The 143,837-nt window shown below is 46.6% G+C and overlaps 1 protein-coding gene and 1 pseudogene across 2 annotated transcripts; one reads left to right on the top strand and one right to left on the bottom strand.

Annotated features, from left to right (window-relative positions):
* Positions 1-47,455: 47,455 nt before the first annotated feature.
* Positions 47,456-124,099, top strand: ELOVL5 (ELOVL fatty acid elongase 5). Of its 2 annotated transcripts, none has more exons than XM_055136839.1 (8): positions 47,456-47,706; positions 97,114-97,181; positions 100,673-100,860; positions 114,509-114,586; positions 115,440-115,611; positions 117,951-118,075; positions 120,207-120,341; positions 122,213-124,099. In XM_055136839.1, exons 2-8 carry the CDS (start codon positions 97,124-97,126, stop codon positions 122,357-122,359), a joined length of 903 nt encoding a protein of 300 aa, XP_054992814.1. In that variant the 5' UTR covers positions 47,456-47,706; positions 97,114-97,123; the 3' UTR covers positions 122,360-124,099. The 2 variants fall into 2 exon arrangements, with proteins under 2 accessions (XP_054992814.1, XP_054992813.1); XM_055136838.1 differs by lacking the exon at positions 47,456-47,706 and adding an exon at positions 96,922-96,940.
* A 5,373-nt stretch (positions 124,100-129,472) lies between these two features.
* Positions 129,473-129,786, bottom strand: LOC101536922 (enhancer of rudimentary homolog; annotated as a pseudogene).
* Positions 129,787-143,837: the final 14,051 nt, after the last annotated feature.

The raw sequence follows: 143,837 nt of genomic DNA, 5'->3' as shown, positions 1-143,837 counted from the left end.
AGCATGTACTCTTCATTTGTTTGCAAAGTACTTAATGAGTATTGATTCCCAAGGATGCAGCAGCAAGCCATGGAAAACCCTGCTCTTACGGATCTTACCTTCTAGAAGGAAAGACAAACAGGGTAGTACAAAAAGACAAAGTAAGCTTGGGACAGAGACAGCTCAGTAGGCTGGAATGCATGCCTTGTACTCAAGAAACTCATGCTGAACTCCACCCTCAGGCACTGTCTGGTCCCCAAGCACATCCAGGAGCAACCTCCATGCACTGAACTGGGGGGAACTCCTGAGCACTGCTGGATGTGCCAGAATATGTCCCCAGAGAACAAAGCTGGGGGTTTTATAAGAGGAGGAAAGAATAAAAGAAGTAGTTAAAGAAAAGAGTAGGTTTATAATAAAAGACTTCATTTATTCCCGGAGACACAACATCGGTTACAAATTTTCTATAAAGGATAAGAAGATCCCTGACTGTTCTATCAACTGCTTCTTGAACAAGAATTATTTGCTTGATGGCTTTTCCAACATTGCTCTGGGCCCAGAGCAAAGGTCTTTCACTCAATTCAAAGGAGACAGGTGATAGCATTTCCCTGCCATGGTCCCTGGATCCACTTCAAAGAGGCTTCATAGATATCACCTCTTCCATCCCCATGCCCCCATGGAGCCGGGCACATTATGGTTGAGTCCATCCGACATTCATTGCCACACATCAGTTCCTCCAGCCTACTGAGAGAGACATGATGAACTTGGTTCTGTGGCATCCTCTTCATTCACCCTTTCCACCCAAATTTTAGACACTCAAGGATGGGTGAGATGACACAAAGGAGTGGAGGGCATAGTTTCCCAGCAGAAAATCCATCTTTGATGCCCAGCGTCAAGCATCACAGGGTTGCCAAGCACCCCTAGGAGCAATTCAGAGCACTGCCAGATGTGTTTCAAAAACAAATCAACCAACCTTCAGGCCTAGGACTCTCAGCTGTGTGTGTGTGTATGTGTGTGTGTGTGTGTGTGTGTGTGTGTGTGTGTGTGTGTGCTAGTGGTATGCTAGTAGTAAGAGCCCCTAGGGCCTTTCCTTTTTTCATTTTCAGCACAAAATTCAACACATTACATCATATCATCTACACTTTACTGTAAAATAAACTTTCTGCTACAAACTATTGACAACTAACACTTTTGACCAACTATTGGCAGACATAAATGTCCTCAGGTGTTTAAGGTAGACATGGTTAAGGTTCATAGATGAAGCACATTAAAATGTTTTTGTTTTCTTTTGTTTGGGACCTCACCTACAGGTGCTCAGAGGACCAAGGCCATGCTGGGGATCAAAGCAGTGTCTGGGCTTCTAGCATGCAAAGCATCTGCTCAGGCAGCTGAGTAGATCTCTCCAGTCCCAAGCAAATGCATTTGGGTTTAGAATATTTTCAGCCACCATGGATTTATTGGAATATAGGTCAAGACGATCTGTGGTAAGAATTGGAAGAGTGAGAACCAAGTTATTGAGTTGAAGCAAAGGTAGATGAAAATCAAGCCAAACTAAAGAAATAAACGATAAATATCATGACTCATAGAGAACCATGCGTGCAAATGTTAGCTACTTTGGAGTTGTGGATCAGAGAGACAGTGCAGGTGGGAAGGTGCTTGCTTTGTATCCATGCAACCTGGTTTGATCACCCATACTACATATGGTCCACAAAGAGGCCCATCAGGTGTGATCCCTGAGCACAGTACCAAGAGCCAGCCTTGAGTGTTGCTAGGTATGTATCCTCCCTAAAAAAAAAAAAATCACAATTCCCTACTGAAAAAATTCTAAACTGGGCATAACCAAGGCTGACTGAAGCCAAATTCCTGTTCTGGACCCTTCCCATTGTAAGAAATTAGTTGGAGTCTTTGTTTTTTGATTTGAGGCCTAATGTGGCAGTGCTCAGGAGCTGTTCAAAGCTCGGGAGATCATGTGGTACTGTGGTCAAACTGGGTCTCCTGCGTGCAGAACACAGTCTCCACTGAGTTATCTCTCCAACCCCCAAATCAGCATTTATTAACTTTAACATTGTATGGCTTGTATTTCCAGGTATAATTTTTATCTTTCTCTTTTTTTGTGGAGGGACGGGGAGCCACACCCTGCAGTGCTCAGGGGTCAATCCTGGGGGTGTTTGGAGGACCACATGGGATGCCGAAGATTAAACCAAGGTCAGCTGCATGCAAGGCAAACTCCCTACACACTGTCCTATCTGTATACCGGTCCCCAGGTATAATTTTTTAAAGAAAATGTCTGTGTTTAAAACATTTCATTCTGTTTGTGTATCTCCGCTAGAATTTATATGCTTTATTTGGGGGAGAACATGAAAAATAAATCTGGGCCTGAGAGATAATATAGTAGAAAGGTGCTTGCGTCACATGCAGTAACCTAGATTCAGTCTGTGATACATCAGATCCTCCCATCAACACAAATAAGGGTGATCCTGGAACACAGAGCCAGGAGCAAGCCCTGGGTACTGTCAGGCATGGACCCTTCCACCCCCCCCAAAAAAAAAAAATCTAAGTTTCCGGTCTTTGTAATTGTGAGAACCACTTTCAGTGGTCCTTTCTGATCAAATTCTCCAGTCTAATGCTATGGCAGGAACCCATTTCAAAACTACAGTTTTGTGGGCCAAAGAGATAGCACAAAGGCTTATTATTGCCTCTACAGTGAATGTGGGAGGTTGCTTTCTGTTTGTGTATCTGGCACCACACAGATCCCTGAGAACCACTGGGTATAACCCAAAAACAATAATATGTATGTTATTTGCCATCAAAGAGATCATACAGCAGGTAATGCTATTTAATATCTTGCATGCATCAATCTATGACACCACATACAGCTAGGGGTGATCACTGAGCTCAAAGCCAGGAGTAGGCCCCCCGCATCACCAGTGTGACCCCCCCAAATTAATTCATCATTCATTGCTCATGGTACCCCATTTTCAATTTTATAAAAAAAGTTAAAATTTTTATTTTGTCAAATGATTACTTCAGAGAGCTCATGAACTCTTTTTTTTTAATTAGTGAATCACCATGAGTTACAGTTACAAACTTATGAACTTTCATGTCCGCATTTTGTCCACATCCCTCCACCAGTGCCCAGTCCCCTCCACCAGTGTTCCCAGTATACCGACCACCCTCCCAGCCCATCCCGGGCACCCCACCCCCCTCTGTGGCAGGGTATTCCATTTTGATCTCTCTCTCCTTTTGGGTGCTGTGGTTTGCAACAGAGGCACTGTGTGGCCATCGTGTTTGGTCTATATTCTATTTTCAGTGCGCATCTCCCATCCCGTGCAGGTCCTCAAACCACACTTTACCTCGTGTTCCCTTCTCTATGCGAGCTGCCCCTTCCTCCGGCGTGTGGGGCCAGCTTCCAAGCCTTGGAGCCAACCTCCTGGTACTTATCTCTACTATTCTTGGGTGTTAGTCTCCTATTCTGTTATTTTATATTCCACAGATGAGTGCAATCTTTCTATGTCTGTCTCTCTCTTTCTGACTCATTTCACTTAGAATGATACTTTCCATGTTGATCCACTTATATGCAAAGGTCATGACTCCATCTTTTCTAACAGCAGCATAGTATTCCATTGTGTAGATGTACCAAAGTTTCTTTAACCAGTCATCTGTTCTAGGGCACTCAGGTTTTTTCCAGATTCTGGCTATTGTAAACAGTGCTGCAATGAACATTTGAGTGCAGATGTCATTTCGACTGTACTTTTTTGCCTCTCCAGGATATATTCCCAGGAGTGGTATTGCTGGGTCAAATGGGAGCTCAGTTTCTAATTTTTTGAGAAGTGACCATACCCCAAAAGGGCTGAACCAGTCGGCATTCCCATCAGCAGTGTAAGAGGATCCCTTTTTCCCCACATCCATGCCAACAGCGGTTGCTTTTGTTCTTTTGGATGTGTGCCAGTCTCTGTGGTGTGAGGTGGTATCTCACGATTGATATGATCTGCATCTCTCTGATGATTAGTGATGAAGAGCGTTTTTTCATGTGCCTTTTTTCCATTCGTATTTCTTCCTTGAGAAAATTTCTGTTCATTTCATTGTCCCATTTTATTTATTTATTTATTTTTTAAAATTCTTTTATTAATTCACCATGTGGAAAGTTACAAAGCGTTCAGGTTAAAGTCTCAGTTATACAATGCTCAAACACCCATCCCTTCACCAGTGCACATATTCCACCACCAAGAATCACGATATAGGGGGCTGGAGTGATAGCATAGCGGGTAGGGCGTTTGCCTTGCACACGGCCGACCCAGGTTCAAATCCCAGCATCCCATATGGTCCCCTGAGCACCGCCAGGAGTAATTCCTGAGTGCAGAGCCAGGAGTAACCCCTGTGCGTCGCCAGGTGTGACCCAAAAACCAAAAAAAAAAAAAGAATCACGATATACCTCCCCGCTTTCCCCCACCTCCCCAGCCCCCCACCCCGCATGTGTAACTGGTAAATTTCACTTTACTTTAACTTTACTTTGATTACATTCAATATTTAAATGTCCCATTTTTTGATGGGGTTAGATGTTTTCTTCTTGTAGATTCCAACCAATGCCTTGTATATCCTTGATCTGATGGGTATTGGGTGAATATTCTTTCCCATTCCATAGATTGTCTTTGTATTTTGATCACTATATCTATTGAGGTGCAGAAGCTTCTTAGTTTAATATAGTCCCATTTGTTTATCTCTGCTTCCACTTGGTTAGTCAGTGGCATGTCATCTTTGAATATACCGTTAGCTTCAATGTCGTGGAGAGTTTTGCCAACCTTGTCTTCAATGTACCTTATGGATTCTGATCTGATGTTGAGGTCTTTAATCCTTTTTGATCTGAATTTTGTTTTTCTTTTCTTTTTTTTTTTTTGTTCTCTCTCCCTCCCCCCGCCCCCGGTGTGTGTGTGTGGGGGGGGATCGGGTGTTGGGAAGAGAAATGAAACCGAAACCCGGGGTCACGGACCACAAGTCCCAGGAAGCTCCGGGGCCGCCACGGCCACAGGCACCGCCACCGAGATGGCTCCTGCCACTCTCCCCTCCCCTTCCCTCCCCTCCCCACCCCACCCGTCCGTGTCCGTTCTCGGTCGGTCTCATTCTCTCACCCACCCCTACCCGATCAGCCCCTCCACCCTCCGTCTAGGAAATTCGGGCAAGGTTATCCTATGAAAGTCGTGCAAACATCTCAGATAGATTTCAAAGAGAGGCTTGAGCTAGATCCAAAAAAATAGTAATAATAATTTTTTTTTTTTTAAAAGGAAAGCAGGCAAGCAAAAGCAAGTGAGCAAGCAAAAGCAGGCCAAAGAATAGACCCTGAGCACCATCAGAACAGAACAGAAAAGCCGGGCCTGGATCTGGGTGGTGCAATAGGAGCACGGGTGAAGGGATGGGCCCTGGATCATGGTAGAACTGATTGAAACGTGAGCACGAAAGTGTGTAAGCCTGTCACTGTCCCTCACGGTGTTTCATTAAAAAAAAAAATTTCTTTTTTAAAAAGGAAAGCAGGCAAGCCAGCCAGCCAGCCAGCCAGCCAGCAAGCAGGCCCGCAGGCCCACGGGCAGGAAGGCAAGCAAGAAGCAGGTTGGCAGGCAGCTGGCAGGCCGGCAAGCAGGCAGGCAGGCAGGCAGGCAGGCAAGCGAGCAAGGAAGGAAGCAGGCAAGCAAAAGGATAGACCCTGAGCACCTGCAGTACACAAGGGGAGAGCAGGGCCTGGATCTCGGTGTTGGAAAATGGGCCCGGGTGGTGGAGGGGTGGCACTGGTTCATGGTACGACCGAAATGTGAGCAGGAAAGTGTGTAAGTCGGCCACTCTCCCTCACGGTGATTCACTAAAAAAAAATTTAATAAGTAAGTAAGTAAATAAATAAATAAATAAATAAATAAATAAGGAAAGCAGGCAAGTAAAAGCAAGTATGCAAGCCAAAGCAAGAGAGCGAGCAAAAGAGTAAGCAGCAAAAGCAAGCAAAAGAGTAAGAGGAAGCAAGCAGGCAAGCGAGAAGGAAGGAAGGCAGGCAGGCAGGCAGGCAGGCAGGCAAGGAAGGAAGGAAGCAAGGAAGGAAGCAAGCAGGCCAAGGAGTAGACCCTGAGCAGCCTCAGTACACAAGGGAAAAGCAGGGCCTGGATCTCGGTGGCGGAGAATGGGCCCGGGTGGTGGAGAGGGGGGACTGGATCATGGTACGACGGAATCGTGAGCACGAAAGTGTGTAAGTCGGCCACTGTCCCTCACGGTGATTCATAAAAAAATTTCTTAAAAATAAATAAGTAAGTAAATAAGTAAATAAGTAAGTAAATAAATAAATAAGGAAAGCAGGCAAGGAAAAGCAAGTATGCAAGCCAAAGCAAGTGAGCGAGCAAAAGAGTAAGCAGCAAAAGCAAGCAAAAGAGTAAGAGGAAGCAAGCAGGCAAGCGAGAAGGCAGGCAGGCAGGCAGGCCTTGATCTGAATTTTGTGCATGGTGATAGGCTGAGATCTAAACCCATTTTTTTGCAAGTGGTTGTCCAGTTATGCCAGCACCATTTGTTGAAGAGGCTTTTCTTGCTCCACTTTACATTTCTTGCTCCATTATCAAAGATTAGGTGTTCATACAATTGGGACATGAATTCTTCATTCTATAAACTTGTTGATTTGAGCAAGCCTTATTCTTGTCTTCTTGCATAAGCATAATTGATTGGCCACACAACCATACTTTCCTTTCCTCCAGACTTTGTAAAGCAGAGCTCTGCTGTCTCCGGAATTACAGGCTGTGGCCAGTCTGAGTCTTGCCTCCTGGCCATCACTCACACACTTAGATTTTTCCTTATATGGCCCTAAAGTTTCTAGATGATTGCAAGGTTTTTCTAAATTAAATATTTGGTGGGGGGCACATCCAGCAGTGCTCAGGGGTCAATCCTGGTGGGCATAGGGGTACCATATAGGATATTGGGGATTGAATCCAGGCTGGAAACATGCAGGGCAAACACCTGTGCCCACTGTACTATTACTCTGGATCCAAATTAAATATCTTGATCATAGTTTCCTGAAAATGTTTTGTCTCATGGTTTAGCTTCTCTTTTTGTTAATAACTCTGCCAAGTTTACTACGTACATCTCTTCTTTAGGAATACCAATGATTTGTTTGAGTGTTCATGCATTTATTTTGTACTGCTAGGAATTGAATCCAGGGCCTCACACAGGCAAGACAAATGGTCTCCTGCTGAGCTATATCACTGACCTGAATTCAAGTCTCAGTTATTAGAGTTCCTTGCAACTGTGCTCAGGCCTTACTCCTGGCTCTGCTCTCCGTAGGGGGGTGTGGTGGGGGGAGCAAATGGAGTGTCAGGGATAAAACCTGGGTGAGCCAAGTGCAAGGGAAGTGCCCTACCACCTCCAGAAATCATCTAATTGTTTTTGAGTTTCTCCCCATTTCATAGTGTGATATTGCTTTTAGGGTGTCTTATGTATTTGCTGGTTTTGATCACAAATACTTTATTTTAGATTGCTTCTGTGAGGCCTTTACATATAAAAATGGTGACCTCTGTGTTTTTCTTTTAACATTTTGAACATCTTCAGGGACTTGATAGTGTCAGCTAACCAGGTTACAAGGGATCAAGAAGAGAGGAAAGAGAGGAGAGAACGGAGAGACAGGAGAGAGGAGAGAGCCTCTGACCAGATGATGAGGAATTCCCTAAAGAACCCCATTCTTGGGGCTGGAGCAATAGCACAGCAGGTAGGGCATTTGCCTTGCACATGGCCGACCCAGGTTCAATTCCCAGCATCCCATATGGTCCCCTGAGCACCGCCAGGGGTGATTTCTGAGTGCAGAGCCAGGAGTAACCTCTGTGCATTGCCAGGTATGACCCAAAAAGCAAAAAAAAAAAGAACCCCATTCTTTTTGTGCGTTGGTCTGTTTGGGGGGGGGGCGGGGGGGGAGAAACATTGTGCTGTGTTCAGGGCTTACTCCCGGCTCTTTGTTCAGGGATCACTTCTGGTGGGGTTCGGGGGAACATATGGTGTTGGGGATCAAACCAAGATTGGTCACGTGAAATGTCCTACCTGTTGTACTATTGCTCCAGCCCTGTGAAAAGTCTCATTCTTAAAGCATCTTGGGCATGATTAATGAAACTCTCCCTGTATCAGTTCCAAGTCTTTTATGAAACTCACAGTTCCTGAGCTAAACATGTAATTGCTATTGCATGTTGCATAATTATCAAAATATAGATTAGGTTATTAAAATAACAGTATCCACAGTACTAGACTCTACCCAGCACTGGAAAAGCAGTACATCCCCCCCTCTGAGCATTTACTGTGATCAGGAGCGTGGCCAATGGTTCCAAGCTTACCAGACGTAAAGTTCTTTGTGTCAAGTAAATGTGTAACAGAGAAAAACAAGACAACTCCAAAGGTGGAAAGGGTTTGTTCTTCAAACACACAAAATTTGCTAAGCAAAGATAAAAAGCAAGGAGATATAGACAGATACACATACACATAAGGTAGCCTGGCAAGCTACCAAGAGTATCCCGCCCACACAGCAGAGCCTGGGAAGCTACCCGTGGAGTATTCAATATGCCCCAAACAGTAACAACAAGTCTTTTGCCCGCTTGAGCAAATTGATGATCAACAGGATGACAGTGATACAGTGACAGTATTTTTATTTAATTAATTAATTTATTTATTTTGGTTTATGGGTCACACCTGGCAATGTACAGGGGTTACTCCTGGCTCTGCACTCAGGAATCACCCCTGGCAGTGCTCAAAGGACCATGTGGGATGCTGGGAATTGAACCCGGGTCGGCCACGTGCAAGGCAAATGCCCTACCTGCTATACTATTGCTCCAGCCCCAGTATGACAGTATTTTTATAAACAAATGAAAGAAGACCGGAGTTAATAAAAATAAACATTGTTAAAATGAGCTCCGATATAATTGAGTAATTAGAGTTTATTTTCTTCATGCTTTATTTTTGGGATTTGGACCTAACACCTGACCATGCTCAGGAGTTACTCCTGGCTCTACACTCAGGAATTACTTCTGGTGGTGCTTGGAGGACCATATAACATATGAGATACCAGGGATCTAACCTGGGTTAGCCGCCTGTAAGGAAAATGCCCTACTGGCTGTCTCTTGGTCCCTGTTCACTTTAGAAAGTGTTATAATTTTGACAGTAGATACAAGGGCCACGGGGATTGCCTCAGAGCTGGAAGACTGCTTCATGAGCAGAGGGGAGAAGGCAGATGGAATAGAGAAGGGATCATTAAGAAAATGATGGCTGTAGGAACCAATTGGGATGGGAGATGCATGCCGAAAGTAGATAATGGACCGAACATGATGACCTCTCAGTGTCTGTGTTGCAAACCACAATGTCCAAAAGTAGAGAGAGTATGGGGAATATTGTCTGCCATAGAGGTAGGGGGAGGGTGGGAAAGGGGGGGTATACCTGGGATATTGGTGGTGGGGAATGTGCGCTGGTGGAGGGATGGGTGTTTGATCATTGTGAGATTGTAACCCAAACATGAAAGCTTGTAACTATCTCACAGTGATTCAATAAAATTTAAAAAAATTTTAAAAAGAAAGTGTTATAATTTAAATTTTAAGTTTTCTACCATGAATACTTCAATGTTTTTCTTCTTCTTTTTTGTTGTTGTTGTTGTTTTTGGGACACAGCCCTGAGTGCTCAGGTCTTATTCCTGGCTCTACTCAAGGATCACTCCTGGCAGTGCTCAGGGATCAAATCCGGGTCAACTGCAAGCAAGTGCCCTACCCACTGTGCTATCTCTCAGTGCTACTTCATTAATTCTATTATAAACAGAAACACAAAATGAAGCTACACCCAATAGGGTTCAGGGCTTATTCCTGACTCTGTGTTTAGGAGTGATCCCTGGCAGTGGGCCTGGGGACCATACATGGTGATGTGGAACTGGAGATCCAACACTCAAGGCAAGTGCTTACTTCCTGTTTTCTCTGTTCACCTGATTTGCTTGGGTTTGTTTCGTTTTGCTTGCTGATTTTTTTTTTCCTTAGACTCTTTTTGCTTTGTTTTGTTTTTAGTTTTGTGGCACACCTGGCAGTTTTTAGGGCTTACTCCTGATTCTACACTCAAGGATTAGTCCTGAAAAGACCATTTATAGTGCTGGGGATGGAGCAGGGTCTGCTGCACGCAGGGCAAGCACCTTCCCCCTTGCACTATTGCTCCAGCCCATTAAGTAGACTATCGACATCTGAAGCCAAAGCATGCTTACGAACAGAGAAAGCCCACTGTCCTCGCTGAGGGGCCTCGCTGTGAGCCTCAGGTGCCTGGAGTGTCCTATCTGGGCTTTAGCAGAGAGAAGATGGCACTTGGCTGTGGCTGGTGATTTCAACAACCCAACTGTCCCGAGATGAAAAGTAGGACAGAACAAGATGCTTCTTTTTGGTGGCCAACCAGCACTCAAATTGAAATCAGTGACTCAGAGCTCAACAAGAGAATACAGAATCACACCATCCATTCTGATACTCATATGCCATCGAAGCCAGCTTCATAACGATCAAGTGAAGCAAAAATACTTGTATCACTTGTATCACTTGTCATCCCGTTGTTCATCGATTTGTTCAAGCGGGTGCCAGTAACATCTCCATTCATCCCTGTCACATGCTAGTGAAGCCCAATGGCATCTGCTCACTCCAGGAACACGAAGAGCCTCGAACTGTTCATTCAGGGTTTGACGGAGAAATCTGACCATCTCGTAGGTGGGTGGCCATGCGATCTTTTGATGTCCCATGGAATCCAGTCAGTAACAGCTCTAGTCCAGCAGTCGTCTCTGAACCACATTACGTGTCCGGCCCATCTGATTTTCGACACCTCAGCAAATGAGACAGTGTCCCTGATTCTTGATTATCGACAGAGGTCGGAACTCCGGATTTCTTCTCTCATTTGAGTGAAACGTGATACTCCTAGCATAGCTTTTTTGATTTCTCTTTGGGTCACCCAAATAGCGTTCTCATCCTGTTTTCATAGGGGCCCAGGTCTCTGAGGCATATTTTAGTGCAGGAAGAACGGTGGAGTTGAAAAGATGTGCCCAGAGCCAGCGGTTCTTCATCCTCTTAACCACTTCTTTGACTCTCTTGAAGGCGTTCCATGCTGCTCTCTTCCTCCTGCGCAGTTCAGGTACCAGGTCATTTGTCATGTTGAGTCTCGACCTAGGTACTTCTTCATTATATAATTCTTGACCTAATAACTACTTCATTCAGAGATGTTCGTTCCGTTGAGAGCAAAGGGAACATCAGGAACTAGTCCGTTTCTCATGAACATTGTCTTGGTGAGATTCAGCTGCAGTCTGACCTTTCCACACTCACAGTAGAAGTCGGCCAGCATTGGTGCTGCTTGACTGATATTTGGTGTTATGAGAACGAAGTCATCAGTGAAGTGGAGGTGACATAGTTGCTTACCGTCTATCTTCACTCCCTTTCTTCCCATTCCGGTCATCGCATGATGTTCTCGAGAGTGGCACTGAAGACTTTTGGTGAAATGGTGTCGCCCTGCCAAATCCCTCTCTTTTATGTCGATGATCACGTCTTTGTAGAATGGTGAGATCCTGGTGGTGAATCCATAATACAGCTCACGGAGGATCCTGATGTATTGAGTTTGAATACCCTGTTTGGCTAGGATTTTGACGACTACTTCAGTCTCAACAGAATTTAAGGCCTTCTTTAAATCAATGAACGTTAGACAGTGCAGCATCTTGAACTCTCGTGAAACCTCAATGAGCTTGGTTACCATGTGAATATGGTCGATCATGCTGAATCCTTTCCAGAACCTGGTTTGCTCGCATGGTTGTCCTTCATCTAGTGTTCTGCCAATCCTATTCAGGATGACTTGAGTAAATAACTTGTAGATGACAGACAACAGGCAGATCGGGCGATAGTTGCCGATGTCGTGGATGTCTCCCTTCTTGTACAACAGAATTATCCTGCTGGTTTTCCATTGGAATGGAAACTTGTATTCAGACAAGTAGCATGTGAAGAGCCAAACCGGTGTATTGATGAGGACTGGGAGCAGATTCTTCAGGTGTTCAGGTCTGACCTTGTCTGAACCGGGTGCTGTATGCTTCTTTACCAATGAAATGGCATGTCGGATTTCTGAAGGGAGAACTCTGGAAACGACATATCCATCCTGCGGAATTTGTTATGTGGACAGGTGGATGTGGCTATCGAAGAGATCTGAGTAGAAGTCATGGATAACCTTTTTCATTGTCCTTCTAGAAGATGTGATAGAAGATCAGGACATTGGAGGGCAGTCATCTTGGTCTTGTAGTTGGCAAAGGACAGGCGGGTGTCTCAAATACTTTTCCTGGCTTCTGCAGAATCGGCCAACACTGCTGCTCTTCTCTCTTTGAGGTCTTCCTTTATCGCTTCTCTGCACAGCTTTTCGAGCTCTGACGTTAGCTTGTGGTTGGCTTAGGCTCACACCAGACCATGTTGGCAAATGAGCTAGAGAATTTCCGAAGACAGGCCACTTTTTTGTGTCTTTCTATCTCTCTGCATTCTTCGCACAATCATGGGGGTGCTGAACCAGTCAATTGTATTCCTCGTTGATATTGTCAACAACAGCATCATCCCATACTGCTGCAGTAGTGCCAAAGAGCTCCAGTTGGTGGTAGTTCTGGGACTTCTCTTCTTAAACTTTGCAGCCCTTTCTCCCCACTCCTTGAAGTAGAATTTCACATGAAAGAGACGGTGGTCTGATCCTGTTTAGAATTTTGGGACAACAGCAACATCAGTCAGGAAAAACCGTCGATTGAATATGATGTGGTCAATTTTGTTGTGGAACTGTCCACCAGGAGACTCCCATGTCCAGCATTTAGATTCGGCCTTCTGGAACTGTGAGTTAGCATGGATGGTCTTGGTCAACATGATGAACTCAGACAGTCTCTCACCCTATTCATTTCATTCTAGGCCATGAGTCCTGATGTGGAGTTCTTTGGATGACCTTCTAGGTCCTATCTTGGCGTTAGAATTGCTGACAATGACCTTGTAGAAGGTGTGGTCTTCTTTATAGAAGTTCTCCAGCTCCATGTAGAACTTCTCAATTTCTTCTTTGTCATAGATGGATGTTGGTGTGTAAACGATGAAGATAGAAACTGCTGGCAAGGAGCCACATCTATTCAAATGTAAACATCTGATTCAGGTTGTTAGGCATTTGAATGAGTCAATGCTCATGGCCAAGTTCATGTTGAAAAGGACACCGACATCACTGACACCTCTACTGTCGCATGTCCCAAGGAATAGTTCTTCTCCAGTGTCAAAAACAGTGTGATGGGGACTGGAGCGATAGCACAGAGGGTAGGGTGTTTGCCTTGCACTCGGCCGACACAGGTTCGATTCCCAGCATCCCATTTGGTCCCCTGAGCATCGCCAGGAGTAATTCCTGAGTGCATGAGCCAGGAGTAACCCCTGAGCATCGCTGGGTGTGACCAAAAAGCCAAAAAAAAAAAAGTGTTATGTGTTCAATTGACCGAGGCAAGATGACCAAGACGAGAGATGAGACAAAATCACTAAAAAATAAATAAATAGAATATAAAATTATTTTTAAGTTTATATCTGCAACCAAAAATAAATAAACAAATAAATAAATAAAGGGAGCCAACAGAAACTCAGGCAATATTAAAGAATTGGAAAAAACATGAAAGATGGGAGCAACTTCTTGTTATGCAAAGAAAAAGGAAAACTACACATGAGTAAATTGAATAGGAAACAATAAAACTCATAGTCCATGTCTGAAAGGACTGGGACTGGTATGCAATTTGACCTTAGCTGAAGTGTTGGCCTCCCAAGAGGCAATGGTTGGGTTTTTGAGTTTTGTTTTGCTTTTGTTATTTTGGGCCAATCCAGTGGTGTACAAGGTCTGTGATCAGGGCTGATTCCCAGCAGTGCTCATGGGACCATATGGTGCCAGGCACTGAACCCAGGCCTCTCACATGCAAAGCATGCAGTTGGCCCATTGCTTCCCTCTCTAGACCTTGCCTTGAATTTTCTATGCTTATTAACTTCAACAAAATCCACGACACTGTGTTTGTGTGTCTGTGTGTGTGTGTGTGCGTGTGTGTGTGTGTGTGTGTGTGTGTGTGTTATAGACTCAGTGATACTTGGAGGGAGATAGGAGCTACTCAGGGGTCACTTCTGATGATGTTAGTGAGAGGCCACATCATGATGAGGAATGAACCTGGGTCTCCCATATACTAAGCACACATTCAGCCTTTTTAGTTGTCTCTCCAGCCCTGAGATGCCTCCTTCTCATCCTCACACATTCTTTCCATCAGTCACTGAGTTCTATTGTTTCTAGTTCTATTGTTTTCAGCAGTTTCTCTTCCCTCATCTCCCTTATTTTGCTGTCATTATTTCATAGCAGAGAACATCCTTCTCTCCAATCAGGCTACCATCAAACTCAGGAAAATCTCGTTTTCTTCTGCAGAACATTCTGTTACCCAAACCTAATGGCTTTACTCAGGGTTCTTTACTCTGATCTCATGCCAACTTTTCTTACTGTGCAGCTAATTGGTTCCAAACACTGACTGCCTTTATTATTCCCCAACTCTTAACACTTGCATTACACATTTGCAATACCCTGTCTTTGCCCAGACAGTTACCTCAAGTTATAAAACTTATATTTATTTGCAATGATTTGCAATGATGTTTAACGGAGAGATTATGGTCAGAGAGATGGCTCCAAGGACAGAGTACATAGTTTACTTGCCACAGGTCTTGGTTCAATTCTCAGTACTCCATGGTCCTCTGAGCACTGCTGAGCAGAGAGCCTGGAGTAGTCCCCAAACACTTCTGGGTATTTTCCAGAAAATGAATGGTAGGAAATAAGGAAAGGTAAAAGGGTGGTGAAGGGAGCTAGAGAGTACAGCAGTAGGGTGCTTGCCTTGCACATGGCCATCCTGGGTTAGACCCTAGGCAGCACCCCATTTGGTTGCCTGGGCACCTCCAGGGAGTGATCCCTGAGAACAGAGTCAGGTGTGAATCCTGCACACAGCTGGATGTTGTCCCTCAACTCTAAAAAAGGACATGAAGTATCTGAAACTTAAGCTATTCACATTCATGCATAGCTAGGGCTCTGGGATATAGCTTAGCAGTAAAGCACTTACCTTCCATGTGAGGCCCTATATTGGGTATCTGGCATCATAAGAACAAAACATGTAATGCCTATCTTTAGCAACAAGAGTACAGAATAACTAAAGCCAGAAGTAGACACACAATACTATAGATATCACGGAGCTTTCAAACACCTGGAAAACCTCAAAATTGATTCTACATTTCAAATTTGCAAAGGGATTTGGAAAAGAAGGGAAGCAGCACACCCAGCAGTGCTCAGGAGTGACCCATGATGGTGCTCAGGGGATATCAGATATGGTGCCAGGGATTCAAACTGGGGTCTGCAGGATACAAGACAAGCAAGTACCTCACCCCTATATTATCTCTCCAGTGCCAAGGGCAGGGATTGTTTGTTTTTATTTCCTTGTCCCCTATGAACCTAGAATACTGTATAGTAAAAAACTAACCACCTATTGAAAGGGAACAGATGTCAAGAGACACAGTCTACATGAATGTAAGGAAAGCCAAGAAGCACTGAATGGATACCCACACTGTCCCTGGCAGGCATAGACACCAGGGAAAGCTGTGGGCATAAGAGGCATGCCCTGCCCTTGAATTGACAGCCTAGAGACAAGACCAGCACTGTGAGGTTATTTAAAATGACTAGAGTGATTAGTTAAGTTAGAGGAGGGTCCATTATAACAATATTAGTTGGAAATTATCGCTCTGGAGAAGAACTGAGCTTTTTGGGTTTTTTTTTTTGTTTTTTGTTTTGTTTTGTTTTGTTTTTTGTTTTTTGGGTCACACCTGGCAATGCACAGGGGTTTCTCCTGGCTCTACACTCAGCAATTACTCCTGGGGGTGCTCAGGGGACCAGATGGGATGCTGGGATTCGAACCAGGGTTGGCTGCATGCAAGGCAAACACCCATACAAGGCTATCGCTCCAGCCCCTGGACAAGAACTGAATTTTGAAAGTAGGTAAAAGGACATATATGGCAACCTTTCAGTACCTTCATTGCAAACCATAATGCCTAAAATGAGAGGGGGAGAGAGAAGGAGAGAGAGAGAGAGAGAGAGAGAGAGAGACAGAGACAGAGACAGAGACAGAGACAGAGAGAGACAGAGAGAGACAGAGAAACAGAGAGAGAGAAAAGAGAGGAGCAGCCATAGAGGAAGGCAGGGGTGAGGGGTTGGCTAGAAGGGGTGGGAGGGAAACTGGGAACACTGCGGGAACACAACTGCTGAGAACTTACACTGGTGGAGGGATGGAACATCATATGACTGAAATGCAATCATGAACAGCTTTGTAATGCTCTATCTCATGGTGATGCAATACAAATAGATAAAATTAAAATAAATAAAATAACTCGAGTGAGGACTCTGCAATGCTAGACCTGTTTCGTCAGTTGTCAGGGAAGAGATTAGACAAATTTTTCTTTTTTATCTTTTTAAATTATTGAATCACTGTGAGATAGTTACAAAGCTTTAGTGATTGAGTTTCCATCCCTCCACCAATGTACTTTTTTTTTTTTTTTTTGCTTTCTGGGTCACACCCGGCGATGCTCAGGGGTTACTCCTGGTTTTGCACTCAGGAATCATTCCTGGTGGTGCTCGGGAGACCATATGGGATGCTGGGAATTGAACCGGTTGGCCGCGTGCAAGGCAAACACCCTACCCGCTGTGCTATCACTCCAGCCCCGGTGTACATTTTCCACCATCAATGCCCCCAGTATTCCTCCACCACCACCCCCAATCCAACCCCTCCCCCTGTCCCTATGGCAGACAATTTCCTTCTTACTCTTTCTCTCTCTACTTTGGGGCCTTATGGTTTGCAATACAACTACTGAGAGGCCATTGTGTTTGGTCCTTTATCTACTTTCAGCACACATCTCCCATCCTGAGCAATCCTTCCAAATATCATTCACTTAGTGATCCCTTCTCTATCCCAGCTGCCTTCTCCCTAGCTCATGCTCCAACCGTAGAGCAAACCTCCTGGCCCTTGTCTCTACTGTCCTTAGGTGTTATTGATGTAGGTAGGTAGATAGGGAAAGGCCCTTGTCAATGAAACAGATTAACAAAGTCTCTGGGAAGGAGAATCCTGAGACTAACCCACCTTGTGGATACAGAAAATAAACCTGATAAGACCTTCAGCAGACCCTGAGGAGGTTGGACCCCTCCCCATGAAGTTCCTCAAATTCCCTCGACCTCTCCCTTAATCTGATTAAAATGTGATCCAGCCTAAAGAAGACCATCACCACTCCCAACCTCCCTGGTAACCTCCTTAGCAACGGACTTTTACCTGGGAAGAAGCCCCCACGTGGGGGCAGGTTGAAGAGACCCTATAAGACACCTTGAACAAAGGAAGTGAGCGCATATGCTGCCTGAGCCCATGTGCTGGTTGTGCCCACGTGGCCTAGCACATGTGGTGCCCAAGCACATGTGTCGCCCGCATCTCCCCCCTTGAGATGTGTACTTTCATGCTTTCATGTCCAGTGCTAGGATGTGTGTAGAGCTTCCTCCACCCTTGGAGAAGCCCGCGTTCGCTCTTGAGTGTGTTACTCCTACTGTTTTTTCCTTTCCACTTATCCCTTCCTCCTTCCCTCAGAAACCTCTAAATAAAATCTGTTACTTCACTGCTTGTCTACTCCTGAAATTCTTTTCCGCGAGCGAAGACAAGAACCCAGTAACTCTGGGTCCCAGGTGGTAGAAGTGGCTGGGGAGAAAGTGACATCTTTCTCCTCTCTGCTTCACGGAAGTCACCCGTGGGGCCCACCGACATCATTATGAGATAACATACATTTTTCTTTTGCTCCTAGTCCCCTTTTGTCTTAAATATGCTTTTGACATTCCCCAAGTGAAAGTTCCTAGAATCCAGAGCTGTAGGATCTAATCTCTGTGGTCTACTCTGACACTGGGTGCAGTAACCTATAGCTGATTGTCACCGTGTTCAGGGGTGGGTTTCTGTTTGGTTTGGGATGACAACGGGTATTTAGAAGGGAGGTTTAGGCATTTGGGTTTGTTGTTTTGGAGGAGGACACACCCAGGGATGCTCAGGGCTTACTCCTGGCTCCGAGCTCAGGGATCATTTCTGGCAGAGTACAAGGGATGCCGGGGATTGAACCTGGGTCAACATGTATAAGACAAATGCTCTACCCACTGAACAGTCACTCTGGCCCCTGGGTTTTATTTGGTTGGTTAACTTTGGAATTCAGAGGTTATTCCTAACTCTGTGCTAAGTGACTCTTGGAGGTGCTCAGGGGATCTTGTGTGGCGCAAGAGATGAAACCAGGGCTGCAGAAGACATGTGCCCCACCGGTGCTCTTTCTCTGGCCCCAGGATCAGGTGTTTGGGATTTTTTGAATTTAATGTTTTGGTTTTGATTTTGGAGCCACACCTGGCCCAGGGCTTATTCCTGAGTCTACCCCTGAAGGCTTCTAATCACAGTATCTACTGGATACTGGGTGTGCGTGTGTGAGGGGGGGGAGGTTAAATTTGTCAATACACAAAATGAATAAAGCAACAACACAACTGTAACCAGTAACCTCTCTCATGAAAAACTAGTAATGTTTTTGTAAATTTTAGAACCTAGAAATGCTCACAGCGTAACAATTTAGGATACAGACAAAATATTCACAAATGTACACCAGTACACATCTCCTGGAATCATCCCAAAGATTCAAAAACCTTGATATTTATATAAAATTTAGGTATCTCTTAATCCCTTGGCACCTTTTATTTTAAAAAAAAGTTTTTTTCTGGCATTATAGGTAAGAACAAATGAATCAGATGAACAAGGAAAATTGCTAATATCAAATACAGATTTTTCGAGTAGTCTGCTGTTTGGGGGCAACACCTTTCCTCCCTCCCCTCTCCCCCCACCCCCCACTCTGTGCTGGAGACTGATCCTACCAAGGCCTGTGCCCTGTCCCTAAGCCCCAGCCTCTTCCTGGTTCATCCCAACAATGAGCATTTCTCCCCTCCAGGGCCTTTCATTTCCCTAAAAAGCTGTTACCAGCTTACAAAAAAACAATTTTAGGGGTCATTGTTTTGCAGTTAGGGATCAAATCTAATGCCTCACACATGGGTGTGAGCTCTGCTTACCGAGTTCCTTGCCTAAATCAATTATTCTGGCCTGCTGAGCATGTGACTTTGCAGCCAACCATTTGCCTCCCAGGTGTGGGCCCTGGGGTTGAATCTGTATGTTAAACATAGAGAAGGAAAAAGGAAGAAATTCTGGCCAGAGAGGGACTTTGATTTTCAAGTGACTCTCTCTAACTTTTCCAAAAGCAGTCACGACCATGGAATGCCTTAGTGAGTACAGAAGCTAACTTCTTAGAACTGACCTTCTACAAAATATACTCGAGTGTCATGATGTACTTTAGGAATGCAGTTGTAAAATCTATAAAGCAAATTCCTCTCCACGATTTGATTTTTGAGGGGATACAGTCTCATCGAGGACACTTTTTCTTTATTTCTGGTTTTTAGGCAACACCCAGCAGTCTCCAGGGTTTACTCCCGACTGTCATGGAGTCACTCCTGGCAGTGCTTAGGGGATGTGTGATGTGGGGGCTAGAATTGACTTAGGTCTTAATCTCTCCACTACCCAGTCCCATAAATTAGAATTTTTACACCATAGTTTGGATGTGAGAATTTGGATTAGAAAATATTAAAGGACAGCTGATTTTTATTTTTATTTTATTTTATTTTATTTTGCTTTTTGGGTCACACCTGGCATTGCACAGGGGTTCCTCCTGGCTCTGTACTCAGGAATTACTCCTGGCGGTGCTCAGGGGACCATATGGGATGCTGGGAATTGAACCCGGGTCAGCCGCGTGCAAGGCAAACGCCCTACCCGAGGACAGCTGATTTTTAACAATGCACATCTGAACTAGAACATTAGCCTGCAATGTTACCTCAGTTTTTGAAAATTGTCCATTTTTATGGCCATGTTATACAGTTGACCAATGGAATTAAAAATAAAAATGTATCTTTTTTAAAATTTAATTTAATTTTTAAAATTTTTATTTTATCGAATCACCGTGAAAAAAGTTACAAAACTTTCAGGTTTAAGTCTCAGTCATATAATGATCAAACCCCCATCCCTTCACCAGTGCACATGTTCCACCACCAAGAACCCCAATATACCCCCCTCCCACACCCACCCCCCTACCTGAGTGGCTAATGATCTACACTTTATTCTCTCTATACTTTGAATACATTCAATATTTCAACAGATAACTCACTATTATTATTTGGAGTTTTCCCCCAACAATCAAACCTGCTGAAAAGGCATCATTTGATAATTTGTTTTCCATTGCTGAGAATGAAGATTATATGAGCTCGCGCACCTGCGCCGTTTTGGATTTCTGTTATTTTAACTCAGTTCACAGTCTAGATGCATTTCTATAAGAAGCCGCTGGGTGCCAAAATGGGTTAGTAGACCTCCCGGATCATAGTCTTTAAGGCGCAGAGGGGCCGTTTCGTGCACAGCTGCTCCCTAAAAATGTATCTTTGATACCATCCCTGCAACCATGTTATATGGACAGTTGGTCTAGCAACGGACTGTTTTATGATTTTTGTTTGGTTGAGAGAGAGAGGAGAGAGAGAGAGAGATGATCCTCAGCACTACAAAACACTGACCCCTAATGAGGAAGGTGGGGGGCTCACAGCGTTCTGAGCAGGCTGGAGCATGTGTTCTAGCCAGAAACTGGGGCGCCTACGAGAATGTGCTGGGCCAGACCCAGATGTCCAGAGAGTTCAGTCTCCTGAGAGCTCACAAGACCTGCAACAATTTTGCCCAGATCCACCTCACTCCAGCCTCCCTGAAGATTTGGATCAGCTAGACTGACCATTGTCCCTTTGTTTCTTCCCTCTGGCCTTAGCTCCACTGCCGGTTCCTGCCAGTGCTCACTAGGTGCCAGGTGTCTAGGCAACTGTGGAACTCACAAACAGCAAAACAATAACAGAAGAAGAGTGGGTCAAGTGTCTCTCATCATGTGCCACATGCTTGAAGTGGTAACGGAGCAATTTTAGAGGAGCAGGTTTTGGTGGCTGAGGTGTTGGGGAGCCCCCATAGATGATCCGTTGTGGTTTTGTATCAAAGGTAATTATGGGGCTGGAGACATAGGGTAGGAGGTAAGGTGTGTATCTTAATTGCGGCCGACACTCCGGGTCAATCCTGGCACCCCATCTGGTCTCCTGAGCACCGCCAGGAATGATCTGTGAGCACAGAGTCGGGAGAAAGCCCTGAGCACTGCCAAGTGTGGTCCCCAAAACCAAAATCACATTTTAAAAAATACTAAAAGATAAACTATACAGCACTGCTAGGAGAATTTCTAGAGATCAGAGCAGACGGGAAAACTTCCCCGTGAACATGTTGAAATCTGGGCTAGCTGACCTCTCCTCCGCCTCACCTGAGCCGCTCACCTCAGGTAAGAGGGATCTTTCACACGCAGCATTCATCTGAGCCCTCAACAATTAGAGAACATCACACTGGGCTCTCTGCCAAGCTTATCTATTACGCTGGAGGAAATATCATCCCTGGACAGTTTCCTGCTTCAGCCACAAACTAAGCCCTTCTTGTGCAGGCCATCTCCGCCCACTCAGGCATTTCTTAATAAATAACATCTGCCGATTCCGAAATTCTGGACTCCATCACTGTCTGCTGCTACCTTCTCGCCTCAGAAGCACCTCCCCTGCCACTACAGAAAACAGTGAAGCTTCATCACAGGTACTGCTCTCCTCCCCAGCTTCCCCGGGCTACTTTGTTTAATAGAGAGATCATGAGAAAGTCACAGATATCTTTAAAAATTTTTGTAATACTGAAAAAAAAATTTTTTTTTAAGTAAAACACAGGGTTGTGGGCTCAAGAGAGAGTACAGTGGGTAGGGCACTTGCTTATATCTGACTGATGTTCAATCCCTGGCATCTCATATGGTCCCCTGAGCATCATCACCAGGAGTGGGTCCTGAGCACAGAGCCAGGAGTAAGCCTGAGCACTGTTTGGTATGACTCAAGAAAAATAAAGAAAAAAGTAGAGTTGGAGAAAGGCCACTAGACTGGAATTTTGACTTTGCAGGCAGAATACCCAGACTTGATCCCTGGGACGACCTCATGGTCTACAGCAAGAAGTGACCTCTGAACATTGAGCCAGGAGTAACCCCTGAGTGAGGCCAGAAAGCCAAAAAAAGCAATAAAAATTTTTTAATTGCAAAATAAGTAACTGTCACTGTTATCCCGTTGCTCATCAATTTGCTCGAGCGGGCACCAGTAACGTCTCCATTGTGAAACTTCTTGTTCCTGTTTTTGGCATATCAAATATGCCACAGATAGCTTGCCAGGCACTGCCCATGAGGGCAAGATACTCTTGGTAGCTTGCCAGGCTCTCCGAGAGGGGCAAAGGAATCGAACCCGGGTTGTCCGTGTGCAAGGCAAACATCCTACCTGCTGTGCTATCGCTCCAAAGATCTAAAATGAGTGACTAGCTATACACCTCTATTTGAGAAAACAAGTACAACTTTCGTACCTGTATATACACATCGCACTATGCTCAGGGCTTAACTCCTGGCTCTGCAATTAGGAATACTCCTGTCTGGGCTTTGAGGAAAATATGGGGTGCCAGAAATTAAATCCAGGTTGGCTGCATGCAATGCAAGAGCTGTACCCCTGTACAATCCCTCTGGCCCCATCCTTTCATTTGATTTCTTAGACCTGGGTCCTACCAATCTTTTGAAATGTCTACTCCTTTATTTACTGTTTCTATTCTGAAAGCAGATTGACTGTTAGAAGTTAAAAATGAGAGCCTTCTTGTTTTCTGCCCTCCTTCTATCTGTGTCCAGGAATATGTTTACTTATATGTGAGGCTTGGCCCAAGGATGTTGGAAGCGGCCTTGAGCGTGGCGGCGGTTGGGTTGTGGAATTTTTCGACTGCCAGAGCTGGGTCCCTTGGGGGCAGGGAGGGCTCTCACCCACCCCTCTCTGGGGCGCCCTGTGTGAAACAACTTGATGTGAAGTTTGGTGGCATGGTTATGGGGGTCTCATGTTATGCTCCCTTCCGGGAGAAGCAGCTGCTCCCACTTTATTGAAACACTGTGGTTTACAAAGTTGTTCGTGATGCATTTGTAATAGGCAATCAGTATTCCATATCAATCCCACCACCATGGTGACCTTCCCCTCTGCCATTGTCTTCATTTTCTCAACCACCTCTCAAGCCTGACCCTGTACAACCTACTGGATTATTGCTGTATTTAGAATATCAAGTCCAGTTGCACAGTCAAATTTTGGTGCACAGTGATTACATTTGCCTCGTGGCTTCCATAATCAACAATATTGGATGTCACACACACACACACACACACATACACACACAAAACATTATGAACTGTACAAGTCTAATCAATTGAGTCAAAATTTCTCTCTCTAGTTCCACAATATGTACCATCCTACCTTATTCTACCTATCTCCACTTTTTCCCAACATGTAATCCAGACCTACTTTTCCTGATCATGATTTTAGCCATTTACTGATAATTAATTAGGGCTGGAGCAATATCACAGCGGGTAGGGTGTTTGCCTTGCATGTGGCTGACTGGGGTTCGATTCCTCTGTCCCTCTCAGAGAGCCTGGCAAGCTACTGAGAGTATCCCGCCTGCACGGCAGAGCCTGGCAAGCTATCTGTGGTGTATTTGATATGCCAAAAACAGTAACAACAAGTCTCACACTGGAGACATTACTGGTTCCTGCTCAAGCATGGGACAACAGTTCTACAGTGCTACTGACAATGTGCTAAAGATTGCATAAACCACTGGACAGAATAGAAGGATAATGTCTTCACAAAGCCCAACAACAGGTGAGGTCCACAGATACAAAAACAATTGATTGTGAGGAGAAAGACAGTATAGCGGGGAAGCGTTTGCCTTGCATGCAGCCAAGCTAAGTTTATCTCCAAATCCCATATGGTCCCCCAAGACCACCAGGAATGATTCCTGAGTGCAGATCTGGGAGAAAACCCTTAGTACTGCCAGGTGTGCCCCCACCCCATAAAAAAAATACCAAAAGTTGTACAAGTAAATACACACTATAATTTCTCATAAAACTGGGGCCACGAGCGTATAGCCCAAATTTTTAATGCATAATTTTACAGTGTAATTTTCAAGACTGCAAGTATTTCCTATAGCATTTGACAATATATGTGACAAATTAGTTAGCATACATCTACCAGTACCTACTATATATATCCAGACAGTGTTCTGCTCAGTAAAGATGCTGCAGTGAACAAAATTAAGCCCCCGCCTCCTCCCAAATAAAGTCCTTGCCCTTCAAAAGCTTAAAAAAAAAAACTGGGGCCAAAGGGTGCTTGCTTTGCATATAACCAACTCTGGTTCTAGCCCTGGCACTCCATATGATCCCCTGAGCCCCTCCCGGAGTGCAGAGCCAGAAGCAAGCCCAGAGTACCACAAGGGGTGGCCCCTAAACCAAAAATAAATTTGTAAAATGAAATGTATGGAGAATGAAAGTATAATCAAAGACAGACATATCACAGAGATAACGACAAAAATAACAAAAGCAAGAGCAGGGAGATAGCTTGAGTTGAGCATATGCTTTACATGTAGGTGGCTTGGGTTCTCTGACCACTGCTGGGAGTAGCTCTTACCACAAAGCTGGGAGTAGTGTGCCTCCCTCCCTCCATACCCCCCCCAAAAAAAAAGGACAAAAAGAAACTGGAAAGATATATAGGAATCGAAGTCTTGCCCTGCATGCAGCAGCCATTGCATTTGTGATCCCTGGCACTGCATATGGTCGTCCGAGTACTCCCAGGAGTGATCCCTAAGCAAAGAGCTAGAACTAAGCTCTGAGCATCACCAGGTCTGGCCTAATAATTAAAAGCAAATTAAAACTAAGGATTTTTAGTAAGGGGCTTAATAATAAAAGGCAAAATAAAAACTTAGGATTTTTATTAAGAGGTTTAGGATTTTTACAATGTTGTTAAAAAATCTTACAACATTGGTAAGTTATGTTGAGGGGGAAAGGGTTTGATGAGGTTTTGATTTTGTTTTTGTTCTTTTGCTTTTTGGGTCACACTTAGTGATGCACAGGGGTTACTCCTGGCTCTGCACTCAGGAATTACCCCTGGTGGTGTTCAGGGGACCATATGGGATGCTGAGAATCAAACCCAGGTTGGCCGAGTGCAAGGCTACCCTACACGCTGTGCTATCGCTCCAGCCCCAGGATTTAATGAGTTTTGACAACTTACAGGAAGGTGATCTGAGAATGCGAACTGAAGCTGAGATAAAGAGGCAGAAGAGCTGGGAGCAGTGGTACAAAGTGGGGAGCGGGGAGTAAAGTGATAGCGCAGAAAAGGTCTCATCTCTGAGGAACAGGGATGAGTTCCAGGGACAATGGTGAGTGCACACCCCAGAGGCCTGCGGCCAAGCAAGGCTCAAATCACGAAGGTCTTCGTTACTATTTTGTTCTGTCTTTTTAAAATAGGAGCCACAGCCTTTGACAATTGGGGACCACTAGAGCCATACCCAGCAGAGCTGGAAACATGAGTGACAGGGATCAAACTCAGGGCCTCACATATAAGGGGTGTGAATTCTACATTCTTGAGCCACATTCCAGCCCTCCTGCATGTCTTTGTGTGTGTGTGGGGGGGGGGCACAGGGAGAGTGATGATCCACACTTGGTGGTGCTCAGGGGTCACTCCTGGAAGGGGACCATAAGTGATGCCAGGGGTAGAACCTGGGTCAGCCCCTTGCAAGCTACTCTCTTGTACTGCCTGCATTATCTCTCCAGTGCCTTCATGTATATTTTTACGTGGCAATAAATGCTTGGACCAAGTGTGACAGGGAAACTATTAAAAATGCATAAAAGTGCTGTATTGGCATTTCTTCCCCCTCCCCATTTTTTGCAGGGGGTGGGGGTGGGGGCGCAGTTTCCCAATGGTGCTTTGGGACTTCTAGGACATCAGTAGAGAGCCAACTAGTTCACTGGTAGAACTAATAAGGCAGTGCTGGGGGGTCACTGGGGTCGGCTGAGTCCCTTGGGAAGTCATGCAATGTAAAGAGCAAACAAGGGTCCCTAAGCATCCAGGTACACACCCCTCGACATTCAGCTATGTTTCTGGCCATTATTTTCAGGCAGAAGAAAGGTTTGGGTTGCATCAGTACTGTACTCCAGGTAGTACTGGAAGTCCTGGTCTGTAACATGCAAAGCCTAGACATTAGCCCTTTGAGCTCTCTCCCACGGCCCCAATTGCTTTTGAAAGATAACTCTGGACCAGAGAAATGGCTTAGTGGTAGCTCACATGCCTCACATGCATGAAGCCCTGGGTTCAATCCATAGCACAAAAAAAAGTAAAATTAAGACCACTCTGGCTTAGGTGAAAAAAAAGGCCTGACTCTTCGACCAGAAGCCTTCACTGGTTTCCTTTCCTTCCTCTGTATTTTGACTCCGCTGCTCAGTCAAAATTCAGTATATCTGGGGCCAGCAGATAGCAGAGCAGTTAGGGTGAATCCCCTGCATGTGCTCAGCTTGGGTTGAATTCTGAGCATCACATGGTTCCCCCCAGCACTGCACGGCGCAGCTCCAGAGACACCCCCCCCCCCCCCAGTCCCTGGCACCACAGCATCATGTCCTGGGGGCCTTGCATGGACCCACTGAACCAGTTGGCTGGAATTGCCAATGGGGTCCCTGAGTCTTCTGAGCACCTCTTGGGGGGTTGGTTCCTCAAAAGACAAAACTAAAACGAAAACTCAGCACATCTAGCATCATCTTTATCTAATATTTAATCACTGTCATTGTAAGTGCTGCCTTCCTTCCCTAGTCACTATTTCTTCCTGGTAGGGCCTCTACCCCTTTCTTTGATTGTGGATGATGATGACGATGAAGTTGCTGCAACGACTGGGGGTCGCACATACCTACCTGTGGAACTTGCACAAGTTTTTCCCAGTGGTGTTCGCGTGGGTCCACGCACCTGGTTGCGATGCTTACACACTCAGGCATGTTGAGTGCACTGAGACTTTGCCTCCTTTAGTTGTGGTGCTCACACATGTATTTGCTGGAGCAAGCACCCTTAGTTGAGGCACACAGATTTATGGTTGTGGTGATGGTTGTGCCCTTCCAAGGAGCTACAGTACTCACACTGACTCAACAGCTCACACTTCCGGGACATGGTGCTCACACTTTTTGGGACAATGTTGGTGTTCATGTCTTACCACTGAGCTACATCTTTGAACCTCACACATCTTTGTTAGTTGTGGTGCTCACTGCCAGATATATGGCACTGGGGATTCCAGATAGAAAAATTTCCAAGATAAGGCACACATGCAAACCTCAGGATTTGAACTCCTGACCACATATGTACTTGTCGGGCAGGTGCTCCAAGCCACTACACTAGTTCTTCCAGCCCGGTAATCACACACTCAACTAAGCACTTTCCCCCACCGTAATCTTTTCCAGCAGGCAGGAAAATTATCTCACTCATCTTTGTGTACCCAAAGCATGGAGCAGATCTATCCAGCCAATCTGCTCAATCCGATTATATTAAAAGTCTGAACAGAATTTTGTACTTCTCCCAACCCCCCACTCTCAAGCATTCTGTTACCTAATTAACTCTGTCTTTGATCCAACTGTTCTGGGCTCTGCCACAAAGACTGAAGTCCCCAAACAAGATGTGGGCAGTCCTCCAGCATCTGGGCTGGCAACACTTAACTATGTAGCTGCTTCGGGTCAGGCAAGGGTTATGAGAAGCATCAGCCCATAGTGACCTGACATTTCTGAGCTTCAAGAAAGTCTTTTACTCTTCAAAGTTTTGGCATGAAAAACTATGGACTTAGCAGAGTTCTCAAGGAATGCAAGCCTCTCCTCAAGATGTACTTTCACGTGGCCACACACAGTCCTTAATTCAAAGACTGCAAAAGCCCTGGGTTTCTTTCTGTCTCTCACTCTGTCCCTCTCCCTCTCTCCCTCTCCTTTTCCCTCTCCCTCTCACTCTCCCTCTCCTTCTCCTTCTCCCCCTTCCTCCCTCCCTCGCCTGAGGATTGAAAGTTCCCCATCTGGGGGAAAGAAGTATGGAAAGGGCTGGAATGTTATCACTTACAAAGCTGGACCTTGCCTTGATTAGTCTCTGAGCCTGCTTTAAAATCTAAGATGGGTGATAATACCAATTCCTGCTGACTAATTGGGAGGGAGTGAATTAAAAAGTGAAAAGAGTAGTTTACCATCAAATTGCACTTAGGGCTTGGGGAGATGGGAGGCAGTTTCAGCAGCCTTGTGATGTTCAGGGCTTCCTCCAGGTTCTGTGCTCAAGCATCACTCTGGAGGGGTTCAGGGAACCCATCTCCCACCTAATTTGTTAGGTTTTGCTTTGGGGTTTTGTTGGGGGGGGCATACCTGCTGGTGCTGGTGAAGGATCACTCCCCGTTGGGTTCAGGGAACCGTTTATGGATGCCAGGGATCAAACCCAGGTGGCCCCTGGCAAGGCAAGTATCTTACATGCTGTACCATCTCTCTGGCTTCTTAATTTGTTAGTTTTTTTTTTTTTTAAAGGAAGCTAGAGGCAAGGAGGAAGGGTGCCCTCAGCGCCCAGAAAAAAAATGCATCAATTTTATTTCTGGTGAGAAGATATGGAGGGTGTGCCCACTTGTGAAATACAGTGACAAAGATAGCTTCATTATCAGATAGCTTGTGTGGATACGAAATGTAAACAGAACACCAGAGAGCTCAAAGGCTTGGAGTGCATCGCAAGCAGGAGGCTGGGGTTCAGTTTAATCCCTGCTAAGGCATGGTCCCTCAAGAACATAGCTGGTCCCTCAAGAACACAGCCCCGAGAAGCTTCTGATCCCTGGGTGTGACTCAAAAACCAAAACATAGTATCATTTCAACATCAGCAGGAGCAACAAGGGCCAAATAGTCCAGCTTAAAGCATTTGCCTTGCATGTGGCCTATTCGGGTTCCATCCCTATTATCATATAAGAGTCTAAGCTGAGAACCAGAAGTAAGCCCTGCGCATGGTTGGGTGTGGCTCAAAATAAACAGAGGCAACTTTTTTTTTAATTTAATTTTTATTGAATTACTGTGATACACAGCTTTTATGACTGAGTTTCATAGTATGATCAAACACCCATCCTTCCACCAGTGTACATTTCCCACTGCCAATGTCTCCAGATTCCTCCTGCCACCCCTATCCTACTCCACCCTCTGCCTTTATGGCAGGCACTTTCTTTTTCACTCTCTACTTTGCGGCATTATGGTTTGCAATATATACTGAGAGGCCATCATGTTTGGCCCTTCTCTACTTTCAGCACACATCTCCCATCCAACCATCATTTACTTAGTGGTCCTTTCTCTGTTCCAACTGCCTTCTCCCACAGCACCAGGCAGGAGAAGCAACTCCCTCCCCCGCCCCCCACCCCCAGGGCCAGAAATGAACCCAGAGCTTCACTGCATGCCAAGTGCTCTACCTCTAAACTACATTCCCAGCGAGGTGCAGCTTTCTGGACCTCGCCCACTCCGGGCAGCTCAGCCAAGCTTTAACCAAGTTCATACTGCATGGCTAATTCATGGATTCGCCAAATAAGAATATGAGTAAGGGGTCAGCACCTCTCTGGAGCTTCTGCCCTGGGCACTGGGCTGAAGGGGTCAGGGGAACATGTTTTCCGGCTGTACCGTATCTTTTTTCTCCGCGCACCCCGCAGACCCACCCAGTGCCCTGCCCGGCATTCCCCACGCGGGGGTCTGGGGGATGCTCCACGCTCGGGATCACAGGGGGTCAGAGGAGGCACGGGGAAGCCAAGGCTCTTTTTCCAAGGCTGCACTCTCTCTCTCTCCCTCCCCACCGGCGCCTCCCCGCCCCTCACCCCCAAGTCCCCAGCGCGCCGAGGCCGAGGACAAGGTCCGGTCATTGCCCGGGAGTGACCCTGCGCGGCTGGAGAGGGGAAGCGGGAAGGGGAGAACGCCCGGCGCCCGAGGCCCCGCCCCCTGGCTACATGCGGCGCCGCGGCCGCGCGCTGATTGGTCGCCGCCGCGCGCCGATGGGACGCTGCCGCGCGCTGATTGGCGGCGGCGGCCGCGGGATGGATGGGGTGACCGCGGCAGGAGAGCGGGGCGGGGCGGGGCGGGAGCCGCGGGGCGAGGGGCGGCGACCGCGCCCTGCGCCGCGGGCGGTTAACGGTCCCCGCGCCTGGGGAGTGGAGGGGAGTGGGGCGGCTCCTACCCCGCGGCTGGGCCTCCTCCACCCGGGCCGCGGGAGTTTATGGGATGCCCCGGGCTCCCAGGGGCTGCGGTTCAGACTAGGCGGGAAGAGGGGGGATGCTGGAGGGAAGTGGACCGGGCCCTTTAGGTGGCAACAAAGGATGTCTCGCCTCCCCGTCCCCAGGGTCCCCCCAGCCCCCCGGTAGGTGGGAGCACGCTTGGCTCCTGTGCCTGGCCCTTCCCTGCCAGACACTCCCCCCGGCCCCGGCAGTCCGGTTATCCCACCGCCTGCTCTGCGCGCATACCTGACGCCCAGCCCGCCTCCCGTGCGAACAAGGCAGGTTTTGCTGAGGGGCGAGGGGAGTCCTCAGACCCCGCTGTCCGGACCTCAGCACTCACTCTGTCGCCCTCTCCTCTCCACCCCTCACCCGCAAGGCTCCACCGTTTCAAGGCTAATGGGTGAAAAGTAAGAAAGCCGAGACCGCAGAGTCCTGTTGGGGAGGCTGCTTGCCTTGCACACGGCCCGGGTCCGGGCGCTGCATCTGATCCTCCATCCCCTGAGCATCACCAGGAATGATCCCTGAGCACAGAGAGGCCAGGAGTAAACCCTGAAGACCGCCCGGTGTGGCCCAAAGACCAATACGATAGCAGCGATAACTAAACAATGACTATGTGTGAGGCCCTGGCTTCATTCCCGGCAGAAAGGAACCAATTGTAGATTGTGAGAAGTGCTGTGAGCTATAATTTTGAACTAGTGGCTGGAAGGAAACAAGAAAGACTGATTTTACTTTTTTTTTTTTTTATCTTGGGGGCACACCTGGCAGTGCTCAAAGGTTATTCCTGGCTTTGCACTCAGGAATTGCTTCTGGTGGGGATCAGGGGACCTTATGGAACGGAACCCCGGTCAGCTGCGTGCAAGGCAAATTGATCCCACTGTACTATCGCTCTTGCCCCAGTAATTACGGGGCGGAAGGCACCTCTCCGCAGCATCCCCCCACCCCATCCACTACCATGCACACAGTCCTTCCTGGAGTGACCTCTGAGCACAGAGCTAGGAGTAGCTCCTGAGTACTGCGGGGTATGGCCCCCAAACCTAATAACAAAAATAGAGTAATTGGAAAGGTGATTTCTAAAACCGAAAAAAGGATTAGGTGAGTTTCACAGTTGAGGGTATAGTCTGCCAAGGTCCTGCTACTCCATTCTTTTTTAGGCTCAGCGCTCAGGGATTACTTCTGGCTCTCTGCTCTGGGCCACTCCTGGTGATACTCAGGGACCGTATGTGGATCCTGGAATTTACCTGTGGGCTAAGTGTGAGGCAAACACTTGTCCTATCTCTCCTGCCCTGCTCCACCTCTTTCCTTTTCACCCCAACATCTGATTCCCATAGCATTCTCCTTGTGCTTTTTAAGGCACATCGCCTTTTCACCAAGTACTGACATTTTAATATCCTGATTCCTGGCACCTACCAAATCTCCAGAGAAAGTTCAGTAAATATGTACTTTGCATCCACTGATACTTAGAATACCCCTTAGGAAGGGCTTGAGGATAATTTAACATCATCAGCGTTTCCTGAATATCAATACAGTCCTATGCATTCACTGTGGCAACTTTCATCCCTACCGCTTGGGATTTTCTTTTCTTTATTTTGTATTTTGGGCTACATCCTTTAAGGCAGGGGTAGTAGAAGACACAGGAAATGTTATTCCTGGTTCTGTGCTCAGAGGACCATGCCAGGGACAGAACCAGGGCTTCCTTTTTGCAAATTAAGTGCTGAGTTCATTGTGTGCTCTAATCTCAGTTGATTCATTCAGTGATATACCTACAATCACTAGCAAAAATTCCTCCATATATGCCATTCTTACTAACCTGAGCAAACAGCTGTGTGCGCTTTCTATTTTTTCCATTCAATGTGAGAATTTTCTTGATATAAGCAACAACTCAATTGACCAGGCTTTTTTAAACTTCAGAGTTTAGTCACTTTTGGTTAGCTTTGGGGTTAGCTAAGGATCCAATCCAGGGCCTTTAGCTTGCAATGCGAGGTATTCTGCCACTAAGTTGTAGCCCCAGTCCCAGAGTTTAGCTATCGTTCTTAAGCAGCTGAGCAAATAAGCTAATTATTACCAATGAATGAAGTTGCAAAATGGTTCTGTGTTGTTTTGGGTGCCACGCTTGGCAGTGCTCAGAGAAGAATGTCAATGAAATGCTCAAAGGACCACGTGCTGCCATGATCAAATTCAGGCCTACTCATGCAAAACCTGCACCCTAGCGCCTTGAGCCATTTCCCCTACTGTCTTGTTTTAATAATCTGCAATGATGGGACCCCTGAGTTGAGAAATTTTCACTGGTTAGGGCACACGGGTTAGGAAATATCCCCTTCGCAGTAAGTCTACTGCAATGCAGAAGCAGCCTAATTTGTTTACAGGGCAACACATTTTAATTTCTACCTCTTCCTTTTGGAGTTTAGCAACCTATCTCCATATTATGTGCAAATGTTTTTTTTCCCTTCACATTTGAAAACTATATTGCAAAAGTCAAAATTTTTGTAACTGGGGATTTGACAATTCATCAAAATACAAGGTGCCTTGTTTGTTCTAGGCAAAAAACAGTTTTGGCAATTTCAGTTAGTTTGTCTGGGATTTACTACCCCCTATCCTTACCCCCCCCACCTCACCTCAGGAGGTCTTATACTGGACCTTCTAACTTCTTCTCCTAATAGCAAGAACATGGCAAAAAATGATCAAATATCACTGTCAAGATAAGGTTATCAAAGAAATTATTTTTCTCTGCTTACTCTGCAAGTACCTTAACTTCTATGTTCTCTCTCCAGCCCTTCTCTAAGTTTTTTAACTGAATTTATTTTATTAAAATATATCTGATGGAAATGTTGACTCTAGACTGAGTGCTGAAAGGAGGCAAAGTGATATGCATGATACCTTTCAGTAACAGCATTGCAAAGCACAGTTGCCTAGAAGGAAAAAAAAAAGAAAAATGAGAGAGAGAGAGACAGACACAGAGAGAGATAGACAGGGAGAAGAAAAGTGTCTTAACAGAGAGGCAGACAGGCTGTAAGAGCAGGGAAACTGGACATTGATGATGGGAGATGTACACTAGTGAAGGGGTGGGTGTCAGAACATTGTATGACTGAAACTTAATCATTAACAACTTTGTTACTGTGTATCTCATGGTGATTCAATTAAAATTAAAAATAAAATTAAAAATATATATGTATCTGATAGGGGCTGGGTTGTAGTTCAGTAGTAGACCTTGTCTTGCATATGTGAGGTCTTGGATTTAATCCTCAGTACTGCCAACACACACAAATATACCATATATGTTATATGTAATATATATTTATATGAAAAGAGAAAGGGCATTGTGCCATTTAATCATGTCAGAAGACAGTATTGCAATACAGTTTTAACTGAAATGGAATTGATGAAGCAAACTTGACATTAGAGAATATGTTGATTTGAAAATAAAATGTTTTACAATTGAGATACCAAGCAATAGTTCACAAAAATAGTTGAACTGCAAAATACTTTTGCAGAATTTCACTTAAGCCTTGGGATGTCTCATGGAATCTCTGTAAAAAAGTGAGTTTCACATTGGGAAAGAAACTAAGCTACCTTACGTAGAAACAAATATCCTCTAACTGCAGGTGTCCAAAAGCAGTCTTTTATGACACATTATGCAGATAGCTCAAGCATCACATGGTCTAAAATGACTCAGTCATGTGTGCCAATCCCTGGATGACCTGTTAGGTAAGTGACAGAAGTAGAACAGAATATATTCTCTACCATGTCACCAGGTCACATAAAGCACTTTCAGAACACTTTGCTTAACCGGAAAACACACCACTACATCACAAAATCCACATCACTGTTTTAAGTTTTAAGTTTTTTATCCTATACTTTTATCTGCTCCTTAGAACTCTTGAGCTCTTTCCTATCATTTAAGGAACAGAACAAATGATTTATGAGGTTAATCTTCTGGGGGAGAGTGCTCCTTGTGCAGTGCTCAGGGGACCATGAAGTGCTGGAGTTCGCAGTCCGGGCTCCTACATGCAAGGCATGTGCTTCAGCCATATGCTAGCACGTTGGCCCTGAAGTGAATCTTTGCTAACCAGCAAAATAAAGAGCACAGCCTGGTGACCCCTAGCACCTCCAATATCTACACACACACACACACACACACACACACACACAAAGCAGGAGGAGTCCTGCCCTTTCAAAGCAAGAACAAAAATCTTCTCTTTAACATAGATTAAGTTGGAATAAGTTGAGTACAGAGACCCAAGGACAAGCTCAAATCTGTACTAACTGGCTTTGCAGTCTTTGAGGCTTCACTTAACTGCTGTGACTCAATTTTCTCATCTAATTATGGTGCTGAAAGGCTCAAATAGGACTATTGGGAAAGATCTGGGAAATGTTTTGCTTTCTTTTGTTTTAGGATCACACCCAGCAGTGCTGGGGGCTATTCCCATGTTTGCTCGGGGGATCATGTGGTACTGGAATGGAAGGTTGCTTGGAAGCTTATAAATAATCAAAAGAGAAATAATTGGTACCAAATTTAATTCATAATAGAAATAACTAGAATAGTTTCTATTTTGAAAGTGCTCGATATTCAGGAAAACGAATGCATTTGTAGGAAAGTAAAATATCTCACACCAATTTAAGGCAATGCTATTTTTAAAAGAATAACCTTAATTAGAGACTTTCTTTCTCTGTTGAGAAATGTTATAAGTAGGGCCAGAGTGATAGCATAGCCAGTAGGGTGTTTCCCAGATTCGATCCCCAGAATCCCATATGGTCCCCTGAGCACTGCCAGGAAGTAATTCCTGAGTGCAGAGCTAGGAGTAATCCCTGAGCATCACTGAGTGTGACCCAAAAAAGCCCCCCCAAAAAAGGTTATAATTGTTCTTTGGCAGCATAATCATTTCTTAGATTTAAAACTTTCAGAAAGTTGGGCCAGATTGATAGTACAGCAGGTAGGCCTTGCACATGGCTAACCTGGGTTCGATCCCCAGCATCCCATATGGTCCCTCAAGCCCTGTCAGAGGTGCTCCTTGAGCATAGAGCCAAAAGTAAACTCTGAGCACAGTCAGGTGTGACCAAAGAAACAAAATTAAATTTCAGGATTGTGGGAGGTAAACCTTGTTTTTGTTACAACAAAGAACAGAAAAATATTATCCCTTTATTTTTAGACTTCTCCAGTTCCATGTAGAACCTCTCAATTTCTTCTTCATTGTAGTTGGAAGTTGGTGCGTAGACGATGAAGATAGAAACTGCAGGCAGTGAGTCACATCTATTCAAGCATAATAGTCCAATTCGGGTTGTTAGGCATTCGAATGAATCGATGCTCATGGCCAAATTCATGTTGACAAGGACTCCAACGCCACCAACGCCTCTGTTGTCACATGTTCCGAGGAACAATTCTTCTCCAGTGTCAAAAATGGCGTGATGTGATTGATGTCTCCTCGTTTCGGTCAGAGCAATGATGTTGTACTTGATCTTCTGCGCTTGCACCATAAGGTCCTTGATGGATGCTTCTGATGCCAGTGTCCGTGCGTTGAAAGTACAGACAATCATTTTAGCCTTTCTTCGTTTTGGCAGTCTAGTTCGTCCCCGAGATTATTTCAGCCTCTCTTTGCTCATCTTTCTTAACGCTGCCATATTGGGGTCTCTTTCCATGACAGGTGAATGAGGCCAATTGTTGTTACTGTTGTTGGCATATCGAATATGCGACGGGTAGCTTGCTAGGCTCTGCTGTGCAGGCGAGATACTCTCGGTAGCTTGCTGGGCTCTCCGAGAGGGATGGAGGCTTTTAGGGCGGCCTCTAATTGCCCTTAGAGGTGTTACCATGGTTCACACCAAAGTTGAACCCTATCAAATATGGTGCGGGAATAATAGGTATTAAGTGTTTTATGGTGTGTCGTGCAGCTGCAAAGCAGCCGCAAAGCAGCCGTGTGGTCCAGAGAGCAACCTGTAGCGTGGCAAGGTGGCTGGGTAGTGGATGTAGTGGGGGTCAGCCAGTGAGGTATTTATCTTGGGTAGGGTGGGGCGTCTGGGTTGGACCCCTCCCTCAGATGCCGGAGATTGAAGGACGCAGACAGAGGATCTTGTTTCCAGGTTTTGTTGAACCTAGAGCTCAAGGTCACAAAGTTCTGCTTACCTGGCTTTGCGGGGCTTCACTTGTGCGTGAGGTTCGGCCCAAGTGTCCGGAGAGCAACCTATAAAGAAGACCACACCTTCTACAAGATCATTGTTGGTGATTCTAATGCCAAGATAGGTCCGAGAAGGTTGCCCGAAGAACTCCACATTGGGACACATGGCCTAGAATGGAACGATCAGGGTGAGAGACTGTCTGAAGTCATCATGTCGACCAAGAGATCCATGGTAACTCACAGTTCCAGAAAGCTGAATCTAAACGCTGGAAGTCTCCCAGTGGACAGTTCCACAATGAAATTGACCACATCATATTCAATTGAAGGTTTTGCCTGACCGATGTCCCTGTTGTCCCAAAATTCCAAATGGGATCAGACCACCGTCTCCTTCGTGCAAAATTCTACTCCACAGAGAGGGGAGAAAAGTCTGCAAAATTTAAGTCTAAGAAGGCAACTCCCAGAATGACCACCAACTGGGAGCTCTTTGGCACTATTGCAGCAATGTGGTAAGATGCCATCCTTGACAACATCAACAAGGAATATGATCAACTGGTTCAGCACTTCCATGTCTGTGCGAAGAATGCCGAGAGTGAGAAAGCCACAAACAGATGCCTGTCTTCGGAAACTCTCGCGCTCATTCGTCAACGTGGTTTGACGAAAGCCTCAGGCAACCACAAGCTAACGTCCGAGCTCACAAAGCTGTGCAGAGATGCGATAAAGGAAGACCTCAAAGAGAGAAGAACAGCAGTGTTGGCCAGTGCAGCAGAAGCCAGGAAAAGTATTTGCAATGCTCACCTGTCCTTTGCCAACTACAAGACCAAGATGACTGTCCTCCAATGTCCCGATGAATCTATCACATCCTCCAGAAAGGCAATGCAGAAAATTATTCATGACTTCTACTCAGATCTCTTTGACAGCCGTGTCCACCTGCCCACATACCAAATTTTGCAGTATGGATATGTCATTCCCACCGTTCTCCCTTCTGAAATCCGACACGCCATTTCGCTGGTAAAGACACATACAGCACCTGGTCTGGACAAGGTCAGACCCGAACACCTGAAGAATCTGCCGCCAGTACTCATCAATACACTGGCCTGACTCTTCACACACTACCTGTCTGAATGCAAGGTTCCATCCTAGTGGAAAAGCAGTAGGACTGCTCTGTTGTACAAGAAGGGAGACATCCATGACATCGGCAACTATCGCCCAATCTGCCTGCTGTCTGTCATCTACAAGTTGTTCACTCATGTCATCCTGAATAGAATAGGCAGAACCCTAGATGAAGAACAACTATGCGAGCAAGCCGGGTTCCGAAGGGGATTCAGCATGATATACCATATCCACACAGTGACCAAACTCATTGGAGTTTCGAGAGAGTTCAAGATGCCGCTCTGTCTAACGTTCATCGACTTAAAGAAGGCCTTCAATTCTGTTGAGACTGAGGCGGTCATCAGAGCCCTGGCCAAACAGAGCGTTCAAACTCAGTATATCAAAATCCCCCATGAGCCGTACTGTGGATTTACCACCAGGATCTCACCATTCTACAAGGAAGTGATCATTGATGTAAAGAGAGGGTTGTGGCAGGGTGATACCATTTCACCGAAACTCTTCAGTGCTGCCCTTGAGAACATCATGTGAGGACTGGAATGGGAAGGAATGGGAGTGAAGATAGACGGTCGGCAATTACACCACCTCTGCTTTGCTGATGACATCGTTCTCATAACGCCAAATGTTAGCCAAGCGGCACAAATGCTTGCCGACTTCAACCTCGAGTGTGGAAAGGTCGGATTGCAGCTGAATCTCAACAAGACGATGTTCATGAAAAATGAACTGGTCCCTGAAGCTCCATTTGCTCTCAATGGAACGAACATATCCGAATGCAGCAGCTATGTGTACCTGGGTCGAGAAATCAACAACTTGGTGCCAGAACTGCGCAGGTGGAAGAGAGCAGCATGGAATGCATTCAAGAGGGTCCAAGAGGTGGTTAAGAGAACGAAGAACCTCCGACTTGGGGCACATCTTTTCGATTCCACCATTCTTCTTGCACTAACATATGCCTCAGAGACCTGTGCTCTATGCAAACAGGATGAGAATGCTTTTAGGGTGTCCCAAAGAGGAATCGAAAGAGCTATGCTGGGAATATCATGTCTCACTCAAGTGAGAGAAGGAATCTGGAGTTCTGACCTCCGTTGATGGTCAAAAATCAGGGATGCTGTCTCGTTTGCCAAGGCATCAAATATCAGATGGGCCGGTCATGTAATGTGATTCAGAGACAACTGCTGGACTAGAGCTGTTACAGACTGGATTCCACGGGACGTCAGAAGACCTCGTGGCCGCCCACCAACTAGATGGTCAGATTTCTTCGTCAAATCCCTGAATGAACAAGTTGAGGCTCTTCCTGTTCCTGGAGCGAGCAGATATCATTGGGCTGCACTAGCACGCAACAGGGACAAATGGAGACGTTACTGGCGCCTGCTTGAGCAAATCTAAGATCAATGGGACTACAAGTGATACAAGTGACAAGTTCTTTTTAGACTTAGTTTATGTACCTACTAAAAGTAGATCTTACTAATTTGCATATTGAGTTTTTCAGTAACTTAGTTGCTTATCCACTGAATACATGTTTATTTATTTATTTGGTTTTGGGGCCACAACTGGCAATGCTCAGGATTTATTTCTGCCTCTGATCTCAGGGATCACTCTTGGTGGAGCTTGAGAGGGTAGGGGTGGGAGGCAACATGGGGACACTGGTGGAGAGATGTTGGCTCTGGTTCTGGAGCACAGTATGCCTGAAATGCAGCTGTTTGGTTTGGTTTTACATGATAACTTTGTAAATCATGATATCTTCATAAAAAATTTTGAATTAAGTAAATTGAAGTGAACCTATAGTATGACAGGCTATCATACTATAATATGATGAGTGCTGAGGAGGAAAATACAAACAAAAGGGTTCTTGAATATTGGAAGCAGGAAGGGAGATATTGCAAATTTAGAGGTAAATCAAGAATTACTGAGACAACATTGATTGAAATCAGATGGGAGCAAGGTGTAATCATGGGAGATTTCTGGCTTAGATTATTCAAAGTGTACGGGAGTAAAAGCAATGAAAGGCCTTGAGGCAATAGAGCGTGTGCTATGCTCCAGGTGTAAGGAGGCAGTAATGTGCATGGGCGATAATCATAGTTTCAGAGGTAGGATAAATGGCAAATGCTAAGTCATAAAGGACTTTATAGCCATTATAAGGGAGTTTTCACTTTGTCCAAGATAGGGCAGTTAATGATTTTAAGCAGACAGATGATAAGACTCCAGCTGAAAGTCTTGACACCTCCGGGCTAGAAGAGAGCCAGGCACAAAAATAGGAGGGCTGGAAATATCATCATCATCATCATCATCATCATCATCATCATCATCATCATCATCATCCCCTTGATCGTCGAATTTCTCGAGTGGTCTCAGTAATGTCTCCATTTGTTCTAACCCTGAGATTTCAGAAGCCTCTCTCTACTTGTCCGTCCTTCCCAATGATGCAGCACTGGAGGCTCTTTCAGGGTCAGGGGAATGAGACCCAGCTTGTTACTGGTTTTGGCATATTAATACACTATGGGAACCTTGCAAGGCTTTCCCATGTGAGCAGGAAACTGCCGGTAGTTTGCCAGGTTCTCCGGAGGGAGAAGTAGGCTATATATGGAAATATTATAGGGCTGGAAATTGTAGGACTTGCTTTGCATACCACAAACTCTATTTAGAATCCTCAGCACCACACATAGTTTTTTGAGCCCCTCCAGAAGTGATCCCTGAGCACAGAGCCAGAAATAAACTCTGAGCACTGCCAGGTGTGATTCCCCAAACCCCAAACAACAACTAAATAGAAGGCTGTTGAGAAATTCTGGGTAAGAGCTGATGGTAACAAATTGGTAGCAGTGATAGAAAGGGTGAAAAGTAAACAGATTCTGATGAAAATCAAGTAGGCAGGATTTTGCTGGTACGATGTAGACCCTAAGAGAAAGAGTAGATCTTAATGGAATTTGAAGACTTTTGGCTTGACAGAGAGGATGAATGGTGTTACCACGCACAAAATTGGGGAAGATCATAGAAGGGGCAGGTTTGGGAATAAAATCAAGAGTTCACTTGATTTTCAATCAGTTTCATCCGATTATTTCTGGTTTGAGCTGCCATTCATTTCTTCATTTTCTCTAAGGCTCAGTAGGGCTTATAATTGGGGGGTAGCATGACACTTACCGGGAGACCTTGCAGTACCAGAGGTTTAACCTCAGTTCTTGGGGAGTTGCTAAGCATCAAACCTAGGGCCTTCGCATACACGCTATGGTCTGCTCTTTCTCTGTTCCTTTTAAGGGGCTGGAGCGATAGCTCCCCATGGCGTATTGGATATGCCAAAAGCAGTAACAACAAGTCTCACAATGGAGACATTACGGGGGCCCGCTTGAGCAAATCGATGAACAACGGGATGACAGTGCACTGCAACAGTGCAGTGCTTTTTGGACACCGAAGATAAATCATGAATTGAGAGTTGTGTGTAATTCAGGGGAAGGTGCAGCCTAGTGAAATACATTTAGGAGTCAGTAGAGTTAGAAGGAGCCCAAAGCCATATAAAGGGTTGGTACTATCATCTAAGAAGATGTAGATGCAGAGGGCATCAACTTTTATCCATTGCCCAGTCTCATCTGGATAATGTACTAAACAGTGTGGGAGGGAGGGGGAATAAGACAAGAGAGTAGTGGATGGAGCGACAGCACAGTGGGTAGGGCGTTTGCCTTGCACAGGCTGACTTGGGTTCGATTCTCAGCATCCCATATGGTCCCCTGAGCACTGTCTGGAGTGATTCCTGCGTGTATGAGGCAGAAATAACCCCTGTGCATTGCTAGGTGTGACCCAAAAAGAAAAAAAAAAGATGATAGTAAAGAAATGGCTCCTACTGTTCATTGATACAGCAGTCATTTATGAGGACCTGCTGTTTGCTGGAGGCTGTGCTAGCCTTCAAGAAAGCATCACGGCCTGCTAGGGATGGTGAGTGGTTTTAAGTTGTTCACAGACATCAAGATAAACTCATAGACAGGGATAGAGATAAACTGTACTATGCATTGTTAAAAAGCTGTAAAAGGGAGTAGCAGCAAAGTAACAGTGGGAGTGTAGAAGGCGCCTAGGATTAAAGAAGAAAGGGAATGCCTTTAACCTCTATCTGCTGGTAGCAAAGAAACTAGGGCAATGAAAACTGATGGCAAGAAAATAGAAAATCCAAATTAGAAGAGAAAGAAAAAGACTGGGATTAGGGGGTAGGGACCAGTAGAAATCTCACGGTGGCATCCTTAAACTTGGCCTATGTGTTAATCAACTCTTAATTGCCCAGAAGCAAACACAGGCTTACATATAGGTTTATAGCCTATGTCAACAGAGGTGTCCAGATCTGAAAGATGACTCCGAGTTGGAGCACGTGCTCCGCATGTGGCCATCTCCAGGTTAGAACATTAGCATTCCCTGATCCACTGGACACTGTCAGGAGTCACCCCAACCACAAAGCTGGGTACTCTCTAGCAACATGGGTGTGTCCCCGATAGGAACAGACCCAATGTTTCATTATATCATGTAAAAATTTCTTAAACACATCGTTCATTTTGCATCCTTGAATGAAGCAACAGTCTGACTAAATAGGTTTGTGTTCTATTCAACTTTTGATATTTCCTTTTTTTGCGGGGAGGGGGTTGGAGGTGCTCAGGGCTTATTCCTGGGCTCTACACTCAGGGATCTTTGTTTGTTTGTTTTTTGGACCATACCTGGTGATGCTCAGAGGTTACTCCTGGAGGTCCTCAGGGGAAAGGGGCATATGGGATGCCAGGGATTGACTGTGTGCAAGACAAATACCCTACCCACTGTACTATCACTCTGGTCCCAATAGGGATCACTTCTGATGATGTTTGGAGGACCATATGCATTGCCCTATTATCATACTGAGGTCACTTCCTTGCAAGTCATGCTGTACTATTTCTTGGCCCAACTTCAAATAGTTCTTAATTCAAATGTAGATGCTTTAACAATAAAACACTTTCAGAGGACATTAAAACTTTCTCTGGACTAAGAGATGGTAAGAAGGTAATATATGCAGCTGTGGTCCTTACCCTAAAGCATTGCCATGTCTACTAAGCACAGAACCAAAAGTTCTGAGCACAACTTTTTTCTTTCCTTTTCTTCTTCTTTTTTTTTTTTTTGCCTTTTTGGGTCACACCCAGCGATGCTCAGGGGTTACTCCTGTCTTTGCACTCAGGAATTACTCCTGGCGGTGCTTGGGGGACCATATGGGATGCCGGGGATCGAACCCAGGTCGGCTGCGTGCAAGACAAACACCCTACCCGCTGCGCTATCGCTCCGGCTTCTCGTTTTCTTTTTTAAAAGACTTTCTTCAAAGGCCACTTTCTTTTTTTTTGCATTTAAATTTTAAAATTTTTATTTATTTTTAAAAATTTTTTAATTTTATTGAATCACCGTGAGATAGTTACAAGCTTTCATGTTTGGGTTACAATCTCACAATTATCAAGCACCCATTCCTCCAGCAGTGCACATTCCCCACCACCAATATTCCAGGTATCCCTCCCCTTTCCCACCCTCCCCCTGCCTCCATGGCAGACAATATTCATTTGTGGAGTATAGAGTAACGTCACATGAGGCTGACACCCAATGGCAGTAGATAGAAGGGCCAGGAGGATTGCCCCATAGCTGGAAGCCTGCTTCATGAGCAAAGTCAACTTTTAATACATTTGAAAATGTGTGGGTGGAGGAACACTGGGTTCACAGATGAAAACTAGAGCAGAAAGAAAATGTTACCAGCATTACCAAAACAAAATATAGGAGGAGGAGGAATAGAATAGCTATTGAGACTACAACAGCTGTTTCTTAAGGGACTAGTACAGGGATACTTCAAAGTAACAAGGAAGAGGAGAAAATTACCAGAGTTCATATTGGAAAGGCTGGATAAAAGAGCCGGGGTGCTCTAATCAAAGCTCTAGCGTCTGATAGGCAGAAATCTTTCTCTGACACCAGCTAAAACACTGCCTTGAATGATGAGAATGAGTCTTAAGTATTTTTTTGAAGGGGGAAAAAAAAAGTTAAGTTGGGAAATCAGTTAAATTTCACTGCTTTTCTTGCAAGAGCTTTCTTTAAAGGGGGTAGTGCAGGACTGAAGAGATAACACTGCCAGAAGAGAGTTTGCCTTGCATGTGACCAACCTAGCTTCAATACCATCCCCGGCACTCCATATGACCTCTAGGCATGGCCAGGAGCAATCCCTGAGCACAGCTGAGTCTGGCTCCAAAACAAAAATATATAACAGTATGGCAATATTGAGTAATTCCAACTGTGGCCATGTGAGTTTACGCTCTAGATTGTAAGAACAGTGGTATGTGTTAAGGAGTTCCCTGACATCATTTATTACTGGGAACCCCAAGTGTCTATGTTACAGGACAATGAGCTCATAGCCTTACTAGTTTAGAAACATTTGGAATAAACTGGTAGAGTTGGGACAAGATTATCTGATTAAGGATTGGAATTTAAGTGAAGTAAATAAACCAGGAAATGATTGTGGCATGGTGGGGAGAAGAGACCACATCCAAAAGACAATTACTGAGCTCTTCCTACATATAAAAATTATTGTGTGTGTTAAGTGAAATCCAGCATGTTTCCCCTGACAATAGAGTTTACAATCTAAAGCTGAAGACTTTATTATCATTTGTTTGTTAAGACACAGTAGATGATGCTTCTGGAATCATGTGGTGCCAGGGATCACACCTGGAGTTCCTGCATACAAAGCACATGCTCAGCTCATTGGGTTCTCTCTGTCCCCTAAAATCAGTCATTAAGAATAAGGGTATACAGGGGCTGGAGGAATAGTGCAGCGGGTAGGGCGTTTGCCTTGCACGCGGCCGACCCGGGTTCGAATCCCAGCATCCCATATGGTCCCCTGAACATTGCCAGGGGTGATTCCTGAGTGCAGAGCCAGGAGTAACCCCTGTGCATCGCCAGGTGTGACCCAAAAAGAAAAAAAAAAGAATAAGGGTATACAAAAGGAGAGAGAACAAAAGGGAATACCCTGCCACAGAGGCAGGGTGGGGTGGTGGGAGATGGAATGGGGGTGGTGGCAGGAGTACTGGGAACATTGGTGGAGGAGAATGGGCACTGATGAAGGGATGGGTAAATGATCACTGTATGACCGAAATGCAAACATGAAAGTTCATAAGTTTGTAACTGTACCTCACGGTGATTCACTAATAAAAAATTGTTAAAAAGGAATAGGGGTATAAGCACCCTATTGTCAAGCATGATGTAACCATCAGAAAACAACTGCAGTGCCAAGTTATAAAAGCAAGATACAAAGAATTCAAGACCCATCAATCAAGGGGCATTTTGATTCTTTGAGACACAGGAATAAAATGTTGGAATATTGTATTTAGTTTTATCTTACAATTGGAAAAACTTATTAATATTGAATCACTTGTATCACTTGTCATCCCATTGCTCATCAGTTTGCTCAGGGGCTGCCAATAATGTTTCCATTTGTTCCTGTTGCGTGCTAGTGTAGCCCAATGGTGTCTGCTGGCTCCAGAAACATGAAGAGCATCAAACCATTCATTCAAGGTCTTGACAAAGTAGTCTGACCATCTTGTAGGTGGGCGGTCAGGTGTTCTTTTGATGTCCCGTGGAATCCAGTTGGTAACGGCTGTAGTCCAGTAGTCATCTCCAAATCGCATTACGTGGCCGGCCCCTCTGATTTTCCACGCCTTAGCAAACGAGGCAGCGTCTCTGATCCTCGATCGTAATGGAGGTCGAAAATTCAATATCTCAATATAGAATATATGATTTAATAGCTATAGCTTGTAATCAAAAGCAAGTCTATATATTTTGTTAGTATGGGCTTAAAACCTTCTAGTGATAGGTGAATGCAATGAAAAATGAAGTGCTGTGTAAAATTTGAAATTATTGGATCAAGGATGTTGCTTAAGGTCCTGGTATCCAACCTTGTAACTGTATCCAGTGTAGACCAGGGCCAATGCCTGGAAGAATTGGCACCAACAAAATCAAAAGAAAAAATATTGGAGATTTTCTAAATTTGTAAAACCCAGTAAGAGAGAATTTAGGGTGAGAATTTAATAATTTATTGTTAAAGTCTTCTTGTGTGTATGCTTTTCACTGCTCTTGGATACAAAATTCTTAGCTAATCTGAGTATCTTGGTTTACATTGTAGCACTTACCATACAGCAGAGCAATTGAGTCCTGTCTATATCATTTTACAAGCTACAGGGATTCTTGAAAGTTTTAGGGGTGGAGGTAGTTGTGGGGGAGGGGTTGTGTTACACAGGGAGGTGCTCACAGGTTATACCTGGCTTTGCATTCAGGAACCACTCCTGTTGGTGCTTTGGGGGACCATAAAAAATACTGGGGGTGAGCCCGGGTTGGCCATGGGCAAGGCAAGCAAGCTCCTACCCACTTTACTATCTCTCCAAGCCTGATTCTTGAGAATTTTATTTTATTTATTTATTTATTGTTTTTTTGTTTTTGCTTTTTGGGTCGCACTGGCAATGCACAGGGGTTACCTCCTGGCTTTGCACTCAGGAATTACTCCTGGCGGTGCTCAGGGGACCATATGGGATGCTGGGAATCCAACCCCGGTCGGCCGTGTGCAAGGCAAACGCCCTTACTGCAGTGCTATTGCTCCAGCCCCAGATTCTTGAGAATTCTAAATGCTAATATTCAGTATAGTATTTACAAACTGTAGTCATTTTAATGAGTTTGTGGGGTTGAATGGCAAATACCTGTTACAAAATCTCATTTATTAGAGACAAGGATGTAGCTACTCAATCAAGTGCCAGGCCTGTTAACACACACACACAATTTTACTTTGGCATGACCTACTTCATATTTGGTTTTATGTGTTGTTGAATGGCATTTGCCTGTTAAAAAAACTCATTTATGGCCGAGGGAGTGGGGGGGGGATGGTAAGGATGTAGCTCAATAGTCAAGTGCCAGGACTTGGTGGTACACAGACAAAATCTAATGTATTTGGGTACGTTTAAATAACCTCATTTGTATTTGGTTTGTACACCTTTTCCTATAAAGTTTTGTTTTTCACGGAGGGCACAAGATTAGTGTAAACATTGTCTGTAAAAATTAATTTGCCAACATTAAATGAGGGATTGCCTGGAGTCAATGGGGTTAGTGAGATCGAAATACAGCAGGAAGGAAGCGTGTGCACACGTGAACATGTGTGTGCCCGCTGGCATTCAACTCTTCCAGCTAGCGCCCAGGCTTGCATGTAGCTTGCAGAGGCTCTGGGCAGCGGGTTCCGGAAGCTAAACTGGCGGGGCGGGGGCGGGGGGCGTGTAGGGAGCTGGACAGAAGGAAGACCTGGAATCCTAGGCCTATGGCCTTAAATTAGCCAACTATGAAAAACAGCAGGATCCTCTGTCCCTGAGCCAAGCACTTTAAGGGCTAAATGTATTGTACTCTAAAGATATCTCCCAACCATCTTTGCAAGTCTTTGAAAATTTGAATTTCTAGAGCGCTAGAAATAATCCCTGGTAAATCCAACACTTGGGAGTTTGCTAGAACGTCTGTTTGGGGTGCTTTTGTGGTTGCTGCCTTCGTGTGTGCGCGCGTGTGCGAGTGTGCTGATGTACGTGTGTGCATATGTGCACGTGTGTTTACGTGTGTGCATGTGCGCGCGTGAGCGTGCATGCATGTGTGAGTGTGCACGCATGTGAGCGCCCGTGTGTGCGTGTGCGGGCACGGGCGCGCGCGTGCCCGCTGGCATTTAACCCTCCCAGCGCGCGCCAGGCGCGCGTGTGGCTCGCAGAGGATCGGGCAGCCGGATCCAGCCGTCCGACGGCTGCCGCTCCTCCCCGCCTCGCCGGCGCTCGGGCCCGGGAAACGTCCAGGCCGCCACTGCGCAGGCTCCGCGTTCCACGCAGGCTTATTAGGCAGAAAGGGGCGAAACTCGGCCCGAGACACGTGAACCGACCGAGACCAACCCGGGCCGGGGGCTGCGCACGGCATCCCACTCCGGCCTTCACAGTCACGAAAGTTCCATTGTCCGGCCATTGGCTCCGGGGCCGCATGACGTCACAGCGCCGGGCTGGGCCTCCGGGCCGCGATTGGCTGCCCGCGCCATTGTGACGTCACGGCCGCCCACGCCGGTGTGGGGACCCGGCGCCGCCTCCCGGCCCGCGCCGCTGAGCTCGGCTCTCCTGCTCCGCTCGGACCGCGCTCTCGCCGCTGCTCCGCGCCGCTGCCGCCGCTCGGGAGCGAGAGGTGAGCCGTCAGCTCGGGGGAGCCGGCCGGGGGCCGCCGCCCGGCCGGGACCCCCGCGCCCGCCTCCCGCCGCTGGGTCCCGGGGCCGGGCTGGGGGCGAGGAGCGGCCGGCGCGACCTCCAGCCCGGCGGGCTCCGGGGCGGTCAGGGCCCGGCCGGGGCGCCGGGGCGGGACGGCGGGAACCCCGAGAGCTGCCGTCGCACCTGTCCCGCGAGCGGCCGCCCCGACGGGGCAGTTTTGCGCGCTGACAGGCGCCGCGGGGACGCAGCGGTGCCCCGGACTCGGAGCCCGGGCGAGCACCGGCGGGCTGGGGCGTCCCACGCCCCATCCGGAGGAGGCTCGCGGCGGCGGGGGACCCGGGGAGCGTGCTCGCCCGGCGGGGTGCGGGAGAGAAGACCGGGGGAGTGCAGTCGCCCCCTGCCCGTGGCGAGCGCTCGGAGCGGGCGCTCCGGGACCCTCCGACCTTTTCTTTCTCTGCCTGTCTCCGCTCTCCCTGCGCTCTCCCGGGAGGGAAGCCCGCTAGCCTGGGACCACTTAGGTTTTTTTTTTTTTCTTTTTCCCGTTTTCATTAAAACCAGTTAACTGTGGTGGTCGGGGAGGGATGGGCTGGTGGAAAAGCGAGGGGGCGGGGAGCCGAGAGCCCCGGGACCGCGCCGGGAGCTGGGGCGCGGGAGAGGCTGGCGGGAGGTGCTCGGTGCGGAAGTGGCCCAGGGCGGGTGGAGGGGACCCCTAGGGGCGCTGGTGGTGCGTCTCGTCTGGCGAAGTGCCCTTTTACCGCTTCCCTGCGAACTAGATGCACCCCCAGCCCTCCCGCCCCTGGAGCGAAGGACTCCGAGACCCGAGCAACAGTCGTTCTTTTCTCCCGGGCTCATCTCTGCTCCGGCACCGGCAAGGGCGGCCGTCGCCCGGGTCACGATAGTTGTTTGAACTCCTTCCCGGCTTCTGGATCGCACATTGGGGCCAGCTTTGGCGGAGGTGGGCGGTGTCCTGTCCGGAAAATAGTGCGTGACTCGGAGGTTGGTCCGGGGGAACCCCGCGTGGCCGGCCGGGTGTACGGAGGGGAGCGGGCTGCCCCAGCAGCGGACCGGTAGCAGGAAATACCGAAGAGCGAGCGTTGCTGTTTGTTACTGTTAGGTTTTACAACTCGTCCCTTTAACCATTTGACAGATAACCTGTTGGTCTGCACTCCTTTTGCTTGGCACGACCCAGCAGGCAGCATCTGCAGATGCGGACAGTCAGTTTGGCGATGGATGGCTGGGAAAGGACACTTAACTTTACATTCGTGATTAGGGGACGCATGTGTCACTTTTGAAGGCAACGCAGACGGCGCCAGCCTGAGATCCCTCCAGCAAAGCTCCGCACTGAAAGAAATGGCATTCATACTCCTTTTAGCCGAAAACCTCCCATTCTAACTGGCTGCCAGGAACTTTTTTCTTTGGTTTCTTGTATTGCACTTTCTTTTCTCCATTTACTTGATTTTGGCCACACCGGGGTGCTCAGGGGCTACTACTCCCAGCTCTGCTGGGCGGAGTTGCTGTTGGCGGTGTTCCAGGGAATCTTGTGCTGGAGATCTGGTGCTGGCCAGCATCCGACCCTGGGGATCTGATCGTGACTCCTGCACGCAAAGCATGTGCTGAGTCCAGCGAACTGTCTTCAGTGCTCTTCCCCATTTCTAAATGAAGACGAAAGGGAAATGTTAGTGATAGCTAGCCGATGACGACTTTTATGGAAAATAGAATTTTGCTCAAAGTGAAAGTAGACAAGCACATTAAAATTCATCAGACTTTTTTCAAGGAAAGCGCTCTAGAACTTCAGTCGTAGCCCTCCATACCCCGCGACTTAATTTCTTAGTCTAAAAACAGGGTTTTCTGCTTGTTGCGAAATCAATAGCTTTCAAAAGATGATGCAAAAAAATCCAGCTTGTGGGGAATGTTTTAGGGATTGATCCTCACACTCAACTCAGTTTCCTAGTCTAAAAACAGGTGTTTCCCTTTGTTGTAAAATACAGATAACTCAGCCTGGGTTTTGTGGTTTAGGAATTGAACCCAGGTTGGAAGTTGTTGTTGTTGTTGTTTTTTAAATACTGTTGGGACTGGAGCAATAGCACAGCTGGTAGGGCTTTTGCCTTGCACGCGGCTGATCCGGGTTCGATTCCCAGCATATCATATGGTCCCCCGAGCAGTGCCAGGGATAATTCCTGAGTGCATGAGCCAAGAGTAACCCTTGTGCATTGCCAGGTGTGACCCAAAAAGCAAAAAACAAAACAAAAAAAACCCTGTAAATTATTTCATTCCCTGAGTTGTTTTTTTTTCTCATTTTCGAATAGAGGCCTTAATTTGTGTATTTGCTAGGATTTTTTTTTTCAGTACCTCTTTTGTTTTCAGCATGATTATTGATTGCCCTTTGTTGTAGAGGTGAGTATCCATCTATGGTGTCTTATTTCCTACTAAGATTGTAGAAATTAAGGCAAAACTTTACCTTCCTTTAAAGTATGTTGGATACCTAAGTATACCTTGATTTTTTTTCTTTCCCTACCACATCCTTCCTCTCCCCTAAGAAGTTTGTAACTATTTTGGATTCTTCTGTATCCCAACTCTTCTGCTAATATTATTGATAAATGCATCCTCTTTTGCATACATTCCATTTCAGGTGTAAGTAGTTTTAGCACTTACCTTTTAAGAGTTGCTTTTCCTCTGCCCTTTGGCTACACCTGGCTGTGCTCAGGGCTTACTCTTGGTTCTGTGCTCAGGGATCTCTCCTTTCACTGCTTACGGGACCATATGTGGTGCCGGGGGATCAAACCCAAGTTGGCTCTTTGCAAGGCAACCTCTGCAGTACTATACCTCTCAGACACCCCCCCCTCTTGCTGTCTTTTTAAAAGAGTAGAATGCCTGGTGTATTTCCATATTCACATTCCTCTCATCTACAACATATGTCCTCTTTCATCTGTCCATTACTGTTAGGGTTATTAGGTCATCGGACCCTGTGCTATTTATGTAAGTTATTCCTTAAGCATCTAGCCTTGTGTTAAAAGTCCATCTTCAACCACCCAAGATTAATTTGACATTTTTTTTATTTAATTAATTTTTTAATTGAGTCACCACGAGAACAGTTACAGGGCTTTTAGGATTGAGTCTCAGTCATACTATGCTCAAACTCCCATCCCTTCACCAGTGCACATGTTCCACCACCAATAACCCCAGCATACCACCCCTCCCACTCCCTCTCTGCCTGTGTGGCAGATGATTTTCACTTGACTCTTTCCTTTGATTACATTCAATTTTCAACAGGAAACTCACTACCATTATTTGGAGTTTTTCCCCCAACAGTCAGACCTGTCGGAATGGCATCATTAGATTGTATGTTTTCTATTGTTGGTAACAAAGAGCATATGATGTTGCACGGTCGTGAAAGCGGCTGCCCAGATTTGGGATTCTGGTATTAAGTCCAGAGGTGTTTCTGCCAGCAGCCGCTGCATTCTGAGATTGGTTTCTGTGGTGCTGGGATTATGGCTGTTCAGGAGCGGAGGAGCTATCCATGGGCGACCAGTTCAAGGTCTCATTTGGGCAGGAGGCAGGGCCGGTTCTGCCTCCCCCATCACAAGTTTCCCCATGCATCCCATCCCGTCACTGCAAATTCCTACCTCTCTGTCCAATTGGTTCTGAACGGTGGCAGTCACCATGCTGTCCAGGGGGGAAAAGGACAAGGGACAGAAACCCTTCCCCTCTCAGGGTTGCAGGGGCCATTGCTTAGTTCAGAGTCCAGGAGTATATCTGCCAGCAGCCACTGCCTTCTGAGATTGGTTTCTGTGCCTCTGGGATAATGGACGCTCAGGGGTGGCGGAGCTGTTCCTGAGCATATATTTTGTATATAATTTGACATTTTTTTAATGTCAAATTTCTTAATCCCTAAAATTGGTTCTATTCTTACAGCCTCAGACACAATTCTTAGATTGTGTGTGTGTGTTGGGGGAGGTGGAAGGGGATGGGGGATATATGTCTGTTGGGGAGGGTCTATTTATTATTTACAAAGATGAGTTGACAGCTCCAGAGGGCTCCCAAAATTAAGTTATTCATTAATCACTTCCCTTACACCCAAAGGGAGTCAGAATCAAGATTTCTGGGGCACTAGGAATCCAGACCCTGCAGTCTGCTCCTAGCTGTGCTGTGGGAGGTGAGGTGGAGAGGGAGGCAGTGTATCTTCAGGCTGGGCTTAGGGAAGTGACCATGCGTTGCTGGGAGTGCCTGGATCGAACTGGGCCTTCTACATGAAAAGCTTTGACTGCTGAGCTGTCTCTTATGCCTTGGGGCTGGGACTTTTTTTTTTTAACTTTTTTTTTTTTTTTTTTTTGCTTGTTGGGTCACACCCGGCTATGCACAGGGGTTAATCTTGGCTTTACACTCAGGAATTACTCCTGGCAGTACTCGGGGAACCATATGGAATGCTGGGAATCAAACCCTGGTTGGCCGAGTGCAAGGCAAAGGCTCTACCCGCTATACCATTTCTCCAGCCCCCCCTCCATTTTTTTTTTTTTTAACATCTTGGAAAGCCTTAGGGCCTTTCAAAAATTCCCCCAGTGATGCTGAATTTGCCAGGATGCTTTTAGTGCTAGAGGCAAAATTCCAGTTAACCTTAAATCTAAGAACCCAGTTGAGCTTAAGTCAAAGAACCCAGTTGACCCTAAATTTGGTTATTTGAAGCCAGAATCCTGTTGGTTTAAATGGCCACTTGTCTTGAAGATTCCCGAGTGCATATCCCTTGCTGTTTCACTGCTAACTATCCCTCACTTCTACCCCTCAACCATTTTCCTGTGGGAACTTTCATTTCTAGCACTTTCCCCCAAAAGGCCCATGGCTAAATTTAAGGTTAGTGGTTGACAGCTTTTACTTAGATGAATAACTAAAAGAGTTTCCTAGGTTTACTTGACCTAACGCTCCCTTTTCAGACACAAGACTCAGTATTCCTAGAACTCAACCTTTAAGGCTGGGATCTTGCTCCCTCACCAACTTGGAGGTCTCTGCTAACTGGAACAGAACCATGGAAATCTGATAACCTGCTTCTTCCCCGAACTGAGGAAGTGAATTTAAACCTCACTCTTTTCAGGGTCATTACCAAGGATATCTGTACTAGGAAGGTCATTTGATTAGACCAAATGGAACCAATATTTGAATTTAGCCTTTTGTTTTGTAGAGGAATCCAACAGGAACAGGTTAGAGTATTCTAGATGGAGGTTAGACAATAAGTTTCTGGAATGCTGACAGATAAAGCAAATAATCTTATTCAGGTCTTTTTTAAGTCGAACTACTCAGAACTCTTTTTTTTTTCTTTTGGTCTGGGAAATTTTGTACATGATCCCAGGCATATCACATAGGTATGCAAATCAATTTTTTATGATTTATTGATAATAAATTAATTTTACTTTCTGTTATTTTGGGGAGGTCCTATGCCAGTGATGGTTAGGGAATCTAACCAGGCTTAGCCCCATGCAAGGCAAGTGCCTTAAACCCTGTGCTATTTTTCCAGTTCTACTGATTTATTAAGGCTGGAGCGATAGCACAGTGGTAGGATGTTCACCTTTCACACAGCCAACCTGTGTTCGATTCCTCCGCCCCTCTCGGCGAGCCCGGCAAGCTACTGAGAGTATCGCGCCCGCACGGCAGAGCCTGGCAGGCTACCTGTGGCGTATTGGATATGCCAAAAACAGTATCAGTAAGTCTCAAAATGAGAGACGTTACTGGTGCCTGCTCGAGCAAATCGATGAGCAATGGGATGACAGTGACAGATTTATTTTGTTTTTGGGCTATACCCAAAGCTCAGGACTTACTCTTGGCTCTGTGCTCAGGGATCACTCATGGCAGTGCTCAGGGAAACAAATGTGGTGCTGGCCATGTGCACGAGAGCCCCTTAACCCCTTAACTCTCTCTCTGGCCCCATACATTGGTTTCCAAATACTGTGTGACACACTCACATTGCTATGTGATGTGTCCCCTAGTTTGAGTCGATAGTCTAGTAGATTGAAGCTGATAGAAAAGAGGGCAGAAGTCAAAAAGTTTCAAAGGCAAGTCATTAGTAATTTATAATTATTGTTGACATTTATTGGGCCATTGTGACAAACTGTGGGGCCCTTCACATGATGTCTTTCAGTCCCTGTTCACTCTGCAATTGTCCCTTCGCTGTGAGCTCTGACATGCTGTTTAGATGCTTGCCAGCATCATGGTGAGGTTCCCCGCCCCCCTCTCCCCCGGCTTGTTGTTCCCTCCTTGCAGCACTGCTGTGAACCACGGAAGCATTTAAACCAGAAGGAATTGTGCATTATGAAGACTGTGCTCTTGGAACTTCAGAGTTTGGTTTTTAGACCTGAAAAGAGAATTGATTTCATTTGTGTTCCTATGATCTGCCTCGTGGAACAGGAGTCTTGTCAGTGTGTGTGACAGACTGGCCTGGGAGTTGGAGAGTGTGAAGATGGTCTGAAATGCTGTTAGAGGAGGAAGGGCGGAGGGGGAGCGGGGGAGTGATGAGGAACCACGAGCACCAACTGGAGATTTTGGTTCCAAGATTAGAGCCTTTCGGTGGTTTGGAGAGTGGTGGGAGGGAGGGCGCCCTTAAGACCAGGTGGTTGGCCTGGGGGTGTCACTCAGCAGCTCTGCACGTGCCTTGCCTGTGTGAGACCTGGAGTGATCCCTGGCACCACCCCCCCTCTCGCCCTGCCCCAAGTTGAAGGCTGGTTGAGGAAGCATGACTTATAATGGGAGGTGGGAGCATTGGCTGCAGCTGGCCCCAGCTCAGGGGCCCTGCAGACAGCTTCCTCCCCTCCAGGCCATGCTTCTTCCTCCCCGCAGCCAGTCAGGACACTTTCTCTTTCATCATCCTGTGCACAGCCCTGTCACCACATTTCCTTGATTGTTTCATCCAGCTTCTCACATTTTAATGTCCGGGTAGAGAAGCAGTGTTCTCACTGGCAGCATCTTAAAGCTCTGCCAGGGCCTCAGGTGGGGGTGAGCAAGGGAAAGGCCCCAGGTCTGATGGTGGAGCCAGCAGGGAGAGCCCAGGCCTGTTCTCGTTCTCTTCACCTCATCCACCTCACTGGCCATCTCAGCTCACACAATAGGTGTTACGATAAATGTAGCCTTATGAAACAGGCTTATACAAACCCACTGTAGCACTGTCGTTCATTGATTTGCTCGAGCAGGCACCAGTAATGTCTCCATTGTGAGACTTGTTACTTTTTTTCGCATATTGAATACACCATGGGTAGCTTGCCAGGCTCTGCTGTGTGGGCAGGATACTCTTGGTAGCTTGCTGGGCTCTCCGAGAGGGACGGAGGAATTGAACCCGGGTCAGCCTTGTGCAAGGCAAACGCCCTACCCACTGTGCTATCGCCACATGTATGTTTATTGAAACTAGCATCCTGAGGCATTGTCGAAACAAGAGGCTTCTTTCTTGCACAAACCTGGATGCCATAGTCTGTTGATCCAGCTTGTTAGAAAAACATAGGAAAACCAACTCTTGAGTCTTGATTTTTCATTAAAAATGAAAAATTGGGCCAGAGAAGTCGCTTAGCCCTAGAGCACTTGCTTTGCATGTGTGTGGCCTTGGGTTAGATTCCCTGCACTGCAAAAAGAAAAATGAAAGTGGGCCAGACCAGGAGTGGTGGGGAGGCTGAGAGTGAGTGCTGGACTTTCGGCATTTGCCTTGTATGTGATTCACCCCATCCCTGGCACCACAGAGTCCCCCTGCCACATTACCAGGTGTGACTTTGGAGGGCCCAGCACTGCTGTGGTCGCCCCTCCCCGCTTTCAGGTCAAATAATAGACCCCCTGACACTGCAGGTCTAAGCAGCAACCTTTGCATTGAACTGCCTTTCCTGGCTGGCTGAGAATTGCCAGGAAGCCCCCGAAATGAAACGAAGATGGGGCAAAGGCAATTCCCTGCCTGGGAGAGTGCTCGGAGGGCATACCTGCCCCTCAAAACAGTTAAAAGTGATTTCTGTGGCCCTTTTGGAGCTGAGCATTTTTATTTTCATTTTTGCTAAGAACAAGTCCTTCATTTGGCGAGGGATAGAGAATGAAAATTGAACTAATTGAGGTATTAGAGAGGTAGGTGTGAATTGTGGCAGTGATAGTAGCAGGTAGACGGATATTGTTGATCTCTTTTTAAATTCCAATTTGTTGTTTTGGGTTCGATACTACACCCAGCAGTGCTCAGGGCTTATTCCTAGCTCTGTGCTCAGGGTTCACTCCTGGTGGTGCCTGGGGACTGCATGTGAAACCAGGGATCATATTGAGCATTTAAGGTCAGCCAGTGCAAGGCTGGAGCCTTAACAACCCCTACACCCTCTCCACAGCCCAGCTAGGCACGTCAACGTAACTGCTGTGATGTTCTGACTGAGCAAAATGAATTAATTATTCAGTAAATAACCTGGGTAATTTTGAGTTTCTATACTAGAGGCTCCCCTGCCCCCTAGAATCCATTAATGTTATAATCAAACTGGAATCTTGCTGGCATGGGAGCAGTTTGATTTATTTACATTTGCATTGCACTTGATTTGGTTCTGGGGCTATCCCCATCTGTGCTCTGACTACTCCCAGCTCAGTGCTTTGGGGGGGGGGGTGGTGGGAGCAGGGGTTGTCACTCCTTGGGGGGGATTTCAGTCCTCTAATATGCAAATCATCTGCTCTCGCTCTGCTCTCTAGCTCTCTCGCTCACTCACCCTGTTTTTCTGGTCCTGCGTTTGCATTTTGGATTGTTCCTGTATGAAAATGTTCATACTTGAATTTCCAGAAAGACTAAATTTCCTCCCCTTTTCTCTCCTTTCCTGCCAAGTTCTGTTGAAAGTACAATCATGTGTTTGTATCTTAAGTAGGTTTTGTACCTTTGGTTTATGTCTCCTGGCTGACTGGGTAATTTTGAAAGTAGCTTAGCACTTTTAGTGCCGCTGTTGTTAGGCTTGGTCTGGAGTGATAGTACAGCGGGTAGGGCGTTTGCCTTGCACATGGCCAACCCGGGTTCGATTCTTCCGTCCCTCTCGGAGAGCCGGGTGAGCTACCGAGAGTATCCCACCTGCATGGCAGAGCCTGGCAAACTCCCTGTGGCTATTTGATATGCCAAAAACAGTAACAACTAATCTCACAATGGAGACATTACTGGTGCCTGCTCGAGCAAATCGATGAACAATGGGAGGACAGTAATACAGTGTTACTGTTAGGCTTTCTTATTTGTAGTGGGGTGGGGGGGGCTCTGAAGGAATGCTGGGGGTCCTGCAGCATGTCTCTCCCACCATGCCTTGGGTATCCATGACCCTCCCACTCCCCATCCCACTGCCTTTGCCAGGCCAGGTGTCTCAGGGCAGTGTTGCTTGGGTCCTTGGTGCTCACAGTCACCGGGATGTACTCCTCTCTTGCAGTGCTGGGGATCAAACTTGGGAACTCGTTCATGACAGCCCTTCGGGCTGTTGCCCTGTCCTCTTTGAGGACACACAGGTTTTTTTTTGAAACACAACAGCCATGTCTGTGATTTTATATGAGGGTTAGTGGCCTCCTGCTAGCAGCACGTGCTGCTCATAGATTTCATCCATCTCTGGCGATTTTACCTTTGCCCTTTCCTTTCCCCCATTGTCAACAATTCCGCCCTGTCGCATTGATCTCCTGAGCTCACACTAAACAGACATGAGTCAGGTCACGCCAGAAAATTGGCCACTCAGGTCTCTCTCTTACCTGATACACTGAAGCTCTGAGTTCCAGTTCCCCTTTTGTCTTGGCACTACCAAAGCTGCTGCAAAGTAATTGTTGTGAATTTACCCTTCCCCAAAGAATAGTTCTCATGGTACCGAATTCAATAATTATTCATTTGCTTCCCTGGGAGTTTGGTGGTGTGATGTGCTCTCCCCAGGGGCGTCGTTCGGGGCTCCTCTGCTGCACTCTTTGGCAGGAGAAAGAAATGATTTTAATATTGACTGACATTCATGACACGGCCGCTTGCCACATGCTTAGCGACTGTGGCTCTTCGGGTTTAGAAGAGCACCCGCTTGGGGAGCGGCTCGAAGAGGGTGTCTTCCAGGTGAGATGTCCGGATGGCCCTCAGCTGGGTGCTGACGGGTGAGTCAAAGCCCCAGTTATACCGGCTTTGGAGGTGTCAGCTCATCAGCATGTTGCGCAAAAGTGAAGTGGGGAACCAAATTAGTGATCAGCATTCCTCTGTTGTGTGGAATGTTCGCCGAAGCATGGCCTATAAACGTCCTTCAGAAAAATGAATGGCCACCGTCTGTGGAAGCCTTTGCAGCCTACACAAAGGGCAAGACTGTTTCTGGGGGGCGCTTGTTTCATGCAGGTGCTCATTGCTGCCTACCCAGTTACTTTTTCAGTTCATTCCGGCCTCAGAGAGCCCCGCCCCGTACTGAGTGAGTGAGGAGCTTGGACTCGGTTGCATGGCTTGTTGCAGGCGCCTCTGCGGGTGGGTGGCAGGGGGCTGAAGTGGCCCACGCTGAGCACCCCCTGCTCTGCCCGATCTCAGATCTAAGTAGTGATTTTGGTCTTGGCAGCTTTAGGTCCCGACTGGAGGAAGCTGGGGAGTGTCTTGCTCATCCTTGCAAAGTCTGCAGTGTTGGCAAGATAGCTAATAGAGGACTTTCACAGTAGTGAAGCTGTAGTAAGACAAACTTAGTAAGAGCACAAAGGGAAATTGGTGGGCACTTTTTTTTTTTTAATGTTTGATAAAGTTTTTTTTTCTTTTTTTTAAATTTAATCACTGTGAGCTACAGCTACAAAGCTTTCATGTTTGAGTTTCAGTCACAATGATCGAACACCCATCCCTCCACCAGTGTACATTTTCCACCACCAATTTCGAGCAAATAGATGAGCAATGGGGTGACAGTGACACTGACAGAATTTCCCCAGTATCCGCAACCCACCCCCACCCTCTGTGCCTCTGTGGCAGACAATTTCTCTTTTACTCTCTCTTTACTTATGAGCATTATGGTGTGCAGTACAGATACTGAGAGGCTATCATGTTTAGTCCTTTATCTACTTTCAGCACACGTCTCCCATCTTGAGCGATCACTCCAACCATCATTGACTTGGTGGGCCGCCTTTGAAAGACTGGCCTTCGATTTCTTTCCTGACTCCATTTTCAGATATCCTGCACCTAAGCCTGGTGCAATCAGAAGAGCTCTAAAATCCCAGTGTAAGACAAATACAAGTGTTATGGGGCCCAGATGCCGCTTAGCTGTACCAGCATGGCTGGCTGACGGCACTGAGCCTGGTATCTTTACCTGGCGCCACCTCCCCCTTGAGTTTGGACTGGCATTGTGAGCACCCAGCCCCAGGGAGCTCTTTTCTCTGGTTGTCTTAGTTCCCCTGCTGCAGGGATAAGGCATGTGTGTTTTGGAAGCATCTACCAGGTCATTCTGATAAGGCTCCATTCAGCCTGGTGTTGGCCATATTTCTCCCAGCTCTCTGCTGTTTTGGGATCCCTAGATTATTTTAGAACAGCTTTGTTATCTTTCTGGGTGTGGGTTCCAAGAACAGACAACATTCTGAATGTTACAAGTACCATAATTCCAAAAAAATAAGAGAATCATAAAATTGAGGCTGATTTGTGTATTAATATAGGCTGTGAACAGGTGCTAAACTGTTGGCTTTAGAGATGAATGTTGGCTCTCTGTAAAGAAAATGAATGATTACTAGGTTGTATTTGCTTTTTAAAATGTTACATTCTAGCAGGCTTCCTTCCTTCCTTCCTTCCTTCCTTCCTTCCTTCCTTCCTTCCTTCCTTCCTTCCTTCCTTCCTTCCTTCCTTCCTTCCTACCCTCCCCTTCTTTCTTTCTTTCTTTCTTTCTTTCTTTCTTTCTTTCTTTCTTTCTTTCTTTCTTTCTTTCTTTCTTTCTTTCTTTCTTTCTTTCTTTCTTTCTTTCTTTCCTTCCTTCCTTCCTTCCTTCCTTCCTTCCTTCCTTTCTTTCTTTCTTTCTTTCTTTCTTTCTTTCTTTCTTTCTTTCTTTCCTTCCTTCCTTTCTCTCTTTCTTTCTCTCTTTCTCTTTCTCTCTGTTTTAACACATTTTAGTTTTGCCTGTCATCCACTTCCACACAGACAGCACTTGTGAATTTGGGATGTCTTAGCTTGTGTTTAAAAAGAGAAATGTGCTTTTGTGTCATATGCCATATTTATGTTTACACATTGAATTTAAATCTTTCTGAATACTTGGTGTTCTCTTGGTGGGGGTGACATAGCGTTGATAATTGTTTCTTTATCTCTTCTAATTTCAACTAAAACTTGTAGCACTGCTGTTTTGTATGCATTAGCTTGTAGAATGGAGCTGGAATTTAGCTTGGAGAATCAGTTTAGAGAGCTTTAGAGTGGATGTGATCATTTATTTTGAATATTCAAGTTAATCACATCAGTTAAAAGATCGCAATCAGATAAGAATTAGAAGTTGCTGCCCACAGCAGATAATGTTGTTTAAAAGCTTCTTAAATTTTGCAAATACATGCTATTTGCAAGTATAATGTGATTTAGATGTCAAGAATATGATTAAAGTAGGGTTCAGCCTCCTTTTCTGTTTTTTGGGCCTCCCAAGCAGTGCTTTGAAGTCCAGATGCACATTTGTCCCCCTGGTGATTCTCAATTGTATTTTCAGCCAGCCAAAGAGCCTGTGGTACTGGGATCACCCTGGCCACCAGCAATGCTGGGGTTGGGGTTGGTGCTCCCAGGCCACACTGCGGTGCTGGGGGGTAGGTGCAGCTGTGCTGGGTGGGGTGGTGGTATGTCTCCAGAAGGATTCTCTAAACAGAAGGATTCTCTAAATACTGTGCTTGCTTCTTTTCCTGAGCAGGGTGTGTGTGTGTGTGTGTGTGTGTGTGTGTGTGTGTGTTGCTGTGGCGTGAACCCAGGGCCTCACACATACAAGACATGTGCTTTACCCTCAAACCCCCAGAGTATCTCCTCTTTGTTTAGGGTTTGGTATGTGGGGACTCAGTGCTGTGACCTCAAAGGGCAGTGGCCAACTGCCATGTAGGGTGAAGCTGCTACCTTCTGTTGAGTGCTGGGACAGAGCTTCAAGGTAGAGTTGGTCTTTGTGTGGGGGGAGGAGTGGCACATTTTCAAGGGCTTCTCTCAGTTCAAGATTTAGTGGAGTAGGGGCTGGAGTGATAGCACAGCGGGTAGGACATTTGTTTGCCTTGCATGTGGCTGACCTGGGTTTGATTCCCAGCATCCCATAGGGTCCCCTGAGTACCGCCAGGAGTAATTCCTGAGTGTCTGAACCAGGAATAACCTCTGTGCATTGCTGGGTGTGACCCAAGAAGCAAAGAAATTAAAAATAAGTAAATAAATAAGAGATTCAGTGGTGTAGTTTGCAAAGTACTGTTTCAGGACAGATCTCAGTGGGTGATAAACTTCCTGCTGAATTCAAGCGTACCTCCACCCACTCATTGTTGGTCTCATTTAATTCTTATCTGTTTCTTCTTTTTTTTTTTTGCAAAATTTTAAAGTTGAAGATCAACACCACCAGCTTTATCCCAGAGGCCAGCCCTGTCCTCTCTATCCTGATTCATTCACTCTCCTCCCGCCTTTACCTTCCTGGTGACCAGTGATTGGTTGTGTGAGTTCAAGTTGATTTTTGTTTCATTTAGTCAATTTGTGTGTTTTCTCTTTGTGCCACTAAGGAGAGAACTCGCCGAGTGCCTTTCTGTCCACAGCTGCCTAGTTTTTTTCACCATTCATCTTTGGAGGGGCACAGTCCGCAGTGTTCAGGGACTGAACCCCAACCCTCCCCATGCAAAGCCCAGTCCACTAGGCTCTCTCTGGCCCTGCCGCATGGCTGCAAATAGCAGAATTTTACCTTTCATCAGGACAGACTCTATCCCATTTGTTCTATATGCTACATCCTTATTACCAGCCACTGGTGTACTCAGGTCACTCTGTCTTAGGTATTCACTCTCTGTCTTAGGTATTCAAAGTAAGGCTACAGTGAACCCAAGAGGATGAGGCACACATCACTTCAAATTAGTCTTTTTATCTTTTGGAGGTAAATGCTCAGAAATGGAATAACTGGATCCCATGAAATTTCTATTTTAACGTTTAGGGTAGCCCTCCCGCCATATTTTTGGTGGCAGCTGCAGCAGCTGACAGTCACCTGTGTAGAGAGGGATCTTTCTCCAGCACTTTCTTGTCTGTTTCTTATTAGATAATTGTTCTCATAATCTGTGTGGCAGAATCATTCCTTTTTTGATTCGCATGAATTAACTATTTATAACCTTGCCCATTAAAAAAAAGCAGATTTTTTTTATTGCTGTGTTATAGCAGCTCTTTGTAAGTTTTGCTTTTTTGAGTCACACCTGGTGATGCACAGGGGTTACTCCTGACTTTCTTTGCACTCAGGAATTACTCCTGGCGGTGCTTGGGGAACCATATGGGATGCTGGGAATTGAACCCGGGTCAGCCGCGTGCAAGGCAAACACCCTACCCATTGTGCTATTGCTTCAGCCCCTCTTTGTAATTTTTGGATATTAGACCCTTGTCAGAATATTTTTACCCATTGTCAGAATATTTGGTGTGCAAATCTCCTGTTCATAAGATGTCATTTTTATGGAAATTGATTTTACAGTGCAGCTTTTAGTTTGCTGTTTCGTTAGTTTATTATACAGCAGCATGTACGTATTTTAGTGGTGTGGGAATCCAACCCAGGGTCTCATGCATGCAAGACAAAGGTCTCTACTGCTGCCTTTACTCTGTCCTCCACCTCCTCTATCCCACACTAGCAGCTTAATTCAAAGTTACGTTTTGAAACCATGTCCTGATACTCCCACCCATAGTGCTGACTTCCAAGTGTTGTGGCTTCCCATGGATTAGTTTAGGCGTCTGTAGCTCCTCCAAGGACATGGGGTCTGCTGCTTCCTGTCCAGCTCAGACTCATAACTTCTCAGCACAATGTTCGCCCGGGTGTCCTTCAGAGCTTGCCCTCCTGTTGGCCAACATGACCAGGAGCACACCACCAACCAACTGGCCCAGCACATCTGGGTTTAGATCTGTCTCACCAGCCACACCTTCCCCCAGTGCAGATAATTAACAGTGCTGTGGATGTGGCCGTTGATTGCTGCTTGTAGTGGAGATCCTGGAAGAGTAGGGACTCCAGCAATGGGAATTCAAAAATAGAGATTCGTGTGTCTCCGTCGAGGTGGGGGGAGTAGGTGGTATGGGGCTGCTACAGTTGGAGATAGGTTTCCTGCTGCTCACCGTGCACCAGGCTAGAGTGACCCGCATCTTGCAGCAGGATGGAGAGAGGCAAATAAAATGGCCGGGAGCATTTGTACATACTGTCTCCGACGGGCAGTTTCCCATGGGTTTGCTTTTGTCTGGCCTAGAGTGGATTCTCCTGAGTGACTAGAGAATCTCTTCTTGAATCTGAGCAGCCATGGCCGCTGAGTGCTGCTGCTGTATCATAGATCTGAGATCGTGGCTTTAGGTGCTGTGAGTTCCAACGTAATTCTGGTGCATTGGGCTGGGAGTGTCAGGAAAGGCTGGAGAATCACCAGGAATGTGCCTACTGGAAAGAAGGAAAGAGGAAACATTAATTCAGCAGAGGTTTTGAGGATGTGTGGGGGGCGGGGAGGGATCTGGGGAAGGTAGCTGAGAAGCACGTGAGGACTGGAAGGACAGTGGTAGCAGGGATCTTGAACACTGTGGTGCCCTGGGGTGCTACTTTGATTAAGGTTAGCCAGTTTCCTAAGACCGTCGAGGTGAGACTAGAAAGATGCCTTTGGCTGGTGGAGGAGGAACATGGCCGGGAGACAGGGATTATGCAGTGGGAGACCGGGATTATGCAGTAGGGAGAGTGTTAGCCCTGTTGAGACACTTTAATGGCCTCAACTCGGTAATAGCTTTGGGGAGGCAGAGAAGTGGTTCTAAATCATGTCTGTTTAACATCTTAAGAACTGGTGGGGAGGAAGTGGGTACAGTGGGTTAGCAGTACCTTAGTCTGCTGCATCACTTGAGCCATGATGAAACAAAAGTTGGAAGGTGAAAGTGGCTGGGGAGCCCAGAGTCACCTTGGGAGCTGCAGGGCCACACTAGAACTGCACCAGAATTGTTGTCTGGCTTTCCTGATGTGTCACAGCTGGAGGCACTGCCTCGGGGGAGCAGAGCCCATGGGCATGTGGAGGAGGCACCTGCAGAAGGGAAGTGGTGTTGGAATTCAGCCCTGAGAGGTGAATTTAATTTGACAGGGCTGGACAAGGCCCAGGAGATCATAGGAGACTGGCTTCAAAGGAGAGGCCCATATGAGTTCGGTGCTCCCGAAAAGCTGCATTTTGAGAACAGAATTTGGGGTCCTTCAAGGAAGTAATAGAAGATAATACTGCAGAAGTGTTTTGAAATAGTGGAGGACTTTGATAAAAGATTAAGCTGTTTAGCCTTAATTCTTGAAGCCATGAGAGCCAAGTAGCCTTTGGTAGTAAAGAATTAGTATGATCATGACAGCAGGTCTGCATTTGTTCCAGTCATATTAGGTGATGGTGGTCCACAGAATAACGGCATTCCCTTCTCCCATGTTTCCCACCCAAAGATGTCTAGTTCCTGCTCTCCATCGGGTGATAGGCAAAAGGGAACTCCGGGCGCTAATCGTCGGGCTAAAATGGGAAGAGTGGGCTAGAGCTGGGCTCAGTGATCAGAAGGTCCTGAAGTAGGAATGAGGGAGGCAGAAGAGAACTAAGAAGAGGGTGGCCAAGGGCACGGCCCAATGTTACTGGATTTGAATGTGGGTGAAGAGAAGTTCAGGCAGCCTTTGGATCCTGGACGCAGTTTCTAGCTTGATTTTGATCCAGTGAGACCTGTTTGGAAATTCCGATCTCTGGAACTGTAAAACAAATCTGTTTTTTTTTTCTTTGTGTGTGTGTGTGTGTGTGTGTTTGCTTTTTGGGTCACACACAGCCATGCACAGGGGTTACTCCTGGCTCCGCACTCAGGAATTACTCCTGGCATTTCTCAGGACCATATGGGATGCTGGGAATTGAACCTTGGTCGGCCACATGCAAGGCAAACACCCTTCCTGCTGTGCTGTCGCTCCAGCCCCAAGTCTGTTGTTTTAAGCTACGGGTTTGTGGTAGTTAGTTAGAGCAGCTGGAGAGAGCAAATCCCCGTTTGCAGAATGAGACTATTGTTCTGGTTTTTCTAGTTGAAAAATTTCTGTTGTATTTTGAGCCCCCGGCAATTATTTGGGGTTACTCCTGATGGTGGTGCTGGGGGAGGGTCCAACATGGGACTCCTACATACAAAGCCTGTGCTGCAGCCAAATAACTGAGTCATTTATTAGCTGGAAGGGACGGAAGGATGTTCCAGTGGTCAAGGAATGCATAGAGAACAGCGCTGGCAGAGGAGAGGATAAGACGGGGTGGGGGAGGTAGTTGGGGGCCTTGCAGAGGACAGTTGGTGGACAGAGCGGGACATGCTTTCAAGCTGCTGCAGGGGCCAGTTAGAGGGCCACTTCTGTCTTGATGCTGTTGTATCTCCCTCCGAGCTGGGAAGAATGGAGACTCGACTGATGTCTGTGAAAAAGGGTCAACGCATGCCATTACCGTAACAGTCACATACTTGTTCTTCACAACATCGACTTGCTGTTGAACCTTTCGTTATTTTTGGGAGAGGGCACTCCTGGCAGTGCTTTGCAGAGACACTGTGGTGCATGAAACAAACCTGGCCCTGTTCTGCCAAGCCTGAGCTCTGCCTGGGCGGCTCTCGAGCCTTCACCATTGAGCACTGTACTTATTTTATTGCAGGGTGGGGGTGGAATTTTCGTCACAGCCAGCAGTGCTCAGGGTTTCCTCTTGGCTCTGTGCTCAGGGATCCCTCTGGGCAGTGCTCAGGGTAAAACCAAGGTTCAGTTTCCTGCAGGACAAGTGCTTTGCTCAGTATTACCTCTCAGGAGGTAAGACAAGTACCCCACGGTACATACTTGCGATGTGTTTACATCCTCTACATTCTGCTTTTCAGTTCCTTTGTTCTCTATAACAAATTTGATTGTGATGTTTGAAATGAAAGCGTGTTTCCTGAGAAATGAGAGAGAAAGCATTTTAGAGCAACTGCAAAATCCACTGGGCTTTAGATACTTTCCCAGTAGCCCCCTATTGCCTTCCTGTTTAATGAGGGGATTTTTGTCTCCTTGATTACTGTCCTTTGATTTGAGCTTACAATTGAAAAGGATTTTTTGTTTGTTTGTTTTGTTTTGGGGCCACACCTGGCAGTGCTCAGGGCTTGCTTCTGGTCCTACTCCACGGGCTTGGAGAACCATGTGGGGTGCTGGGGACTGAACCTAGATCAGCTGCATGCAGACTCCTTACCCACTCTACTGTCTCTCCAGCTCCAGAGACCCCTTTTTCCCTTTTTCTCCCGGGCCATTATCTGGTGGTGCTCAGGGCTGAGTCCTGGGGCTGGGAGTCACTGACTCAAGGGACCATGGGGGGTACTGGGAATTGAATCTGGGTTGGCACCTGCAAGGTGAGTGCCGTACTTGCTGTATTATCTCGCAGGCCCCATGACGATACCCCGCCCCAAACCCCGCCCCCCATTTTTTTTGTTACTTTGCCACACCTGACTGTGCACATGACTTATTCCTGGCTCTGTGCTCAGGGATCATTCTTGCATAGCTCAGGGTACCATATATATGTAGTGCTGGGGATTGAACTCAGGTTGTGTGTAAAGCAAGTGCCTTGCCCACTATATTATCCTTGGCCTGGCAAACATCTCAAATAAAAGTTTATTTTAAATTATTTAAAATTAAAAAAAGTTTATTTTAAATTATTTAAAATTTAAATTATTTTAAAAAGTTTATTTTAAATTACTTAAAATTTCCATTTTAAATTAAAATCATGTTAATTATAATAATGAGTTTTTTTATATTTTGTTCTCTCCAGTAAAGGAAGATTGAAATTGAAATACCCCATTCATTCTAAGCTGACTAGCAAAATTTTCTTCTCACTTCCCTTAGTTCTCCCCCCTCCCCTTTTTTTTGGTCTTTTCTGGGTCATACCTGGTGATACTCAGGGGTTACGCCTGGCTCTGCACTCAGGAATTACTCCTGGTGGTGCTCAGGGGGCCGTATGGGATGCCAGAGATAGGACCTACCCACTGTACTAGCACTCTGACTCCTCCTTCCCTTAGCCTTTGATTTGATTAAAATAAGAGTGATGTGAAATTGTGATCTGCTTATATTAATTAGTATCCTTCTAAGGTCAGACAGCCCTCCCCCCACATTTGGAACGCTTAAATTATGACAGAGTGGAGGTGAGAGGGGCAGGAAGTTCTATTCTTTCCTGCCTACTATTAACATTTCAGTTGTGCTCTCGGAGCCTCTTGCCCCTTGAAATCAAGTTGTGTCCCTTATCGAGACAGTGTTCTTAACTTACAGCACTGCTCTGTAATGTCTTTCAAACTAAGAGCAAATTGAGAAATGATTCTGCCGAGAGAAATTGTCTAACATCTGTTCTGTGGCTCTAGGAATGATTGCTCTGAGCAGTATTCCTGAAAACAGGGTTTGTTCTGCGTGGGCCTTGTGCTCTTTCAGAGGGCTGCACTTCCTGGTGTGGAAAGTCATGTTTGGGTAGGTGTAACGGTACTCAGGTCCTTACCTTGGGGAAGGGTGTGACATGTCACTTTGGTCATTATAGTCATGTGTGATGTCAGAGCCATTCCTGCAGCTGACACCTCCCCTCGGAGGAAGAAGGGGTTAGGGAGCCAGCCAGCACCCTGCAGTTGGAAGGTATGCTTGGCTTTCTGCTCAGGGAAGCTGCTTCTGAAAAGCCCGAGTGATGCTCACTGTAACAGAGGAGCAAAACGAGTCAGAGGAACCGAGAACCTGGTGAGCACTGCACAGCTGCGGTCAAAGGCAAATGGAAAATGTGGGTTTTAAAAGGCGTCTTGTGGCAAGTTGAAGTCAGGAAGATGAAACTGTGATTTTCATTCTGAGCTATTACACTGTGTAAGTAAGTGCTTCAGCCTTTTCCAGTGGTTCACCAGTGAATGTTTTCTGGGACCTAATGGGAGGTAGCCACAATGCATCTCTCATTTGTTCTGACTCTGGGTTGCTCTCATCACACCTGCCAGAAGCTCTGGTGTTGCTGGGTGCCGTTGGGGAGAGGCATTGCGGTATCAGGGATCAAACCCAAGCTCGTTTTAAATGAAAAAAAAATTTTAATTCTTAATATATAAAAGCAGACATCCCGTATGTGATAACATAATACTGCATTTTCTTGAAATTTTTATTTTCCCAAACAAGAAAATAACCACTTTTATTTGAGATGTTTGCCAGTCTCTTTTGTATCTGACTTTATGAAACACTGGTGGATTCTCTTATCTGGTTCTGCTTTTAATCTTTTGAGATCACAGTCTAATAACCTGGGACACTCGGCAGTGCTTTACAATCATGAGAGAGATAAGATAGTGACCGTAATCTCTCTCACTTTTTTGGCCACAGCCCTTTTGCACTTTTTCCGTTTGTCTCTCCTTTCTTCTGGTTGGTCCCTAATCCCATGCTGAGGCCCTTTGTATATGCGGCTTTCACCTGGGGCCCCCTAGCATACTCAAGGGCCATATAGTCTGCTGAAAAATGATGTTCGAGACCACTGTGCTGGTCCTCCAGACCTGGAGTAATATTTAAAATAAAGGAATTTCTTCTCACAACACGTGGGTAGATGCTATGCTGTATTGGAGAACTGCTGTCAGTGTTGGCAGTGAAAATCCAGCTAAGGCTGTAGTTCAGGGGTAGTGCACTTGCCTTGCCTGTATGAGGTCTCAGGTTTGATCCCAGTCACCACCAAGTAAAAACCCAAAGCCGAAAGGACTCAGCAGTGAGATTAAGGTCTCAGTAAAGCAAAAGTAGCTTTTTAGAAAATGTTTGTTTTTTTCTGTTCTCTTTGCTTTCTGTTGCAGTTGCTGAGCCTCTCAGCTTATTGTTTTGGAAATAACTTTAAAAATACTTAATGAGGGGCTGGAGCAATAGCACAGTGGGTAGGGCATTTGCTTTGCACACAGCCGACCCGGGTTCGATTCCCAGCAGCCCATATGATCCCCCAAGCACCTCGGGGAATAATTCCTGAGTGCATGAGCCAGGAGTAACCCCTGTGCATCGCCAGGTGTGACCCAAAAAGCAAAACAACAACAACAACAATACCAACAAAAATGCTTAATGAATTTGGGACCATGCTTGTTTGGTAGATGCTGCTGTTGATATTGGAGAACGCTTTTTTGTTTCTGTTTTTGTGTCACACCTGGAGAAGCTCAGGGCTCGCTCCTGGCTCCTGGCTCCGGGATCACTCCAGGCAGTGCTAGAAGGGGAGAGCCATACAGGGTGTCAGGATTCAGGATGACAGGTTGGCCACATGTAAGGCAAGTGTCTTACCACTGTACTATCTCTCTGGCCCTCGAGAATGCTTTTAACAGAAATTTGCTATATTTCACCATTTCACATTCATAACTTAATGTTACAGTTTTCTGCTATTGTCCTATGTCCAATTTTGTATTAACTAGTATTTATTTTGCTCTAGGGAATATTTTTCTCTTGGTTTTTGGACCACCCCTAAATGTTGTTCAGGGGGCTACTCTCAGCTCGGGGGTTGCTCCTGGAGGTGCTGGGGGACGATGTGGTGATTGAACCTGTGCTCACTGCAGGCACAGCATGCATTCGGCCATCCTTGAGCTGTTCCTCTTTCATGTGACACACCTCAAGCCTGGTGATGCTTATTCCCCATGCCTAGGAATAGGCAAAGCTCTGCGTTTGGGAGGAAGTGGTGTGGGCGTGGTGGGGCTCAGGCAGTGCAAGTAGAGCCTGGTCTAACGGTGCAAGAAGGGGGCTCTGAGCAGGGCCTTGCTCCAAGGATTGAAGGGCTTCTGCTGGAAGGGGCCCAGCGGCTTTGGTGGGTTAATAAGAAAACTGGTGCAGGGTGGCGATGGACAGAAGACTGAGTGGATGCCTGAAAAAGCCAGCTTGGAGTTCCCTGGAGAGACAGGGGCCTGGGTGTGAGGTGGCAGGAAGCAGCAGGTGTGGTTACAAGGCGCTTGCGAGGCCCAGAGATGTCAGATTGTCTCAGCCACCCCTTCTCCCTGCCCAAGCCCCTCCTGTCCCCGCCGGGGCCTCTTTTCCAGCCGTGCCTCCCGCTTGTAAATTCCTTGCTTGCACTGTAGCACCTCCAATGCCCACGTTTCGCCTGATCCTTGCCCAGAATCAACTCACTTAACTCGGACTCATGGAGGGCTTGCCTTGCTTCATGTGCTTTAAAATCTTGCTGACTGGTTTTTCTGGTAAGGGTAGAATGTTGCCACATTATGAGGCTGCTCAATAAAGTTGTGGTGCAATTTGAAACATTACTCCAGGGCCCACCCAGCTATGCAGACCTTACCCTCTGGCAGCCCCTCCCACTTTACTACTTACTGGCTGTTCCCTTCACTTGACAGTCCTCCTCTGTCATCACCCTCCCTCCCTTCCTTTCTCCCTCCCCCTCCCTTTCTTCTCTTTCTTCCTTCTCCCCTCCCTCCCTCTCTCCCTTCTTTCCTACCTCTCCCTTCCTTCCTTCCCTTTCCCTTCCCTTTTCCTTCCTCCCTCCTTCCTTCCTTCCCTCCTTTTCTCCCTCCCTCCCTCCCTCCCTCCCTCCCTCCCTCCCTCCCTCCCTCCCTCCCTCCCTCCCTCCCTCTCCTTCCTCCCTCCCACCTTCCCTTTCCTTCCTCCTTCCCTTCCTCCCTTCCTCCTTCCCTTTCACCCTTTCTCCCTTCCTTTCTTCCTCCTTCCCTGTATGTGAGGCAGGTGCTGTCTCACTGAGTCACACCCACCTGCAGATCTTGTCACTGTAAATCCCCTTTCTTGGAGAGAGCCCCAACCCAAGACCCCTCCCCCACTGGGCTGTGGTTCTCCATATCTTTTATGGGTGCTATTGTAGCACTAGCTTTTAGTCACCGAACTGTATCAGACAGTTATAAACACAAGCTCTCTTCATGCAGAAGATTGCAGTTGGTAGTTGACATGCCTGACTACTATATTCAGGTGGTGCGTCATCTTTATGATTTCCTGTGAGCAATAAACAGGGCACTTTCAAAGGAATGGCATTTGAGTATCACACACTTGTAACAACTGATTGTTCTTAGAAGTATAGAAGTAGTTGAATTTTATGTTAGAGACTTGTTCCACTTTGCTCTGTCTTTTTCTATTTTAAAAAGTGGCTTTGGGCAGGACCACTTAGCATTTGAGAAGAGGGTCAGTAGTAGATCAAATGTGAAACCAATGGTGTTTTGGAGGATAGAGTCTGCACTGACCCATAGAGAAGAATTTTATTTTTTTTTCCTATTTTTTATTTTTAATTAATTTATTTTTATATAGAGAATCACCGTGAGGGTACAGTTACAGATTTATACACTTTTGTGCTTATACTTCCCTCATACAAAGTTCGGGAACCCATCCCTTCACCAGTGCCCATTCTCCACCACCCGTAAACCCAGTGTCCCTCCCACCCTCCCCAATCCCATCTCCCCCCCACCCCACCCTGCCACTGTGGCAAGGCATTCCCTTCTGTTCTCTCTCTCTAATTAGCTGTTGTGGTTTGCAATAAAGGTGTTGAGTGGCCGCTGTGCTCAGTCTCTAGCCCTCATTCAGCCCGCAACTCCCTTCCCCCACATGGCCTTCGACTACAATGTAGTTGGTGATCGCTTCTCTGAGTTGCCCTTTCCCCGGAACGTGAGGCCAGCCTCGAAGCCATGGGGTCAACCTCCTGGTACTTATTTCTACAGTTCTTGGGTGTTAGTCTCCCACTCTGTTATTCTATATACCATAGATGAGTGCAGTCTTTCTATGTCTGTCTCTCTCTTTCTGACTCATTTCACTCAGCATGAAACTTTTCATGCCCATCCACTTAACTACAAAATTCTTGACCTCCTTTTTTCTAACAGCTGCATAGTATTCCATTGTATAGATGTACCAAAGTTTCCTCAGCCAGTCATCCGTTTTGGGGCATTCGGGTTTTTTCCAGATTCTGGCTATTGTAAACAGTGCTGCGATGAACATACATGTGCAGATGTTGTTTCGATTGTACTTTTTTGCCATAGAGAAGAATTTTACCACGAGAATTCTTGCTGTTAGAAAGTAGGTCTGGAGGGTGGGGCAGAGCGGGAGTTCTTTACTGCCTTAATTCCCCACTCCTCCTCCCAGCTCCCCCTTTCCTGTGTGGAGCAGCCCTGCCTATCAGCACCCCTCCCCACCACAGAGCCCCAAAAGACCTTGGCCTCTGGTTAATCTGCCTTCACTAATTAACTATGCTTGGGAACTACGGTGAATGATGTCAGACCTTTGCTTGAGTTTAGCCATCAGGCTGTTTCCCCTGTGTGAGCTCTCGTCCCGTACTTCTTTCCCACCCTCTGTGAAGAGGAAGAGGAGCAAGAAACACCCAGGCAAGTATGTATCACACAAGCATTTGTCCTGCTAGAACCAGTGGCCCACTGACACTGGATTTTTGTAGGCTGCCTTCTAGGTGTTAGGGTTGCTTTGGGTGCAATTTATATCAAAATCTCCATTTATTACTTACGACCCAGTACTTACATATTTCCTAGTGCACAAAATTAAACTTGGTCTGATTTCTCAGTACTGAGGGCAATTAAAAGCTCTGATTTTTTGAGAGACAAGCAGTTGGGCTTTGAATTTCGTAAATAAGTACAGACTCTGATCTCTTATTATTTCTAGTCTGTGACCTACCGTTTCTTCCTCCTGTAAATCGAGAACGAGAAAACAGCTCTTACACCTACAAAGTGGGCAATATTACCTACTATGATTATTATGGTTGTTGTGTTTTCTGTTTTTAATGATGTTATCATTCTAAAGTCTCTTCGTCTCTCTCTTGTACTACAGTTTTATAATCAAATCCTTTTATTAGTGAGATCGTATATAATCTGTAACAGTTCGAGATTTTTTAAATGCTGGGACAAATTAGGACTGGAATTTATGTCATTTTATCCTGTAACTTAGACCTTAGGTAATTTATTTTATTGCCTGCTTGACATGTGATTGATCACATTTTCTTTTCGGTATGACTTAGTTTTCCATAGTGTGGGGCCACTTGTCTTTGAGGGCTTTTCAAATCCAGGTAGGAATTGGTTGGGTAGAGTTGAAACTGACTTGAAACTCTGGGGAAGGTGATGACGCTCTAGGATGCAGACCTGAGGCTTGGGATTTGTCCTTGGTGTCCTGTGAAATTCATATGAAATGTTTCTGTGAGCAAGTCAAAATATTTCTCTAACTGTGCACTCAGTGCCTCCACCTGGGACTGGAAAAATCAAGCTGTTTTTTTTTTAAAAAAAATTTATTGACAGTAATACCAAAGACAAACCAAATTTGGCGACACAGTTACTGACAAGCAAAAATGAAGTTTCTGCAAAGTGTTATATGGGCAGTTAAAACAAAAATATCAACTGATCTTGGCACAGTGGGGGACGAGGGGTGGGACAATCGGAAGACTTGCTTTAAGTTCCTAAGTTACATAAAACATTTGATTTTTAAAAAGTGAAAAATCACGAGGCTCTCACTAGAGTGTACAATTTTCAGGTTCTCTGTCTCTTTCTCCCTCTTCCTCCCTCCCTCTCTCCCTCTTTCTTTCTTTCTTTCTTTCTTTCTTTCTTTCTTTCTTTCTTTCTTTCTTTCTTTCTTTCTTTCTTTCTTTCTTTCTTTCTTTCTCTCTCTCTCTCTTTCTCTCCCTCTTTCTTTCTCTCTTTCTCTCTCCCTTTCTTTCTTTCTTTCTTTCTTTCTTTCTTTCTTTCTTTCTTTCTTTCTTTCTTTCTTTCTTTCTTTCTTTCTTTCTTTCTCTCTTCTTCCTTCCTTTCTTTCTTTCTTTCTTTCTTTCTTTCTTTCTTTCTTTCTTTCTTTCTTTCTTTCTTTCTTTCTTTCTTTCTTTCTTTCTTTCTTTCTTTCAGTGTGGTTTGGTTTGCAGATTCTTCAGCTTCAACTTTTCAGAAACAATTCCAGTTCCCTGGACAAAATAGATAAAGTTAACAAATGAAGTTCTATGGTTCACTGTTTTTGTGATTAAGTGATTTTTTAGAGGTTTTAAAAATGGGCAGAAAGACGTTATTCCTTGATTTGAGGGGAATTCTTATTGAGGGTCATTTCGTTTACAAATCTGAAAGACTTTTTAACATAGGTATCTTGAACCAGGACCAGAGAGATGGTACAGTTCATGGTGCTTACTGTGCACATGGCTGGCCTGGTTCCATCCCTGGCACACTCCATGTGGTCTCCATGAGTGCCATCAAGAGCGGTCCCTGAGCACAGAGCTAGGAGTAAACTCTGAGTACTGGTAGGGGGCACAGAAATCCCACCCCCTATGAAAGGAATCCTTAACCAGTAGCAAATATTAGCCATTATTCACAGAAATCTGCAGAAAACAGAGGGTATACAATTTTTTTCCTGAGAAATTTTAGCCAGAAGTTTTTATATATATCTTAAATATTTATGTTCAATATATGATAAACCACTGGGATTTTTGTGTGATTTATATAGTTAATGTGCACATAAAAATTTTTGTATTAGTGGAAAAAGTTTTACTTCACAAGATTACCTAATCTTGACCAAAATGCTTTATAAAGGCTGGTACACATAGGCCCTGCTAGTGAGAAAATTAAAAATATTCTGGAAAAAAATGTTAAAGGATGATTTGAGATATGTATATATAGACTGGAGCGATAGCACAGCAGGTAGGGCATTTGCCTTGCATGTGGCCAACCCAGGTTCAATTCCTCTGTCCCTCTGGGGGAGCCCGGAAAGCTACTGAGAGTATTGTGTCCGCACAGCAGAGCCTGGCAAGCTACCCGTGGTGTATTCAATATGCCAAAAACAGTAACAAGTCTCACAATGGAGACATTACTGGTGCCCACTCGAACAAATCCATGAACAATGGGATGACAGCACTATATATATATATATATATATATATATTTGTATGTATATATATGTATAAATAGACAATTTGATCTCATTGCCAGTTTCTGGGAATATCATCCAAGGAATAATTAAATATACTTCTAGAGTTTTATGTGCATAGATATTTATCACAGTATTTAAGAACAGTGAAAGGTTGGAAACAGATGGCCTGGCTAATGGGAATAATTAAAGCATTTATATAAATACTGCTCCAAAACTCAAATTATAAACTCATGAAGAGGATAATTGCTACAGTGTTGAAATACAAAATTGTAAGCAAATGCTGTTTTGTTTTTTATTCTTTTGGCTGCCTCGAGTAGTGCGCAGGGGCCCAGGGCCTACCCCTGCGATTCTTGGCCACTGGAAGAGTTCTGTTGGTGTCAGGGCCTGGGGCGGTGGGACTACTCAGGCCCAGTGGTGCTGGGGGCAGGGCACGACTGACACCCAGAACACCCTGGCACCTTGGGAGGCGTCATGGCCACACCTGGTGGTGCTGGGGATCAAACTGGGCTCCTGGGCATTGGAAGGCAGACTCTCCCCCCAGCCTGTGAACGCTTATTCGAAGCATAGAAAGAGAGGAAACAGTAATTTACTGTGTTTATTACATATTATCCACATAGCTCCAGGCCGCATGTTCTTTCTGAACTCTCTCATCTGATGCAGTAATCATTATGCTTATGCCCATTTGAAGAGATTATGGCAGGTAGGGACAAGATTGAGACTTTTCCCCAGAGGTTAACTTGTCCATCTCAAACTACTTGGAAATGGTAGGTCAAAGAAATTTATCTCAGTTTCGGTCCCATACCAGGTAGTGCTGAGGAATTTTTCACCCAGGTCTGCTGCATGTAAAGCATGATAACCTTTGAACTATTTCCTGGCCCCTCTGTTGCATTCTTGATTGCTTTTTGGTTTTGACTGTAAAAGAGCAGAAACACCCGGTGTTGGCGCAGATGTGGTGAGAAAGGGACTTTCCTTCACTGCTGGTGGGAATGCCGACTGGTTCAGCCCTTTTGGAAAACAATATGGACGCTTCTCAAAAAATTAGAAATTGAGCTTCCATTTGACCCAGCAATACCATTCCTGGGAATATATCCTGGAGAGGCAAAAATGCATAGTAGAAATGACATCTGCACTTGTATGTTCATTGCAGCACTGTTTACAGTAGCCAAAAATCTGGGAAAAAACAGTGCCCCCAAACAGATGACTGGTTAAAGAAACTTTGGAATGGAATACAATGGAATACTATGCAGCTGTTAGAAAAGTCATGACATTTGCATATAAGTGGATCAACATGGAAAGTATCATGTTAAGTGAAATGAGTCAGAAAGAGAGACAGACATAGAAAGATCGGACTCATCTGTGGAATATAAAATAACAGAATGGGAGACAAACATCCAAGAGCAGTAGAGATAAGGACCAGGAGTCTGCCCCACAGCTTGGAAACTGGCCTCACATACTGGGGGAAAGGGCAACTGAGATAGAGTAGGGAACACCAAGTAGAGGATGTTGGGAGGACCCATTCGGGTTGGAAGATGCGAACTGAAAGTAGACTATATAGACCGAACATGAAGGCCACTCAATACCTCTATTGCAGGCTACAACACCCCAAAGGAGAGAGAACAAAAGGGGAATGCCCTGCTGCAGGGGCAGGGTGGGGTGGTGGGGGATGGGGTGGGGGTGGTGAGAGGTATACTGGGATCATTGTGGGAGGAGAATGGGCACTGGTGGAGGGATGGGTAAACGATCACTGTATGAGTGAAATGCAAACACAAAAGTTCATAAGTGTGTAATTGTACATCACAGTGATTAACTAATAAAAAATTTTTTAAAAAAGCAGAAAACCTTCTCTACCATTTCCTGGGATAAATGTCCCTTTATTTTTTGGCTGTAGCACAGGTGGTGGAGTGTTGGAAAGAGCAAACTGAGGTCATGGCTATTAGTGTGACCTCGGATAAAAGGGCTTGAGAAATGGCTGGTAAGAGAATTTTGTAAGATCACCTTCAGATCATCCTTCCACATTTGTAGCAGAAACACTGGCACAGAGTAAGGACCAGTGTTATTTGGATCATTATTTTCAGTGAGAAGGACTTGAAAATCACAAAAACCAAAAACCAAACCAGCAACTCTAAAACAAGAATCATTTGAACTCATGGACCAGGGTGCATTCTGAAGTGGTTATGAGAGTGTCCTGTCTTGCTAATATGATAGAATGATTTTGGAAAACTCCCTTGTAGTACTCAGTCATTAGCAGACCATTTAGTGAAGGGAAATAGCAATTTGTGCCTTCTGTGTGTGTAATTTATGTGAGCACAACTGGATTAATATTTTCTGAAGACAGTGAGAGAGAGTATAAATCCCTAGGCAAATGTGTGGCTTTTGATGTCACTGAATCTCTTAGACTTCATTATGGATCTCACTTATCATCGTTGGTGGTTCTCTACATGCTCACAGTGAGCTTTCACCAGCTTGCACTTTACCGTTTCAAAATTCATGCCCTGTCTTCTGACTATGAAATGCCCATGAAACTGTATGTCTAATCTACAAACTACTGTATGACTGCTGAAATTCTAACCATCGTCCATTTGATCACCCCTTAGTCCCTGCTTCCAGACTGCTCCGGTGCTCTGTGCCCTGGTGGTAACTTGCCCATCTTGGGTGCAGGGCAGCTAGCCAGAAGCTTGGTCTTCCTCCTCACTCTCACTTGAATCACCTTGGATGTTACCTCCTGATGACCCATGCTTTCCCTCTTCTACCCTGCCTTCTGGGTACCCTTCATCTCCCACATGGTTCTGCCAGAGTTGGTTTTTCAGCTGCCAGCCCCTCATGGCACATTTTAAAATTAGTCAACAGACCCTTGTCTTTGCTCTTTCACTTTTCACTGCCCTCTCCTCTTTCTCCTACCCCTCACCTGCTAGCCCAAGCTCAAAACCTTCCTCAGAAGCCTCACCCGACCCCTGCTTTCCTTTGTGTAGAATTGACTCCACTCTTTTTTTTTTTTTCTTTTTGGGTCACACCTGGCGATGCACAGGGGTTACTCCTGGCTCTGCACTCAGGAATTTCTCCTGGCGTTACTCAGGGACCATATGGGATGCTGAGAACTGAATGCAGGTCAGCCGCATGTAAGGCAAATGCCCTACCCGATGTGCTATGGCTCTGGCACCTTGACTGCACTCTTATCCTCCCAGTCTCCCCTGCACGTTCTTTGTCAAGGCACCTGGATCACTTTACTGTGGTCATTCATCATTTCTCTCTTCCGTGCTAGACTCTGACCTCTTTGAAAGCAGATTTATTATCTTGTGTATTTTTGTTCCACCGCAGTGGATTAAATGTATGTTTGACGGATGTCCACTGCTGCTGCTGATAAAAATAGCCTCCATGAATTATGTGTTTACCCTTTGTGCCACATCTTCATATGATCGTGTGTATGCGTGCCTGTGTGTGGTATCAGGAATGGAACCCAGGGCCTGACAGATGCAAGGTCGAGGAAGTGCTCTACCATTGATCCCCAGCCCTATGCAGTCTCCGTTTTCTCAATCTCATGAGACGTGGGCACCCCTGTATTATGTTTGAGTAGGCACATAGAAGCGCATGTATTAGGCAGCAAGTCTATTCAGGTTTGGGAGCTGGCCGAGGTCATGTTGCAGCGTGAAGGCTCAGAGCCCAGAAGATTATAACTCAGATTATGTGCATTATAGCTGACCTTATAGAATCTACCAGGAGTCTGACAGGTGCTATTTATTTGCTCTAGGATCCTTATCTTTTCCTGCGGCGGGGATCAGGGGCTGCATACCTGGAGGTGCTCAGGGACTACTCCCTGGCTTTTGGGGGAGTCCCTCCTGGTAGTGCTGGGGACCATGTGGGTTTCAGAGGATGAACCCAGCCCATTGAGCTATCTCTCCAGCCCCTGCCCTGATTCTTAATTTGGGTGCTGGGGCTTCCTAGGATTTTGAGGACTATACATGTTTTGTCTCGATGTTTTGTCTAAAAGAAGCTTCATTTTGGCGTTAAGTTCTTTGCTTTAGTCTGATTTTCAGAAATGGTGTGGGATTCTTGGAGAAGGAAGAACTATGGGAATCCCGCTTAGCACCCCGTCTCAGACCATGGGAGTCTTTCTCTCCCTTCTGCCTTCTTTCTGTTTTCTTCAGTAAAAAATCTTTATGCAGGGGTGAGGAGCTGCTATGACATTTCTGTGTGTGTGTGTGTGTGTGTGTGTGTGTGTGTGTGTGTGTGTGTTGGCTTGGCATCTCTTGAGATTAGTCCTGAAGCTGTGAAGTTGGTGTGTGTGGGGGGGGGGTGGTTGTGGCTTCTGGGACTTTGGCGCTACAGGGTGGAGGATGGGTCACTGAATTGGCTTTTTTCACTCAGAATAGTTTTCTGGAAATGAATCCAGACTATAATATATCAATAGGTATATGTATCAGCAGTGAAGAAAGTTTCGTGGTTTGGGCAAACTTGTTTGAACCACTCACCTGTTAAAGAACTACTTGGATGTCACCAATTTGGGTTCCTGAGGGATAAAAGCTGTTCATGTTAATTCACATACAGACTTTGTTTGTTGGTCGTACTTGCCAGTACTAAGGGCTTTCCTGGCTCATCACTCAGGGTCACTCCTGGTGGGGCTGTGGGGACCATATGGGGGAGGACGGGGAATCAAAGCCTAGTTGTCTGCATGCAAGGCAAGCGCCCCTCTGCTGTACTACCGGCCTGCCCCCTCTAGGGTTTTGTATGAAATTGTTCTCATTTCTTTAGAATATATGTGTGATAACTTAATTTTAATGGCCTGGATTGCACTTCTTAAGTGCTGGTTACTTCTAGATGAATGAAATTCCTCCAATCTTCCATTTTTCTGTTATATAACTGATAACCACTTTATTTTTTGCATGGACCTCCCAGCTGTGCTGGGGCCATGAGGGCTGCTCCTAGGGGTGCCAGGATCAAACCCACTGAGCGTGTGAGGCTTGTCCTTCAGCTCTCTAAGCTGTGATCCTGTCACTGATAGCAATCTTAAGCAATAAAAGTAATAGTGTATATTGCTTTTACTTCCTTAGGGTTTTTGATAGTGTGTATTGCTTTTACTTCCTTAGGGGTTTGGGGTTTTGATAGTGCCTGTTGCTTTTACTTAGGATTTTTGGAGTCGCATGTTTGTAAAACTTTTTTTTTTTTTTTTTTTTTTTGCTTTTTGGGTCACACTTAGCGATGCACAGGGGTTACTCCTGGCTCTGCGCTCAGGAATCACCCCTGGCGCTGCTCAGAGGACCATATGGGATGCTGGGAATCAAACCCGGGTCGGCTGCGTGCAAGGCAAATGCCCTACCCGCTGTGCTATTGCTCCAGCCCATGTTTGTAAAACTTTTGATCATAGTTCTACATATTGAACTCCAAACCTCATAGAAGTGAGATACATCCTGTTCCTGACCCAGTAGATGCAAAAATGTTAAAGCTTTTTATTTCTTTTACTTACTTTTTTTTTTTTTTTTTTTTTTTTTTTTTTTTTTTTGCTTTTTGGGTCACACCCGGCGATGCACAGGGGTCACTCCTGGCTCATGCACTCAGGAATCACCCTGGCAGTGCTCAGGGGACCATATGGGATGCTGGGATTCGAACCCGGGTTGGCCGCGTGCAAGGCAAACGCCCTACCCGCTGTGCTATCACTCCAGCCCCTCTTTTACTTACTTTTTTCTGTTTTTCAAAAGCATATTTCCTTTTAATGTTTATTTTAATTATTTTTGGTTTTGGAGGGCATTGCTCAAGGATCACTTTTGGTTGGCTTGGGGAATAATGTGGTGCTGTGGGTCAAACCCTGCACTCTCCCTCAGCCCATATGTGTGCTCCAACCCTTTGAGCTAACTCCTCATCTTTTTTTTTTTTTTTTTTTTTTTTGCTTTTTGGTTCATATCTGGCAATGCACGGGGGTTACCTCCTGGCGGTGCTCAGGGAACCTGGGTCAGCAGCATGCAAGGCAAACAACCTACCTGCTGTGCTACTGCTCCAGCCCCTGGAAAGAAGTTTTATTATTTATCTTAGTTCAGGTGATGCAGTTACAGTAGTGTTAATGTCTGTGGTAGTGATTAGTTAAGGTAATTAAAATCACAGGTCAGGGATGCTCAGAGTAGGGTCAGCCTTGCCGCAGGAGGTTGCATGAGGTTTGACCCCTGGCACTGCGTGATCCACAGCATGGCATTTTTGTAATTTCTGATTTTTGGTGCTCCTCTCCCTAGTTTAAGAACTATTTTAAGTGCACTTAATTCCAGGGCATTTTCCTAACACCATAAATGCCACCATCTATTTTATAAAATCTCCACTACATTTTATACTACATTCTATTCTACATTCTATTTATTCCCCTGACCCTGAAAGAGCCCCCAGTGCGACATCGTTGGGAGGGCCGAGTTGAGAGAGATTTCTAAGATCTCAAGGAAAGGACAAAATAAGAGGTTACTGAGCCTGCCTGAGAAATCGGTGATTAACGGGATTTTAGTGATTAGTGATTTACCAACTACATTTTATTTATTTATTTATTTGTTTGTTTATTTTGCTGTCACTGAATAACAGTGCTGCTAGACTCCATGTGCAGGTGTTCATGTGGAAACAGGCCTTTTCATGGCCGCTGGGTGTATTATACCTAGGGGAGAGCTGCCAGGTGGCCCTATGGTAGCTCTGTGCTCCAGATCCACCACGCTGTTCTCCACAATGGATGCACCATGTGACGAGCCCTCCAACAATGCCTGGCCTGTTCCAGTTTCTGCATATCCCAGCCAGCTGTTCTTTGTCTGTCCCTGCGATCATTCTGGAGGTTGTGTGGATCCCCTGAGAGAAGCATCCAGAATTGTTGATGGCAGTGCTGCTTTTGCATGTCAGTGGGGGCCTCTGCCCTATTACGTCCGAGAATCACCCAGGTGTGCCATTGCTGTGCCATGGAGAGGAGGAAGCTCTGCAGCACGTGGCTTGCTGGTGCAGTGTGTGGTTTGGAGTGGGGGGCCAGGCAGGGGGGGAGGGGTGACTCCTAACCGGGGACCCTCATTCCTGCAGGCCTTCGTGCTGAACCAGGACTGGCTAGTGGAGGCCCCAGGAAAGTCAAGAGCTGTGTGGACTGCTTGCTGTCTGAAACAAATTTGCAGAATCTCTTAAACTGAAACATTCCCAGACTACTTTGTGTCACAGGAACAGATTTATTCTTTCAAAGAAACAAAAGGCGGTGATTCAATAAATTTTTTTTTTTTAAAAAAGAAAAGAAACAAAAGAAACATCTTTATTAGATAACTTTTAGGTCAGATAACTTTAACAGAGAAACCGTCTTTGTTAGATAATAGAGCTAGACTAGAAAGGTTTGTGAGTTTTCTTTAAGTATCAGAATTTATTGCAAATCACAAGTTGCCGATTGATTGCCTTAAAATGTACTTAAAAAAAAACCAAATTCCTGGTGCTGGGAAATTACACTGGTGGAGGGATGGGTATTGGAACATTGTATGACTGGAAAGCAATTATGAGCATTTTTTTTTTTTTTGATTTTGGGTCACACCTGGCGATGCACAGGGGTTACTCCTGGCTCTGCACTCAGGAATTACTCCTGGCGGTGCTCAGGGGACCATATGGGATGCTGGGATTTGAACCCGGGTCGGCTGCATGCAAGGCAAACGCCCTACCCGCTATGCTATCACTCCAACCCCTCATGAGCAATTTTGAAGTACTCTGTCTCACTGTGATTCAATAAACAAATAAAAAAAAAACCTGTAAATGCAGGTGTAATTTACCAGGAGGTTTGAACCAAGTATAGTAACTCACTCTTTTCAGGTAACAGGTTAGGGGGCTGAAGCCTTCCTGATCCCCCCGCCCCCACCCCCAAACTCTCCCTGGATTTTAGATCCTAGGAAAACCATCATGTTCTTATAAACTAGCATAGTGACAACAGTGTTGTAAACACCTTAAGTAGCCATTGTTTGACTTAAAATCTCTAAAATTTAGTTTGCCCATCCAGAAAATGAGGACAGTTTGAAAAGGTATAGAAATGCTAGCTCACTCTTAAAAAACAAAAATGTTTTGTGTTTTATAAATTGCTCTCATAACCATATCTTACACTTGAACAGGCTATTTTCTTTTTTCCCCCTTTAAATTTGTTTTATAAAGTTCATGATTTATTACATTTCATATTCCAACACCAGTCCCACCACCGGAGCACCTTCCCACCACCATTATTTCCAGTTTTCCCAACCACCCCTCAAACCTGCCCCTGTAGCAGGTCCTGAATAATTTATTTTGCTTTTTGGGCTGGAGCGATAGCACAGCGGTAGGGCCTTCGCCTTTCATGCGGTTGACCCGTATTCGAATCCTCCAACCCTCTCGAAGAGCCCAGCAAGCTACCGAGAGTATCGCGCCCACATGGCAGAGCCTGGCAAGCTACCCGTGCGTATTGGATATGCCAAAAACAGTAACAGTAAGTCTCAAAATGAGAGACGTTACTGGTGCCCGCTCAAACAAATCGATGAGCAACGGGATTTTGCTTGTTATAATTTGCTAAAAATGATCAAAAAATATTTCCTTAGAAGAAAGTGTGTGAATATTGTTGTATCTCACCATGGGAGCCACCAAACCTTTGTAGAGGAGATTACTAACATGTAGTTACTGGTTAAGTCTTGTGTATTTGTTTTCTTAATCAAAATTGGTTACCTTCTATGCTCCATCCCTTCCAATGTGGTGTTTTTCAGTGGTGGAGAGTTTGAGATACTGTGCGGCCACACATTCCAGGAATTCAAAAACTTTGAATGCATGATTATAGAGTTAAATTTTTAATTGGATAGTGACTTTAGGTGCCCCAGATGACAGAGCCTTGCATGGGGTCTGGAAGCATCTCTCCAACTTAATCTCTTTTTTTTTTTTTTGCTTTTTGGGTCACACCCAGCGATGCTCAGGGGTTACTCCTGGCTTTGCACTCAGGAATTACTCCTGGCGGTGCTTGGGGGGACCATATGGGATGCTGGGGATCGAACCCAGGTCGGCCGCGTGCAAGGCAAATGCCCTACCTGCTGTGCTATCGCTCCGGCCCCTCCAACTTAATCTCTTTTGAGACTTATTGATGAGTCTCTGGATCATGGCTGGTTAATGAGCTTATTTGGCCTCAGAGGCAGTTCTGGGGTGTGGCTGCCAGGCTTCCTGAAGAACAGGGAAATCAGTGGATGCTGCCTCTCCCTGATGCCATGAGATGCTGGGGATTTCAGTCAAAAAGCCTTGCTTACCTGAGTTTTTCAACAGATCAATTTCTGGATGAGGCTCATCCCGAGCACTGGAGATGGGCTGTGAACATGGCAGCGATTGTGGAGTGTGGAGGTTTTTGGCCCCCAGGGCTTTGTTTGGGCAGATAGTGGGCTCAGTTACCCCCTAGATGACAGTCTGGTGCCTGCAGGGTCTGAAAGCATCTCTTGCCATTGCATTGCTTTCACAATTCAAATGCAATTAAGAGGGGAGGCATTCTGTTTTGAGCCCAGCTTATAGTGGATGCCTTGGTTGGGTGTAGTACTGGGAAAAGGAAAGCTGGGGAAAGGAAATGAGTGTTGTCTCTCACCCCCTCCCCCCCCCCCCCACACACTCATGTGCCACAGTCAACTTGTGAGCCTTTGATCTGTTGCTGAATAATTACTGCCAAGACTGTTAATTGTTTCCCAGCTCCCAAGGGTCAGGAATTAATTCCTCAACACTGCAGCAGGTGGAATGAATGTCACCAGGGTCTATTTTTTCTTTGAAAGCATTTTGTTTTAAAATTAATTTCTCTCTTTCTTTCTTTCTTTCTTTCTTTCTTTCTTTCTTTCTTTCTTTCTTTCTTTCTTTCTTTCTTTCTTTCTTAATTTTATTGAATCACCATGAGATATAGTTACAAAGCTTTAATGTTTGAGATTTAGCCATACAATGATCAAATACCCATTTTCCACCAGTGCACATTTTCCACCACCCATGTCCCCAATATCCCTCCCCCACCATCCCAGTCCTCACCCTGCCTCTGTGGCAGACAATTTCCCCAATATATGTTTTGCCTGAATTTTCCCACCACCATTTAAGCCCTCCTGCCAGGGGCAGACGCTAGATATTTTATTTTCCATTGCTCATTTTGAATATCATGAGAGTTCTGGGATCCTAGATTATAGATAGTTGGGTTCCAGAGACTTTTCTGTAGGGCACTAATCCATTTGGGATTCAATTGAGAGTCTCTGGACCAGGGCTATTGGTGCGCCAAGATGGCGCCCAGCGGAAGCTTGTGGGTGTGACAGCTGGGCTGAGGAGTCGGCAGGGAGCCGGGGAGGGGCTGCCCAGTGCCTCTGCTGCCAGGTGGCCTGGAGGTTTAGTCCTGGTACTCGCATCCCTGGGCCTTGCTTGTGGAAGCTCTTGGACGCAGGGTTCTATCTGGAGTAGACGGCACCTGCTCCATCTGGGGTGCCCCAGTGAAATTGGCTCAGTATGGGGCCTGGAGGGGTCACCGGTGCTGTGTTGCCATCCAGAACTGGTTGCTGTGTCTCTGGACCAGGACCGTTTGACCAGGGTCTTGTGTGAGATGTCACCATGAAGGCTACGGCTAGGTGAAGCCCAAAGGCACTGCTTGAAAACCCGCTGGCTTGTCCTAAGCGCAGGTTCCCGGTTCCAACCACCTATCCCACACTCCCTGTGGGGTTTTGGGCAGCTTCCTGGGGAACTGGAGACTCTGGCTGAGAGGCTGATATAGAGACTGACAGTGTCTTTTAGAGTGAGCTGAGAAGTGGTGGCTCACCCCTCTTGTGGTTTTCTGTTGTCTGTGCAACTATCAGTGTGGAGGGACTCACTGGGGACTTACAGGTTCCACCTACAGATACACATTGCGAGAACCATAACCATCTAATCCCAAGATGCCAAGAGGCTGCTCTGCTTTGCTTGTAGGACTGAGGGCTGGAACAAGTCTTCCTATTCTCCACCATCTTCCTCCCCGGCTGGCTGGGGCCTGGTCACTCCTTGGTTACCACCCCCTGCCCCACTGTAATGTGATGCAATAAGTGTTTATTAAATTCCTCCTGTGTCCTCAGGACTGCTGCCGGGATGGCAGGGAACTGAGAGAGACACTGCCTGCCCTTCCTGAGCTGGAGGAGCTCTGCTAGGCAGCTCTCCTCCTCTCTTCACGGTGGGATTCTTTAGGGCCACACTCCAGAAGGGGAAGGAACTGCTCCTATTTAGTGTGTGCTGGCTTTAGTTATGCACGAGCTGTGTAATGATATGTGAAATCTGCAAGAGCTGATGTCACATTTCAGAGAGTTTTATTTTTACTCATGAGATGGTTTGAAGGTGGCGGGGAGGGGGAGAGTTTTCCCTGAAAACAAAATTGAACAAAATTTGCTGAATGAAAATATTTGTCATTGGGCTTAGTCCAGACTCGAGCCATGTAATGCAATAGAAAGAAACTAGGAGCAAGAGTCAGAGCCACGGGAGTGGGTAGCGGAGCCCCAAGCCCCGCTGAAATGGATAGTGATGGTCCCCAGGAAGACTGCGCCACAGATTCCCGTAAGTGGGCTTTCAGAAAGAGATTTCCCCCCATTCATCTATTGAATCAGAATTTATAAAGGTCAGCTTTGGAAGTGAATTTTTTGCTTTTAGGGCCACACCTGGCAGTGTTCAGGGATTACACCTGGCCCTGCTTTCAGGGATCACTCCTGGGGGCATTTGGGAGACCCTCTGGGGTGCCTTGGGGGCAGGAGCCAGATTGGCCACGTGCAAGGCAAGTGCTCTACCAGCTATACTTTCACTCCAGCCTCAGAAGCGAATGTTTACAACTCTGAGGTGATCCTGGGTGCAGGCACCCTTGAAAACCTGGGAGTGGACGCTGGAAGACATGAAGATTTTTTTTTTTATAATTTATTTATTTTTAATTAGAGAATCACTGTGAGGGTACAGTTACAGATTTATACACTTTTGTGCTTATACTTCCCTCATACAAAGTTCGGGAACCCATCCCTTCACCAGTGCCCATTCTCCACTACCCGTAAACCCAGCGTCCCTCCCACCCTCCCCAATCCCATCTCCCCCCCCACCCCACCCTGCCACTGTGGCAGGGCATTCCCTTCTGTTCTCTCTCTCTAATTAGCTGTTGTGGTTTGCAATAAAGGTGTTGAGTGGCCACTGTGCTCAGTCTCTAGCCCTCATTCAGCCCGCAACTCCCTTCCCCCACATGGCCTTCGACTACAATGTAGTTGGTGATCGCTTCTCTGAGTTGCCCTTTCCCCGGAACATGAGGCCAGCCTCGAAGCCATGGGGTCAACCTCCTGGTATTTATTTCTACAGTTCTTGGGTACTAGTCTCCCACTCTGATATTCTATATACCATAGATGAGTGCAGTCTTTCTATGTCTGTCTCTCTCTTTCTGACTCATTTCACTCAGCATGAAACTTTTCATGCCCATCCACTTAACTACAAAATTCTTGACTTCCTTTTTTCTAACAGCTGCATAGTATTCCATTGTATAGATGTACCAAAGTTTCCTCAGCCAGTCATCCGTTTTGGGGCATTCGGGTTTTTTCCAGATTCTGGCTATTGTAAACAGTGCTGCGATGAACATACATGTGCAGATGTTGTTTCGATTGTACTTTTTTGCCTCTCTGGGATATATTCCCAGCAGTGGTATTGCTGGGTCAAATGGGAATTCAATATCTAATTTTTTGAGAATCGTCCAAATTGTTTTCCAGAAGGGCTGAACCAGTCGGCATTCCCACCGGCAGTGAAGAAGGGTCCCTTTCTCCCCACATCCTCTCCAACAGCGGTTGCTTTTGTTCTTTTGGATGTGTGCTAGTCTCTGTGGTGTGAGGTGGTATCTCGTGGTTGTTTTGATCTGCATCTCTCTGATGATTAGTGATGCAGAGCACTTTTTCATGTGCCTTTTGGCCATTCGTATTTCTTCCTTGGTAAAGTTTCTGTTCATTTCTTCGCCCCATTTTTTGATGGGGTTGGATGTTTACTTCTTGTAGAGTTCAACCAGTGCTTTATATACCATTGATATCAACCCCTTATCTGATGGGTATTGTGTAAATATCCTTTCCCATTCTGTGGATAGTCTTTGTATTCTGGTCACTGTATCTCTTGCGGTGCAGAAGCTTTTTAGTTTAATGTAGTCCCATTTGTTGATCTCTGTTTTTACTAGATTGCTTAGTTCCGTGTCACCTTTGAAGATACCTTTATCTTCAATATCGTGGAGGGTTTTGCTGACCTTGTCTTCAATGTACCTTATGGTTTGTGGTCTAATGTTGAGGTCTTTAATCCATTTTGATCTGACTTTTGTGCATGGTGTCAGGTCAAGGTCTAAACCCATTTTTTTGCATGTGGTTGTCCAGTTGTGCCAGCACCATTTGTTAAAGAGGCTTTCTTTGCTCCACTTCACATCTCTTGCTCCCTTATCAAAGATTAGATGATCATACATTTGGGGTTGTGTGTAGGGATATTCCACCCTGTTCCATTGGTCTACGGCTCTGCCTTTGTTCCAGTACCATGCTGTTTTAATTGTTACTGCTTTGTAGTAAAGTTTGAGGTTGGGGAGGGTGATGCCTCCCATCATCTTTTTCCCAAGAATTGTTTTAGCTATCCTTGGACGTTTGTTATTCCATATGAATTTTAGGATTGCTTGATCCATTTCTTTGAAGAATGTCATGGGTATACTTAAAGGGATCGCATTGAATCTGTATAATGCTTTAGGGAGTATTGCCATTTTGACAACATTGATTCTCCCTATCCACGAGCAGGGTATATGTTTCCATTTCCTCATGTCCTCTTTGATTTCATGGAGTAGCGTTTTGTAGTTTTCTTTGTAAAGGTCTTTTACTTCCTTGGTTAAGCTGATTCCGAGGTACTTGATTTTCTGGGGCACGATTGTGAATGGGATTGCTTTTTTCATGTCCCTTTCCTCTGCCTCATTGTTTGCATATATGAAGGCCATGGATTTTTGGGTATTGATTTTGTAGCCTGCAACTTTACTGTATAAGTCTATTGTTTCTAAGAGTTTCTTAGTAGAGGTTTTAGGCTTCTCTAGATATAGTATCAAAGACATGAAGATTTTATCCATTTGCTTATTCATTCATGGGTTTCAACCTGTGGCCAGTCTGCGGGGGCCAAGAGATGCAGCCTCTCTAGAGCTGCATGCGTGAGCATGAACAAACAGGGATGTGAGAGGCTCAGCCTTTAGGAGCCCAGAGCTTAATAAGACCCATGAGTAAACGAATAGATAATTACAGTATAATGGATAATCACAGCACTTGGAAAATAGGCCTACAATTTTATTTCTGTTTGAGCTAGAGAAGTGAGTTGCATGTGAAAATGAGGCTACGGGTTCCCACCCTTTTTCTATTGTCTTCCAACAGGGTCTTAGCTATGAGGTATCTGAGACCCCATTCATTACCAAACATCATATATAAATAGAACTACTGGTTTGTTTTTTTTAGTTGACATTTCATGAGTGAAACTAAATAAAATGAATGTAGATAACATTACATATTGTCCTGAGTTTCATAGATATGAAGCTATTGCCTGGAAAGGTTACATGAATGGGGGGGAGGGTTGATGTGTGTGTGTGTGTGGGGGGGGGGCATTCCTGCTGGTGGTGATGGTGTGTGTGTGTGTGTGTGTGTAGGGGCCACAGTGGTAGGGATTGAAGCCAGGGTCTTGATAAGATGTTCATTAGCTTCAGGAAATACAAAAAAGGGCACATCAGATACAGACCTATCTTTGCTTTCACGCACAGAGGGAACCTGTGATCAAAGTGCATCCCAAACATTCAGGGGAATTTATTTAGAAACTCAAAAGTCTCTGGATTCACAGCCTGTAGTCCCATTGGAAATAGAGAATTACAGAGCTGTGTGAGCTGTCTTGCATGCAGCCTCCCAGGTCTCAACCGTGGCATCCGGTATGGTCCCCCAGCACTGCCAGAGTAATTCCTGAGTGCAGAGCCAGGACTAACCCCTGAGCATCACCAGTGTGGCCCCTAAACCCAAAAACCAAACGGGACTTCCTAATTCCGAAGTGGCAACTGAGTCCGCAGGAGCTGCATCTGTTAACCCAATTTCCTCAGGCCACAAAAGAGAACAAAGTAGCAGCGATGGTAACATTTCCCTCAATTGTTCGTTTTATTAGCAGGAAGGGGGTGCAGCCTCCTTTGCCCCTGCGTCAGCCAGGAAGGTGCCCTGTTTTGCGCATCTGGAGGTCAGTGTACACTTTTATTTCTGGAGCTCCTGCTGAATTGTGCTCTTTCCCTTGAGTAAGGTGCCGGCTCGGCATTACCTGCTCTGCCGGAGTGATGACCACCATGTACATGGCAGAGATGAGAAAGCCTTGCTCCAGTGCGGTCGGTTACTGACAGGCCTCCTTTCCAAAGGGCTTCTGCTGCTGGAGCCTGTGCTCCCTCCCTCCCTCCCGCTCTTCAGGACAGTCCTGAGCAACATGAGATGTTTCCTCTTCCCCGTTCGTTCAGAACTGCCTTTCCCCTAACTAGAAAAAGGCTTTTTTAAATTCAAGAAACACTGTTGTGTGACTCCCAAATTAAAGCACCGTTTAATTTATTGTGTTAACTGGCAGCCAACAGGAAAAGTGTTCCAGGCCAGCTAAAAACAAGTGGATTGTTAAAAGAATGAATGGGTAGCAGAAAAGAGAAAAATTTTTCCTGACCCCTGGGAGTTTATTTTCCTTTTTGGGTCACACCTGGCAGTGCACAGGGGTTACTCCTGACTCTGCACTCAGGAATTACTCCTGGCGGTGTTGGGGGACTGTATAGGATGCTGGGAATCGAACCTGGGCCAGCCATGTGCAAGGCAAAAAACCCTACTCTATGTACTATGGCTCCAACTGCGCCCCCCCCCCTTTTTTAAGATCAGAGATCTAGAGAGTGAGGTGGTAAAGTGATGCTTCACAACAGTTAAACATCTGCTTCAGACATTTTTGCAGTGTGGGGGTTGAACCCAGAGCCTGCCTTTGAGATGTGTGCTCTACCCCTGAGTCACATCTCAGTGGTGAGTCACGTGGATGTCCAATAAGCAATTTACACCAAACGCCATGGCATTCGGTTTCACAGGAAGGGGGCTTTAGCAAAGAGGGAGATTGCCCCTTAACTGCAAGAAAAACAAAGACTCTACATAAGAATCAGTGCTAAACCTTAAAGTCTGAAGTATGGTTTTAGTTGCAGGAAATTTACTTTTCTGGGTGTTATTTTCTATTATGTTGTGCCCGAGAGATAGTATAGGAGGCTAAAGCACTTGCCTCCAGCTGACCTTTGATACCCCACACCAAATATGGCCACTCCGATGATCACCAGGATATGGCCACACTGACAATGGCTGCTCCCAGAAGTGAGCACTGCTGGAGTGTGCCCTGCTCCTACCTAATTTTGGTGTCTTTATTGTATTTAATTTTGATTAGTTTGCTCTGAGACTGTTTGGGGGAGATCAGGAATCTACTAGCCATGCTGGGAGGGGCAGTAATGTTCCTGTGGTTGAGCCTGTGCTCTTATCCGTGTAAGACACGTTCTTTTATCAGTCTTATTCCAGACTCCAGGTCTTGGTACCACTTTTGGTACCAAGGTGGGGGAGGGGCTGGGATGCACTGGGGGATGGATGTGAGTTGTGGGAGAGCACTTCAGGATCCTGTGGTTCCATTGACTGAACTCAGGACTCTTCTATATGCAGAACATATACTCTAATGCTTTAAACCAGCTCTTGTCCCTCAGATCTTGGGGGTTTTGTTTGTTGTGCTAGAAATCAACAAACAAACCAGGGCCTTACACAGGTAAGGCTAGTGACGTCTCACGGAGCTACGGCCCTGGCCCTCCAAATCTTGGTATCTGCGTTAGATTGCCTGAAGAACTCCTGCTCAGTTCTGGAAAATTTGTGCTTTCTTTTCTGGAATACATGCTGTGCATTCTTGTCGGGGCAGAGAGCCCTCATTGACCGATGTGCTGTATCGAGGTGGGGGTGATTTGCTCAATGACCCTGTGACCTCTTTCCAGGGGTACCCTCTCCCCAGTCCCACCTCACCATGGTTCCACAATGGAGAGGAGAGATGTGGGACATTTTAGTTCATGTCTGTGTCTTTTTTTTTTCTCTTTAAATCCAAATAGGCCTCCAGTAGACGGTATTAGATCAAAGTGAACGCTTATTAGATCAAAGCTGCCAGCTCACCCTGGGCAGCTTATTCTGCTGGACGGAGTGTCTCACATGTGCTGGGCTCTCTTCTAAATATTTAATGCTTGGGTTTTGCATCACACACAAGTGTATTGCATGCATTCACATTTTCAGGTTTCTTTTTTGCCATAGTGATTTCGGTCTTCTCGAATCCAGACATGAGGCTCTCTTCCATCCTAAAACCTTGCACATACACTATATACTCAGATCTACATTCAGGAGGCTCAGATCTCGATAAGGGATGGCTGGGTGCAAAAAGCTCTCGAGTCCACTTGTAGTGTAGGGTGATGGGTAGAGAATGAGAAGACCCAGCACTTTCCATAGTGTGATACTTATCATGGTATGGTTAGAACAGTTGCATAAAATACTCCAGAGTTTAATAGTGGGGAGTGGCTTTCAACTAAGCCTTCTCGGGGAAAATATGCAGAAAAGAGAATTTTTGGAAAATGGACTGAAATTGTACCTGCCCCGTTTTCACCTTTTCCTGTCCAGTTTGTTTTGTTACCATTTTCTCTGTGCTGCTTGGACTGTTTTGAATAGCTTTTATACTGTTGGGGTTGGACCTTTTTAGTGGATCCCATTACTTCCTGTCATGACCCGTAATTCAGGAGCCCTGGAGTGGGCAGGGGTGTCACAGACCCCTGGCCGGGGGTCAGGGAAGTAATGCTTGGGTCTGGTGTCCGTGCGATCTGGTTGACAGGGCGTGCCAACCACCCCCGTCCTTTCTTCAGTCTGCGCCTGGGGAACGAGCCAGATCAAAGAATGGCTGATTCTTCTTCAGCGCTTTGGACCGAAGCGCCTGGGAGCAGTTACTGGGAGTACAATTGTTCGGGGCAGCTGTGTTCCCACTTGGCCCAGCTCACCGCCCCAAAACGGCCTGGGTGATTGAGCAGTGATGTCACCAGCCCGTTTGCCGCTTGGGTGCTGGGGACCTGATGTGGATCTGGCTGTGGCTGTACACTTTGTGCACAGTGGCTCATGCCATTCCCGAAACTCCACACCCCCCAGGCAGGCCTCAGGACGCGTGCCTCTCCCCTTCCTTAGCAAAGCTGGACCCACAGCCGTCTTGGCAGGTGCTGCCTCCGCCAATGCTGGCCTGGCGGCCAAGGGTTCAGCACTGAAAGTTCCATCCTGTCCCGTGGTCCAGCAGATGGGCTCGGCAGGGAGATGAGGATGGCAAGGCCAGGCCTGGCAGGCAGCTACAGTCGTGGATGAAGGTTTCAGGTCTGGCCCCTTCTCCGGCTCCCACCCTGCCAGGAGCACTGGGCACCCCTGCTGGGCAGAAGGTGGGCACTGCTGGACAGGGAGTGTAGGGCAGCTGTGGCCGCTGCTTACTACTCATGGCCTGGCCGTGGGCATCCACTCTCCTGCCCTTCTCACTGCAGTGCACCTGCTTTCCAATGGATGCCTGTTTTGTCACCTTTTGTTCGTTTTCCAGGTCGCATGCTTTCCCCCAGACTTTCTCTCCTCAGTGACTGTTGCTTTGCATTATGATGTCATAAGTCCATTAGCTTCTCCCTGCCCTCCCCCCTCCCCCACCTCCCCAGCCTGGAATGTTTCTTGCTCTCCACATGATCCCATAGGGCCGCAGTGCCTGAATGCCTGGCCCTGGCAGGCCCTTGGGAGCTGAGTTGTCTGAATGGAAATGTGAATACTTGGTCGTGAAGGGTACTTAGCGATGTGGCTAGCCAGACAGAAGCCTGCCGTGGCACAGAGTCAACTGTGAAGGCTGTGATGCTGTCTCTTGGCAACCTGTGCCAAAACAAACTCGGCGTTCTAAGACGGTGACAGCACATGTGGGGGTGGATTGGGGGAGTGGTGGGAAAACATTGAACATGTCCCGAGGTCAGAGCCGAATCGGTCAGGGGCTCCTGGATCATGGGACTCTGATTGCCAGGGCCTTTCCACCCGCCCTGTCTCAATATCTCTAAAACATTTCAGCAAGAGAGAGCAATTCTTTCAAAATTATTACTCTCCACAGGTGCTTTTTGATTTGCTTAGATTTGGGGGTCATACCTGGTAGGACACGCCTAGCTTAGTGCGTGGGGTCGTTCCCAGGGTTCTTCGGAGGACCCTGCATGCCGGGGATCCATCCTGTGCTGACCTCACATGCTAAGCCGGTCTCCCACCCAGGGCTTTCTCACGCTGGCTCCCCGTGGCCTTTCAGGCGAATATTTGGCTGGCTCTTTCAAAAGTTCTAAGGTTTGATTGTGAGAATTTCTGCAGCCCTGTGGAATTGCCAGGCATGCAGGGATGGAGGCGGAGCGCAGCTGAGTTGTGCTGGGTGCCCACTCTCCTGGCGAGGTTTGTCTTGGGGAGCTGCTTCCAGGGGCCCTCTGTTCCTGGCGTTTGCGCTCCACTTATGCAAGGCAGGTGGCTTACATAACACAATTCTTCAGTATCTCCAGATACCGAATTCCACAGTCTCTCGTGGTGGCCACCTGCTGGATTTGGTGCGCCGGGACTGAAATCTTACCTCTAATCCCGCTGCTTTTCTGAGGACACAATGGTAACCCCGAGGCTGCAGCTGAACTTGGGGATTGCCTTGTTGTGCTTGTAGCAGTAGGTTGTTTCTCTCATCCGGAGGCCTCTCTTCTCCTGCTTCCTCCACTCTCCACTCCATGCCTTACAGGTCTGTTTTCTGTCATTCAAAACATCCCTTCACCCTTGTTTCCAACTTTCCCAAATTCTTTCCTTTGAAACCAGACCTGAGTACCACCCACCAACAGACCTCTTAGTGAAATTAGAACGCCACCTTTCCTGCTTTATGTCCGATGCATTTCTGATGTTTGATGACTGACTTTGCAGAGGCTTGCAAACTGAATTTTGCTTGCAGGTTTTAGCCTCTGTCTGCCAGCGCCCTTGCAAAGGCCCAGTTGGATTTAATTCCCTGGAGCCTGCTCCTTTGCTGCCCTAGAACACAACAGGACTTGATTCGGGTGTGTCAGCAGAGCTGTCCTCCTCACCCTGGCGTTCTGGCAAAGTTCATGCCTCCTACTGACAAGTTCCTCTGCCCAGAACCCCCACCATGCTGTTCTCTGGGTGTGGTGGGTAGGCTGTCTTGGTGACCTGGGGCTCTGTAGAGGGAGAGCAGTATTCCTGGGGTGGGAACGGGGGTGGGTGCAGAAAGGCATGCTGCAGCGCTCTTTGCTATACCTAGCTTGCTCCCCAGGAATCACTCCTGGTGGTGCTGGGCGATCATGGGGTGTTTCCTGCATGCAGAGTGTTGATGGTATGGTAGACATGTGGTAGAAAATGTTGTGTGTGTGTATGGGAGGCTTACTTCATGCTTAGCCCTGTTCTAAGGCTTTTGTGTATTATTATTTTTTTTAACCTTTAGGCAATTACTTTTTCCTTCACTTTACAGTTGGGTTTGCTAGTAAGTGGGGCGCGAGTGGAAAGAATGGGTTTTCAGAACCCAGTGATCTATCAGAGTCCAGTGCCGAGCCACTGTGCCCGATGCCAGCATCTGCCTCTGTGCCAACTCTTGCCCTCTCTTGCTTCAATACCCAGTGAGCATTTATGGTGGCACTTTAGTAAGCTAAAGGTGTGCCAGCTTTTGGAAGCAAGATAGTCTTGACTCGTGGGGAAGGCCTCTCTGGCTTGTCCTTGTCCTTCTGGGAGCCAGTGCACAAGTTCTATCCTTTCCTCCTTGAGCTGTATCTGCCCTTTGAACACATGCGTTTCTAATGATGCAGGTTCACTTGAGCAAAGAAAACAAGGTGCTGCTTGATGGACATTCCTGCTTTATCATTTCATCTCAGGATTTTCTGATTAACATTTTCTTTAGCTTGCTTCATTTGTAAGATTATAGTATATGAATGATACAACATATGTTAATTGGCTTTGTTCATGGGAGGCCTTTCCAGTTAATAGTCTACTGATGCTTTTCTTTCTCTTGGGACCATGCTCCCGGGTAACTCCCAGCCCTGCTCAGGACCATGCAGTACCAGAATTCAGACCAGGGTTCACCAATAAAACAGATGTGCCCTGGTGCTCCAAGCTGTCTCCACAGCCCTGACAGCAGTCTATTCAGTGGGTCAGGGATACAGATCAATAGTGGACCAGTTGCCTTTTAAGTACTAAAAACCCTGGGTTGGCTCACGGGCTCTGCCCCCAAAAAATACATATTTATGGATAGAATTTACACATGGACACAAACTGTGTAGGGCATCTACACTGCTACTTTTTTTCTTATTCACAGGTCAACTGATCTTACAGATGTAGTAAAACTGGACAAAACAGTATTCATCTTACTAGGAGAAAAACACCAACTGGAGTGGATTAGTTTACTATTTTAATACTAGGTTGACTGATGATTTGCTAATGGATTTTCAATTTGCAACTGTAAAAACACCAATGACCTGTTTCATGCTCAAATGAGAACTCTCTTCCAGAGTACACCCAGGAAATGTTATCATTAGTTCCCTTTTGAATGTTGAGTGAGTCTTTATGGATTGTGGTTGGAGAAGTGATGAGACATTCATTGCCTTTCCCACTTTTACTATTTTTTTTAAAAAAAGAGCTTTGGGCATGAAGTATTTAAAATAATAATGCACGTTCCAGGCAGAGGAGAGGGTCTTTACTGGGCACTCTAGGTCCTGGGTTGTAGGTGTGCTGTCAGTGGGTGCTGCTGCTTGCGCTGCTGGGCAGTTCTGTCTGCCCCTTTCCCTTCGGCCCTTGTGCCTGCAGACTACAGTGGCATGAGGAGATTTTCTGGAACTGAGCAAAGAACTTCCCAGGGCTAGCACTTTATTTATAAAATAGCGCATTCATGACATTTGTTTTTCCTTTTGATGTCTACATGTAAAAATATATTTAAAAAATTTAAAACATTGTCTCCACATGAAAAAATGCACAAAAGTCCATGTGTGAATTTTATTTATATATAAATATGTAAATTGGGGGGGGAGTGTTGGGATCCTGAAAAACCTGGGTTTTCAGTACTTGAAAGGTAATTGCTCCACCATTGAGAGTCCACTGTGTGCCTTCTGACTCCCTGAAATGTATTACTTGACGGCTTTCAGGGCTGGGGAGAGGGCTCAGAGCATCACGGCACGTCTGTTTCATCAGTGAGGCCTGGGTCTGAATTCTGGCACCGCATGGTCTGGACCAGGGCTTGGCCTAGTGCAGAAGTTCCTTCTTTGTAAGTTGGGAGGTGGGGGTGGGTATTTCAGTGTGTAGAGCTTAACCTTAACCATAGCATGTCTTTGGAAAAATTTTGCTCTTGTTCTGTTCTTTTTACTTTAAAAAAAAATCACTATTATAAAAAGCATTTTGAGTTGAGATTAATCAATACTATTTTTTTTTCCTTAATAGGTTTTTAAAAATGGAACATTTTGATGCATCACTTAGTACCTATTTCAAGGCATGGCTCGGCCCCCGAGGTAAGGTGGTTTTTGATTTTTCTTCTTCCACCCCCCCACCCCCACTTCAGCCACTTCTAAATATTGCATGACGAGATTCTAGAAAATGTTGGCTTTCTGCTGGTGGACTAAAGCTTTGTCCTGAATACCAAGGGGCTTGACCGCTATGCCCTGGCTAGAGCAGACAGCTGCCGCCCACCCTCTGCTCCCATTTACTGTAAATGAGGCTCTGCTTTCCCCGAAAAGACCATGCACGCTGTCCTTCCTGGTGGCTCATTTGCATCAAGTCTCTAGTTGTTTCCAAAACACACATGTTTACAACTTTGGGACCAGCGCTATAGTATAGCAGGTAACACATTTGCCTTGAATGTGGCTGATCCAGGTTCAAGCCCATCTGATCCCCCAAGCACCTCCAGGAGTGATTACTGAGTGCAGAGCCAGGAGAACCCCTGAGCATCACCTAGTCTGACCAAAAAGAAAAAAAAAAGTTTACAACTTTCCCTTTCACGATTTTAGTATCTTATTAAATCTCCTTTTGTGTGTTGTGTAAACAGATACACCTCAACTAAGTGTTTATAATTAGTCTTTTATTATATTTCAGAAAGAACAACCAGCTCCATATTGCCTCTTTAAAAGTGTCATCTGTATTGTCTCATAATGTCTTAACTATAAAGAATTTTGCAGCAGTGCCAGAGCCCAGTGCCTGTATATATGATGTTCTGGACTTAATCCCAGTCACCACAAAATAAAACCAACAACAGCAACAGTCTATATTAACTCCCTGCTCCTTCATCTCCTGACAAACCCCTCCAACCCTTGGGGAAAAAAACCTTTATAGATTCCAGAAAAAGTCTTAGAAAAGCTAAAAGGAGCATTTTAAAATAATGAGATGATTCTATTTCACTTATGATTTTATTTATTTATTTATTGCTTTTTGAGTCATACCCGGTGATGCACAGGGGTCACTCCTGGCTCATGTACTCAGGAATCACTCCTGGCGGTGCTCAGGGGACTATATGAGATGCTGGGAATCGAACCTGGGTCGACTGCATGGAAGACAAATGTTCTACCTGCTGTACTATCACTCCAGCCCCTCACTTATGATTTTTTGTGGGGGTGGGGGGCATCCCTGACTGTGCTCAGGACTTACTTTGGCTCTACACTCAGAGATCACTCCTAGTGGGGGTTGGGGTTCCAGGGAATTGAAATCGGCAAGCACCTTAGCCAGTGCACACAAGGCAAGCACCTTAGCCATCTCTCTGGTCCCTCCTCACTTAACGATTTTTAAATATAAAAGTACAACAAAATTCTTCTGTTAATATGGCAGAAATAGAATATGTTTCAGTACCCACTGTGGTGATAGTGAGGAAGTAAAGAAGGAATTTCAGTTGGTACAACTTCTCTGGAAGGTCTTTATATCCCATATTGAATTTTAAAATCACAGTTTTGGGCCAGAGAGAGAATACACAGTTAAGGTGCTTACCTTGCACGTGGCCAACCCAGTACCACAATATGCTCCCCCGAACATTGCCAGGTGTAATCCAAAAAACTATAATAATTAAAAAAATGTAAGCAGAGTTTGACTCGGTTTAACCCCTTAGTTTAACTCCTCCATGATTGATCTGTATCAGTTAGGCAAAGACGTGTATGTGTATACTCCTACTTCAGCCAGTGAGTAATACTGACCCCCATCAAAGTATGGGGCAGGTTAAATGAGTTACTGTCAACTGGAAGAAATGAATTAGATAACCAATGTGTGCCTGTATAGAAACAATGCCTTCCTTCAACTTGTAGGAATTAATTCTTTCTTTCATATCTGAAACAGTAATAAAATTAGTTGTTTATGAGGCTGGGCAGTTGCTGAGTTCGTTGGTTGTGGTCTTTCTTTTTTTTTAGGGGGCCTTGTTATGTTAGCCAAGGACCCGTACTTGTCATTTCATACATTCCCGCCCCCAGTTATCACAGCTCTGTCCTCCTGCAGCCCCTCACCTCCCATGGTCCAAAGCAACTCTAGGCATCTCTTCCAGAGGATGAGGAAGAAATCCGTTCATGCTCATGGTTTTAAGAAGTAGGACACTTCCCCAGAGCCCTTCATGTCATCTCAGCGCAGTGGCTGCAGTTATTTCTTGTGCCCATGCCTGAACCTGTCATCAGAGAGCGGCTCCCTCTGCTTGGCCAGGTCCTTGCGCCAAGTGCTCCGGAAGTACTTGGTAGTGTGACAAGTGGGTCGGACAGAAAACGGAAGATTTTCACCCCCTCCACCTGCCTAGAATAGCTAGTAGGGAGCAGGGGAGGGATGTCTGCCTCTGAAGCCCAGGGACGAGGGGGCGCCCTGGGAGAATGCAGGGTGCGTGCAAGTAAAAGAGGCGCACTCTGTTCCATAGCGGAGGTATTCAGCCGGGCTTGTCCTCTGGAGAGAAAAGCAGTATGGTCAGGGAGGGCAAAGGGTGGCTTCTGCGCCATGGGTCCTGAGGCAGGCCTTGAAGACAAGCTAGAGGAGTGGCAGGCTGAGGGCTCCTCATTGCAGGAGGTGGAGGGAGTGTGCTTCTGGGCTGGAATGCAGTCTTATTTTTTTTTCTTTGGCTTTTTTTTGGGGGGTCACACCTGGCAATGCACAGGGGCCACTTCTGGCTCTGCACTCAGGAATTATCCCTCTCAGTGCTCAGGGGACCATATGGGATGCTGGGAATCGAACCCGGGTCGGCTGCGTGCAAGGCAAATGCCCTACCCGCTGTGCTATCTCTCCAGCCCCTGGAATGCAGTCTTGTTGGGAACAGGTAGCACCTTGGGGCTCTGGCGGCCAGGACTGTGCCTCCCTCCGTGGAGAAGATCGCCAGTTTGCCTCCAGCGGCTACCTAGAATAGTTCTTTGATCTCACCTAGCGTAGGGAGTGGGAGCAGGGGACGGCGGGTTTCTAACGCCAGTGGCTTTAAGTCTGCCTTCTCTCTCTAGCTTCTCCTCGGGTACCTGAGAGAGTCACTTCTCCGAGGGCTGCTCCACTTCCACATCCATCGGTTCCTTGGCTCTTGACCTGATCCCGCCGTCATGGCAAACACTGCCTTTTTAACCATAACTGGCACCAAGTGGGCCCCGTGCCACCCAGGTCTTCCTGAACTGTGCCTGTGGGGCGCAGTTGCCGACACTGGGCTGAGAGGGCAGCCTCCAGAGTTCAAAGACTGTTTGTTTCTAGGGTTTCATCATCCCATGCATAATTCAATAAATCTGGTTCATAAATCCAGTTAATGGAAAGCAAAGCCTTCTCATTTTCTCTAAGAGTCTTTGAAAAGGATGTTCAAAAAAATTCTTTGACTAAGTAAAACCACGTACAATGTATATTAAATTTCTTTGCCTCCTCTACTGGTTACTTTGTTAGCATTAAACTTTAATGTTAGGTGACAAATAATCACTGAGAGAAATCCTTTTAATGTTTGAGAAAAATGTGTGGCTTTTATTTTTTTAAGTATGTATAGCTATCTTACTAATCACCCACTGTTTTTTTCTTTTTTTTCCAGATACCAGAGTAAAAGGATGGCTTCTTATGGACAATTACATACCCACTTTTGTCTTCTCCATCATATACTTACTAGTTGTATGGCTGGGACCAAAATATATGAAGAATAGGCAGGCATACTCTTGCCGGGGAATTTTGGTGGTGTATAACCTGGGACTCACATTGCTGTCTCTCTATATGTTCATTGAGGTAGGTTTGAAGTTGATGTGGATTTCCTCACTTAGGTACATTCCTATTGCTGTTCTGACCTGTGTTTCCAAAAGAAGGAAAATAGCTCGCGGGTTGAGGGACTTACGGAGCAAGAACGTTAATGCTTTTAGAGTATGTTTTAGAATTGATTTTTCTAAATGCCAGAGTTGTTTGCACAAATACACCTTTTAGAATATCTAAAATAGAAACTACTGTTATTGATTCTTCTGTTACTTATGTTTCATATTCAGAATTAAAATACTTTTAAGAAAAACTCTGATGCGAGCAAGATACAGAGTGGGAAATGAACAAAGCGCACACATGCACACACACAAAAAAACACCAAACCTGAAAATTTTATCATAAGCCTTTGAATAAATGTGTCATCCTTGTTTGGCAGTGGGAGAGAAGGAATGGAGAAGTACTTTTGTTTGCTCTGTTTTGTAGAAAGTTGAGTCTCTTGCCATCCATGAGTCATAAATAGCCATAGATTTGACAAGTTATTTTTTTCAAAACTTTGAAGAGTAGATCATCAGATCAATGTTTAGAGTTTGAATGGTCTGTATAGGTTTACGCCCAGATATTTCTTGTCTACAGTGAATATTGAAGACAAAATTTGAGGGTCTCAAGGAAAGTGTTGTAACTTACATTTGAAAATGACAGGCAGAGGACAGTCAGCCCCGGAGCCCTCCCCAGGAAAGCTGCCTTCCAGCACGTGTGTAGAGAAAGGCAAATGCCTTTAAAGCTTATAGCTCAAAACTGTTGCTAACCTCTGGGGATGGGGGAATTCAGCGGTAATAGAAGGAAAACTTTCAGGCACTCCTGTTGTAAGTTACAATCTTTTACTGCAGTTTTATTTCCCCAAGGTATAGTAAAGATGACAAAGGAGGAAGGCGAGGGGAAGCTGGCACTAGCCTTCAGAGGGACCAGGGAGTGTCCCTCAGCGTCAGGCTCTGCTGGTGTATCCTGGGACTGGAGTGTATGTGTGTGTGTGTGTGTGTGTGTGTGTGTGTGTGTGTGTCTGGATTTGAGGTCAGAGGTGCTTCCTAGAGTGGGAGCTCTTGTTCTCCTGTGCGTGTTTCAGAAGCCGAGTCAAGATTTGTGACTAGACTAGTAGGTTACTGTCGTTGCTTGCACGCTTGACATCCCATAAAATGCTTACACTCCTCTTTTTTTTGTGTATGCTGTTGTTTTTCTGTCCTGTTCTAGATTGAAGGTGGTGTAGTTGCATGAAGAGGGACTCCTCGGCCCACACAGGTGCCTCTGTCTGACCAAGGGACAGAAACACAATAAACTGCCAGGCTCCCCTGCTGTTTTCTTCCCCATAGCTGATGCATGATAGAGCCATTCTGTTCCTTAAGAAAGCTTGAGTCTGGTCCGAAGATACAGGATAGCGGTAGGGTGCCTGCCCCATCTGGGTTTTATTCCTCTGAGCATCGCCAGGAGTGCTCCCTGAGCACTACCAGGTGTGCCCCCAACACGCACACTGAAAAATCCTCGAAATGCTTGTTTTTGAATGTGTAGCAATATTTTGGGGAAAACATCTTTCAGATCTTGCTGAATTCACACCTTTGCCTTAACACAGTTGTCAAGAGCCAGAGGTAGAATTGTGACTTTATTATTTAACTTCTTAAATAATATTTTGGTTAAGAGGGGAAGAAAATTGCTGTATAAATTGCCATTGTAGGTATCTGAATTTGGGGAGATTTCAAAAGGATTGTAAAGTAAATGTTCTTTTTTGGCATGTCGAGTAAGAGGTAATATAAGACTAAGCTGTTGAGGCCAGAGAGGTATAGTAAAATTTTCAGGTATTTTGCTGGGTTCAATCCTTGGTATCCCATATGGTCCTCCCAGCCTGCCAGGGGTGATTCCTGAGCAGAGTAGGGATAACCCCTGAGCACTACCGGGTGTGGGACACCCTTACCTGCCCCTCCATCCTCCCAAAATCAAATTGAGCTGTGTCTTAGCAACAAATATAGAATAGAGAAATAAACAGTGGGGGCAGGAGAGATAATACAGAAGTAAGGAGATATAATACAGGAGAGATAATACAGGAGTAAGATAATACAGGAGTAAAATTTTTTTAAAACTCCATACCAGATCAGGTATGTAACATGCTGGAAGGAAGCATATTAAATAAATAAAAGTGCCGGGGCTGGAAAGAAGCCCAGATTCAGCTCCCAACCCGGACCCCAGCACAACCAGGAGTGGCCCAATCTCCAAAAGGATCTCTAATATGCCAGGTTAAAGGATCCTTACATTTAGTTTTACCTGACAGTTTTTTTAATTTTGTACTTAGATACAATAGTAGCATATTCATTGAATTAAAAAAAATAATTTTAGGCACTATGAGCTATAATTGATAGTACTACATTTCAAGAACATAAGGTTGTGGGGCTGGAGAGACAGCACAGAGGGTAGGGCGTTTGCCTTGCACATGGCCAACCTGGGTTCGATTTCCAGCATCCCATATGGTCCCCTGAGCACGGCCAGGAGTAATTCCTGAGTGCAGAGCCAGGAGTAACCCCTGTACATCGCCGGGTGTGACCCAAAAAGCAAAAAAAAAAAAAAGAACATAAGGTTGCTATTGCACACCCACCACTAGTGCATTTCAGAATTTTATTTTTTTATAAAGTTTTTATTTTATTGAATCACCGTGAAAAAAAAATTACAAAGCTTTCAGGTTTAAGTCTCAGTCATATACTGATTAAACCCCCATCCCTTCACCAGTGCACATGTTCCACCACCAAGAATCCCAATATACCTCCCTCCCACCCACCCCCCACCTAAGTAGCTAATGATCTTCCCTTTATTCTCTCTATACTTTGAATACATTCAGTATTTCAATAGAGAACTCACTATTATTGTTTGGAATTTCCCCCCAACAATCAGGCCTGCTGAAAAGGCATCATTTAATAATTTCTTTTCATTGCTGAGAGTGAAGACTCTGAGTTCTGTCGCGGCCATGTGGTTTTGCGTTTCTGATATTTTAGCTCAGTTCACAGTCTAGATGCATTTCTGCAAGAAGCCGCTCTGGGTGCCAAAATGGGTTAGAAGACCTCTCGATCAAAGTCTTTAGGAGCAGAGGGTTCGTGTCTTTTGCCGCTGTTCTGGATTATATCTGGGCGGAAGGCATGCCGGTGATGCCCCCCCTCCCAGGACCACCTACAGGCTATGTCACTAAAAAAGTCCTGCCTCCAGGTTGGGCATCTTAGAGGGTGGCTCTTGCCACATGGATGCTGCCGCCGCCGCCATTTTCGCTCAGAAAAACAGGGCAGAGAGGGAAAATCCCTCCCCAGGCGGCATGCGGTTGTAGCTCAGTTCACAGTCTAGATGCATAGCTGCAAGAAGCCCTCTGGGTGCCAAAATGGGTTAGAAGACCTCTCTATCAAAGTCTTTAAGGAGCAGAGGGTCCGTGTCTCATGCCGTAGCTCCGGATCATATCTGGGCGGCACATGTCAGAATTTTAAATTTCATTCTGGCTACTGATACTCACTTTTTTATATATTACATTAAATCTAGAAGGGCAGTCATAAAGTTTGACAACATAGTAAGGAGATTGTGAAGTCTAATTCAGGTTTTTATTTCAGAGAAATGTCCTAAGAGTTCCACCAGCATAATCATTGGTCTTTATTTACCCTTCCCTTAAAAAATAAATATGAAGTCATAGATATTATTGTTAGTTTAACCCTGTGACATGAGTTCATACTCGTCTTGGCAAGGTTTAAATTAATTCAGACAATCAACAGGTACTCAAAGGCCACTAGAAATCTTGAAAAAAAGAAGATAAAGAAGGAAATGTAAGCCGGGGAGTCACGGAACCTTAAGATTACTAGTGATAACTAAGATAACCAAATGATAGTTTTAAAGCTGTGAAATGGAGTATAAAGTGTAGGTAAAGGAGATTTGTTCATGGTTTGTACATTTGGTAGAAAGAAAATTGATCAGAACCCAGTGGCTTTTGGCGGAAATGTGTCTGGACTGCGCATTAGGTTTCCCGTGCCAGACCACCCCAGATGGGAATGGGTTTCCTGCCTTGGCCTATTTCCCCTGGCGACTTGATCGCCAACGCCATCTTCCAGAGGCCTAGGGACAACCAGGGAGGGGCCCACAGTGATGAACTCGGGGCCTCATGGGATGAGGGCGGAGCTGGTCCTTTCCCCCCCACGCCCCTATGAGACTCCAAGTTGCCACCCACGAACAAGCCCTCTTTCTGCTGATCAAGCTGCGTATTGGCCATGATCCCAGAGACTCAGAAACAAAGCTTGGAACACAGCGGCTTCTGGCAGAAATCCCTCTAGATTTAATTATTAAAACTTCAGAATTCCAAAATTGCGCGGCCACTATTGCAGCCCTGCATCATCATATGCAATTCATAATCAGCAACAGAAAATAAATTGTCTAATGTTGCCTTTTCGGCAGATCTGAGTATTGGGGTAAGATCCCAAATAATAATTGTGGGTTTGGCGTCAACATGTTGAATGTAATCAAAGTAGAGAGTAACGTGGAAATCGTATGTCACGCAGGTAGGGGGAGGGCATGGGATGGGGGGATACTGGGGGTTTTGGTGATAGAAAATGGTGAAGGGTTGGGTGTTTCATCACTGTATGACCGAGACTTAAACCAAAAAATTTAAACTGACTGCTCTGAAACTGCTCTCATGGTGTTTCAGTAAAAAATAAAAAATAAATAAAAATAAAAGAAAGAAAATTGAAAGAAGGGATAGGGATATTGTTCAGTGATAAGGCACTTGCTTGCATGTGTGAGAGTCTGGGTTCAATCCCAGAACTGCAAGCCAAAAAGAAAAAAAAAATTCAAAGTGTTACTACTTCTAATCATCTTCTAAAACCTTAAGTGTTTACTTCCAGGACAAAGGTCATAGATTTCTCACTAAACATCTGTTTTTTGGGGTGAAGTGATAGTACAATTGGGTAAGGTGCATTTGGTTCCCTGAGCACTGCAGGGTGTGACCCCAAAAACCAAAAAAATGTAGCATATATGAAACACGATAAGCTTTATAAAACTTTGCGATAAGCCTTCTAGTAAAATTTCAGCTTTTAGTTGTTAAAAATCATTGTGGTGGAGCCTCAAACCCAAGGCCTTGAGTGGAAGCTCATTTCCTCTCTTGGGGGAAAACAGTCTCACCCAACAGGCATCAGTGATGACAAGTTGGTGATTTTCCCATAGCCCATTCATGTGCCTGAGTAGTGGGGGTGGTTTTCTTTGGTTCGGCTGGTCACATCACCCACATCCGAAGTGAGTCCTTTTACATGAGTCTTTGTGCAGTGTTACGTGACTAGGAAGACGAGAGCCAGCCCCTGATGGGCTCTCTCCCTCTGATTGTGGCGTTGGCGCTGTCAGGGATCTCCTTGGGCCCTAGTCGCTGCTTCCTTTCTGGCCTCTGGCTTCGATGACCCTGACTGAAGCACAGGACAGAACAGCAGTTGCTTTGGAAACATTCTGACTGTCTTTTTTTTTTTTTTTTTCAGATTCTTCTAAATTAAGTTGTTATGGAAAAAACAGTATAGAGAATAACACATTGAGCAAATAATATTTAATTTAATTAATCTTCTATTTAAAGTTAATATTTTTTACCAAAATACTGGCGAAAGACATTTTTTATTATATTCTCCTTTCCCATTTTTCAGAAGTTTAGAGAGACACGTATCTAATAAACTTCATTAGAAAGGCCTGGCCACTGGGGCCTCAGAGAGAGAACAACAGGCAGCGCACTTGCCTTGCAACCAGCTAATCTGGGTTTGGTCCGCTGGCCCCCCATACGGTCTCTGGAGCACCACCAGGAGCGATCCTTGAGTGCAGAGCCCAGAGTAAGACTGGCACATAGCTGGGTGTGGCCTAAAAACCCAAAACAAAAAGACTGACCTTTAGGTGAAATATTTCTCACTCATAGCTCCCTTATAGCTCTAATTCCTTGCTCAGGGATTAAGACACTTGCCTTGCATATGGCTGATCTTGGTTTGATTCCCAGCACCAGGTGTGACCCTCTCCCCTCTAAACCACCCTCCCACAAAGAAAAATGCCTCCCAAGAGAAACTTCAAGGAATGAAAACACTCAAACTTGTTTATTGCCCCTTGGATTATCTGCCTGCCTCCCAGAGAGTGGGGAGAATGAGAAGGCTGCCGCGCAGACAGCCTTTCTCTTCCCACCGGAAGAAGGGGAGGAATGGCTTGGGTCCCAGCCACGCCTGCCTCCGCGTGGTCTCTGCCCACCTTTAGTAAAGTGTTGTTGCAGCTGGCTTAGCAAGGTCAAGCCCTCTGTCAAAGCAGACTTACTCCGCAAAGGAAGAGTACTTAGTAGTCAGGTGGTTGATGTAGTAGTAGTAGTAGTAGTAGTAGTAGTAGTAGTAGTAGTAGTAGTAGTAGTAGTAGTAGTAGTAGTAGTAGTAGTATGTAGTAGTAGTAGTAGTAGTAGTAGTTGTTGTTGTTGTTGTTGTAGGCAGTTAGTAGTCACCTTTCTGCAAAGGGTGGGCTGGGGGTGTGGCCCAGTAGTAAATACCGCACATGTGCAAGCCTTCACAGTTCATCCCCACCATTGCCTCCACAGAAAATATCAACTTTGCGGTTCAGCTGGTCACATTGCTGCATCCGAAGCGAGTCCTTTTGTTTGAGTCTTTGTGCAGTGTTGCCTGACTAGGAAGATGGGCTTCCCAGGAGGAACAGCCCTACTTAACAGACCTGGTCATGGACTATTTGAAGCAGGAGTATTGAACATTTGGGCACAATGGTAGTAAAGATGGAGGGGGTGTCTACCGCATTCCGGTAGTCTGGGCTGGCTGTTCATTTGGTGTTCTTTCCACTGTTCCTGTTCCCTTGCCACAGAGGGAAAGTTCTGGGGTGGTGCTGGCATTCGTATCTGTGTACTCCAAATCCTTGTGCAGTAATGCCTCAGCCTGCGGCGCTGTGAGCATTCTACCTTCAGCCACCAGTTTTCCGCTTGGAACTTCCTGTGAGCCTTTATCACTGTGTAGCAGCAGCCTCCCAGAGAGCACCTGTCGGGGATCCTGAGCAGTGAGCAAAGAACTGCTAGACAGACATCCCTGTGTCAAGCTGGGCCAAGGGCCGGGGGTTTCCTTGTGCTTTGTTCTGAAGACTTCTCTGGTGGACAGCCTGGGACCTTAGGGTTTGCACAAGGATGTTTCATTCAGCTGCAACCCAAGATGTTTCTCTCTCTTTTTATTTATATATTTTTTTGGTTTGGGGCCACACTTTGTCAAGGTTTTGCCTGCCCAATCTTGGGAGTGCCATTTATGCAATATGAAAAGGTGGCTATGAATTTCAGATCTTTCAGATCCAGAGTACAATAGTGACTATTAATACATTTTCATATCTGTGACCTGAAAAGTACTATCTTTACCTCTTTTTTTTTTTTTTGCTTTTTTTTGGGGGGTCATAATCGGCGATGCACACAGGTTATTCCTGGCTCTGCAGTCAGGAATTACTCCTGGCGGTGTTGGGGGGTCCATATGGGATGCTGGGAATCGAACCCAGGTCGGCTGCGTGCCAGGTAAATGCCCTACCTGCTGTGCTATCACTCCAGCCCGTCTTTACCTCTTGATAATCAGGAATGCCTGAGGTAGGGGCTGGAGTGGTAGTGTAGGAGATAGTGCATTTGCTTTGCACAGGGGTGCCCCAGGTTCAATCCCCAGCATCTGTATCGTCCCCCATGCCCCACCAGGAGTGATCCCTGAGCACAGAGCCAGGAGTACACCCTCAGCCACCACTAGGTATGTTCCCTAAGCCTGTCCACAGAAAACAGTACATGTCTGGGGAGTCACCTTCTCCCACCCATGCCTCCCGGCTCATGCGCGTGCATACACACACGTTCTGTGGTACAGCTGGAGCCCCATTTAGATCTGTCTTTATTGCCCATCATCCCATGTCTGTCTGGAGAGACCGTCTCTCTCACAATAAGCAGCCCACCTGCCCCTCTGGGGAGTGGATCATTGTATGGCTCCAACATCATGGGCTGTTGGGGATACTCGCTGATAAAAGCCACTCAGGATGGCTTTTGGGGGGCCTGGCATTTTTAAATGACCCTATTTCCTGAGTTGTCTTGGCAGCAGTCAGAAAGAGGCATGGAAGAATGGTCCTTGTGTTGAGGGCTGCAGCTCATTTGTGGTTCAATGTGTTAGACGACAAAAGTTAACTTGGTTAGAAACGATTCACTCTGCAACTTGCGCCACGGAGCCCCAGCTGGGAGCCGCGTCGGAGGTGTCTTCTTTAAATGAAAAGATGCATGAAGCGACCTTGGGTTTATTGAATTTGTCTCATAAGGAGAGAAGAAAGCTTCTAGCGAGGCTTTAATTATAGCTCTTCCCATGCTCCAGGCCTAATTAAAGTTCGATTTACTCCAAGGGAGGAGAAAACACATATGGTCTGCAGGGCTGCCGTTGGTAACTTGGTTACGTGGAAAAAACCAGTGAGGGTAAATTACCTCCTGGGGTAGGTGGTGGGAAGGGGAAGTGCGCAGGAGTGGACGCTATGCCTGCTGGCAGCCAGTTCCCCGAGCCTGGGCCCTGCCCTCCAGAGCTGATTCACAGACGCCTTGGGTGAGACCTGAACTTCCTCCCAGTGCCTCACCAGTGTCCACCTGAGCCTCTCCCCTAGTGTCTGCTGCTTACCAGTGTCCAGCAAACTGACCAGAGCCACGCACTGGAAAAAAGCCAGGCCTGAACCCCACGGGAACTGGTGTCCATGGTGACCTTGACTCAGCACACTCTCCTCAGGTGTCCTTGCGGGGCTGGAGAGAAGGCCCAGCCTCAGCTCCAAGAGCATCTGGGCTCTGTTACTCTGCTTCCCATGGGCTAGAGGGGACAGAGCCCTGCTGGGGGTGTGCCGAGCCATTTAAATGACTTTGGCTTTATTTTGTATTGGGGCCATGCTTCTCTGTGCACAGAGCTCACTGCTGGCCCTGCACTCAGGGGTCACTCTTGGTGGGGCTCCCGGGGGCCATGTGTGGTGCCAGGGGCTGAACCCGGGTCTGTCACATTTGCACGGCAAGCACCTTACGGGCTGTACTGTCTCTCTAGCACCATGATTCTTAGTTCCTAGGGATTAAATTATTCCATCCGTCCCGAAGTAAGGCGCTTCCAAAAACATAGATGCAGATGAATTTTCCGCTGGTGAACATATATGGTCACATTCAAGCTTCGTAAAAAAACCCGACATTTGGGTTCTCTATTTTGCAGAGCAGATGCGAAAACAAAAAGAGAATGCAAAGAAAATAAAACATGAGGCCTAGATTGGGGGGACATAAAACAGCACCTTGAAGTTTTTAAGTTTAGCAAATATTTGTTCAAGTGTGCAAGTGCCCGTGCTCCATCCAGCCACCCTGAGATCTTAAAAGGAGCCTACGGTGGGCCGTTAACCAGAATGGAAAGAGCAAATGAGTAACTCCCCGTCTCCACACCAGATGCAGCCTGGAGTGAGCATGGGAGCAATCGCAGAAGCATTTCCAACTGAACTTTGAAGGATAGAGGTGGAATTCTAAGGCTTGGAGAATGCGGTTTGATGGCGACAGAGAGCATCTCATTTGAAAAGAATAAAATAGGGCTGGAGTGCCAGTGCAGCAGTAGGGCGCTTGCCTTGCACGTGGCTGACCCAGGTTCGATCCCCAGCACCCCAATCCCACCAGGAGTGATCCCCGAGCACCGCCAGGTGGGGCCCAAAAACAGAATCAAAGAATAAAGTAACAGTCATTGCTGGTTCAGAGAGATTGTAGGGCAGGTGAGGTGCTTGCCTTGCAGATAGCTGACCCAGGCTTGACCCCTCACCCTGCCAGCTGTGGCCCAATATCCCATTCCTCACACACACCCCTGTGCAGTGTGGAGCATGACTGTTGGGTGAGGCTTTTTGTGTGTGCCGAGGTAGGAGATGCGCGGCAGTTATGTGCTGAGTTCCAGTTCCCGAGCGCCTGTCTGGGTTTGAAACTCGGTCAGGAAGGTAGTGATGGGTCTGATGAGTGGCCTGGCCTTCGACTGTAGCAATGGAGCTGGACGGAGGTGCCTTGGCAGGGAAGTGGCTCAGAGGGCCAGTCTGTGCCCGCCTGATGCGTTAGTATCGGGAAAGCTGCCATCCAGCACCTGGTCATGAGTTCCTGATAGCCTCCCGTCACAGGGGTGTTTGATTTTTTTCATTTCGCCCCATTTAGGAAGAGGGGCAAATGTGATTTGAGGTTAGCATTAAGAGTTGGGTGCAGAGGCTGGAGCAATAGCACAGCGGGTAGGGCGTTTTCCTTGCACATGGCGGACCCGGGTTCAATTCCCAGCATCCCTTATGGTCCCCCGAGCACTGCCAGGAGTAATTCCTGAGTGCATGAGCCAGGAGTAACCCCTGAGCATCACCGGGTGTGACAAAAAAAAAAAAGTTGGATGCTTCCCCTAGATTCCTCTAGAATAATCTTCGGAAAGGGAGGAGGCATTTTTATAAAGTCGCTTTTGCTAGAGCTCCCACCCTGCCTGTCTGTGCCCATTCCTGTGGTGGGACAGCTCCAGGGTGACAGGTGGGGGTCCAGGTCTGCATCCCCCCACCCCCAGTTCCCTTGCCTTTCCCACAAGTCCTTAAGTAAGGTATCTTCCGCTTGCACATGTGCATCTGCACACAAACAGGGCTACCTTCTCAAAAGTTCTCACCGGCAGTAAGTACTCATGGGAGAACTTGTGACACCCCACACACATACACACATCCCTCGGCTCCCTTTGGCCACAGGCATTCCCACTGGCTGGAAGTTACTCACCTGGAGACAGAGTAGGAAGGCTTTGTAGGAAAGCACCTAGACACCCTCTGTTTCCGGTTTGTAAGCTGCCCAGTACCCTACCCTCAACCCACTTCCGCCCACTTAGGATGGGAATTCTCGAATATTTGGCTCGCTGATCGGTCTGTGTGTCATGTGCTTCCCCGGCCAGGCTTAGTATAGAGGACTTGCCTTCCAGTGATCTTCAGGCCTCTGCTCTTTCCACGATGGTGTGGCTCGGTATGTGATCTATGTTGCCAAGAGAGTGTATTTGGTTCCGCCCATCTTTTCATTGTAAGAACTCAGGGGCTGAGATTAGCTGGGCCTGCCTCGGAGGAAGGGGACACATCGCTTCCCTGGCCCTGCTCTGCAGAGCTTTTTGCGGTGACACTGCCTCCCCACTTTAGAGGGACTCTAAATCCCACTGCAGGGCTTTGGTTGAAAGATCATTAACTCTTCATTTTTTTTTTTAAATTTTATTTTTATAAAGTTGTTGACAATGATTTATCATCTTTAATATTCCAACACCAATCCCATCACTATTATACCTTCCCACCACTACATTTGGAACGTTTCCACCCCGAGCCCCAAAGCCTGCCCCAAAGCAGGACCTAAATAATTTATTTTGTATTGCTTATTATGAAGAATCGGCTAAAAATGATCCCAAAAAGTTTCCTTCAAGGAAAGTGTGTGAAGATTGTTATTTTTCACACTGGAACCACTAATCTCTTGTATAGGAGATTACTAACATGTTGTTAAAGGTGGTAACTCTTCATTTTAGATGTGCCTTTTTTTTTTTTTACACCCCCACTCCTGTGTAGAAGATGACCCTGCAGGAAAAAACAAACAAAGGAAGCCAGTAGGAGGAGAGTGAGCTAGCAGGGTGGTGGTCAGTGAGAGTCTGTGGCGCCACTGGAGCATGCATTTCCAGGACAGGCTGGGTGGACGTTTAACGCTGGCTCTTTGGGCATTTGGAATCAACCTATGTTCCTTGGGGGCCCCTGTGTGCTCACCCAGCTGAGCTCTTTTCGACAGGATGGACAGGTGGGGGCTGCAGGAGGTTCTGTCTCGGCTCCTCATCCTGTGGCTTTGCAAGTGAGTGGCTCCAGACCCATGATTTTCAGTCCTCACAGGTTAAAATTACCTGTGAGCATGATAAAAGCCCCCGCGCCCCCCCCAAGTCCCCTCCCCCCCTTTCCTGGTTTAATGGTTTTGGGTGTAGGGCCAGGTATTAGTGAGTTTTTCAAAGTCATGATGGGGCGGGAGTGTAGTACAGCAGGTAGGGGGTAGAGCGTTTGTTTATCCAGCATCCCATATGGTGCCCCGAGCACTGCCAGGAGTGATTCCTGAGTGCAGAGCCAGGAATAACCCCTGAGCATCTCCGGGTATGACCCAAAAAGTAAAAAAAAAAAGAAAAAAATCATGATCCTAGCCAGCATGGGAGCCACAGCTTAAAGCCAGCTATGATCAAAATAGAGCTTAGGTCACATTCCAGCCAGTTGAGGATCAAGTTTCCGTCCAGCTGCCACGGGGACCAGATTTTCTGACCGGCTTCTAGGAGGTGCCCGTTGTGGAGGTGCCACTGCACTGCCATCATCTTTGCAAACCAGTCTCAGTGCTCTGTGGTCTGCTGGGGCTCAGGAATGTTTGAGGTGTGTGTCTTCTGAGTTCCCAGGAGATGCTAAGGCGGCTGGAGTCGGGGACACAAGTTGAGATGGAGGGGCCAGTGCCTCCTGCGGGAGACTGGAACGCCTTCAGAGGCAGGCAGGCCACCCAAAAGAGTTCCTTGTCTGCTTCCGCAAGGCCACCAAAAACTCACAGGAGTCTCAGGCTGCCCTGGATGTCAGGAGCGAGTGGCGGGCTCCTTTCCCTGAGCAGTTGTTTGCAGTGTGCGCACAGGGTGGTCTCGTGAGACCCTCCCTCCACAGCAGCCACAAGATGTTTGAGTAATCATCATGTCACCCATGGGCACTCGCCAGCCCCAGGATGTTGGCCGGCCTCACACCTGGCTAGTCCACTGGACCTGGGTCCTTGGTGCTCAGCGAGGCCAACCGTCCTCGGGGTATGCAGATGAGAAACTGACCCTCACAGCGAGCGGGGCAGACTGCATTGCGCCCCACTTCTGCAGTCTCGGTTATGACGCAGCAGTGACTCCTCGGCTTATGGGCGAGTTCTGGGGACTCCAGAAGTTCTCATCCTCCCATGCAGAGGGCGCAGCCAGGCTGCAGGGGACGGTGACACTGATTGCTAGGTTTACAGCAGGTGCTGATTGCTAGGTTTACCGCAGGTGCTCCAGGTGCGGGCTGCAGACGGGCTGCACCACTGTCTCCTGGGAGCCTTAGAACTCGGCTCCTTCCACCCAGCCCCTCACCACCCACCCCCTCCACACTTTCTGGTCACAAATGACCCTCCCTGCAACCCCACCCTGGCTATATTTTAATGTGTCGTGGGGACAGGGCTATGCACTCAAGATGGAGAGGCACTGGCTTCTCAGCCAGGTTGTGAGGTGGGCCCCACCTCTTCCCCACACTGCCTGGGGCCCAGAGAGGGAAGATGGGGGTCAGGAAGGAGCATGGGAAAGGGCCTGTGAGTTGGCAAGGCTCTTGTGATGGGACCCCAGGGAATGAGGACCTCCGAACCCTCCATGTGGCTCCCTGTGAACTTACGGCCCAGGCCCTGAGGCCTCTTGATTAATACTTAGGCCTTGATAGTACTCCCACTGCTATTAATACTGCACCGCTGTTAATACTCCTACCGTGTAGGGTTTGGCTCGGTGCAAACCGGCCTCAGCCAAGTCGAGGTTGGTTTTCACAAGTTCTAAAATGAGTGAAATGTACTGAGGAAGTTCCATGGTAGTGATGTCATTGGTGATTGGCTTTTCCCTTTGTTTTCTAGCTGGTGACGGGAGTATGGGAAGCCCAGTACAACTTCTTGTGTCAGGGCACACGCACGGCGGGAGAATCCGATACGAAGGTAGTGTGTCTCTTTAAGAAAGTTACACAAAAGACAAGCACAGCTCTTTAACCTCATTGGTTGACTGACCCCCTTGGGCACAATGGGGAAAAAAAAAGGAAAAAAATTTAGGCCTTCAGTATGTATACATACATAGAAGGAAAATTTGAACCTTAGAGTGATAAAATGGAATCTAACACCAGCCTTCTGCAGTGCAATCCTGGAGGCTCTGGGAGGGCTTGCGTGCATTCACCAGTGTGCGCTGTGGGCGGTAAGCAGGGTCCTGAGCCCGCCGCCCCACACACCTCCCTTGTTTTTCCACATGCCCTCAGAGCACTGATGCTTTAGTTTAGTTTTGGGGGTTTCGGGTGGGGGAGGGGCACATTAGGCAATACTCACGGGTTACTCATGGCTCTACACTCAGGAATTACTCCTGGCAGTGCTCAGGGGACCATATGGGATGCTGGGGTGGGGGGTCAAACCCGGGTCAGACGCCCTCCCCACTGTATTATTGCTCCAGCTAAGACATGGAGGCTGCTGATTCACATTCTGTCTGCCTCAGCTCCTGTGTCCCTGCCACACCCTGAAATCAAAAGAGCCTTTTGGATGGTTTTTCTGTGCTGATGGCTTCACAGGTAGCCCCCCCCCCCCCCGCCCCAAAGGGAATAGACAGATTGTGGGATCTGGAAGGGTGTCTGTGACCCGCCTAAAACTTGTCCTCTTGTCATTTCCTTTTGTCCCCATCATTCCCTTTGGCTACAGGCTCATGCAGCGACCAGATCTTCCCATCTTGGCTTCTCCAAGTCAGCGTGGGGTTCTGGGGTGTCTGCAAGCCCATAGGTGACCTTGAGGCACTGTTCACCCTTCCTCCTAGATCATCCATGTACTGTGGTGGTACTACTTCTCCAAACTCATAGAATTTATGGACACCTTCTTTTTCATCTTGCGCAAGAACAACCACCAGATCACGGTGCTGCACGTCTACCACCATGCCTCGATGCTGAACATCTGGTGGTTTGTGATGAACTGGATCCCTTGTGGACACTGTAAGTTGGAGGTGGAAGGAGACCAGGCTGGGGGTGGGATGGGGAGGCAGTACACATGTGCCTGGAGAAACTGAATAGAAATGAAAACCTCCGGCTTGGTTTTCATCAGGGCCAGCGTCAGCCAGCTCAGAGGCCAGGTGGTACCTGTGGTCAACACAAAACCTTGCATGGGCTAGACGAGCATGCTCTGCCCCCGAGCGCCCTCCAGAGATGATGCCTGTGGTAGAGGTGTTCTGTCTGCACACTTCCACATCAGGCCTCTGAGCTGTGTTGCTCTAAACGATAGTTTGTATGGCCCAGGCATTCCGTCTGCTAAGAAGACCTTGTCCTAGTTTGATAAATGTCCTGGTGCTGACGTATTAATAAGTGGAGGAAAATATCAGCTTCCCAGCCTGGGGGATAGAAAGAAACTGGGACGGTCTTTTCTGTCCTAGAGGGCGGCTGTTCCCGATTATTTTGAGCCCTTTTTTTTCCTTTATAGTTATTGTGTTCAATGGGTGAAGGGGAGCGGGCATGCCAGCAAGATGGAATCACAGCACTGAGTGCCAGAGAACAATGTTCAGGAACAGCTAATGAATTAACCTTGGCTACGTGTAGTACACTAGGAGTCTCAGCAGGGTCAGTGGGGGAGCGCAGAGGGCTAGAGCACAAGAATGGCAAGCGTGATCCCCCTGGTTCCTTCCCCAGCACCGAGAGGTCCTCCGTGTATCCCCTGGAGCAGCCTCTTAGTGCCCTGGCTTGTGGCCATAGAATAGAACGCAACAACCAAACCGAGTTTGTGTTTTCTGATCCAGGACCCTGGATCAGGAAGCAGGTTAGCAGGACATCTCCTATGGTATAGGAGGTGAATATGAATTTTGGTGTGCAAGGGTTGGGGGGACACCTGTGGTCTTAAAGGTGGTAGGCAGTGACAGGGTTGTCCCCAGGTTCAGCTGTAGCAGCTGTCCCCATCCATGTCTCAGCCACCCATCACTGAGGCCTAGAGAACCTTTGGGTTTGCTCATTTACATTTTCCCAGGGTAGCATTGCCCTGAACCTGGCTGGCTCGCCAGGACTCCCTGCCACGTCGCTGTTTCAGGAAGGCTTTCCATTTCTTCAGGGTGAAAGCTGAGACGGGTGGTAGAGGGGTGGCATAGCTCGGCTCCAGGTCTACTTTTCCATGTTTCCGTTGATTTTGGGGTCACCACCAGCAGAGTGGTCAGGGCTGGCTCCTGGCTCTGTGCTCGGGCATCATTCCTGGCAGGACTCAGGGGGACCATATGGGGTGCCAGGGAGCCAACCCAGGTTGGCTACCTTACCAATCCTCTCTCCAGGGCCCACTCCTGTGTTCTCCCCCGCCCCACACAATTCATGGCTGTGTGTGAGCTTTCTAATAGAAACCATCTCCTTACGGTTCGAGAACAGTTTACATGTCCAGTGTGGTTTCAGGATGAGAGGGTTTCCGTAGCCCCACCTAGCCTTCGAGAAACCACCAGGGAAGAGAAGTGACTGAGCCAGGGTCTGCTATCGAAAGCAGAATCGCATGCCCTGACCCCACCTCTGTCTCCACTCTGGGGCAGCTCCAGCCCAGCACGTGTCCAGCCCCTGACTTCCATCCTGAGCACTGCCCACGGGCCCCCGTCAGGCTTCCCCAGTACCTAACCCCGGAATACCACGGAGAGTGGCCCGTTTTGTGTATTTAAAAACAAAGCAAGGATGTGTTATTTGGTTATTAGTCATGCAGGAGATGAGAGCTTTCAAAAGCCTTGCTGACGGGGATGTAACTCCGAGGTCCTGCCGACGTCTCGGTTGTACGAAGCCCTCGGTTTCCACTCAGCAGCACTCTCCATCAACACCCCTAACCCCAGACCAAAAAAAAAAAAATCCCTGGTTCACGCTATGAGAAATGAGGAATCGCATGATAAGAGATGGAGCTTCTCTCGCTAAAAAACTAGATTCTGAACTCTCTCAACCCAGTGTGAATCGCAAACCCTGGCAGACGTGGGGAGAGAAGCAGAGAGCTGTTTGCCTCGGGCCCACTGCTGCCAGCCAGGCAACACTGCTGTGCCAGCTGTCTGGGGCCGGGCAGGTCCAGGCGCTGCAAGTGGGTCTGCTGCGTCTCCTGTCTCCTGGCCACCCCGTTGCTGTCACGGATCCTGGCCTTAGAGCCTCCTGATGGCTATGTGCCCAGGTGGGCGTTGAATCCCGACCACGTCTGCAGGCAGTGATTGCTCACCAACACCATGTAAAAGCATCTCTTCTAGAGTCAGGAAAACACGTGGGCTAGTTGCCGTGGAGCTGGCACTGGGTAAGATAACTGACGTCTTTCCCCCTCCCCCCAAACTGCTCTGTTCCTGCAGCTTATTTTGGGGCCACGCTTAACAGCTTCATCCATGTGCTCATGTACTCGTACTACGGGCTGTCCTCCATCCCGTCCATACGGCCGTACATCTGGTGGAAGAAGTACATCACCCAGGGCCAGCTGGTGAGTGGCTCGGCCTCTTCCCCCAGGCTTGCTGTTGGGGACCATGCCCCTTGTCTTTGACCTTTGCTTCATGGTACCTGAGACGTGCCTCTCACGCTCGCCCCAGTTAGATACCTGTCGTAGACCCAGCCGGGAATTCAGGCTTTAATTAACGGAGAAACTACTCCCAGGCGTATAGCATGCTGCAAGATGGGGACTAGAATCTTAATTTCCCTCATTCAGGTTCAGTTGTTTGGTCTTAGTGTGTGCGTGTGCATGCATGCGTGTGTATCTGTGTGCATGCGTGTGTATGTGCGTGTGCGTGTATATGTGCGTGTGTGAGAGATCTCTGATTATGCTCCCAGATCCACAGTGGAAGCTGCGTGTGGGTCTCCAGAGCTGAGAAGAGCCCAAAGTTCAGGCTTTGTGTAGTGTCTGTGGCAGCAGCCGTTGGCTCAGGGATGGGCTGGCAGCACCTGTTGGCACCCGGTTTGGAGAGCCCTCCCATCCTTCTTCTTGCCTGTAGACCCCCTGCTTCTCCCCTTATGCATCCCTTCCTGCTCTCCTCATCCCTGGCAGACCCTCGACCCAACCAGTCAGCTCTACTCGGGTTGTTGCAGTAGCCTAACTATTACCCATTAGACGGATGAGAACTCGATGAGGCTAGGTCAGAGTGAGCAGACGGAGGGGAGACCAGAAGCCCTGAGCCTTCTCTTTCCTTTCTCTTGATTTCTTTAAAAAACACATCTTCCTGCAGAAAGCAAGCCCATTTGTAGCCCTCCATGTCTTGATTTACTTTCTTATACCAGCCGGGAGAGGGAGGTGTGTGGGGGGAGCAGTGTGTGTGTGTCACCTGAGATCCATAAAGCCACTCCACATTTGCCCTTTCATTATCACCTCCTTGCCAGCTGCTCTGTGGGCCTTCTTAATTTTTTCTCAGCCTGCTGTGAGCCTCTCACGGTGCTTGCCTGGAGGCCAGACAGATTGATTTGCCTTGCTTGCCTCAAAGAAAGAAGCAGGATTAGAGAGAGTAGCAGAATGGGGGCTGTTCTCCAGAGCCCTCTCTGCCCTTTGAGGTAGCAGATGGCACCTGGTTGGCTGGGGATTTGAAGCACCGTGCCTTGCCATTCCTGAGGCCAGATTACTTGCCCTAAAAAAAAAAAAAAAAAAAAAAAAAGGTGGGGGAATAAACAAACCAAAGCAGATCTCTGGATGGAAACCCAAGAACCTCAGGCACTGACCTCCCAACCCTCTTTCTCAGGGGCCACCATATCTGCTGGCAGCCGACTGCCCTCGATTCTTCCCCCACTCCTCCCTTACCTGTTTCCACCACTTTTCAAGCTTGCCTTGGAAATTTGTGCACTTAGGGTGCATCCTGGTAACTGTTTGGGTCTGACTCATCTGCCTCCCCCAGCCCCAAGGTCCCACCCAGAGTTGCTAGGGGAGAGGGCAGGCTCAAACATCCTGCCCTGAAGTCAGTGGTTTCCTCTAGCAGATGTGCCACGCCCTTCCTTCCTCCAAGGCTCCCAGAGCCCTAGCATCATGTGTGGCATCATGGAATGGGCCTTTACATCGTGGTCGGAGGTGTGCCCACAGATTTTCTTGACCCTCCAGTTTCACTGAACAATAATTGACACATAACATTGCAGAGTTGAAGGTGTACTTAAAAGTGTAAGGTCATGATTTGTTCCTTGGTTGTATTGTGAAATGATCACAGCAGTTAAGTTTAGTTAAGGCATCCATTCCCTCACACAGGTAGCATGTTTCTTCATATAAAGAGAACCCGTGCTGGGACATGCGTGTACACTCTACACCCAGTGGTGCTGGCCTGCAGGGCCCCTGAGCCTATGTTCCAATGCTTTGAGTTACCCCCAAATGAGACCTCTTAAGAGCTACTGTCTTCACTTTGGAATTTATGTCACAATATTGTCGCTTCCGCCCTAAATTTATGGAAGGTGGTTTCAGTAGTGGGGAGGGAGAGTAGGTGTGACTGTGTATGGAACATAGGATGTTGGTGTATTGTGTGTATGGTGTGCATCCTGTTTCTGGCAGCTCAGAATGGTTTCTAAGGAGAAGCAGAGACTCGGCGTGCGGGGTCCGGACCTGGCCTCTGTCCCCGTGGCGCTGAGCCCCGGCCCCTTTTCTCCTGCAGCTTCAGTTTGTGCTGACCATCATACAGACCATCAGCGGCATCATCTGGCCGTGTTCTTTCCCTCTGGGCTGGTTGTACTTCCAGATCGGATACATGCTTACACTGATCACGCTCTTCACCAACTTCTACGTTCAGGTAAGTCTCACTTGGTCTAGTGGCAGTTGAGGTTTAGGGTCTTACCAGCCAAGACCCTTGTTCGTTCACTGACCACGAGGCAGGGAACCTCCTTGCTGGCTTCTCACATGGCCACCATGGCAGGGCAGAGCCTCCACTGCAGAGCAGGAGTGCTCAGACCTCCAGCATCTCGGCCCAGAGAGCAAGACTGGCATTCCTGCAGGAGAAGTACACGGGCTTCGAAGGCGCTGCCATGGTTTCTGACCAGCGGTGGAAAGCCCCAGGAAAGAGGTGGTTTTCGGTCAGAACCTCGCAGCAACTCAGCCTACCCCACGGGAAATGTAAATGTCCAGAGATATATATGCCCATTCCTGTCTTTAGATACAGACATAGAAACCTGCTTTTTCGTCCTGACTTTCTGGGGCTCAGGTTTCGGGGCTCCTATTTCTCCCCTGTGCTCCGTGTCCTGGAGGTCATTGCCCACAGGAAGGGTCATTGGTGGGCAGTGATCTCTCGGGAGCCCTGTGGTCATGGCCCCAGGCTGCTCCTTCCCACTGGCCTGGCCCTGGGACTGGGAAGTGGCTCTGCCACGTTTCCTCTTTCTGTGCCCACTTCAGCGGTTTAGGGTCCCCCTGACATCTGTGCCTTATGGGAGGTTTCAAGAAGCAGGTCGGCCCTGGTGACACCAAAAGCTCACACAACTGAAGTGCTGACTAACGGACAGAGCGTCGTGTTCCCGCAAGGCGAAAGCAGGGAGGGAGTATTGAGCACCATTTACTGTTGTTTCCCAGGGGTGGGGAGTTGGTGTGTGTGTTTGTTTTCGTAGTGCCAAGGACTGAGTCCAAGGTCTCGTGCATGCGAGGCCTGTGCTGACCAAGCTCCAACTCTGGCTCATGTACAGGCTCATTTGGACCAGGGATGGGAGTGGCAGGAGATGGTCTTCAGGGTGGGAGAAACCAGTTTGGCCATATGACCCTTATCTTATACAGGATGTGAAAGAGCAAGCAGGGTACAGTATAGATTGGATGAAAAAAGCATTTTTTTTTTAACATTTTGTTTGTCTTTTTTGCCCATACCTGGCAGTGCTTAGGGCTAGTCCTGGCTCTGTACTCAGGGATGGGCTCGGGACTGTATAGGATCCTGGAGATTAAACCTGGGTTGGCCACGTGTAAGGCAAGTGCCCTCCTTGCTTGCTATATTGCTCCAGCCCCCACACTTTTTTTTTTTTTTTTTTTTTAACTAGTGCTTCTTCAGCCTGTGTTTCAGTGAACTTAACCTCAGGTTAGGAGCCAGAATAATAGTACAGCAGGTAGGGTGTTTTGCCTTGTAGACGTCCGACCTAAGTTTGATCCCCGGCATCCCAGATGGTCCTCAGAGGATCACCAGGAGTAATTCCTTGCATGCACACCCAGGAATCACACCTGATCATCGCCGGGTATGACTCAAAAAGCAAAAAACCAAAACAGAAACCTAACCTCAGGTTAAGCCTCAGTAAATGGGTGAGTTGGTTGGTTGAACATCAAGTGAGTCCCTGGGGTCACTCCTGATTCCACGAACAAAAAGGCAGGGGAAAAAAAAAAAGAGAGGAGAGATCTTGCAAACAAGTTGTCACCAAAGGGGGTACAGGGGCTGGAGCGGGTAGGGCATTTGCCTTGCACGCGGCCGACCCAGGTTCGATTTCCAGCATCCCATATGGTCCCCTGAGCACCGCCAAGAGTAATTCCTGAGTGCAGAGCCAGGAGTAACCCCTGTGCATTGTCAGTTTGACCCCCTCCCCCCCAAAAAAAGGCAAAAAAGGGGGGATGTACAACCACCCTCCCCCCTTCTCCACACTGCCATCCTTTTACTCCCCTCCCCTGCTGGAGGCTCTCATCCACCTTCCTGCATTTCAGACCTACAACAAGAAGGGCTCCTCCCGGAGGAAAGAGCACCCAAAGGAGCACCAGAACGGCTGGGTGGCTGTGACCGAGAACGGACACACCGATAACTGCACTCCCCTGGAAAACAGCGTGAAGCTGAGGAAGCAGCGGAAGGACTGAGGGGGCGGGGCGGGGCCCCTGCAGGCCGTTGTCTGACTCGTGCCCACCACATCGCCGCCGCCGTAGCTCTTCTGGCCTACTCTAGTGTGACCCCTGTAGGGCCTCATCAGTCCCAAACCCCTAGAACTCGTGCACACAGATTCTGCAGTAGGCATCTGATTGCTAACATTTCTGGGCTCTCACCTACCCCTGCGCTCCACCGCGGAGGGAGTGTTCTTGTAGTAGACGACACTGCTGTTGCCTTATTAGTTATAACCTGATAGGTGCTGAATTGTGACTCACAATTTAAAAACACTGTAATCTCAACTGTTTTTTTTTTTTTTTTACTCTAGATCATGCATGTGACTGTAAATTTGTACAATGTTGTGACCGTAGAGAAACACACATGCCTTAAATTTACAAAGCAGGGCCCAAAGCTTATTAGTTTCAATTAGGGTATGTTTCAAGGTTTTAATTTATTTTTAATAATGCAGTATAGAAAAATAAATCAAAGATGGTGACTTACGAAACGTAACAGGTGACACTTAATTTTAAACACCTTGTAACAACAACAACAAAAAAATCAGAAATGACACCTTAGGTTTTGTAATATATTGGCTCTAAGTCAGACAGCCAATTAAGTGGGACAGGCAGTTTTAACTTTTTAACAGATCTTATTTTTTTATTTTGAGTGCCACTATTCATGTAAAAGGGGGAAACGTGCAGGGGGCTGGAAAGCTGTCTTGCGGGAACATGAATGCATACTCTGTCTTCAGGATCTTTAGGAGGTGAGTCAGATGAGTAGGCCATTTCTACTTCCTCAGCGGCTCTGTGCTTCTTTTTTAACAGGAAATGGCCTGTTTTGCTTTTCACTCACGAGAAGTTACGTGTTTTTCAGGAGAGATGACCTTAGTATTTACCTTGTGGCAGAACGCCATAGCCGGTGGGGAGCTGGTTTCCAGGGTCCCAGCTTGGATTGACTTCTGTATTAGATCGCTACCTGTTTTGACACAAACCTTCTTTAAAATGTGCCTAGATTACCAAAATTAATAGGGAGAAAAGGGATCTGACAATTTTTTAAGGTAAAATTAAACAGCTGCTATAACACAGAACTAGGAAATTTGAGATCAGTTTTGATGTGAATTTAATAGCACCTATAATTTTTTTCCTTCCTGCTTTAGATGCTGAAAATTTGCTTAGAAGCGCTTATTTAAAAATTGTAGACTGGCTTCTCATAAAATCATGTGTACCCCCCCATTGAGGCAGAGATTAAACAGTTAAGGACATGTTTAAAATGTGTCATTTTAAAGTGTTGGAATTTAGCCTCTGGATATCTCCTTTTACATGTGGGTGGGGGGAACGGGCTGGGGACAATAGTCATAGAACCACTCAACATACTTAGAAGGACATTGGCAATGTGTAAACTAATTGTTGGTTTGATATTTATGTAAATATCAGTTTATCATGCTTTAATTTTGCACATTCATATTCTAGGGAGCTGACTGGGTCTTATATTAGTCTTGTGGGTTTTCTCTTTGGAAGGAGTCATAGCATCTGTTTACATTTACCTTATCAAATCTAGAATGTGTATATTTGTAAATGTTTGTCTTCCTAGGTACTAGTTTGCGAATGTCTTTACATATTTCAGTACAGAAACTATAACAATCGATAGTATGCTGTCAAAGTGTGCTTGAACTCACCTGGATAGATCCACACTGTTCAATAATGTCTAAACATTAATCATTAAAACGTTTTTGATTACCCGTGGTCGTATTTTGCATTATCTATGTGCTACCAGTTCTCAGAGGTGAGAGGACAGGTCAGCGTCTGCACCAAGATGAAGAGTTTGATTTACTCAGCAGTTGTAAGTCATTCGGTTTGAAGGTGAGATTGCTCTGTACATGTATGCAAGGAGCACACATTCTTCCCTCTCCCCTGCCTCCCGCTGCCACCTCCCACTGTTGGAGGCTTTTCTTCTGGGTAGGAGGATCACATACTTTTTTCTAAAGATAAGTGCACAGACTCGGCTTTTGCAGCTAGTACTCAAGAGAACATAGTTGGTAGAACACAGACAACTTGACAGCCATCCCTGTGTCCCAAGAAAGAAATAACAGGGTTTTCTAACCTTTAGACAACTTCTTAAACTTTTCCCACTCAGGGGGGCTAGAGCCATAGCACAGCGGGTAGGGCGTTTGCCTTGCACCCGGCCGACCCGGGTTCAAATCCCAGCATCACATATGGTCCTCTGAGCACCACCAGGAGTAATTTCTGAGTGCAGAGCGAGGAGTAACCCCTGTGCATGGCCGGGTGTGACCCAAAAAGAAAAAAAAAACCAAAACTTTTCCCACTCAGCCCTTTCACTGAGAAATTTTTACATGATATGTAGATATAAAAAAATAGATATACACATCTACACAATGGAATACAATGCAGCTATTAGGAAAAGTGAAGTCATTAAATTTTCCTATAGATGGATGGATATGGAGAGTATCGTGCTGAATGTGAAATGAGTCAGAAGGAGGGAGACAGATATAGAATGACTGTATTTGTCTGTGGTATATTAAAAATAGTAGAAGACCTATAGCCACGACAAAGGAAAACAGGGCCTAGGAGGACTGGCCAATGGTTGGGATCAACCACAATTTGTGAGGGGCAGAAGGTAGGTAGGATAGAGAAGAGACCAGTATGAGGGAAAATAGCTGGGAATGATCACACTGGACAAGAACTGAGTGTTAAAAGTAGGTGCAGGGATGTTCCTGATAGCCTCTCGGTATCTGTATTGCAAACCATAGTGCCCCAAAGGGAGGGTGTGAGAGAAGTGCCTGCCATAGAAGCAGGGTGAGCTGGGGGTCATGGGAGGGAAACTGGGGACACTGGTGCTGGGAAATGTACATTGATGGAGGGATGGGTGTCAGACTGTATGACTGAAACCTAATGAAGCTGATCCTTACAGCTTTGTAAGGATCTGTCTCACAGTGATTCAATAAAAACGAAATTTAAAATAGATATAAAGATCAATATTTAGTGAAATAAATTTTAAAGCAAATACTATAGGTTTTGGAGAGAAAAAAAACTGGTAGTGCATGGGAGACCATATGTGGTGGTAGAAATCTAGTTGGGGTTGACTCATGCAAGCAGGTGCCTTTAACCCCTGATCTTCCAAATTTATTTCTCTGACCCAATTTTTAAAGATTTTCAAGGACTTTTTATGAGCACTCCACCCCCATCCCACCCCTGCGCTCACTAAGGCACCGTCATGTAGAAACATACCACAAAGTTTAAGAACTTGGTTTCAAGAGTAATGGTCCCCAAACTCTATCACTTTGCAAAATACCCTTTCAGGTCCCAAATCCTGTTCCCCCCCACATCCAGCACCCCAGTCTGGCCATGTCTTCCCCTGTGGGGGAACCACATGAAGGGCTATTGACTTGTGTCTCCTTCATTCCACTGGGTCCCTAGTGGAGGCTCAAATGTGCTTATTGGGAGCCTTCTGGCTTGTCACTGCATATTTGAGATATTATGTGAAAAGTGCGAAGGACAGTTTGGGGCTGGGTAGTGATTGTTATGTCCTGTCTTTGCATTTGAAATCTAAGTTTAAAACATAAGTTTAAAACCAGGAGTAACCCCTGAGCGTTGCTGGTGTTGACCCAAAAAGAAGAAAGAAAAAAAAAAATCAGACTCATGGAGCTCCAAATATCTCTTACTGAGAAGAGTGGATTGGGGAAGATAAGCATAGATCTTTCTAGAACTTTCCCTGGTCGGTAATCCTGTTGCACAAGCTAACTAGGCCTGGCACGGGCAGGACCAAGGTTGTCAGCTCACCTCCGTCTGTTAGTGATGAACTGGCTGCTAAAGAATTTTGGACTGCAGCCCTGGAATGTACCCAACTTCAATTACAAACTCCCCGGGTAGTGCCAAATGCAGCGTTGTGGCCTTATCCTGCCAACAGAGACTTGGTCCACCCAGCCGCCCTCCCTTTCCCATGCTTCAGAGGAGGTTGAGAGAAGAGCTAGACCGAACATGTACCTTTCCCTCCAGCACGAAACCCAGGGGCAAGTTTGTTTGCCACCTGGAAAGACAATGGATGGAAGGCCATTCTCACTTTCCCTGGGGTTAGCAGGCTGGACCAGAGAATTCCTGTTCAAGAAAGGAGATCTGGGGCCACATTGCCTGCCTGGAACTCTTACATGTAAAGCCTATAGGAAAATGGCTTTATCTCCACTTCAGTGTTCGCATTGGCAGGTAGGAATAGTGTTCATATCTTCAGGCCAATAGGAGACATAAGTTAATATAGACAGGCTCTGGGGAGATAGTACAACTGATAGGGTGCTTGCCTTAGACTCATTCAACCTGGGTTTAATCCTGGGTAGTACATACGGTGCCCACCAGGAGTGATCCCTGAGTGCAGAGCCAGGAGTAAGCCCTGAGCACAGCTGGGTATGGCTCTAAAGCAAACACTAAGCTGCTCTCTACAGAGGAGATGTAGACAGTTACCTTCAAGACTTCAATTCTTATGAATGGCCAAAAGGCACATGAAAAAATGCTCTGCATCACTAATCATCAGGGAGATTCCGATCAAAACAACTATGAGATACCACCTCACACCACAGAGAATGGCACACATCCAAAAGTACAAAAGCAACCACTGTTGGAGAGGATGTGGAGAGAAAGGGACCCTTCTACACTGCTTATGGGAATGCCGACTGGTTCAGCCCTTTTGGAAAACTATGGACGCTTCTCAAAAAATTAGAAATTGAGCTTCCATTTGTTCCAGCAATACCACTGCTGGGAATATATCCCGGAGAAACAAGAAAGTATAGTTGAAATGGCATCTGCACTTGTATGTTCATCGCAGCACTGTTTACAATAGCCAGAATCTGGAAAAAACCTGAGTGCCCGAGAATAGATAACTGGTTAAAGAAACTTTGGTACATCTATACAATGGAATACTATGCAGCTGTTAGAAAAGATGAAGTCATGAACTTTGCATATAAGTGGATCAACATGGAAAGTATCACGCTAAGTGAAATGAATCAGAAAGAGAGGGACAGACGTAGAAAGATTGCACTGATCTGTGGAATATAAAATAGCATTAGGAGACAAACACCCAAGAATATAATACAAGGAGGTTGGCTCCATGGCTTGGAAGCTGACCTCACGAATGCTGGGGGAAAGGCAGCCCGGATAGAGAAGGGAACACCAAGTAAAATGTGGTTGGAGATCCCGTGCGGGAAGGGAGATGCGTGTGGAAAGTAGACTAGAGACTGAACATGATGGTCACTCAATACCCCTATCGCAAACCACAACACTCAAAAGGAGAGAGAACAAAATGGAATACCCTGCCACAGGCGGGGTGGGGTGGTGGGATGGGGGGGCGGGATTGGGGTGTGGGAGGGATACTGGGTTCATTGGTGGTGGAGAATGGACACGTGGACGGATGGGTTCTCAAACATTGTATGAGGGAAACACAAGCACGAAGATAGGTAAATTTGTAACTGTACCCTCACGGTGACTCACTAATTAAAAAAATTAATTAAAAAGAAAACAACAACAAAACTTCAGTTCTGCTCAGTCCGCTGTTCTTGGTAAACTCGGGTTTTGTTTCACTCTTTGTTGTTGTTGTTTTGTTGTTTAGGCTGGTTGCTGTAGTAATTGGATAAAGAAAGGACAGGACTGTAAGCTTCACAGCTGACACAGCCGCAAACAAAAGGGGTCACAACAGCAAAAGGGCAGGGAGGTGATTGTTGTCAAGTGAAGTGGGAAAGAGACCAGCAAAAGCTAGATGTTCAAATGCTAGTCCAGAATCCCCAGAGCTTGAACTCATGAGTTCCTTTCCTTGTAAAAATAGGGCAGTATTTTCAGTCTCTGATCTTTATTCTTACTCATCATTTCTATTATTACTTCCCACGTGTTCTGACAGTTGTTCTGTTTTGGCACCTGGATAGATCAAGTGATTTCATTTTGAAGATCTCGTCCATGATAGCCCCTTGGGCCCCTTCAATATTTTCTGCATTCTTAACCTGAGGATATTGTTCCCCGCAGAGAAGAGCAGAACAGTGGTGGTTCTAGCTTCTTTGCTGTTTCTTTCTTGTGGTCCTAGTGTTGTCATTGCAGTGACCAGGATCACATACTTGCTTGGGGTGAGTTGGAGATAGGAGATTGTGTGGGAATTCTAGATGACCGTGCTACTGGAGAGGAGGACTCAGCCGGTGGTGTCCAGAGTCCAGAGCAAGTCAGAGCCCCCAGACATAGTTTTAAAGTCCATTTTTGTCACTGGTGGCACATTTATGAGCGCCCCCCACCCCCCTCCAAAACCACCAAATGTGGGCTGGAGTGATAGCATAGCGGGTAGGGCGTTTGTCTTGCACGCGGCCGACCCGGGTTCAAATCCCAGCATCCCATATGGTCCCCTGAGCATCGAGAGGGGTAATTCCTGAGTGCAGAGCCAGGAGTAACCCCTGTGCATCGCCAGGTGTGACCCAAAAACCAAAAAAAAAAAAAAAAAAACCCACCAAATGTGCTTTTTTTTGGGGGGGGGGTCACTCCTAGCAATGCACAGGGGTTACTCCTGGCTCTACACTCAGGAATTATTCCTGGTGGTGCCGGGGGCGGGGGGCGGGTTATGAAATGCTGGGAATCGAACCCGGGTCTGCCACGTGCAAGGCAAATGCCCCACCCACTGTGCTATCACTCTAGCCCCCCAAATGTGCTTTATTTTTTTTTAATTTTTAAAATTTTATTTATTTATTTTTTTATAACTAAAGAACATTTACTTGTCTTTCACTAAGATTTTATCTTGAGGACATAACTGTGTCATCACAACCTGATCCTGAAGAATGGTTAGTATGGTGAGTACTATTAAAGTGGAAACAAATACTTGGAAGGGCTGAAACCAACAATAACTGACAAAGAACATCTTCCATCTAAAGTATCGTAAAAATGTTTTACATAAAAAAAAGGGGTGGAGGGTGTAGGGAGACGGAAGGAGGCAATGGGGGTTTTCAGAGTGAACAAGATCGTCATATTTCATTCAGTACATTCAACCCTGGCTAGATTGTACCAAATGGAAACAGGATTATTAGAATACAAAACATTCCAAGCCTACCCCCACCCCCCCTAATGCTTCCATCTCTATTATTTCCCGGCCTGCTGGGCCTACCGACAAAGAAGCACGTAGATCTTCTCTTTAATCCAGTCTTTGTTGTAAGGCTGGTATGTCTGAGTATCAGCTCGGTAAACAAGACATCTGAGGTCTGCCAGATGATCAGTAAAATCAAACAATTGACTGATATTGTATGTGATAGACGGGCTGTTGGGATTCATTCTCTTCAGATGTTCTTTGTACATTTTGCAAACACTTTCCATGCATTCATTCACAGATTCATAGTCAGCATAAGTTCTGCCTTCTGGCCTCTTGGTAGCTGGACCAGTAAAATGGTGTGAGACATGGCGCCAAACACTTTCGATGCAGCCCCTGCCGACACCTCCGCTGCACACTCCAAATGTGCTTTTTATGTGTATGTGTGGTGCCGGGAATCAAACCCTGGGCCTCATACAGGCAAGGCACGTGCTCTCCCACTAGGCCACATCCCCAGCCATCCCCAGATACGTCTGGTACTCATGTGAAGGAAATTCCGGAGCCAGTTTTTATGTTTTCCATACCTGGATTTGGATGTGGCTGATGGATGAAGTAAGGCCTTGAAACGCAGCTTGGGGTAGGATGAGCCGTGATCAAGTGCCGGTAACATGATAAAGTGATAACAAAGATCCACTTGTGGTTTTCCGCCATGGCCTCTTCTCTGATCACCTGGCTAGCAAATGGTACTCAACTGTCTTGTTGCTCGTTTTGAAACATGTTCCCTGGGTCACTGGGACAGTACTTGATATGAGGACTTTGCTAGGTGTATTGAGCCACTGGGGAGTTAATGAGAAAAGACTTCTGCCCCGCCCCCAGCCCCACCCCTGAAGCCTTGACTAGATTAGAATCAAACTCACAGAGAGAGATGGTCTGTGGTGAGTGCTGCAGGGCGGGAATTAGCCAACCATAATGCCCAGGAGCACTGGCCTCTCTTAGTAAGGGACTTAAGCCCTGCGGAGGAGGAGCGGGCTGAAGCAGAATCTTATAAGACCACGGGTAGCAACAGAAGGTTGCCTGGCGATGACTGCGTCCTCGGTACAGAAAGGCACCAGCAAATGAGTAGAAAGCTGTGACAAGACAACACGTTTCGGGGAAATAACGGATGTGTGGAAGAAGCTGCCGTTTTTGTTTTCTTTTTTTCAAAGGCGATAAAGAAGGAAGAGGGCGGAACGTGGGTGTTCTCATTGATGAGATGTGTAGAGTGGAGCTTCAGCTCCCAGGGGGAGGATAATTGCACCTTAAGAATCTTTCCACCCCGGGGAATAGTGCTTGGGCATAGGGCTCCTGCCTCCCCAGCCTCAGCTCCTGTGTCCATGTCCCCCATGCCCCCCACGGGCCTGCAGCTATGGAAATCTCAGCACCGCAAAGGATTTCTGGCCGCACCAGGTAGAAGCAGGCAGGGCCGGGGTCTCTGTCCAGGTAGCACTGTAGCACTATCATCCGGTTGTTCATCGATTTGCTCGAGCGGGCACCAGTAATGTCTCCATTGTGAGACTTGTTGTTACTGTGTTTGGCATATTGAATACGCCATGGAGAACTTGCCAGGCTCTGCTGTGCGGGTGGGATACTCTCGGTAGCTTGCCAGGCTCTCTGAGAGGGACAGAGGAATCAACCGGGTTGGCCACATGCAAGCCCTACCCGCTGTGTTGTTGCTCCAGTCCAGGCCAGGTAGTCCCAGGGAAAGGTTGATGAGCACTGATAAATGCTGGGGAGTGGGGGAGCAGGGCCCGTGGGGGGAGCCTCCCATCGCCAGCAGGCTATTGACTTACTGGAACACTGGAAAGGAAGAGGCTGCAGTTTGCTGAAAATGCCACAACTAAAATTTTTCCCTGTTCATCATTTAAGAGAAATACCCCATCATTTGAACAAATACCCAGCATTCGTGTTAATAGAGACATTCTGAATTTCCGGGGCTGGCTGGGCCAGGACCGTGGCCCAAGGTGTCAAGCATGTCACTTCCCGTGTGTCTGGCCCCACCTCCTGGGCCCCAGTTTATCCTCCCTGGGATCCTGGGCCAGTGCAGACCTTTAAGAGGCTGTTGAAGTCCTCTAACGGCATTTCACACCGGCGACCGTCTCTCAGCAATACCCTATCAGCGTGCATCTAAAATATGCTGTAAAAAAAATCAAGGTCCTCTGCAAGTCTCTTCTCCAGATGTCAAGGACGCATCTCAGAGAAACCAGATGCAGCAAGGCTGTGCTGAATGCAGAAGCCCAGGATTCACGCCTCACACTCGTGGCTGCTCTCCCAGCAGGACTGAGTCAGCTGTGGGAACCTGATGGGATTTGATGGTTGGCTCCCGACTCTACATGCAGAGATCACACTCAGGCAGGGGACCTGATGTGGTGCTGGGGATTGAACTGGGCTTGGGTGTCCAAGGCAAGCGCTTTAACCCCAGGGAGCTCTGGTCTCGAGTATGGGACTTTGCTACATGGAAACAAGGGCGAGACAGCCCTGGACTGGTTTCCCAAAGTCAAGGAACAGAGCTGCATTGCTGTTAACCTCACAAAAGGGTCGTGGAGGCTTGCTCTTCAAGCCCGTATTGTGCTTGCTTATCACTGGTTTTTTTTTTTTTTTGGTTGTTTTGATTTTTATCTGGGGGCCACACCTGCTAGTACTCAGGGCTTATTCCTGGCTCTGCACTCAAGGATTACTCCTGGCAGTGCTCTGGGGAGCATGTGGGATGCTGGGGATCCAACCCGTGTCAGCTGCGTGCAAGGCAAGTGTCCTACCCTCAGCACTATGGCTCCAGCCCCATCTCTGGGTTTCTTTGCTTGTCTATTTTGGCTCTGGAGAAGCCCGTGTGCTCTTGAACATATTTCCTTTCTTTTTCTCCTCCCTCATATTTCTAAGGAAGTTTCATGCAATAAAAATGATCTTGGGGCTTGAGCAATAGCACAGCGGGTAGGGCATTTGCCTTGCATGCAGTTGACCCAGGTTCAATTCCCAGCATCCCATATGGTCCCCGAGCACCGCCAGGAGTAATTCCTGAGTGCAGAGCCAGAAGTAACCCCTGTGGAATGCCAGGTGTGACCCAAAAAGAAGAAATAAAAGATCTTGCTTCACTATATATATATATAAAATTTTTTATATTTATTTATATATATATATATATATATATATATAAAATGTGTGTGTGTGTGTGTGTGTGTGTGTGTGTGTGTGTGTGTGTGGTCCCCAAACCCCTCATGCCACATGGAAATGAAGCTACTTGACCTCATGGAAATCCAGGCAAGACCCCATCTTCATGGGCCAGGGAGATGGCTTAAAGGGCACCAGCTTAGCAGGATGGAGGACACACACCCATGATTCTCCAAGCACCAAGCTGGGAGTCGCCGCTGAGGACCCCTGGGTATCAGCATCGCCTCCAAACAAAATTAAAACCCTCCTTTTGCAGCAGTCGGCGTCTCCCCGTTAGAGGCCTGGGAGGAGACTGGGCCCAAGAGTGAATTCGTGTCAGGCGTCGAGAGCGAGACTGAGTCAGCCCCTGAGTCAGCGAGGCCTGTGGTGGCAGACCCAGAAACTGTTACCAGAAACTGTTACAGGAACCCACTGAGGTCTGAGGTGGGAAGCAGGCTCAGCCTCTTCCCAAACACAGAGTGGGCCTCAGTGAAATATTTTGACTGCTCTGCCATCTGGCACGATCTGTCTGCAGCCAGCCTCTCTCCCCACCCCCGCCCCTGGCAGATTCTTACAATCTCCACACAGCAGGGGAAGAGACTTTCTTAGCTCCACTCAGCCAGCCTCAGCTTTGGGGGGATCACATCTAGGCCTGCCCAGCCAAACTTCCAGGGCTGAATATGGGTACCCTCAAATTGCCCTTGATCATTTCCCTATTTTCTCTGGATCCAGCTGCCTGTGCTTCTCTTTCTCATTTCCAAGGTATGTCCTAGTAGTCGTTGACACCCTAGTAAGAATTTGGATCCTTAAGTCTGGTCTCTTTAGTTGGATTTTAAGCTCATTTCTTGTGGTGTGGTGAAAGATGCTGTCTGGTATTATAAAATCTGGAGGCAATAGTGAATGAAGTGGGGGGGTGGATATTGAGGTCGGGGAAGATCACATGAATTAATGGATACCATGCATCTCCCCTCAAACTTTGCACACTGGTTTTTTCCGTCAAAACTATGGTAGTCGGGACTAGAGTGATAGGACAGCAGGTAGGCATTTGCCTTGCACTCGGCCGACCTGGGTTTGGTTCTCAGCATCCCATATGACCCCCTGAGCACCACCAAGAGTAATTCCTGAGTGCAAAGCCAGGAGTAACCCCTGTGCATTGTTAGGTGTGACCCAAAAATGAAAAAATATATATATGATAATCAAAGAAAAAAAAATCCTACAGGAGTCAGGGACTGGAGTGATAGTACAGAAGGTAGAGTATTGCCTTGCATGAAACTGATCCAGATTTGATCCCCAGCACCCCATATGGTCCCCTGAGCCTTCCAGGAGTGATCCCTAAGTACAGAGCTAGGAGTAAGTTCTGAGCACCTCCAGGTGTGGTCCCAAAACAAGCAAAAATGAATAAGGGGGTCAGATAGGTAGTATGGGGTATAGAACGCTTGTCTTCATGTGACCAACCTGGGTTTGATTCCTGGCACCATGTAAGATCCTCCAAGCCCACTAGAAGTGATTCTTTTTTTCTTTTTTCTTTTTGTTCACACCCAGCGATGCTCAGAGGTTACTCTTGGCTCTGCACTCAGGAATTACTTCTGGTGGTGTTTGGGAGGCCATATGGGACATCAGCAATTGAACCCAGGTCAGCCACAGGCAAGGCAAATGCTCTACCCACTGTACTATCACTCCTGCCCCCAGAAGTGATTCTTGGTCTAGGAATAAGTCTTGGGCATCACCACTTATAGCCTCCTCCGCCCCCCCCAATAAAAGTTTTTAAATTTTTAAGTATGATTTTGTTGTTGTTTGTATTTGGGCCATACCTAGCGGTGCTCAGAGGCTACTCCTGGCTTGGGATTTGGTGGGGGCGGGGGTCACTCCTGATGGTGCTCAGAGGTCAGGCAGTTCCAGGGATCAAACCTTAACTTTCTGTAGCCTCCTGCATGCAAAGCACGTGCTCCTGCCCATGAAGGTATCTCTCTGCCTCCCAAATCTGATCTTAAAGTGATGCCAGAGGCACGTGCTTTAGGAAATACAGCAGCAACCCCAAACCGTCAAGGGAGTGAATAATGACCATGTTGGGGTCCCTGTATAACATTTCACCGCTTAGGATCAAAACCATCTCTTGGATGGGGCTGGAGAGAGCCCCAGGATGGAGGTAGGCACTGCCTTGCATGAAACCAACCTCAGTTTGATCCTGGGACCACCCTGAGCACCACCTGGAGCAATTCATTGAGCACAGAACTCACAGGATCTTTCAAGCACTGGGCCCAGTGTGGGTCAAACCCTACCACCAACCACCCAAAGACAAAGTAATCTTTGGGGTTGGGAAAAAACTCCAAGGGGCGGACTCCTACTTGACATATGAGATCCCCAGAACTATGCTGTTCCCCCAGTTAGGAAACAATAGCAGAGCACTACTTGGTGGGAACCCCCAAACCAAAAATTGCCATCTCTTCCTAGAGGCTGGGCGCCACACAATGTGGCCCCTGCTTGACTCAGTTGACTCATCTGCTGCCGTCTGCTTCCTTTCCAGCCCCAGCAGCTTCTTTCTGAACAAGCTAGTTTTGTTGCCAGAGATTCTCTGTGCTTCTGACCCACACCCTGGACCCCCTTTGGTAGGTGGGACCCAAAGGAGCAGAGCTACAAGCCATAGTTCCAGCCATAGCTCACTAGGGATTTTCAGAGAGGAGATGCATCGCCATAGTCCCAGACATTTAGTGGCGTGGCATGTACTTATGTTGAAACAAAATAGTTGAACTGGGACTCACTCAACTGGGTACCCCATGTTTTCACTCCCCAAATCTGACACCCCTGTGTAGGAAGCCTTTCCCGACCCCCAGTCAGAAGCCCTTCTCCCCTAGCCCCTGCCTTACAGCTCCATCACTCTTGTCTCCTGAGTCGCTTTCATTTGTCCAAAGCTCAAACCTCACCCACTACTCGGAGAAAAAATGCCAGGCTGCCCCGGCAGAGAGCTCTCTCTCTCTCTCTCTCTCTCTCTCTCTCTCTCTCTCTTTCTCTCTCTCTCTCTCTCTCTCTCTCTCATGCTCACTGTGTCTCTGATGTCTGGTCTCTGATATCTGGGACCCTGGAACACAGTTTTCTGTGAATGAATGAAGGTATTAACGAGCATGTGATTTACAAACTCGCCCTCACTGGAGGACAAAGCAGGTTAAGTTCCGGGATGGGATTGTAGCTCGAGCTTTCTGCTCTCTGCTTCTCCGGCTCCCACTCTGTCCACCTGCCCTGGACATTGCCCAATGACGCCTGCCCCCTTTCCCGTCTCTTTCCTGCCCACTGGTCAACACTCCCTCCTCCCAGAGCATGGGGCCCTCTTCCCTAACTTTTCTGGCATCTGTTACACATCAAGATACATTACTTTTGGGGATTGGGGGTTGGGGGTAGGAAGAAGTGTTTGGGCCACACCTGGTGGTACTCAGAGCCTCCTCCAGGCTTAGTGTTCTTGGTGTTGGAGGGATTGTATAGTGTCAGGTTTGGGATCTGGGGGTCCTGAGTGTAATGCCTGTGCTCTGGTCATTGGAGCTGTTGCCTCCCTTTTGCCTTAAGTCTCCCAGATGTTCATTCTCCCAGAAAGATTTTTTCCAATATTTATTTATTTTTATACAGTTGTTCATGATGATTTGTTGCATTCAATGTTCCAGCACCAATCCCACCACCACTGCACCTTCCCACCACCATTATTTCCAATTTTCCCAATCACCATTCAGGCCTGCCCCATTAGCAGGCCATAAATAATTTATTTTATTTTGCTTGTTATGAATAATTCGCTAAAAATGATCAAAAAGGTTTCCTTAGAAGAAAATGTGTGAGGATAGCTGTATCTCACCAGGGAGCCATTTAAGCCTTTGTGTAAGAGATTGCTAACATGTTTTTACAGGCTAAGCCTTGTGTGTTAAAATTTTTAAAACCAAGATTAGTTACCCTCTTCTTCACATCCCATCCAATCTGATGTGCTACTACTCCTGGTTTATCAGTGGTGGGGAGTTTGAGAAGTGGCCACATGCTTCCCAGGAAGAAGTTTTGGCCATTCTCCTCGATGTAAGTTATTTTATCAGCTTCTTTCCCAGAAGTAGGATAGAGTTTAGAGGAAAGAGGGAAGAGGGTAGATCTCATGTTCAACTATGTATGCAGAATCTGTGGACAGAGGAGGTGGGGGCCCAGCTGTGGCTCAGTGGCCATGCTTTTCAGGCACTGGGCCTCAATTCAGTGTCCCCCGCACATGCTGATAGAGGTCCCATCAGTAGCATCCTTGCGTGACCCCCAGCATCCCAACAGAGAGTGCCAACCCCAGCAGACCAGCAGCCAAGCAAGGGACCTCTCAGGATGCATTTCTCTGTGTGTTACCCCTGTCACTGCAAGCTCTGCCATGATCACAGCCACAGCAGAAGGGAGGAAAGAGAGGAAGAAGGAGTCCAGGCAAGTAAAATGGGGGGTAAGGTACCATTTTGTCAGGCAGCGCGTCTCTCTGGGGAGATGCCTGCCCACCCTGGGCCCCCTTCATCAAGGTGAGCCAAGACTGTCTGTCCCTGCTCTCCCAGCCCTTCTGTGTGGCACTCTGGGCTCTGCAAGTGAAGCTCCCTTCTCTGTCTTTGATGAGCCCAGTACAAAGCCAGCTTTGTGACAGGTTACACAGTTAATCTAGCTTTCCTGCTTAGGAAATTTGGGCAGAAAAACATGCCAACCTCCAAAGGTCAGCTCCCTGGGCCTTGCTCTGGCTTCAAGTGCCCTCCGCCTGGTGTCCCGGGCAAGGCCTAAGTGGAACATCCAGGGAGTCTCAAGTGACAAGATGCCATAGGGGCTGTGAAAGCAGGCTCACACTCATGTAATGGGCTGGATTCTTCCTGGACAACCTGCTGATGGGGTTTGCTTTTGTGTGTGGTTTTGCACCCTGGTCTCATAATTGGGGCAGAGCAAGGGGAGGAACACACGACTTGCTTTCAGATTAGCCTCATAACTCATTGTATATCCACCCTTGATTTCACCAAATAAAATGATTTCTGGAGGGCAGATGTGCGACATTTGCAATGAAATCTGTCTGATTGAATTATCCTGGAGAAAGTCTTTAGATAGACGGAGACTCAATATTTCCACCTGTAAAATGGGGGTAGCCCTTTGGTATAAAAGAGAAAAAAGGGGGATAGGATTGGAGAAATAGCACACTGATTAGAGCAGCTGATCCAGCTCTGCATATGGTCTCCTGAGTGCTGTCAGGAGTGATCCTTGAGCACAGAGCCAGGAGTGAGCCCTAACATAGCCAGGCCTGGTTCAACAATCACCCTGCCCACCCCATAGCCCCTGCCAGCAAAAAAAGAAAAAAGACTAACAAAGTAATATTTGAACCCTCTTCTAATCACCCTATGTCATACATACACACACACACTCCACACACACACACACACACACATGCACCCACACACACCCACACAAACACATCACACACACGCACCCCCCCCCCCCCACACACACACGCACACATCCACACCCTTAGATTGAGAACAGTCTGTTCTCATCCCCACAAAAAGAACCAAAATAGTGAAGGAAAGAGATACACTCCCTCTCAGCTATGCCACCAGCAAAGCCCAGAGTTGATGTTCTGATACGTTAGTGAGCTCAGAGAATATATTTGAAGTCTTAAGAAAGCAAACTTCTCTCTCTATTTGTCCCCGGACAGTGAAATAGTTACAAGTTCAAAATCAGCAAAAAAAAAAAAAAAAAAAAAAGCAAAAACCCGAAGTCCCTGCCACTCTGCTCCAAGGACAGTTTCCTAGGATTTCTGACTCCTCTGGCAATCTCTGCAAATCAACCCCAGTGACCCAAGTCTAAATGGACGGAAAGAACTGTGCGTGATTGTGTCTGCGTCAGATCTTTCTTTATAACCCAGAAACGGCTTTCTCGTGACCTGTGGAGTGCAAAGAATGGGAGACTGTGGTTTGGTTTTCACTTACAGGGTGGTAGGGAGGAGCTCAGGGCTTGGCAAGAGGAGGTGAAAGGGACCAGGCCCCTTTCTAAGGAGGGGGCCAGAGAACAGGGCGTGCTCAGCCAGAAACCGTGCTGAGGGCCGTCAGCCCTGGCTGGGGAAGACCAAGCAAGAACAGCTTCCTTTGTGCTACAAGATCTTGGCAGTCAGACAGACCTCGGTTCCAGCATCTCTTAGGAGCAATGTGGCTCAGAGCCACAGACAGTACAGCAAAAAAGGCACTTGCCTCGCATGTGGCTGACCCCAGTTCACGGCACCGCAGACATCCCTTGAGCACTGCTAGGAGTGATCTCTGAGCACAGAGCCAGGGGTAAGGCCTGAGCACTGCTGGGTGCAGCTCACCGACAAAAATCAATATGCCCGTGTGACTTTGGACAAGCTGCTAAGCCTGTTGGAATTTGTTCATCTGTAAAGTTGGGAGTAATAACAGCACCTAACTCATGAAGCTAAGACCCAATGGACATCGTTGTTAGTGATTATTGTAATTAACTCTAATTTCCTAGAGTTGCCAAAGCAATTTGGTGGTTTGGACCAGAAAACGACCACAAATTGGGTGGCTGAAAAAGAGCAGAAATGGGAGCTGGAGAAATAGCACAGCGGGTAGGGCGTTTGTCTTGCACACAGCTGACCCAGGTTCAATTCCCAGCATCCCATATGGTTCTTCGAGCACCGCCAGGAGTAATTCCTGAATGCAGAGCCAGGAATAACCCTTGTGCATTGCCGGGTGTGACCCAAAAAGCAAAAAAATGAAAAGAAAAAGAACAGAAATATTTCTTTGGGGGTGACAGGGTGGAGATTTGGCATCCATCCAGTGGTGCTTCAGGGGCCCTTCAGCCCAGGGCCTTGTGGTGCTGGAAGTCAAAGCTAGACCTTCTGCATACAAAGCTTGTGCTCCGGCTCCTGCAGCCCCTGACAGAATTTTTTTTTCACACTTCTGAGGTCGGGGGGTTGAAGTCTAAACCATCAGCAGAGGGCTAGAGCGCAGCCAACCCAGGTTTGAAATCTGACATCCCATATGGTCACTAAGCTTGCCAAGAGTGAGCACAGCAAGCTTGCTGAGCACAGAGCCAGGAGTAACCCTGGAGCATCACTGGGTATGGCAAAAAAAGAAAAACCACAAAAAAACAAATAAAGAACAGCAACAAAATCAGTGAAGTCATGTTTTTCTGAAGGCTTAGGGGAGAATTCTGTTTTTGTCTCTATCTTTTTCAGCTGCTGGAGGCTACCAGTGTTCCTTATAGCTACAACCCTTCAGTCTCCCTCTGTGTTCCCACAGCCTTCTCTTCACCCTCTTTCTTCTAGTTTTCTGAGGACATCGGTCATTCATTGTAGTTAGTGCTTACCCAGCTAGCCAGAATGAGTTTATCTTGAGATTCCCCAATTTGATATATCTGCAAAGAGATTTTTTTTCTCTCTTAATAAGGTCAGAAGTTGCAAGGACAAAATTTATATGGTTATTGAGCAACAAGTGCATTGCTGGTTCTGGATCAGGATGGGCCTCAGATGATCACTTATCTTGTGAGGTACCAGGAATTGAACCCAGAGCCTCATGCATGCAAGGCGAGTGATGCACTGCATCCTTCTGTCACTTTAAAAGATCTTCTACTAATGAGGAAAATAGAGCACTGCCCACATTTCAAACAGGCTAACAACAGCAGAGAACAAGCTGCCAAGAGGCAGCCTAATCACAGGTGTTGGACTAAAAACACACACAATTCAATGAAATAGAACCCGATGCCCAGAAATAAGGCCAAAGAGCTACTGCAGGAATTAAGTCACGTTTTCTGCATGCAGATGACCCCGGTATAATCCCTAGCACTGCCTATGGTCCCCTAAGCTCCACCAGGAGTGATTGACTTCTGAGCATAGAGTCAGTAATAAGCCCTGAGCACATTGGGATATACTGCAAACTCCCCAAATTAATAATAATTTCTGGATTGGTTTGTTTCGGGATCACTCCTGATGGTGCTTGGGGGACCATATGTGGTGCCAGAGACCAAACTGGGATTGGCCGTGTACAAGGCTTTAACCCTTCACTGTCTCTTTGGTTCTAGACAAATAATTTATCACAAAGGAGCAAGACCATACAATGAAGAAAGGAACGTATCTGTAATAAGTGGTGCAGGTGAGCTGAAGCCATAGCACAGCAAATAGGGCGTCTGCCTTGCATGCAGCTGACCCAGGTTCCATCCTCAGCATCCCATCTGGTTCCTCAAGCACTGCCAGGACGAATTCCTGATTGCAGAGACAGTAGTAACCCCTGAGCATTGCCAAGTGTCACCCAAAAAGCAAAATAAATAAATAAAAATACTTAAAAAGAGGAAATAAGTGGTGCAGGGTCAATTGTCTGCAAGTGAATGAAACTAGAGCACTATCTTACACTGCATCAAAAAAATAGTTCCAAATGGAGCAAAGACTTGAATTAAAAAAATAAAAACCATAAAATACATAGAAAAAACTTAGATGATAAGCTTTTCGATGTTGATGTTGGTGGTCTTTATGAACTTTTCTTCAGAACAAGGGAAATGAGAATACAAATAAATGGAATTTTATAAAATTTAAAAGCTCTGTTTAGCAATCACTTGTATCACTTGTAGAGACTAAGGGCTTGGGTTTAGTTTGGTTTGTCCATTTGCTTGCCTTATATGCAACTGTCACCGTCACTGTCACTGTCATCCCATTGTTCATCGATTTGCTCGAGCGAGCACCAGTAACGTCTCCCTCCATTGTGAAACTTGTTGTTACTGCTTTTGGCATATTGAATATGCCACGGGTAGCTTGCCAGGCTCTGCCATGCGGACGAGATACTCTCGGTAGCTTGCCGGGCTCTGCCATGTGGACGAGATACTCTCGGTAGCTTTCTGGGCTCTCCGAGAGGGGCAGAGGAATTGAACCCGGGTCAGCTGCATGCTAGGTGAATGCCCTACCCACTGCGCTATCACAACTGAAATGATGCCTTTTGTCTCTTTCTTTCTGAATACTTCACTTCTCATAATAACCTCTGTGTTCGCCTATCCATGTTGTCACAATGGTAAGAATCTGTCATTTTTATAGCTGAGTAGTATTCCATTGTGCATATATATGTGTATATATATGTATATGTACATATATATATATGCTATATCCTCCTTCATCAGTTGTAGGCATTTAGGTTGTTTGCATTCATTGGGCTATCATGATATTGGTGCAAGAGCAGTAATTTAGGCCGGAGCAATAGTACAGCGGGTAAGGTGTTTACTTTGCACACGGCCAACCCGGGTTTGATTCCCAGCATCCCATATGGTCCCTCATGCATGACAAAGAATAATTCTTGAGTCCAGAGCCCGGAGTAACCCCTGAGAATTTCCAGATGTGATCCAAAAAGAAAAAAAAAGAGGTATCTAAAAAAACAAAACCAAAACCAAAAAGAACAGTAATCTAGTTGTCTATAGAACACAAGTGACATAAAAATACTGTCTGTAACAATATAATTTGTCATATAGGATGTCCTGGCCCTGCGCCAGGCTGTCTTCACTGGGGCAACTCGGAGGGGGGTGAGTTGAGTTTCTCTCCACACCCCAAAAGAGCCCCAGCAGCCGAAAACCTCCAGAATCCAATCCCCGCCATGCTCACAGCCACTCTCCACAGGCTCGGACAAACCTCACCCATGAGGGAACCTGCAGAAAAACTCAGTATGTGGGACCCATGACTGAAATCTCCAAGCTTGCTCAGATTGGGACTGGGCCTCCTCCCCCCATCTCCCAAGTTTTCCAGTAGCTTGGCAGTCATACCCACAAACTGCCCCTGGCGCCATATAATCTCATCAATGGCCATGATCCAGAGACTCAGAAATAAAGCTTCCAGAAGAGGACAACATAGGCCTTACCCATGAGTGAATCCACTCTGTAATTGTATTCTAAATTTTAGAATTCCTGGAGAGACCTCTCATACTGTACACCACTGATGTACCAAGAGTAGCACACAACATTAGATTGGGTTTAACAAACAAGAAACATGTTACTAATCTCTTATACAAGGACTTAATGTCTCCAGGATAAAATACAGCAATCTTCACACACTTTCCTATAAGGAAACTTTATTGGACCATTTTTAGCAGATTATTAATAACAAGCAATACAAAATTGATAGTTTGGCTCTGCTTTGGGGGGCACATATTGGGATTTGGGGTGGAAACATTTGAAATATGGTGATGGGAAGGTACAATGTGGTAGGATTGATGTTTAAATATCAAATATAGTAAATTGAATATTAAATATAATGAATTATTGTGAATAACTATAAAATAAAATAAAATTTAAAACTTTCATGCTAAAAACAATATAATTAGTGATTTTGTTAAAATGAAGGCAAAAATGTCTTCTTATAAATATATTGTCATACATGAAATGTGTATGTCTATTTTTTGCTCATTTAAAAGCTTCATCAGCCCATTAACTGAACATTCATCATTCATAATTTATATGTGTGCAATAATAATAACAAAATCCACTCTTGAAAAATAGACGTTTTCAGTTGTGATGCTCTCCAGAGGTTGCATCATTTTTACAGCTCACATCTATCTGACTACTATATGGCTGTAAATCTTTTGCACAGCTGAAGCTGGCAGAAGACAGAGCTTCCAGGACTCATATGTACTAAGCACATATGAGACTCTGGGATTTGAACTCATGACCATATGCTTGCAAAGCAGGAGCTTTACTCCACCCTGCTATCTGCTATTTCAGCAGACCCTTTTTATTCTCTCTCTCTCTCTCTCTCTCTCTCTCTCTCTCTCTCTCTCTCTCTCTCTCTCTCTCTCTCTCTCTCTCTCTCTCTCTCTCTCTCTCTCTCTCTCTCTCTCTCTCTCTCTCTCTCTCTCTCTCTCTCTCTCTCTCTCTTCCTGGAGCTGGAGCAAGAGTACCGCCATCAGGGCTCTTGCTCTGCACATGACTCACCCAGGTTCCATCCCTGGTACCACATGATCCCCCAACTCTACCAGGAATGATCCCAGAGCACAGAGCTATGAGTAAGCCCTGAGCACCACTGGATGTAAGCTCCCCCCCTCCGCCAAAGTTTCCTTTTCCCTTTCTTTTTTGTTCCTTCTGCAGGAACAGGGGTCAAGTGCACTGGCCCATGGTGTTCCCACATTTGACTACATTGCTTCTGGAGTTGAAGGTGTCACCTACTTCATTTGTGGTGCTTACACTAGGTCCCAAAGAACAGAGCTGCTGGGGTGGCCTGAGGGACAGGGCCGAGGTCCAACTGGTGGCCTCATT

This window comes from Sorex araneus, chromosome 4 (assembly GCF_027595985.1).
Source record: "Sorex araneus isolate mSorAra2 chromosome 4, mSorAra2.pri, whole genome shotgun sequence".
NCBI classification, from domain to species: Eukaryota; Metazoa; Chordata; class Mammalia; order Eulipotyphla; family Soricidae; genus Sorex; species Sorex araneus.
Note: the sequence above shows the minus strand (reverse complement) of the source record. Positions and strands in the feature narration are given on the sequence as shown.

Excerpts from the sequence above, each read along its gene's own strand:
- ELOVL5 (XM_055136839.1), top strand. The coding sequence starts at position 97,124 with ATGGAACATTTTGATGCATCACTTAGTACCTATTTCAAGGCATGGCTC. Across the intron at positions 97,182-100,672 it reads GGCATGGCTCGGCCCCCGAG|ATACCAGAGTAAAAGGATGG; the intron begins GTAAGGTGGTTT and ends TTTTTTTTCCAG. Across the intron at positions 100,861-114,508 it reads CTCTCTATATGTTCATTGAG|CTGGTGACGGGAGTATGGGA; the intron begins GTAGGTTTGAAG and ends TTTGTTTTCTAG.